A 144,179-nucleotide genomic window follows, 5' to 3' on the forward strand; every position below is an offset into this window, starting at 1 on the left:
GGTGTGGTGGAGTGTGAAGTGATAGGTTTAATGATGGGTGTATTGGTGTATGAAAGATGGGAAGATGATAGTGAGAGAAAAGGTACGTGGGGGGTATGATCAATGGGTTTAGAAAATGGTTGGGAAGAAATGATGCAGTGGGTATGAGTGAGGTTAAAGGTGGGTAGGAGGATTAGTCAAATGCAATCAACTGATGACTGTGCTCATATCACTGATCTAGCCTGTACAGCCTTGAACAAAGGCAATTTGGAATGGACTCAAGCTTGACTCTCTCTTTCCTCTAATGTACTATTTCTATACCGGTCTTTGTTCCAGTCTCAAGCAACTTGCTCATTTGGACATCATATTGACAAGTATCCAGTTATCAATCTTCCGATGCCAAGCCGGCCATAGCTAAGAGTGAAAAGCAATAGGCAGATCAGGGCTGGGTCGTCAAGCTGAGTTGGGCTCCAAGCCCAAAACCAAAATAGTGAGAGAAGTGGAGGCCATGCATGTCAACAAACACCATACCTCCCAAGTTTCATTCTTTTCCCACCAGTCCACCACATCCAGAACCGGCATCTTCTTAGCACATAGGAACCTCCCAGTTAAGGATGCCACTGCTACAGATAATCACACCTCACGTTATGGACATAGCTCCGGACCTCTGGTTGATTTGAGCTTATGAGTTCAGTAAGCAAGGTGAATGAAATAGCCGCGGAATCCCAGTTCAAATAGGAGATGCATCAACTGTCTCTAGTGTGAATGTGAGGAAAGCTGTGAGGGCATGTATCCTTGCAGAACTTCAAAACTGAACCCCAAACCCTCTCTCTCTCTCACAGCCCATGCATAGAGCACAATCCAGGAACAAAGAATAGCCACAACAAGGAAGAGATCATGGAAACAGAGCATGGAAGACAACAGATGAAAATATCCTCAAATGAGGCCTCACTTCATGGATCATAAGTGAGCCTTCTGATTAGGTGAGGATAAACATATCAAATATAACTATGGGCAGGATTGTGGAGTATTTCACAGTAGAAGCAATGCATATTAAGATCACCAACATCAAACATGAGTTCAGGATCATATATCAACAAGCAACAAGTGGCCTTCATTATCCACCCCAAGCAAACCAACAAACTCTCAAACATAAGTAGGGAACATCGAGGAGTAATAAGAAACTAGATCAAACAATAAATCATTTACATTCATACCTGAAAGAACCCTTTTCTAGTAAGGCTCTGTTTAACTCTAAATGTCTTCAATCCTCCTCCAGTGCCGACAAAACCAGTGGGCTTACCTCTCTATAGCTCTCTCACTAGCAGCCTGGAAATCACCTCTCGGCAGCTATCTCCCCAAACTCAATCCTTCCCCGCAACTGAATAAACTCCTCTGTAAGTCCTTCCTAAACCAAACAGCCTACTACCTTCCTCAGCTGAAAGGATCTTCTCTCATTTCTCTAAAAAATCGATATCTTCCCTCACCCTCCCCAGAATAACCTCCTCTCTTCAAACTGCAGCAAAAGCTCCTAGCTAAACGAATGCTCTCTCTCTCTCTGGTTATCTCTTAAAACCTCTTTTTCTCACTCCAAGTCCTGAATCCACTAGAAAACCAGTCTGCCTCCCTCGAAAAAATCTCACCTCCAAAGTCTCTCTCAAACCCCGCTGAAAAGCACCATCTCTGCCCACAGATACACCCCTCCTCACCTGCATCTAGCCTGCTACAGGTAACAGAATATGCTCCTCTACCACGGCTCCTGCAGATTCCCTCCTCTTTTCGTGTCTCATCCTCATTGGCTCATTCAATAGCACTAGTTGAATCCATAGCAGCCTCTCTTGAGGCAGCACATGGCTCTTGAAAGAGCCCTCCACTTGGCAAAGATAATGACCTGCAGAAAAAATTAAGAACGAGCCCTAAATGGGGGTCTACAAATATGCCCCTCTTCGATAAAGTTCACGAGTGTAAGGAATATGAGCACTGGAGTGAAAAGTAAGTGTGAATAGTGAGTGGAATGAAGTGAACTCTACCGAAGAACCAAGGAGACCCCCATAGGGACACTGGTGAAACGCAAACTCACTCAAGCTAGCAAAATGAACAACAAGGCTCTAGTCCTAAGAGAAAAAGGTGTCTCAAAATGCCTCTGAAGTCACACTAATGACCCAAGCTCCCTCTAAGATGTCTCCAAAAGTGACTCGAAAAACCAATGTTGAAGATGAGTAACGGTCGAACCACCCTAGAGTACGGACAAGAACGCGTCTAAAGGAGACTGCCCTATGTGGACTCCGAGATGAATATATGATAAGCACCGGGTAACGAAGCAAGAAAAACCGATGACGAATGCAAAACCATGAGGGTAAGATGTGCAAAGCCAATGAACATGAACGTCAGGAGCTGTGACTCTGAATGACAAGACTGACTCTAAACGCTAAATTGAGAAAAATAATGGCTCTAGAAGTCAAACCAAAAAGCTAACTCTAAATGCTAAACTATAAAATAATAGCTTTGGAAGCCAAACCAAAAAGCTAACTCTAAACGCTAAACTAGAAGAATAATGGCTCTGGAAGCTAAACCAAAAAAACTAACTCTACACTAAACTAGAGGGCCCATAGGTGAAGACCTACGGTGGTGATACAATAAAAATGCCCATAGATGAAAATCTATGGTGGTGAAATAACTGAAATAAATGCTCATAGATGAAAATCTATGATGGTGAATAACCGATCAAAGCCCATAGATGTCCGATCTATGGTGGTGAAAAATCTCGAAAGCCCGATGATGAAAATCCATGGTGGTGAAATAACTGAAATGCCCATAGATGAAAATCTATGATGGTGAAAAACTGATCAAAGCCCATAGATGTCTGATCTATGGTGGTGACACAATAAAAATGCCCATAGATGTCTGATCTATGGTGGTGATACAACTGAAATGCCCATGGATGTTTGATCCATGGTGGTAAAAAACTAAAATGAGCCCATAGATGAGAATCTATGGTGGTGAATCCGAAATGCCCATAGATGTCTGATCTATGGTGGTGATATAACTGAAATGCCCATGGATGTCTGATCCATGGTGGTGAAAAAACTGAAACGAGCCCATAGATGAGAATCTATGGTGGTGAATCTGAAATGCCCATAGATGTCTGATCTATGGTGGTGAATCTGAAAGAAGGGGGATGCCCTAAACAAGATGACAATAGGGGGATGCCCTAAACAAACTGACGGTAGGGGGATGCCCTAAGCAAGATGACAATAGGGGGATGCCCTAAACAAACTGACGATAGGGGGATGCCCTAAACAAGATGAAAGGGGAATGCCCTAGGTGATAACTCGTAAAGATCGACAAATGGGTCTGACAACCACGAAACCAACACGAGATGTGCTAAACCCAAAGATGGGGGAATGCCCTAGTAGAAAAGCGCTAAAGGGGGTATGCCCCAGTATAATGACTCACAAAGATCAAGAAATAGATCGAGCAATGAGAAAGTACGCAAAAGATCTGATAAACTCAATGATGGGGGTTTGCCCCAGTGTGACAACCCATAAAGATCAAGAAATAGATCAACCAATGAGAAAGTCCACAAAAGATCTGATGGACTCAAGGATGAGGGGTATGCCCCAGTATAATATAATAACCAATAGAAAGCATAGAATGTCACCATACAATACACTCTAGGATATGCTCAACGACGATCCAATGAAAATGATATACATAGCCTTAATGAACAAATGCTAAAACAAAACCAAACATCACCAAAACTATGCTGACAAAGCAAAACCAAAATAATGGATCAAACAAATACTGACCAAAACTCTAGGTTTGAAATGTAAGCAAATCAAGACACGACATCTCAGCTATCAATATGAGTACATCATCATATATGTGTCAATAATCAAATAGGCCCTACCATCACGGAAAATGTTGAACCTAATGTCCAAAGGTATGTGAAAACTCAACCAGAAAGTTCAAGACTAGTCTGTATCTTCCTCTGATCAAGAGAAAAGGATAAGGTCATGTAAGACGATGAAATATGTGGGCTCAAAAGATGTAAGGCTCTGATAAGATGGGTGCAGGTATAACAAGGTCCAATGTAGGATGTATGGGTGCGTAACAAAGGAAAGTGGGTACCTAAGTCGGACCAAGTATGCTGAGAAGATTAAACCCAGGGTGCCAACAACTCTATGATCCATCGAAAGCAACAATCATAAACAGGAGGTGGAATCTCAATGTCAAAATCAGCAAGGTGGGTTATGCCCCAGTATGAATGCATCATCTCAAAATGGGTAAGCCCTCAGTGCAAAATAAACTCTGGGAAGTATGTGTCTGGCATAAACTGTCACCTCACAAAATCATCATCGGTGAGTAAGCTATGCCCTAGTGTAAACATCTCCAAATCAAGCATCGATGAGAGGAGTACGACCAATCACACATCATTTGATCAAAATGAACCTGTGCTCTTCAAAGCCATCGTGGTAACATGAAGAGAGTATCCGACCTCCTCTAAAAAAAAACATGTCCCAATGTGAACTGGTATCTCTAAGATCAACCGCCAATGAAAGGGTTATGCCCCAGTATAGGGCAAACCCTGAAATGACTAAACTCCGCTGCATGCTCTCATAAGTGTCTGTGTCCTGATCCAATCATCTCAAAAATCTACCGACAATGATGAGAATGCTATGCTCTCGTGATCACATCAAAGAAATCACCCAATCATATCTCGTACTCCAATGTGAAATGAATCTAATCACCTCCAAGGAACAGGTATGCCTCAAAAACCATCATCAACCGAAAGGGGTATGACCCTGTGTAAAATACACTGGATGAAATACATCAATCATGTCTCATGCTCCAATGTGAAAAAGGACATCTGATATCCTCCGAGGAATGAACATGGCTCAAAAATCCGTCATCGACTGAGAAAAGTATGCCTCGACATAATGGTCATCCGATAGAAAAAAACTCTCTGAGATAGCTATGCCCTAGTGTAGGGTCATACCATAACTCCTGGTCCATCACAATCAGAAAGCTCTCAAATCAATCCCAAGTATCGCTCATATAAGAGCTATCAAACACAATGTGTGATGTCATAACCTCGGGGTGGTCTTAAGACTCAGGACGTAACGAAGGCTAGGGTGATAGGGTGATAGAAATGAAGGGAAACTAGGCCCAAATACCCAATGATCAAAACCCATGCCCTCATGTATAAAATGCAACATGTATAGAAAATATCGTGAGTCATGGACCTGAAGATGCCTACTATGAACATGGTAACAGTGATGATGCAATGAAGATAAATCGAACTGATGACGAGATGTATAATGATGGTGTGAAGAGAGTACCAAACCCGAAAATGAGGTCACTGTAAGAACAGAATAAGAGGTGAAATAAAAATGATGAATCAGGAGTGAAAACAAGGATGATGATGAAGCATAGAATACGAGAACGAGTAATGATTCACTCAAATCAAATACGAAAGGAGGTCACGTCAATAACGAACACAATAATGGAATGGACAATGACCCAGAGCTCCTAAGAGAAGGCCACTCATCTCGCTCTCAAAATGTACGACAAAGTGAATACGAAGAATGAAAGGTCTCGGGGAGCTCACATACGAACTCCCATCAATAGACATATCCAACAAAACGACTCTCGAACACTGATATACACACTCAATGATAGAGAATATTATACACCCATGCACCTATTTATTTTTCATCCATTTTTTTCTTTTCTTTTTTTTTTTCTTCTTTTTTTTTATCTTTTTTTTTAATTTTTTTTTTACATATATATAAATGTACATGCTCTGAACGCAAACCAAGAAGCCACAAAGATGAGGTCAAATATAGATAAATATGCCCTCAAATGTCAATGTAACATAAACTCTCTATGATGATGTGACCTTCTCAAACTAAGGATCCCTGGATCAACGTCCGTAGGATAGATAGTGGAAAATGACATGACTACCCTCCATGTAATGAACTGAGGATGATCACCACTCGAGAGTGGGAGAAAGTGATGCCAAGCGAGCAATAGATAGGATAAAGGACACAATCGATGAAGTGTGATGAAATGCAATGATGCAATGATAGGAAAAAATAATGAGAAAGATGTGTCCCTCGGTCCAAGGCTCATGAAACTCCTAAACAATGCATGCATACACTGAAGGGCCCCATCCCGGTGTAGAAAGTGAGCAAGGCTATAAGAAATAAAAGGTTATGATGCTCATGCGAGGCTCAAAGGGCTAGCAATGGTCTAGATGTCAATAAAGGTAATAGGGTGTGAGCTAACCGAAATGAAGGTCACCCATCCTACGACCACGATCTCATACATCGTGCTCTCAAGCCCTCAAATGATCAGTACTAAAGACCAATGTCTATCTGATATGACCACGTCAACCATCTAGAATCATGCACCAACCATACTCCCAATGCTCTATGATAATCTCAAAGATGATCGTCTCAAGGCAAAGTAAATGGTGATCTCATCAGGCACGACTGCCCATCACGAGCTAACTCTCATCATACAAGATCAATCTCTATACTCACAGAAAAATAAGTGATAATCTCATCAAGCAATCGATCAATCCTAGCATCGTAAGCCACCCAAAGATCGTAAGCTATCCCTCGCCATGCAAGAACAACCCTAGGCTCAAACTCCTTGTACTCTACCTGGTCGGATCAGAGAAGGGATGTGTAAAGCTAGAAAAACTGAGGATAGAAAAGTCATATAATGGTCTCGAGGGTGATGCTGTGCAAAGCTCACAATGGATGGATGTAGGTCAAAACAAAGTCAAGGTGCGAGAAGTAAGCAAGGTACTGCTCTGATCATAAGAAGATGGATCACAATCTCGAACTCCCTAAGTCAAATATTTGATCCTAGGCTAATAGGCTCAATATCATCCATGATAGGTCAAGCCTCAAGATCACAATGTGTAAGTGAAGAAATGCCTCAAGTCAAAAGTACAACACATCATATCACAAAACACAAGCATATGTCCATAAAGGAAAAGACATCTAATGGGATAACCGATGAGTACATCATGCAAAAGAAGGATAACAAAGACAATACTCACAAATCGAGTTATAGTTTCTAAATGTCAAAAGTAAAACAAGACTAAACAAACAAAAACAAAAACAAAAACAGTGACTGGTCCTGTCATCACATCTCTGGCCACAGAAGGAACAAAATTTGAGCGCCACCGTACCAAGGTGAGCCAATCATGAGTCAATCGCCCAAGTCGATAAGATCAGGGACTGCTGGTGAAGGGGTGTCTGCATACATGGCCTGAGCTGAGGTAGGTATAGAAAACATATCGGACTGAGAATGCCCAAATGTACCAGAATCAACAATGTCCTGTATGGCATGTCGTAGAGCAGTGCAACGATCAGTGTGATGTCCTGCTGACTGATGGTACGTACAATATAAATCAAGTCAAAACTGTGAAGGCACAGGATCCGGAAGTGCCCTAGGAGCTAGAGGAGCCAAAAATCCCATGGCCTGGAACGCCTCAAAAACTCTGCTCAGAGGTGTGCTCAAATCTGAAAAGTGTCTCCGACATCGTCGACGAGGGTGAAGTCGCTCCTGAGGAACTGTAATGACCGGAGGGCCCCGAAGCCGGGATGGAGGTCGTGTCAACGTAGCCAATGAAATGGATGAGGAATGCTGCTGGAGCACTGAATGTGGGCGAGGTCGTGGATGCGAGGCACCCAAAGTAACAGGTGTCGGTGAAATCAAGTGTGGCAATGAAGGCATCGCTACTCCTGGAGCTCTTCTCGATGGTGATGGATGCCTTAACAAAATAAGCTCAATCCTCTCAACCCTCTGTGTCAAATCCACCATCATCTCATAAAGAGTAGTAATAGTAATGGGTGCGATCTCGTCCGACATGGTGAACCTCAACTGAAGAAGTCTAATCTCAATGTGCTCTGTATCATAACCATCATGCCATCAATCTCTGCTCGGGGACCAGTCACGACACTAAAACTGTCCAAGACTCTAAGACAAACACATGCAAGAGACAAAAACAAAGCAACACAAGATGCTACCCAAGATAACAACACATAAAATGCATGATACGAAACAATGATAACAATAAAAAGAAGATAGAAACACATGCCAAGAAAACAACAATCTCACTAAGTGAAATGAGAGTACATCATGAGAAAAATAAGACAATAAGGTCTACTCTCGAAACACAGGGTACGAACTCGAATCACTAACTATAAAACAAGACTCAAATATAAAATAAAAGAGAACAAAAACTCAAACGACCAACTAACAATGTAGTCCCAAAATACACCAACAAGATCTGCAATATCAAGGTGTCATGTGAATATCAGTGCCCTGGGTGTCTCAAACATGATGGTATAAACCCGAAGGAGGAGGAACTGCATGTGTGGACTAGGCTGGAAAGGAATCAGCAGTCATATCTGGACCAAGATCAATATCTGTGGTCAATACAAGAAAGCTAACCGCACCACTATCAATAAGATCCCGTATGGTATGACGTAGAGAAACACAATAATCAGTACGGTGGCCTGCCATCTGGTGAAATGCACAGAACTCATGAGCACAAAAACGTGGAGGTAAGGTACTCGGGAGTGGCCTAGGGGCCAATGGTACTAAAAAACCAGTAGCTCTGAGTTGCTCAAAAGCTCTATCCAAAGGCATCCCCAAATCAGAATAAGTCCTCTGACGTCGCCGATGAGGACGAGACTGCTCATGTCGTGGGATACTAGTCTATGGACGCTGAAACTGAAATGAAGGTCGCACTGTGATAGTATGAGGATGCACAAAAGGGTACTGTTGAACTGAATGAGGATGACGATGTTGTAAATGCGGGCAATCACTCCTAGGTATCTGCAATGATCTCGCATAGGGATGATAACCAGGTCGTCGATGCTGAAAGTCCGCAGAACATACGCCTCCATAGCTCTCAGATGATCCACCAACTCCCTTCCCCTCAGTATCTGGGGAAGGAATAATATCTGGCCATAATCCTCTAGATATGCCATCATCTACATCGAATAAAGCCTGAACCAATGATCTGAAATCCTGGAATGGGACCCCTGTCAGATGTCGAGCAAACCTAGGATGCAAACTCCTCAAAAACATGCTCATCTGATCTCTCTCGGTAGGTCGCTCAATCATCTCCGCAGTCTTCTCCCTCCAATGGGAGATAAAAGAAGAAACAGACTCATCTTATCTCTGTCTAAGAAACTCAAGCTCTCTACGTGTAACACTCGTATCACCACTGAATGAATACTGTCTCAGAAACTCCTGTGCTAAGTCCTCCCAAGTTCTCCTACAAGATGACTCTAATGAAGCGTACCATTTCTGTGTCATACCGCCCAACGACAATGGGAACAAAGTGAGCAACTGTGCCTCATCTAGACCAAAGGCCCTCATAACTATGCTATAAAGTCTGAGATGAATATGAGGACATCCAACACCCGTATATCTCTCTATATCAGGCATCCTGAAATCGACTGGAAAAGTGGCCACTGGCACATCGTCAGTGTCATCCCACGAAATCATCTCATCAGCATCTCTCATCTGCCTAATCCTCCGCTTAAGTCTGTCCATACGAGAACAAGGATCCTCAATAATGGTAACATGTGTGACAATGGGTGGAATGACAGCAGACTGATCATGTGAAATAGTATGCAAAGTCTGTGCAGCTGGCATCCGAATAGGTAGAATAGGTGGTGGTACTGAATCAGATGGCGTGTCCTCGAGCACTACATGCCTACTCTGCTGAGTATCCATCCTCGAACTCAAACTAGTCAATGCCCCCTGAATCGAAACCACAGAAGCGATAAGCTAACCAATCGAAACTAATTGTGAATCCGTCTATAGCAGCTCAACGATACGAATCAACCCCTCTCGTACTCAACCCAAGGCACTGAACCAAGACTGGGACTACAAATAGACTCTTACAAAAGAACCAAATAAAACGACTCAAACACGACTCAGGCAACAACACGGGATGCAACGAACAATGACCAATGCATGATGCAACACAACCCAATACATGACAGGGTGCGATACACAATCCTATGGTCGAATATCGATCCCTTACATCTAGTGCCACATAAATAACTTGGCTTACTTTCGTTCTCCATGATATTGGCATTCAACTACGTGAACCTCCTCAATTGCTATGCGATAACCTCAATGCCCTTCACATGACAGTAAATCTCGTCTTCCCTGCACTTTCCAAGCATATTGAGTTGGACCATCATTTTGTTCGGGAAAAAGTTGCAAGTGGAGTTTTGATTACTCGTTTCCTTCCATCGTCCTTACAAGTAGTTGATATATTCACAAAGGCACTCCCTAAGACTTCATTCCAAGTCTTTCGATTCAAGGTAGGAGTGCACAAGTTACCACTCACTAGCTTGCAAAGGGCTAATAAAGGAAACTCCAACTCAGCTAGCATACAATCCATGACAAAGCAGAATCTCTATGTGAGAAGTTGATAATGCAATCTGGCAGGAAGGAAAACTACTCTCTATATTTGTAATGTGAAAAATCAAGGTTGGAAGGAAATCTTCACTTACCTGTTCGGTATAATATTCCATTTTCTGTGTAAAGAAAGTATGTATTGTTTTTTTTTTTTTTTTTTTTTTAGAAAACAATTAGTAAGGTGTGGTGCAAATTCAACCTTTCAAAAATAGTTTATGTTCTTTAGGACCAAATCTATAATTCTAACCAAATGTAAGGAAAAAAATTCACAAATTTACATCAATTTGAGCCAAAAAAATAATGCATTCAAATGACATTTGAATTTCTTAAATAAGTCTATATTTAAAATTTGCATGATGTAAATTGTAGCACCGTAGGCTAAATCATCATAAGGCACAATAAATAGTGCAAAGTCTACATTAAATGTACAAAAATTGGACATAGACAACTATTCCAAAAGGGAATTAGTGCAGGAAACAAAACTCATGACCATCATCAAGAGACACACTGTTTTTTCCCCAACTCCCTTGTTTAGGGCCTTCAAAATTTGTGATTTTGAGGCCCTAAACAAGGAATTTAGTAAAAATGAAAAATAGCTTGTGCCATAGGATGGTTGTGAATTTTGGTTTTTGATGTGATTCCCTCCTAAAATGGGTGCCCATTACCAAATTTGCTAATTTAACCTAGATCCCTTACACTTTCCACTATATTTTGTGATATCCCATAGGGCCATGTAATTTAAAGCCTTATAATCTACATTAATTATGCAAATCAAGATTGAAACTTCAACTTTCCAATTGACAAAATGAATCTTCAACTATCTAAATTACAAACAATGCTTACTAATGAATAAACATGATGTTTGAACTTTACCTTAAGCCATTTTAGAAAATCAAAATTAATTCGAAAGCTTTTTGCACTAGTTCAAAGTTGTGCAAGCTCTAGATGATTTTTTTAACCTTATGCTTTTTACTCCCTCTTAATTCTTGTTTCAGTGTTGGATTCTCACAAAACCTAATACATAAGTCAAGAAGAACTATACGTCATTCTTTTAAAGAAGACTTCAATTAATTTCTCAAATATATATTAAATGAGTCCTTTGGGATACACAAATCTTAATCTTTATTATTCATAATCATTCGAATGCAATCTTTTTCTAACTTAATCAACGTTGATATAAATTTATGATTTCTTTCATCACATATTTGGTTAGAGTTTAAGGTTTGGTCTCTTTTAATCATGAAGTCAACCTTTGTTTAATTTTGTAGTTTTTTTAGATGTTTAGGTGATCAAGTAGTACTTTTAGTGTTCTTTTCCTTTAAAATTCTAGTGCATAAATATTAGGGTTAATTTCACTCACACCCTTAAGGTTTGGTATAAATACACCTAACCGCCATAAGTTTCAAATTTCATCAATTAGCACCCTATAAATTTATTTTATTTACTTTTTAGAGGAATTTTAAGTAAAAAGATTTTAGATAGGTGTGTTTAACAATTCTCTAAAAACTATATTTTAAATATGAGATACATTTATAAGAATGATAATTGACGGCTTTTTTTTTTTTTAAATGAAACAAATTTATAAGGGTGTTAATTTATGAAATTTGAAACCAATGGTGTTGTTTAGTGTTTTTCCACTAAATTAACCTCAGGGATTGTAAACGAACTTAGCCTTAAATATTATTGTGTTTGCTTTCTTCACCATAGAGCACAAACATTTATGAAAATCAAAATATGATTAAATAATCTTTTATTTGCTTCATAAGCCCATGTATTTGAGTTGAGGCCTTTGAATTAAAATATTAAGGTCCAAATTTTGTTTCTATGGTTATACTTTTCAAATATCTATTATTTTATTTAGGAATAAAAGATTTGAAACACTAATATTTTTAGGTTTTTCCTTAGTGTTTTGGAATTTATTTGATAGGGAAGTTAGTTGAGCTAAAAAATGAAGAAAAAAGGAAAATCATAATTGATTTATAATATTAATTAATTCAAAATCATATTTAGGTCTTTAGCTTCTTGTTGAATAGTCTTACAATTCATCTTCTAAATTTTCATCTATTTCACTTTTAAAATTAATTTTTCTTTTTTAATAGAAATCTTTTAATCATGTGTTTAAATGTTTTTTTTTTGGCTCTCCATCCTTTCCGAATTTTAAATTAATAGCAATAGTATTTTATATTAACAAATACATGCACTATGCTAAAAAACTTTGGTCTCATATGATTTTGCTTTTAAGAATTCTCTTATTTCCATTTTTGTAATTAAAAGGGTGTGATTATTTTAAAAAAAAAATGCTATTAATCTTTACTTGAATTTCTATAATTCTTTTTTAGAGATATGAAAAGCTTCATTATTCTTATATTCAACAAGACCATGACCTTTTGGGTGATTTTAAGCAACTAGCAATTGTTAACAATGCATAATTAGAACCCAAATTCTAAGACAAATTGTACATCACACATTGCTCTCTTCCCTTTCTACATATATATTCTCTAATAGTACATGCACTTATAATTTTTGCTTTATGAAATTAAAGAGGTAAATGGATGAATAGTCAAAAGAATGTATATTATTCATTGGATACATTACAACTCTTAAATATATACATGACTTTCCAAAGGATATATGAACTATACAAGGTATATATACATACATCACTCCTAAACATAACAATTAATCATTAACTACTCTTGAATTGTAGGAGAAATTGATTCTCTCCTAATAGAAATAATGCATTAGAGATACACAGAAATTTCTAATCAGTCATATTGAGAGGGATTACTCTATGGATCAACACAACTCCAATGTTCGTTGATGGAGGCATCATGAAGGATCATAAATTGATCAAGGTGGATAGCACTTTTAGGACGTGAGTGCCCATTCCCTCCTTCCCAAATTTCCTTGTAGTTTCCTAGCAGAATGACTCTCCAGCTGGGCAGAAGTTGATTTGTCCAATTACAAAACCACCATTTATCAGTTATGTACAAATTAAGTATAGAAAAATCATGCATTGATCCTTATCATAATGTCATAATTTTGCTTTGAAAAACTAAGCCAAACATTTGATCCATGACTAGGATGAAATTGGACTGACCATGATTCAAATTGATGTCCATTATGCTTGTGAGATCTTGCTTTCTTATTTGCCCAGGCCAAGAAAAAGAACAAAAAGGTCTCAACGCTAGAATTCATATATAAATCAACACATACCCATATGTATCATTTTTGGAAATTCACATAAGATTTTACATGTAGAGAACCAACCAAGAAAAGAGAGAGAGAGAAAAAGAGAGAAAAAGAAGATTGCTGGATTTTGATCAGATGGAAAATACTATCCAACAAAGCAGTGTACTGTAGAGATGTTTCTAGTTTGGCAAATGTTTTCTATGCCATGCTATTATTTCAAATCTAGAAGCAGGTTGCTAGTGTTTCAATGCTTAGATCAGTAAAATCATGAAACAAGCATGTATAAAGATCAAAAACAATTTCATATAGAGGAAAAACTTGTGATGGAGAGAAAGAGAGATGTGCCTTATGAGCAACCAGCAACACTCTCACAGGAGATCTTTAAGTTCTGCTTCAGTAAATATCCGTTCATTCTCATTTGTGCCTGCATCAACCACTGTAACAAAGAGCAATTAAAAACAATAGAAATATACAATCTTCCAATTTTGCTATAAAGAAAATCATCTCTAACCCATTGTAGGGTTCACTTGGTGAGAAATAAAAAGGAAGAAGAAGAGGCAGTCCTCAGAAACAAATTTTGTACTAAACTCATCCATGACGTCCGTAAGTACATGTATCGTTACAGAATATGTAGAAAGGGAAAAGCAGCATTTGCTAAAATAAAATATTACTGCTATTGATTTAAAATTTGAAAAGGGTAAACAACCCAAAAACATTTAACATGATCGAAAGATTTCTATTCAAAAAGAAAACTAATTTTAAAAGTGAAATAGGTAAAAATTTAAACGATGAATTATAACGCTCTTCAAAAAGGATATTTGAGAAGAAGTAACAATTTTTTTTAAAAAAAGATAAATAAAAGTTGCTTTTACCCTTGCTAAATCATTGATTTGATCAATATTATCTTGAATTCTTTCATACTCTCCTTCATCATCACAATTACTTTTACCTTTATTTCACCTTCACCTTTACAGAGAAGCATCTTCGAGTGACTCATGGCAACGAGATATAAGGTCCATTATATATTATCTCACAGAGTCTTAACATCGTTAAAGTTTAATGTTTTATGGGAAAAAAATCTTGTTCCTATCTATTCCAATCTAATTATACCATGTTTGGATTATTATATTAAAAAAATTTCACAATGATTTGTCATTTTCCATATTTGGATTCTTATATTTAGAAAACGTTAATTATGATAAATCCATAAAAGAGAATTTTTGGCAACTTTTTTCCTATGCATAATGATAGCTCAAACATCTAAGAAAAATTAAGGCTATATTTGGTTCCCCAAAAGTATTAGGGAAAGAAAAAAGTGGAAAATGGTTTTTTTTCATATTTAGTTTTATGATATAAAAAATGCATAGAAAGTCAATTATTAGATTATGGACACCAAATTATGGGAAGGTTGCATGTAGTGGATAGTAAGTCATGAACTTGAAAATTTGATTAAATTCAATTTAATCAATTTTCATCTCAATATAATTTCATAATGTATTGGAGTGCAGTTGATTCTTGAGAAAATAAAAACTAATCTTAATATGGAAAGCACCCAAGAGGGGGGGGGGGGGGGGGGGAGTGGTGAATTAGGTTTTAAAAAATCTTTTTCAAATACAACAAATTCAAGCAAAGGAAACACAAATATAAAAAGATAAGGTTAGAGAAAGTAAACTCAGATTTTATAGTGGTTTGACATCCCTTGCCTACGTCCACTCCCTTTAAACTCCTAACCGAGTGAGAGTTCCACTATACTTGAAGTTTCAACCAAGCTTCCAACACCTTTACACTTGGATTTCAACTCCAATGGGCTCTTACACAATCCCTTCAAGTCTTTGCTCACTTGAAGCTTTTAACACTCAAATAACAAGTTTAAATCTCTTAACCTAACTCAATAAGGGCTCAAATACAACTTAAATGCTAGAAATAATCATAAGGGTGCACTAAGGAATATACAAGTGGAGGTTTAATGCACCAAGGAAAGAATGAGAGCTTTTGAGTCAAGAACAAGTAGGTAAACAAATAAATGCAGGTGTTCTCTTGCTCATAAATGAAGTGGAGCTCTCAATTTATAGGTTTTTAACCTCGAAAATCAAAATGCCAAAAAGCAACCTCGATCGGTTGAGCTGGGGGTTGATCGATTGACTAGTCGTTGGGCAATAAATGCATGTTAGGTGACCGTTATGCCTCAATCAGTCCTTGATCGAGAAGGTATAGCCCTTGATCGGGAATGCAAGACTACTGGAAGAGAGAGAAGATTTTTTGCATCTCTCGACCGAACATTGATCGAGAAGGTATAACCAGTCGACTAATACCTTAATCGATCAATGGTACCCTAACTGATTGAGTCGGTTTGCCAATGCCTCGATCAATTCACCATTTTTGGCCTTAAAACCTTTTTTTTATTATTATTATTTTCACTTTTAACACTTAGGCAAGGTCTTTAGGTAAATTAATATGTTAATTTTGAAATGATTTGCCTCAAGTTCATTTGATAAAACTCAAGTTTTGTTGGAAATGCAACTTTAATGCATAAACCGAGTTTTTAAAAATGCATGAAAAGATATGAAGACCCTAAGTGCACCCATGCATTCATCTTACGTATGTTTCCTATGATTAAAGGGTTTTCCAATTGTCTTGATTTGGCATCAATTAGGTCCTTTGATGAATTTCCAAACTAACACTTGAAATTCTTTTTAATTCAACATTTACCTTGTGAAGAATACAAGTGACTACTACAACCACCATCTAAAGGGAAAATACCAAATAAATTTTCAGCCACTTAAATTAAGAAAGTTGTTGACTCAATTGCCCTTTCCTAGTGACATTTTGCCACTTGTATGCCACGTTGGAGTGCATCTCATAGCAATAGATTAATTCAGATTTGTCCTCTAATCACTTCACTAATAAAATTAAAATTTAGCTAAAATTTTTATGAAACATCTCTCTTTTTCAGACATCATAATTCAACATGTCATTTCTTATACCTTTAATCTCTTCCTATAATTGAGCTAAAATCAGGACATTATAATTAAAAACAAGGCCATTACGGTTATTTATGTAGGAATAAAATTTACTCATTCGTTGATTTTTATGCATCAACAAATAACCAATCTTTAATTGACATGTATTAAATGACTAAATAAAAATCCACATTTATAACAAAAGTTATAATAGTTGTGGCAAATAAAAAGATGTCGAGAGCATAACCCTTGTGATGCATAAAATCCTTCTAAGTGTACTATACATCTTTGAATAAAATAAAGGCATGGGGACTACTCAAAGGAGAAATTGTATTCTAATGAAATAAAACTAAATTAATTAATTTTTATGATTAAGAAATAATATCCACATTTTTTTTGCAATTAAGGTAATAATCTTAGTAACAATAATTATCTATAAAAAAAGATAAGGGATAATTCGAAGGGAATTTCTCAAATTTTATGCCTTTTTGACTTTCAAAGAAGAATGTCTCAAATTTTATCTCTTTGGCTTTCAAAGAATACTTGCACAGTTTGATATGTAAGAAAAATTGTAGATATTTAAATTTAAATTTTGAAGGTATTTTGGTAAAAAAAAAAAATGTAAGGTTGCACATAATTTATGATTAATTATTTTGGTTTTCCTTCCTAGATTGGACTAATTAATTAATTAGGATTCATTGAGTTATATTAAGTGACCTAAGCCAAAATTGGTTCAAAATCACTTAAACCCATAAGAGAGGGTGTATAAACCCCCTTAAGGTTTTCGGATTAGTTAAATCATTAATTCCATTCTTTCAAAGAGAGCCTTAACCTCCATCCCTCTCCCTCTTAAGTGTGTAGCTACTTTAACCATGTGTCAAGGATCAAAGACAAAGCCATTGAGTAGAAGGTCCGTAGGTTTTTGAGATCCTTACATCAATTAGAATAGGATTTGGAAACATGTAGACTCAAAGATATGATTTTTAACACTTAAATCTAATTTTTATTGCTTTTGTTACGTTTAGATATAGTAGCTAGCTCAAAGAACATGCACCCTATGATCCCGGTGTTTCTAACAAAAAGTAGTTTAGCTAGCGGTGACTCACTTCCAAGTTGCAACAAGCTGAAACCATGTGTCATATAAAAGCTAACTAATCTAAGTTTCCTAACCAATTCCTCAAGTTAAATATTTACATGCGACAGTGAAAAGTGCAAGTGACTACTACAACCACCATCTAATGGGAGAATACCAAATAAATTTATCAGCCACTTAAATTAAGCAAATTGTTGACTCAATTGCCCTTTCCTAGTTTTTAAGAAACATCTCTCTTTTTCAGACTTCAAAATTCAGCATACTATTTCTTATACCTTTAATCTCTTCCTATAATTATGCTAAAATCAGGGAAATTTTAATAAAAAACAAGGCCACTACGGTTATTTATGGAGGAATAAAATTTACTCATTCATTAATTTTTAAGCCTCAACAAATAACCAATCTTTAATTGACACATGTTAAATGACTAAATAAAAATCCACATCTATAACAAAAGTTATAATAGTTGTGGCAAATAAAAAGATGTTGAGAGCATAACCCTTGTGATACGTAAAATCCTTGTAAGTGTGTAATATACATCTTCGAATAAAATAAAGGCATGTCTCAAATTTTTATTATTAAGAAATAATATTTATCCATTTTTTTTTTACAATTAAGATAATAATCTTAGTAAAAATAATTATTGAAAAAAAAATTAAGGGATAATTCAAGGGGAATTTCTCAAATTTTATGCCTCTTTGACTTTCAACGAAGAATGTCTCAAATTTTATACCTCTTTGGCTTTCAAAGAATACTTTCTCAGTTTGATATGTGAGAAAAATTATAGATATCTAACTTTAAATTTTGAAAGATTTGAAAAACAAATTTAAAAGTTTAAAAAAGGAATTTCTTAAATTTTATGCCTCTTTGACTTTCAAAGAAGAATTTCTCAAATTTTATGCATATTTGGCTTTCAAAGAATACTTTCAGACTTTATTACGTGAGAAAATTAGAGTGTATTTGAAAGTATTTATATTCAAAGTATTTTTAATGAAAGTGTTTTTTCTAAAAGTGTTTTCAGAAGAATCACCTATAAAACGCTATAAGTGACTAGTCAACAATACAAGTAATTTTTCAACACAACAAAATTGTTTCATAACCTTTTTCAAACACCTTATTATTATTGTTGTTGTTGTCGTCAGAAACACTTTTTAGGTTAGAAGTGTTTCTCAAAAACACAATTAAACAGACTATTAGTTATAGATATCTAACTTTAAATTTTCAAAGATTTGAAAAACAAAAAGTTCAAAGAATAAAATTTAAAAATTTGGAAAAACCAAGTTCGAAGTGTCATCAATTTGAGATCAAGTTCTTAGTCAAGCAAAGGACTAAGACCTAGATCAAGGCTTGGGTCGTAAGCTAAGCTCAAACTTATGGGCCTAAGTCCAAGCATAAGTGGGTGTTTAATAAAACTTAATATTTATTACTTAATGATTTAAGTTGATTTTTAAGTTAAATTATTTTTAAGTTATGAACTTAAAACTTATTATTTATTTTTTATTCTAAGTATTAAGGTTGTTTGATAAAATTAACTTAAAATTTATTTTAAGTTATTGAATTAACATATTTTCCCCATTAGTTTTAATTAATATTTTTATTAAAAAAATTAACTAATATTTATTTTTATTAATTTTAAGTAATAAATTTGTTTATTAAATATTCATACTTCAAGTATTATAGATTTATATGATAACTTTAAAATATTTACTAGAAAAAATGAGTCATGGATTTGGAGTTATAGTTGTTAAATATATTTTCATTAGATATGGATAAATAAGACAAAAAAAATTTGGGATTAAGAATAAATTAACTATTTTGACTTAATATTTAAAATCATTTTTAGCTTTAAGTTGCGATATTAAATTGTATTTAACAAACATGTTTAATCTATTTAATAACTTAAATTAAGTTATTAAGTCATTTTAAAGTATTAAAGTTAATTTACCAAACACTCATCACTAAAATAAGGCTCCAATCAAATACATATATATATATAGATTGTCACTTATATTTGATTACTATATATACAATAAAAATTCAATTTATTTATAATCTTGAGAAATTTATGTATAGATTAAATTAAATTTCTTTTTTTTCTTTTCTTTTTTGTTGTTTCTCATGAATAATTAAAAAAGAAAGAAAGTAAAATAGCACTTTTTAAAAAATAAATAAATAAACACTCCAATATTTTTCCTATCACTTCAATAGACCCTCAATATATCTTAATCATATTGTCTATTGTCTACTCTATTCAACCCTTTTGGGATCCTATGTGACGTCGGACAATTACATGTGTTAGGTTTTCAATGGGCAATCAACTATTTTATAATGGCAATAAAAGCCTTGCACTTGGGATCTTTTCCAAGGGATCCTTCTTAGAATCCAATGATTTTTAAACCATTAACTTTTATTATAAGGATAACCCAGTCCATGACAATGGGATATGGACTACTTGGATGTCTATTTTTTCCTAATTTCCGCATGCAAACTGACAAATAGAATGTGAACAAAATAAGGACAGCATGGTAATAATGATTGAAGAATAACAAATTTAGTATTCAATGAATATATTTTCTTTTTTAAAAAAAATAAAAATAAAAATATAATAATTTCTATGTAAAATATAATAATTTTTTTTTATAAAAAGTTTAAATTGAAAATGTAATGATTTTTAAAAATTAATTTAATCTACTTAATAACTTAAATTAAATTATTATGTCACTTGAAGGCATTAAATTAAATTATCAAACACTCTATAAGACCAAAATAAGACTCTAATCAAATATATATATATAGAGAGAGATTATCATTTATATTTGATTACTATATATACAATAAAAAATTAATTTATTTATAATTTTGAGAAATTTATGCATAGATTAAGGTGATGTTTGGTAAAACTTAATACCTATTACATAATCATTTGAGTTGACTTTAAATTAAATTATACTTAAATTGTTAACTTCAAACTTATTACTTAATTTTTACTTTAAATATTAAGATTGTTTGATAAAATCAATTTAAAACTTATTCTAAATTATAAAATTGACATATTTGTACTCATAAATTATAACTAGGGCAAAAAAGATCGAATAGTAGCGGATGTTGTAGAGTAGCAAAAGAGATGGTTAAGGTAATTAGGATAAATAAAATTAAAAAAGTAAAATAAATATATGAACTTAATTATTTTTACTTAGTACTTAAAGTTGTTTTTTACTTTATATCACACTATTAAATTATTTTACTAATACATAAGAGCAAAAAGGCAAAATAAAGATATAAATTTAAGAATTAGTTAATTATTTTTACTTATTATCTAAAGTTGTTTTTTACTTTATGTCACACTATTAAATTATTTTTCTAAATATAATTAATGTACTTAATGAATTAAATTAAGTTATTAAGTTATTTTAAGTTATTAAATTGATTTATGAAACACACACTAAATAAAAAAACTTAAATTTTTTTTTTTTTTTTTTTGTCTCTCATGAATAATTAAAAGAAAAAAAAAGTGAAATATCACATTTTCCAAAATAAAAAAAAAACAAACACTCCAATAATTTTCTTTTCACTTCAATAGGCCCCCGATGTATCTAAATCATATTGTCTATTGTCTACTCTCTTCAACCCTTTTGGGATACTATGTGATGTCGGACAATTACATGTGTTGGGTTTTCACCGGGCAATCAACTATTTTATAACGGCAATAGACCTCTGTCTTAATTGAGGACACAGCCTTGCACTTGGGATCTTTTCCAAGGGATCCTTCTAAGAATCCAATGATTTCTAAACCATTAACTTTTATCATAAGGATAACCCGGTCCATGACAATGGGATATGGACTACTTGGACGTCTATTTTTTCCTAATTTCCACATGCAAACTGACAAATAGAATGTGAACAAAATAAGGACAGCATGGCAATAATGATTGAAGAATAATATATAAAGCATTCCATGGAATATATTTTCTTTTTAAAATAAGCAAAAATAAAAATATAGTAATTTCTATGTATAATATATATATACAAAAAAGTCATTTTTAAAAAATAAAAAATAGAAAATATATTTAAAGAAAGCTTTGCTTTATAAATTATTATTAAAGCCTCATTTTTTAAATAATAAGATATTAATGGGAATGAATCTGGTCATTCCAATGTATACAAGGATTGTTATTGATGGTTATTCTTCTTGGAAGATATCATCCATACAAACCACTGCCAAATTTTGCAATGGCCTCAAGTGATAAATGACAAATACAAGAATGATGAATAAAAACATGTTATATATATATATATATATATATATATATGATTATCACAATTTTGTTTTGTCATTGCCATCATTTTTATGCTGGTGGTAAAAACTAAGGAATTTGTCCCGACTTTAAAAAACATGATTACATGATTTTAATGTGAGTGACTAGGCTAATTAATCTAGAGTGCGTTTGAAAGTGATTTTATAAAATATTACTAATATTTTAAACATTTGAATGATAAAAAATTTTAAATATTAAAAATATTAGAAACATTTCTTAAAATCACTATTAAACGAACTCTTAATGTGATTTTAGTAGTGATTCTAGCATTTTTAATATTTGAAAGATAAAAAATTTTGAGTGTTAAAAAAAGTAGAAGTACTTTTTGAAATCAGTACTAAAGACATGCTTAGAGTCTATTTGACAATGATTAAGGGAAGCTTTTTTTATTTTAAAAAGTGTTTTTGAAAAAAAAATAAAAACTGCATTTGATAGTAATTTTGAGAATTGTTTTTAGTTTTCCTAATACTTAGAAATTTTTATTTTTCAAGTATTAGAAATATTAAAAACACCTCATAAAATTAATATTAAACGCACTCTTAAGAGTAGAGTGCGTTTATAAGTGATTTTGGAAATTATTTTTAGTATTTTTAAAACTTGAATAATAAAATTTTTTAAGTATTAAAAATATTAAAAGTACTTCAATTACTATCAAACGGGTTATAAGCGTTTAACAAAATTTATAAAATACTTTTAAAAGTCTGAAAAATATTTTATAATATTAAAAAATCATTTATGATATTTTTTGAGAAAATACTTATATAAAAAATACTTGCAATGGTTTATAGGTCCAGTTCAAAAGAGCACTTGCGGCATCGTGTAATAAGCAATGACGTAAGCAAAGATGGTGATACAATGAAAATTTTTATACCATAAATTACTGAGAAGTTGAAAAGCTAATATTGATAGAGATTATTTAATACACAATGTACAGGCTTGGAAATGAGAACACAATGTAAGGCAATAAGAAAATGTTGTATATTTGCCCGCCATAGTTCGCCAACGAGTAATATAAATTGATTCTCTCAACTATGAAGTAATTTAGAAAGTAATAGAAATGCTTTTTAAAATTACTACTAAACGTATTCTTGGAGTCTGTTTAACAGTAATTCTAAAAAGTGTTTTTATTTTAAAAATATTTTTGAAAAGAAATTAAGTATTTGAGAAAATTTAGGAAACAATTTTAAAAATCTAAAAAAAATACTTATAGTGTTGAGAAAACACTCATTTTGTTTTCTGTTTTTTATTTCTAACTTTATATTTACAGTTTCTGGTTCAAAAGAGCCTTAGGCATAGTTTGTTGTAAGCAATGACATAAGCAAAGATGGTGATACTCTGAAATTTTTGGAATACTATAAATTCCTGAGAAGTTGAAAAGCTAATATTGATAGAGACCATTTAAGACATACTGTACAGGCTTTGAAATGATAACACGTGTTCCTATCGTGAGGCAATAAAAAAGTGGTGTATATTTGCCGGCCATTCCTCGCTAGTGCATAGGATAAGAAGTGGTGATACTCATATAAATTGATTCTCTCAACTATGAAGTAATTTAGAGGTCGCTCCTTGAAGTCTCTTCCAAAGTGGAAATGAAGCTTAGCTCAGTTGCAATCTCCTTTGTTTTTATTACTCTCTTGATATATGCATGGAGGTTATTGAATTGGGTGTGGTTTAGACCAAAGAAGCTAGAGAGATGCCTTAGGCAGCAAGGTCTGACTGGGAATTCCTACAGGTTGTTGCATGGGGACTTTAGAGAGATGTCGAGAATGATTAACGAAGCAAATTCCAGACCCATCAGCTTCTCTGATGATATTGTGCAGCGAGTTCTACCATTTCACGATCATTCCATCCAGAAATATGGTAGGAAAATGAGATACTCTTTATCATTGCACTAAAATATATTTAATTGTGGAATTTTCCCCAAAAGATTGTTGGTTTTCTGGTCTTTTTTTTATTAGTAATTTTTCCTGTCCTTTTTTTTTCTTCCCTGAGAAGTTATAGTCCAATAGAATTTCAATGGTACTTCAAATTTCCTTTTTCTATATTGGAGTGCAATTTTTAAGATTTGTTTGATTAACAAGAATAAAATAATCCAAATTTGTAAAATTATCCTAATGATAAAAAAAAACTCATTTTTCAATTAAAAAAAAAATTACTTACTGCTTTTCTTTTCAGCTTAGAAAATGACTTTTTTTTTTTTTTTTATAAAAATATCCTTACAGTTTTTCTTATAAAAATAAATTTAAAAAAAATAAAAATATCAAAATATTAAGAGATGCTTATATAAAAAATGAACTAATTTTTAAGTTGAAATTCGAGAGGTGTTAGATTTACAAATTTAATATCATTTCATCCTTTTCAATTGTGTAATCCAATTGTTTTATAAGCTATATGTAGGTATATATGGATGTCAACTTTGATAAAGAGCTTTATTTACTTTGTAAATTGCTCAATCATTGGGAATTTGTGAATAGTATTTAAATTTTTGTGTTAATTGTTTCTTATCTTTTCAAATTTTGCATGAACTCGTGACTTTTCATTATTAATCACATCAGTATAATTTTCTTTAGATATTTGAGCTTCTTCAATTAGAGAGCCTTGCATTGGCCTCCTTGACTACCCAGGTCCTTTAGATCCTTTCTAACACTTATCCAACAATGGGCATTAAAAATGCAGGTAAAAATAATTTTATATGGTTGGGCCCAAAACCAGTGGTAAACATTATGCAGCCTGAGCTGATTAGGGATGTTCTCTTAAAGCATAATGCTTTTCAAAAACCGCCGCGGCACCCTCTCCGCAAGCTGCTGGCTTCAGGTATTGCGTCATTGGAAGGTGAACAATGGACTAAGCGTAGAAAGATCATAAACCCAGCTTTCCATCTAGAAAAGCTGAAGGTAATTTTCCAACAGGAAAACGTGACCCTAATTCCCATTCTTTCTTTTTGTTTAATTTTAGAAATTGTGAGAGCAGAATAATGTTTACATAAATTCAAACGATATTTCCTTTTATAAATACATTAGAGGATGGATATGGTTAACTTTTTGAGGCAATATTTATTTGGTTATGCAGCCATACCCCAACTTGTTGCCTGGTTTCTCAGCATAGCCCTCTTCTTATAGGAAGAAAATAAAGTTCTGAATGTTCCATAATTTAGTAGACATTCGCAATTTCATTGCCTTTGGTAATCTTTTTTCCTTATGCATGATAAACTTTTTGCATGGCCATATTTTGAATTTTATAGGTTCTCAAGACAGTAACTCAAAGTGCAAATGTGAGACTGACTTCTAAATTTATTAATTGTGTTTGAATTTGTTATAGCACATGGTATCGGCATTCCAATTGAGTTGTAGTGATATGGTCAATAAATGGGAGAAGCAGCTCTCCCTGGACGGCTCATGTGAATTGGACGTTTGGCCCTATCTTGAAAATTTAGCGGGAGATGTTATTTCAAGAACAGCATTTGGTAGTAGCTATGAGGAAGGAAGAAGGATATTCCAACTCCAGAAAGAGCAAGCACAACTTGCAGTCCAGGTTACTCGGTCAGTTTATGTTCCAGGATGGAGGTAGGCATAAAATATTTCAAGGGATTAATCTGAACCTCAGTACTAATACCCAAATGCTATAACTTTCACAGTATCACCAACAACAGAAAAAATAATAACAATAATAATAGAAATAAATATAAAAAAGAAGAAGAAGAAGAAGAAGAAGAAGAAGAAGGAAGGTTTGATTCAGCATGGGACAAAAGCAAGAATAAAATTAATAACTGTTATTGCATTTAAGAACTGTAAGATGTTTCATTTATTTTGTTAATATGGTTCTCAACTAATTTTTGTTTTCCTTTAAGTAGTTTGTCTTCCAATTTTTGGCTTTCTAGTTTAAGAGCTTTCTTTTTGTTCAAATTAAAGAATGTAGCTGTGTCTTCAAAACAAAAATCAACTTCAAGTATCCCCTTTTCTTTTATTGGCAGAACATCTTAGCAAGATGCATGGTGAAATACTACTGCAAAATATTTGTAGACTCAATGGTCAATTAATGTCTGGATGGTTTCATCTTTGGAACACCATGGATATTCCGAGAAATCGAACAACTACAAAGTCATGGATGAAAATGCATTAGTTGTTTTCTGTATTTCATTGATATTCATTTACTTGGATTACTTCCAAGCAGGTTTTTCCCAACAAAGACAAACAGGAGAATGAGGCAAATTAGCAGTGAAGTCAATGCATTGTTGAAGGGTATCATTGAGAAAAGAGAGAAGGCAATGAAAGGTGGCGAAACTGCTAATGATGATTTATTAGGTCTACTAATGGAATCCAACTACAGAGATATGCAAGAAAATGACGAGAGGAAGAATGTTGGAATGAGCATCAAAGATGTCATTGAGGAGTGTAAGCTATTCTACCTTGCTGGCCAAGAGACTACCTCAGTTTTACTTCTGTGGACAATGGTTCTATTAAGCAAACATTCAAACTGGCAAGCTTGCGCAAGGGAAGAGGTTTTACGGGTTTTTGGTACTAAAAAACCAGATGGCGATGGCTTAAATCACCTCAAAATTGTGAGTATCAATCCAATCTATATTCAATTTAGTAACTCTCCTTGAAAATAATATACTCCTTTTTTTGTCAATCTTGAGGCAAAATATGTTTTGTTTCTGTATCTTTTTTGCTTTAATTGAAAGCTATATGCAAATACTTGGTACCCCAACTGGAATTTTTCTTTCCTTATCTACTTGCACACTGCATCAGCACTGGTGAAAAAGAGGTCGATTTTACTGTAGAAGAAGGGGCAGCCTATTCTTTTCTTTGCGGGAATTTTTTATTTGCTTGTTAGGTTGTTTTACGTGTGATGAAAACTTTGTGCAAATACTTAGTATCAATCATTACAAGACTGAAGAGAATATTGATATTTCCTCTTGCCAAGCGTTTTTTCTTGAAATTTGAACTCTGGGCTATAATAAATTTTCAGGGGGTTCTTAGTTTGTATTCACCAGTTACTGTATGGTTCTATTTGTACATGAAAGTATATATTATGCAAAAATTTAAACGATCTCTTTCATAACTATATTCGAAAAATTCTTTCATAGTTTGATGTATGCTTCTTAGTGATATAGTGTATTTCAATAATGAATTTTCATGATAAAAATATGTTCTATATTGCAGGTTACAATGATTTTTCATGAGGTCCTTAGGTTATATCCACCAGCACCCATGCTCACACGAGCTGTTTTTGCCGACAGCCAAGTGGGAGGATTGTATTTACCAGATGGAGTGCAGATCGCTTTGCCAATCCTCCTAATTCACCACGATGATAAAATTTGGGGAGAGGATGCAAAGGAATTCAACCCGGGGAGATTTTCAGAAGGAGTTTCAAAGGCAGCAAAGAGCCAAGTTTCATTTTTTCCATTTGGTTATGGTCCTCGTATATGCGTTGGACAAAATTTTGCAATGATGGAAGCAAAAATGGCTTTGGCAATGATCTTACAACGTTTCTCATTTGAACTTTCCCCATCCTATGCTCATGCACCTATTAGTCTTATAACTATGCAACCCCAACATGGTGCACACCTGATTTTACATGGACTTTAGTGTCAGAATTCCTGGTATCAGTAGATGTTAATTAGCACGACCTTTAAACCTAGCTAGTGTCGAATTTAAATTGTCCACACTCCCTTTTCCTTGAAATGTGTCCTCTACAAATCCAATGTATTAATAAAATTATCTTTTTGTATGTCACTGTGGGTTTGATTATTGATATCAATTAAATGCTTTGTTTATTACATATATGTTCCTTTCTTGAGCATGTACGGTTGGTTTGTCGCGGAGATTGTATCAAGAATTTTGGTTGTATCAAAATTAGCGACTGTATTAGCTTCTAATTGGAAAAATAGAAATCCTACTTACAACAACTGTATTTGGTATCATGACCAACAACACCATTATTCTTGTCCACTAGAATGCACCTAAAAAAGTTCATCAGAAAGGAAAAAATGTTACTATAACACCCCAAAATTAACTTTAGGGGCAAAACAATAAATTAGAAATTTATTAATTAATTAATTTATTAAACTCATTAAAGGTAAAAAAGTCCATTTATAATTAATAATCCTAGGTATAAATTAGATTTTCCTATTGTCTTCTCTATTCAGAAAACCTTATTAACCAAAAATAAGAGAATTGGCGAATGTAGGGTTGAAGGATTGAAGATCTAAGGTTTGAAGTTTAGATTTTTCGAAGTAAGATTCTAACCCTAAATTATTATATTAGATTTGTTAGTTTTGAACACATTAGATATTCTTTAGAAAATTTCAATTTAGATTAGGGTTAGTTTATTTAATTTTTTTTCAGATCAAAATATTGGAAACTTGAGATTATGAGTTGTTTTATTATTGGAAAAGGAGAAATTCTGGAAATTGGGAAATTTTAAGTTTTTAGATGAAAAAAAGAAAAGAAAGAAAGAGGATGTGTGTGCGTGGGGGAAGAATGAAGTATGATGGGACAGAAAAGAAAACATAAATAAAACAAAAACAATATTAATAATAAAGGAAGACATGTACTGTGTGGGAGTGTGTTTGGTGGTTAGTATATTTATAATTATATTAACAATGATGGGGAGTCGTTATGTATACTGTTTGGTGGGAAAAAAAAATTGAAAGTGAGAGAATAAAATATATAAATAGAATGAGGTGAAGTACAAAGTTAGTTAGGTTTATAGTATTATAATTATATTAGTGATGAATGTAATTTAATAAATAAAATAAAATTTAATTATTGAAATAAATTATAGTTTAATTAAATTGCGTCCCTATGAACAATTGAAAATAAAATTAAAGGTTTATTTGAATTAGAAATTTATTAATTCCTCTAAAATATGAATAGATTACATTATCTTTCATAATTAAAAACATTAATTTGAATACCTAAGATTTTATGATTTGTCAAACCTATAATTTTAGATAAATAGTAATTGTTATTTCTCTTATGCTTTGTTAGGTGAAGAGTATATTTTCCAGAATTATTTTTCTCCAAAGTTTTTAAGGACTTCTTTTAAGGTAAGGGAAATTAATACAAATTTGCAAAAGAAAATAATTTTTTTTGTTATATATATTGTTTGAAATGTGAAATTATTATTTTTACTTTTGAGCATGGATCAAATATATTGCATGGAAAATGTGTTATAACATTTATTTCGTTTATAACGAAACATATGGAGATATTATGCTTTTGTAAGTTAAAATAAATAAAATAAAGAATTTGACTCTAGTTTGTTTGACCCTTGTCAATGGGATATAATAGTTAACCTTTACATTTTCATGGCGAGGAATGCAATTGATTTAGACCCCAACCTCTAGGGGTTTGGTTAAAGGTTACTAGTATCAGTAGTGTTTGGTTCTGTCCACCTTAAAAGGAATATTTGAGGTTAACCACCCATTTGTAAGGTCCTGCTTAATTGGACATTATTTGTTATTTGATAACCAGAGTAAGAACTATTGAAATGTATTTGATTTGAAATAAATATGAAATGATTTTGATATATATGAAAATGTTTGGTTGAATAGTTCAAATGTATAAGCATATTTAACTCAAAAATATTATAGATAGAGTACATGTTATAACTCTTGTTTGTAAGTATAATTAAAAATATTTTATCCATAAAATTGTGTTAATGTTTCTTATTGTGCTTTGAGCTCATCTCTCTTTGTTGATAATTTTCTAGGTACCCTTAGTAAAGGCGAGGAGTGACGGTTAGGAGAGGAAATTGGCTTGTTAGGACTATTGTTAACACTCTTTATTTTGGACATTATTCATATGTTAAAATTTATTTCCCATTTGAATTATTTGAGTTTGGAGTTATTTGGGTAATAACACTTGGGTTGATGTGTCAGTTTTTATAAATTGATATCTAAAGATTTTAGAATTTATTTATTTTACTACTATGGACAACAATTTGGTAATTGGTAATTTCTAGTTACAAAAAGAAAGTTTGTGTCATTTCTACTTTAAACCTTCAAGCTTGAGGTGTGAAATGACTATCATACCCTTGAAGTGGGTTTTAGGGCATGAAAGAGTGGTATCAGAGCACTAGGTTATGATCTTATTGGAAACTTGTTTTAGCTTACTTTGGTGATAGATGAGTGATGCATTAATTTAAGTTTCAGCTTCATCTTGTATAAATTCCTATTCTTCTTTATAATTCTAAATTGTCTTATTGGTTTCTTAGTGACTAATTTAGTTATACCTTATTCTCTATAGAAGATCATGCCACCTAGAAGAACAACATCTTCCCAATATTGTCAGGCTAATGATGATGTACCTCCTCCACTTGAGGGTTTGCCTCCCATGAATGCAAAAGGACTTTATAGGTATCTCGAAACTTTAACTGGTTTTGTTGAGTGTCAAGCTAGAGTTGCTCAAACTAATGGTCAAGGACGATCCTCATCTTCTAGGGATAGCTAATTTGATGACTTTAAGAAGCTAGGTCCTTTTTATTTTTTTAGCACTTCAGGTCCAACAAAAGCAAAGGCTTAGATTCTTAATATGGAGAAATTCTTTAATGTCATAGATTGATCTGAAGAGCAAAAGGTCTCTTATGCAACATTTATGTTAGACAAAGAGGCAGATCATTGGTGGTGTATGACCAAGAGGCTTTTAGAGGATCAAGGACCTATAGCATGGATACTATTTAGCGAGGCTTTCTATACGAAGTACTTCCCTGATAGTGTTAGACATCAAAATGTGGGAGAGATTGTTTGTTTGGAATAAGGGGAAATGACTATGGCCTAATATGAGGGCAAATTTACAGAGTTGTCATGTTTTGCCCCAAAGTTGATTGCTACGAATGACGAAAAGACATTAAAGTTTGAGGATGGATTAAAGCCTTACCTAAAGAACAAGATATCCATTCTAAAACTTGGCATCTATTTAGAGGTTGTGGATAAAGCCCTTATTGTAGAAAATGATAATGGGGAGCTTCATCAGTATAGGGAATAACAAAGGAAGAAGAATAGAAGTGATGGTGCTCATGGTAACCAAGCACAGAAGTGGTCTGTTTTTGCTAGAAATCAGAACAAAGGGAAGGCAACACAAAATTCGGATGTGATATGTCCTACTTATGGTAAGAAGCATGGGTGTAGGCCATGCTATAGAGAGACTGGAACTTGCTTTGGCTGTAGGAAGTAAGGACACATGATTTAGGATTGTCAAGAGAATAAAAGCTTTATCGTTGGGAAGTCTAAGGAGGAGAATAAAGAGGATAAACAGAAGCTTAGAGCCTAAAGGTGGGTGTTTGCTCTGACTTATTGAGACGCTCAAGCCACTTCTGATGTGGTGATAGGTACTATCTGAATCCACTCTTTATTCTCTAGTACGCCTTAATTGATATAGGCTCAACACACTCTTTTGTGTTAGTATCTTTTGCTAGTTTGTTGGGTATGCCAGTTGCTAGTATGGACTTTGCTTTGATTGTTGCTACACCTATGGGAGATTTTTTTGTGACTAGTAAAATGCTTAAAGATTGTCTTGTGATGATTGGTCATAGGGAAATGCCTGTTGACTTAGTACTACTTGACCTTTAGGATTTTGATGTAATTTTGGGGATGGATTGGTTAGCTTCCTATCAACTGATTTTGACTTTGGTGACTAACACACTATAAACAATATGAACTCCTAGTTGATAATATAATTATCATAAAAACATTACTTTGTAATAAATCAATATTTAACTATTATTATACACATTATATAATAGTTAAACATATATGCAAGCATCCATAAGTAATGAGTAGTTGAATAACATAAGTAAATATTACTCAATATGAAATTCATGAAACTTTCAAGTTCGACCACTTTGGTGACTAACAAACTTTGCATTATGTGAATTTCAAAATTTTGTAATAAACACCATTTACATCTTTAAAGGATGTTCATCAACTTTCTAGTATGGTCACTTTGGTGACTAACACACTATAAATAATATGAACTCCTACTTGATAATATAATTATCATAAAAACATTACTTTGTAATAAATCAATATTTAACTATTATCATAAACATTATATAATAATTAAACATATAAGTTTATTGGAAAACCATAATATCACAACAATCATAATCAAAATTGTCAAACATGATGAGAGAACTTAATTTTCAAACATGATGAGAAAGCTTAATGAGACTTTGTAAATAGAGCAAATATCATAGGTTTTCTATACACCAATAATAATACAAAATTATAAACATGCAAGGCATGATACTATAACAAGAATATGAGATTATATGAGAAATTCTTACATAATTAGCTCCATTTACATTTATATGAATTCTATCTCAAAATCTCATAACTGTCAATTTGCATTACATCGACAATAATATCGATAATGTATAATTCATATAAATAATAACCTATAATAGGACCTTCAGCCAAATGGTCTTTAACCTCATTCTTATATCACCTCATACATAATAGGTAATCAATAATAATACTATACAATTTGATAGACACAAAACTTTAAGGTTTGACCACTTTGGTGATTGCAAACAAACATAATATGAGTATCAAACTACACAAAATCTCAATCATGTTAAACCTTCATAATACTATTATGGAAGCATAAAAGACAATTTGCTAAAAATAACTTATGATCCCATGTTGTACAATATGCAACTTCTTCATAAAAGGATCAAGTTTAGCATAAAGCCATAAAGAATTCAATTTATTCAAATCATGCATTAATAGCAGTAAATAGTTATGTGGCAACAAATAATAATTGACATAAAATCGTAATTCATATAAAAACTTGAAGCCACCATAATTGATTTTGGGAAGAAATCAAACACAAAAATATCGACAAAATATTTCGATTGTAGCAAAAAAATACAATCAGTAAATGTAATTCTCTCATCAAAATTTTATATCATAAAACAAAAATAAAACAACATTTAAAGGAAAATCATAAGTTCTTGAACCATGGCTTTGATACCACATATTAGGTTTTCTTTATTTATGCAGAATAATAATAACCATAATTCCTGTAGAACAATCATAACCCTAATTCCATAATTATGCAAATCAAGCCCTAATTTTGAGCAAATCATAATAGCCAAGGATTTTTAGAACAATATGATATTCACAATTCTATTATTGAGAGAAAAAACAAAAACATACCTTTAATCCATAGGGAACATTTTGAAGAAACCAAACAATAAGCATAATAGAAGCTGTGTTTCTCTTCATTAACCCCTTCACCCTTAGGCTTTCTCTTATGCATATTATTGAAGGAATATAACACATATTTATAGGGTGGAGAGAGGACCAGTTTCCTTATAGAATTAGAAGTGCACTTTCCATTAAAGTGCCTTTAATTTAGGAAGCTAACTTCTCGAAAACTGACCAATAGGATTTTAGCTTTATTATTTATTAAACCATAATACTTAATTTGATATTTAAATAAATATTACGGGCCACATAAAATTCTTCTAGGGTGTCCATGACCAAATTTGCTAATTTAACCTGGATCCCTTGCACAATCCATTATGCTTTGTGAGATCCCATAGGGCCATGTAATCTAAAGCCTTACAATCTACATTGATTATGCAAATCAATATTGAAACTTCAATTTTTCAATTAAATAATGGATCTTCAACTGTCCAATTACAAACAATGCTTACTAATGAATAAACATGATGTTAGAACTTTACCTTGAACCATTTTAGAAAATCAAAATTAATTCAAAAGCTTTTTGCACTAGTTCAAAGTTGTGGAAACCCTAGCTCATTCTTAACCTTATGCTTTTTACTCCCTCTTAATTCTTGTGTTAGTGTTGGATTCTCACAAAACCTAATACATGAGTCAAGAAGAATCATACGTCATTCTTTTAAAGAAGACCTCAATTAATTTCTCAAATATTAAATGAATCCTTTGGGATACACAAATCTCAATATTTATTATTCATAATTATGAGGAAAAATTTATTACATTATCATAAATGAAATTCAAATTTTAGAAAAAAAGATACATAAATGAAGAGTGATAAAAGGCAATTTAAGAGTAAGTTTAATCCTTACCACTTGATTAATTGTTACATTCAGGTCAATTATAAGGTGCACCATTTTATTATAAAACTGCCAAGCTTTTTTAATTGGAACAAATTAATTTTCTTAATTAAATGGTAAAATGACTTTAGTCATTGTTAATGGTGTTTAAAAAAAAAAAGTATCCCTTAGTCATATAAAAAACAAATCATTTGAATATGAGTAATTTTTTTCTCCATTACTTGAACATGAGGAAAATAATAATAATTTGACTCATACATACCAATGATGAACACTCAAATATTACATTTTTGAAGTATTTATGCTCATTTTGGTGATTTTGGTTTGTTAATTGAGAAAATAAAAAAAATAAATATTAAATTACCCAATAATATTTTTAAATCTTTGTTAGAAGGAAGACTGGTCTTCCTAAACTATTTTTATTTTTTAATCTCAATCTTGAAAGAGTACCATGCCCTTAATATTTAAATAGCTAATTTTTAACAACTAGGCTAAAAATAGTCTTTGCATGCTATGAAAGCACTAACTGGTGAACTTTAATTTTTAGAGAGATGGAAGGTTGAGAAGGGTACTAGACCAGTTTAAAAGTCTTAATACAAAAAAAATTATATGATCATGTCATTGAGATAGGCAATAGTTTGGGAAGACTAATCTTCCCTTTTTTTTTTTTTTAATGTTGTTTTGATATTCTTAATTTTCCTCGATATAACCCAAAATCACTAAATAAAGCATAGATAAGACTTCTAAAATGTAATTTTTGAGTTTTCATCATTGATATGTGTAAGTTTCACACAAGGAAAAAATGAAAATAAAAAATCTACCCTTGGTCAAGTTATTTTGTTTTCTTATTTTATGACTATAAAATATTTCTTACTATTTTTTAAATACGATTAATGATGACTAAAATCTATGTTACCATTTATTCATTGAAATTAATTTGTTTTCAATTAAAAAAAAACTTGGTGATTTTATGATAAAATGTTGCACCTCATAGTTGACTTGAATGTAACAATCAAATACAAATAGTAAGTTTCACGTTTTTCTCTTAAATTGTCATTTCTTTTGAGTAGTTCCTTTGGGCTTATTTAAGAGGAATGCAATATATGTAAGTAGATAGTAATCCTCATTTATGTATTTTTTTCTAAAACTTGAATTTTATTTCTAATAATTTAATAAATTCGACATAATTGTATATAATAATGATTAAGCTTTCACATATCCAAAGGATTCATTAAATACTTGAGAAATTAATTGTGGTCATCTTTAAAAGAATTGTGGTTCCTCTCTTGACTCATGTATTAGGGTTTGTGAGAATCCAACTATAACATTGGAGGTGAGAGAAAAAAAAAAGTATAAGGTTAAATATCTTTTAAGGCTTCCATACATAACTTTGAACTACTATACAAATCTTTTAAATTAATCTTAATTTGCTGAAAATGGCTCAAGGTAAAGTTCTAATACTATGTTTGTTCATTGCATAGCATTGTTTAGAACTTATATAGCTAAAGATCCATTTTTTAATTAGAAAGTTGAAGTTCTAATCTTGATTTGCACAACTAGTGTAGATCGTAAGGCTCTATATTATATGGTTTTATAAGATTATTAATTGCAAAACATAGTAGATAGTGTGGGATCGAGACCTACATTAAAGGTAGCTTTATTTGGTCATGGATGCCCATTCTAGAAGGTAACTAGAGTAAATAAGAAAATTTACAACCAATCCATTGCGTAAGCTATTTTCAACCGAATTCTTTGTTTAAGGCCTTAAAAAAATAATAAAAAAATATTAAGCCTTAAACAACGGTGTTCGGCTAAAAAAATTGTGCATCTGACATAATTTTGGGTTTTATTCCTAGCACTAATTCCCTTTTGGAATATGTGTTTATGACCAATTTTGGTATGTCTAACCCAAGCTTTGCACCATTTATTATGCTTTTTGATGATCTTGCATGACATATTATCTAGGTTATTGTAAGATACATCATATAGACTGTAAATATATATAGAATCATTTAAGAAATTCAAATATCATTTGAATGCCATATTTTTCCGACTCAATCAAAGTTGATGTAAATTTGTGATTTCTTTTATCACATTTTGTTAGAATTTAAGGTTTGGTCTCTTTCAATTATGTAGCCAACCTTTGTTTTTAAATTTTCAAAATTTTATAGTGTAATTTTTTTAGATGTTTAGGTGATTAGGTAGTACTTTTAGTGTTCGTTTCCTTTTAAATTATAGTGCATAAATATTAGGGTTAAATTTACTCACACCCCTAAGGTTTGGTATAAATACACCTATTCACTATAGGTTTCAAATTTCTTCAATTAGCACCCCTATAAATTTATTTTATTTATTTTTTAGAGAGTTTTTAGGTAAAAATATTTTAGATAGATGTGTTTAACAATTCTCTAAAACATAAATGAAATAAATGAAATAAATTTATAGGGGTATTGATTGACGAAATTTGAAACCAATGGTATGGTTTAGTGTTTTTACACTAAATTAATTAACCTAAGCGGTTGTAAATGAAATTAACCTTAAATATTATTTTGTTTGCTTTCTTTATGATAGAGTACAAACATATATATGAAAATCAAACTATGACTAAATGATCTTTTATTTGTTTGATAAGCCCATGTATTTGAGTTGAGGCCTTTTAAATAAAATATTAATGTGTGAATTTTGTTTTTATGGTTTTACTTTTCAATTATCTATATTATTTTATTTATGACTAAAAGATTTGAAACGCAAATATTTTTAGGTTTCACCATAGTGTTTTGGAATCTATTATTTCACGGGGAAGGTAGCTCGATTAAAGAATGAAGAAAAAGGGAAAAACATAATTGGTTTATAACATTAAATCAAAATCATCTTTAGGTCTTTAGCTTCTTGTTGAACAACCTTACAATTCATCTTTTAGATTTTTATCTACTTCACTTTTCAAATTATTTTTTTCTTTTTTAATAGAAATCTTTCAAACATCTACTTGATTTTTTTTTCCTAGCTTTCCATCCTTTTCAATTTTAAATTAATAGCAATAATATTTTACATTAACAAATGCAAGCACTATGCCAAAAAACTTTGGTCTCATATGATTTTGCTTTTAAAAATTCTATAGTTTCCAGTGTTGTAAGTAAGAAGGGTGTGATTATTTTTTTTTAAAAATGCTATTAATTTTTACTTGAATTTCTACAATTCTGATTTAGAGATATGAAAAGCTTCATTATTCTTATATTCAATAAAACCATAACCTTTGGGGTGATTTCAAGCAACTAGCAACTGTTAACCAATGCATAATTAGAACCCAAATTCTAAGACAAATTGGACATATATATTCTCTAATAGTACATGCACTTATAAGTTTTGCTTTATGAAATTAAAGCGAGGTAAATGGATGAATGGTAAAAAAAAAAAATGTATATTATTCATGGTATACATTACAACCCTTAAATATATACATGACTTTCCAAATGATACATGAACTACATATACAAGGTACACATACATCACTCCTAAACATAACAATTGATCATTAACTACTCTTGAATTGTGGGAGAAATTGATTCTCCACTAATAGAAATAATGCATTAGAGATACACAAAGAAATTTTTGATCAGTCATATTGGGAGGGATTACTCTATGGGATCAACACAATTCCAAGTTTTGTTGATGGAGGCATCATGGTGGATGCAACACTCTTCCTTGGTTCAAAGATTGAACCTGCGCTCTTTGTTGCGAGAGGAACAATGATTAAATTCATCACGAAGTATAGCTCTTTTAGGACATGAGCACCCATTCCCTCCCCAAGTGTCGTGGTATTTTATAAGAGTTGTCTTATAGAGTTGAACCATTTTGACCATGGCCAGCACCTAAATGCATCTGCCACTGTCCTCTCGCAAAATGACTCTTTAACTGGGCAGAGTCAATTGTTTATACAAAGCATAGAAATCATGCATTGATCCTCATCATAATGTCATAATTTTTCTTTGAAAAACTAAACTAAACATTTGATCCATGACTCAGATGAAATTGGGCTGACCATGAATGAAATTGATGTCTGTTATGCCAGTGAGATCTTGCTTCTTGATCTGCCTTGGCCAACATTCTTGACCAAGAAAAAGAACAAAAAGGACTCAACACAAGAATCCATATATAAATCAACACATACCCATTTGTATCATTTTTGGAAATTCACATAAGACTTTACATGTAGAGAACCAACCGAGAAAAAAAGGAAAAAAAAAAAAGGAAAATGAAGCATCGTTTAACCATGGAGAACGACAATCAACAAGATTCATACAACAGGCAATATTTTCTAGCAGATTCACTGAAGATTTCTGGATTTTGATCAGATCGAAATATTATCCAACAAAGCAATGTACGGTAGAGATGTTTCTAGTTTGACAAAATTTTTCTATGCCATGTTATTATTTCAGATCTAGAAGCAGGTTGCTAGTGTTTCAAATGCTTAGATTAGTAAAATCATGAAACAAACATGTATAAAGAACAAAACTCCTTTCATATAAAGAGGAAAAACTTGTGATGGAGAAAAAGAGAGACGTGCCTTATGAGCAATCAACAACACACTCACAGGACATCTTAAAGTTCTTCATCAGTAAATAAATGTTCATTCCCGCATTTGTTGCTGCATAAACCACTGTAACTAAGAGCAATTAAAAACGATAGCAATATAAAATCTTCATCAAACCCACCGACTTGGTGAGAAAAAAAAGGAAGAAGAAGAAGCAGAATTGGGAGTCCTCAGAAACAAATTTTAACATGATTTAAAATTTTCTATTCAAAAAGAAAACCAATTTTAAAAGTGAAATAGATAAAAATCTAAAAGATGAATTATAAGGCTCTTCAAAAAGGATGTTTTAAAAGAAAGAACAATTCAAAAATTAAAGAAACTGATAAATGAAAGTTGCTTTTAACCTTGCTAAATCATTTATTGGATTGGTATTATCTTTTTTTTCATATTCCGCTTCATCATTAGAGTGACTTTCACCTTTATCTTCACCTTCACCTTTGCCTCTATAGAGAAGCATCTCCAATTGACTCATGGCAATAAGAGATATAAGGCCCATTATATATTATCTCACAAGGTCTTAACATAGTTAAAGGTTGATGTTATATGGGAAAAAATCTTTTTCCTATCCAATCCAATCTAATCATATCATGTTTGGATTATTATATTAAAAAAAATTCACTATGATTTTTTATTTTCTATATTTGGATTCTTATATTTAGAAAACCTTAATTATGAGAAATCCATAAAAGGGAATTTTCGGCAACTTTTTTCTTATTTACAATGACAACTCAAACTTCTACAGAAAATTAATTAAGGCTATGTTTGGCTATTGGAAACTACTAGGGAAAGAAAAAAATGAGAAGGAAAAATTATTTTCTCATATTTGGTTTTGCTATAAAAATGTAATAGAAAGTCAAATATAATTAAAATAATTAAGAAATTTATATATTTTCAAATAATTTAATTTTTGTATAGAAAAGTCAAATAAGTGGAAAAAAAGTTTGAAGTAGTATATAAAAATAATTTATTAACTTAAAATTTCTTTTTTTCTTTCGTTCTACTTTTCCTCTTTATTTTTTTGTCCTTTTACTTTTTTTCTATATTTTTTCCTTTGCATTTTCTTTCAAACTTTCCAAGAACCAAACATAGCCTAAAATAACCTTATTCAATTGTTTCCTATGACTATGATTGGTTTTGAAAAAATTTGAAGGAAAACTTGATGAAAAGAAAATAGAGAGAAAAATTAAAAGAAAAGAAAAAAATGGAGGAAAATGAAAATAAATCTCATTTTACTTGTGTCAACTTTTCTATTTAAAGGTTAAATTTTTAAAAATATAAAATTTTCAACTAATTTTAATTATATTTGATTTTTTTACTATTTACTATATTAAAACCAAACATGAGAAAATCATTTTCCTTTAACAATTTTTTCTTTTTTTAGTGCTTTCTAGGAACCAAACGTAGCCCAAGAAAGTTAGCAATAACAATGACGTAAGTAACGCTCTTCTAAGGCCAAGGTAATATTGAACACCAAGATCCCAATTTCAATGAATTAAACAACAAGGAAAAAAAAAAAAAACAAAAAGGGTTTCTCTTAATTGACATGGCTAATATATAACAGAAATAACTTGTATAAAAGAAATTAAGATGGAATTGGATCGACAACTATGGGCCAAATTGATGTTTGTAAGGTTTATGAGATCTTGTGTGGGTTGATTTTGTCCTAGCCAAGAAGTCTCCTTCCATGTTTCTAACTGTTCTTTACCTACAGTGGGTGTACCAAAATAATATTTAACAATAAATACTTACATTGTTAAGATGAATTCCTATTCAAAAAGAAAATCAATTTTAAAAGTGAAATGGGTAAAAATTTAAAAGATAAATTTTAAGGTTTTTCACAAGAAGCTAAATACTTAAAAACATGATTTTGAATGTTATCAATCAATTATGTTTCTTTCTTTCTTCTTGCCTTTTTTTTTTTTTTGGAAGTTAACTATCTTTTAGCAGAACTATCTTCCCCATCCAATATATTCCAAAACACTAGGTAAAACCCAAAAATAATATTGTTTCAAATATTTTATTCAAAAATAAAATAATAAGTATTTTAATAAAAGAATCATAAAAAATAAATAAATTATGCCATAATCTTATAATCAAAAGGACTCAACTTAAATATATGGGTCTATAAAAAACATAAATGACCATTTAATCATATTTTTATTTTCATATGTTCGTATTCGATTCCAAAGAAAGCGTACACATTAGTATTTATGCTTCAGACTTTAAAAGGACATAAAAAAGTATTGTAACATCTAAAAACTTAGACTATAAAATTTTTAAATTTTAGAAATTTAGAAACAAAGGTTAGAGTACTACAAAGGACCAAATCTTTAATTCTAACCAAATATAAGGAAAAAAATTCACAAATTTACATCAATTTTAAGCCAAAAAAAAAAATAATGCATTCAAATGACATTTGAATTTCTTAAATAAGTCTATATTTAAAATTTATATGATGTAAATTATAGCACCGTAGACTAGATCATCATAAGGCACAACAAATAGTGCAAAGTCTACGTTAAATGTACAAAAATTGGACATAGACAACTATTCCAAAAGGGAATTAGTGCCAGGAACAAAACTCATAACCATCATTAAGAGGCAACTGTTTTTTCCCCAACTCCCTTGTTTAGGGCCTTTAAATTTTGTTATTTCGAGGCCCTAAACAAGGAATTTAGTCAAAATGAAAAATAGCTTGTACCATAGGATGGTTGTGAATTTTGGTTTTTGATGTGATTCCCTCCTAAAATGGGTGTCCATGACCAAATTTGCTAATTTAATGTAGATCCCTTACACTATCCACTATGTTTTGTAATATCCCATAGGGCCATGTAATCTAAAGCCTTACAATCTACATTGATTATGCAAATCAAGATTGAAACTTCAACTTTCCAATTAAAAAAAACGAATCTTCAACTATCTAAATTACAAACAATGCTCACTAATGAATAAACATGATGTTAGAACTTTACCTTGAGACATTTTAGAAAATCACAATTAATTCGAAAGCTTCTTGCACTAGTTCAAAGTTGTGGAAGCCTTATCTGATTCTTAACCTCATGCTTTTTACTCCCTCTTAATTCTTGTGTTAGTATTGGATTCTCACAAAACCTAATACATGAGTCAAGAAGAACCGTACTTCATTCTTTTAAAGAAGACCTCAATTAATTTCTCAAATATATATTAAATGAATCCTTTAGGATACACAAATCTCTATCTTTGTTATTCATAATCATTTGAATGGAATATTTTTCTAACTCAATCAAAGTTATGTAAATTTATGGTTTCTTTCATCACATATTAGTTTAGAATTTAAGGTTTGGTCTTTTTTAATTATGAAGCCAACCTTTGTTTTAAACTTTTCAATATTTTATAGTGTAATTTTGTTAGATGTTTAGGTGATCAAGTAGTACTTTTAGCATTCTTCTCCTTTTAAATTCTAGCGCATAAATATTAGGGTTAATTTCACTCACACCCTTAAGGTTTGGTGTAAATACACCTAACCACCATAGGTTTCAAATTTCATCAATTAGCACCCCTATAAATTTATTTAATTTTTTTTAGAGGGATTTTAGGTAAAAAAAAAAATTTAGATAGGCGTGTTTAACAATTCTCTAAAAGCTAAATTTTATAAATGAAATACATTTATAAGAATGCTAATTAACGAAAAAAGTAAATTTTATAAATGAAACAAATTTATAGGAGTGTTAATTGATGAAATTTGAAACCAATGGTGTGGTTTAATGTTTTTACACTAATTCAACCTCAAGGACTGTGAACGGACTTAACCTTAAATATTATTGTGTTTGCTTGCTTCACCATAGAGTACAAACGTTTATGAAAATCAAAATATGATTTAAATAATCTTTTATATGTTTCATAAGCCCATGTATTTGAGTTGAGGCTTTGGATTAAAATATTAAGGTCTGAATTTTGTTTCTATGGTTTTACTTTTCAAAAATATCTATTATTTTATTTAGGAATAAAAGATTTGAAACACTAATATTTTTAGGTTTTACCTTAGTGTTTTGGAATTTATTTGATGGGGAAGTTAGTTGTGCAAAAAATAAAGAAAAAGGGAAAAACATAATTGATTTATAACATTAATTCAAAATCATATTTAGGTCTTTAGCTTCTTGTTGAATAGCCTTACAATTCATCTTCTAGATTTTCATCTATTTCACTTCTAAAATTATTTTTTCTTTTTTAATATAAATCTTTCAATCATGTACTTATATGTTTTTTTTTAATTTTTTTTTATGCGGCTCTCCATCCTTTCCAAAATTTAAAATTATAGCAATAATATTTTATATTAACAAATACAAGCACTATGCTAAAAAACTTTGGTCTCATGTGATTTTGTTTTTAAGAATTCTCTTACTTCCATTGTTGTAAATTAAAAGGGTGTGATTTTTTTTTTAAAAAAAATGTTATTAATCTTTACTTGAATTTCTACAATTCTCTTTTATAGATATGAAAAGCTTCATTATTCTTATATTCAACAAGACCATGACCTTTTGGGTGATTTCAGGCAACTAGCAATTGTTACCCATGCATAATTAGAATCCAAATTCTGAGACAAATTATGCATCACATTCTACTCTATTCCCTTTCTACATATATATATATATATACATATTCTAATAGTTCATGCACTTATAAGTTTTTCTTTATGAAATTAAAGATGGTCAAAAGAATATATATTATTCATGGTATACATTACAACCCTTAAATATATACATGACTTTCCAAAGGATACATGAACTATACAAGGTATACATACATCACTCCTAAACATAACAGTTGATCATTAACTACTCTTAAATTGTAGTAGAAATTGATTCTCACCTAATAGAAATAACGCATGAGAGATACATAAAGAAATTTTTTATCAGAGAGGGATTACTCTATGGATCAACACAACTCCAATGTTTGTTGATGGAGGCATCATGATAGATCATAAATTGATCAAGGTGGATAGCTCTTTTAGGAGGTGAGTGTCCATTCCCTCCTTCCCAAGTTTCCTTGTAGTTCCCTAGCAAAATGACTTTCCAATTGAACAGAAGTTAAAAAAGAACCATGCATTTGTCAATTGTGTACAAATTAAGCACAGAAAACCATGCATTGATCGTTGTCATAATGCCATAATTTTTCTTTGAAAAACTAAGCCAAACATTTGATCCATGACTAAGATGAAATTGGACTGATCATGAGTCAAATTGATGTCCGTTATGCCTGTGAGATCTTGCTTCCTTATTTGCCCAGGCCAATATTCCTAGCCAAGAAAAAGATTAAAAGGACTCAACACTAGAATTCATATATAAATCAACGCATACCCATCTGTATCATTTTTGGAAATTCACATAAGATTTTATGTCACGTCCCAAAACCCACTCCAAGGGCATGATGGTCATTTCACACCTCAAGCCCAAATGGTCAAAGTGGAAACGACACAAACATTCGTATTGCAACTAGAAAATTACCAATTATCAAATTCCTATTTAGAGTAGTATAACAAAAATTCTAAAATCTCCATATAACAATTTTTGAAACTAACACATTAAACCAAATGTTGTTGTCCAAATAACTCCAAACTCAAATAATTGTAATAGAAAATAAATTTTAACATCTAAATAATCCTAAAAATAAAAAGAGTTTTGACAAAAGTCATAACAAGCCAATTTCCCCTCCTAATTGTCACTCCTCACCCGAACTAAGGGTACCTGAAAAGTTATCAACAAATGGGGGATGAGCTCAAAGCCCAATAAAGAATATTAACACAGTTTCATGAATCAAATATTTTTAATTGTACTTACAAATAGGAGATATAACATATACTCTATTTATAAAACTTTTGAATTAAACATGCTATTGCATTTAAATAGTTCAACAAACATTTTCATATATATAAAAATCATTTCATATCCATTTAAAATCAAATACATTTCAATTGTTTTCACTTTGGTTATAAAATATCAAATAGTGCTCATTTAAGTGGGACTTTACAAATAGGTGGCTAGCTTCAAATGTTTCTTTTAAGGTAGACGAAACCAAACACTACTTTACAAATAGGTGGCTAACTTCTAACCAAACCCCTAGAGGTTGGGGTTCAAATCAATTACATTTCCCACCACAAAAATGTAAAAGTCAACTATTATATCCCGTTGACAAGGACCAAAAAGTCAACTATTATATCCTATTGACAAGGGCCAAATAAACCATAGTCAAATTCTTTATTTTATTTATTCTAATTTACAAAAACATAAAGTCCCAAGTATTTTGATATAAACAAAATAAATGTGATAATACATTTTTCCATACAAAAATATATTTGATCCATGCTTAAAAGCAAGATGAACAATTACACATTTCAAACAACATATATATAAATTTTTTTTTTTTACAAAATCTGTATTAATTTCCCTTACCTCAAAAGAAGTCCTCAAAAACTTTGGAGAAAAATAATTATGGAAAATCTACTTTTCACCTAACAAAGTATAAGAGAAATAACCATTACTATTTATCTAAAATTATGGGTTTGACAATCCTAAAATTTTAGGTATTCAAATTAATGTTTTTAATAATGAAAGATAATTTAATCTATTCCTATTTTATAAAAATTAATAAATAAAAATTCATATAAAACTTAAATTTTATTTTTAATTTATTTCTTGGGACACAACATAATTTAATTAAACTATAATTGATTTCACTAAATAAATTTTATGCTACTTATTAACTTAATATTTGTCATTAATCTAATTATAATACTATAAATTTAACTAATTTGTACTTCAACTCGTTTATTTATACATAGTTTATTCTACCACTTTCATATTTTCCAAATACAACTACCATAACACTCACACAACTACCCATATAATATATATATATATATATACCATCCACCCACTCATACATTCCATGTGCATGCCTCTTTATTATTATTAATATTATTATTCTCATCATTCTTCATTCTTCCACACGCACGCATTTTTTTATTTATTTATGGTCATTGTGCACACTATCTCAAAACCTATTTATTATTATTATACATTTTTAGAAATCACCCAATACATTGAAATCTTATCATTTTTTCTTTCTAATATTTTCCAATCCCTTAAGCCACATATAATCATATATTTATTTACTCATTTAATTTTTGAAATGTGATTGCTTACATCTATTCATCTAAGAAAATTTGAATTTCCCTATTTTCATCAATGGAACAACCTATATTCATAATTTCAATATTTTGGCCTAAAATTTTTAAATAGATTAACCCTAGCCTAAATCGAAATCTTCCAAAGATTTTTTTTTTTGTTTTCATCTAAAAACCTAAGATTTCCCAATTTCCAACAATGAATCAACCCGTAATCTTAAATTTCCAATATTTTGATATTAAATGAATTAACAAAAAAAAAAAAAAAAAAACTAACCCTGCTCTAAATTAAAAAAAATTCAAAGAATATTTAGCGTGCTCAAAACTAACTAATGAATATAATATATTAATTCAGGGTTAGAATCTTACCTGGAAAAAATCTGAACTTCAAACTCTGAACCTCTAACCCTTGAGCCTTACGATTTCCAATTCTCTAATTTTGGTTGATAGGGTTTTCTGAATAAAGAAGGCAAAAGGAAAACATAATTTATACCTGAGATTATTAATTGTGAAAGGAATTTTTCACGCTTAATGAGTTTAATTAATTATAATTTACTATTTTGCTCCTAGAGTAAATTTTGGGGTGTTACATTTTACATGTAGAGAACCAACCAAGAAAAAAGATAGAAAGAAAGAGAGAGAGAGAAAGAGAGAAAAGGAAGATTATTGGATTTTGATTGAATGGAAAATATTATCCAACAAAGCAGTGTACTATAGAGATGTTTCTAGTTTGACAAAATTTTTCTATACCATGTTATTATTTTAGATCTAGAAGCAGGTTGCTAGTGTTTCAAATGCTTAGATTAGTACAATCATGAAACAATCATGTAAAAAGATCAAAACTCATTTCATGTAAAGAGGAAAAACTTGTTATGGAGAGAAAGAGAGACGTGCCTTATGGGCAATCAACAACACACTCACAGGACATCTTAAAGTTCTTTAGTAAATAAATGTTCATTCCCTCATTTGTTGTTGCATAAACCATTGTAACTAAGAGCAATTAAAAATTATAGCAATATAAAATCTTCATCAAACCCACCGACTTGGTGAGAAAGAAAAAAGAAGCAGAATCGGGAGTCCTCAGAAACAAACTTTAACATGATTTAAAGATTTTTATTAAAAAATAAAAGCAATTTTAAAAGTGAAATAGATAAAAATCTAAAAGATGAATTATTAGGCTCTTCAAAAAGGATATTTTAAACTAAATAACAATTCAAGAATATTTAAAGAAACAAATAAATGAAAGTTGTTTTTAACCTTGCTAAATCATTTATTTGATCGACATTATCTTCAAATTTTTTCATACTTTGCTTCATCATCAGTCACTTTCACCTTTATCTTCACCTTCACCTTCGCCCCTATAGAGAAGCATCTTCGAGTGACTCATGGAAAAAAGAGATATAAGGCCCATTATATATCATCTCACAAGGTCTTAACATAGTTAAAGGTTAATGTTATATGGGAAAAAATCTTGTTCCTATCAAGCTAATCTAATTATATCATGTTTGGATTATTATACAAAAAAACTTTCACTATAACTTGTCATTTTCTATATTTGGATTCTTATATTTAGAAAACCTTAATTATGAGAAATCCATAAAATGGAGTTTTTGGCAACTTTTTTCTTATTCATAATGACAACTCAAACTTCTACAAAAAATTAATTAAGGCTATGTTTGGTTCCTGGAAAGTACTAGGGAAATAAAATAAAAAAAAATGAGAAGGAAAATTATTTTCCCATGTTTGGTTTTGTTATAAAAATGCAATAGAAAGTTAAATATAATTAAAATACTTAATAAATTTATATATTTTCAAATAATTTAATCTTTATATAGAAAAGTCAAATAAGTGAAAAAAGTTTGTAGTATATAAAAATAATTTATTAACTTTAAATCTTTTTTTTCTTTTCTTCGACTTTTCCTCTCCTCTTTCTTTTTTTGTCCTTTTTCTTTTTCTTTTTTTTTTTCCCTTGCATTTTCTTTCAAACTTTCCGAGAACCGAACGTAGCCTAAACTAACCTTATTCAATTGTTTCCCATGGCTATGTTTGGTTTTGAAGAAAAATTGAAGGAAAACTTGATGAAAATAAAATACAGAGAAAAATTAAAAGGAAAGAAAAAATGGAGGAAAATAAAAATAAATCTCATTTTACTTGTGTCAACTTTTCTATATAAAGGTTAAATAATTTAAAAATATAAACATTTTTCAACTAATTTTAATTATATTTTATTTTTTTACTATTTACTATATTAAAACCAAACACGAGAAAATCATTTTCCTTTAACAATTTTTTCTTTTTTTAGTGCTTTCTAGGAACCAAACATAGCCCAAGAAAGTTAGCAATAACAATGATGTAAGTAATGCTCTTCTAAGGCCAAGGTAATATTGAACACCAAGATCCCAATTTCAATGAATTAAACAACAAGAAAAAAAAAAAACAAAAAGGGTTTCTCTGAATTGACATGGCTAATATATAACAGAAACAACTTGTATAAAAGAAATTAAGATGGAATTAGATAGACAACTATGGGCCAAATTGATATTTGTAAGCTTTATGAGATCTTGTGTGGGTTGATTGTGTCCTGGCCAAGAAACCTCCTTCCATGGTTTCTAACTGTTCTTTACCTTCAATGGGCATACCAAATTAAGATATTACTTATGCACTATGAAACATATTTTAACACTAAATACTTAGATTGCTAAGATGAATTTCTATTCAAAAAGAAAATTAATTTTAAAAGTGAAATGGGTAAAAATCTAAAAGATGAATTTTAAGGTTGTTCCCAAGAAGTTGAAGACTTTAAAACACGATTTTGAATGTTATCAATCAATTATGTTTCTTTATTTCTTCTTGTTTTTTTCAAGTTAATCATCATTTAGTGGAACTATCTTCTTCATCCAATCGATTCCAAAACATTCGGTAAAACCCAAAAATATTATTGTTTCAAATATTTTATTTATAAATAAAATAATAAATATTTTAAAAGTAAAATCATAAAAAAAAGTAAATAAATATTGTGCCATAATCTTATAATCAAAAGGGCTCAACTAAAACATATGGGTCTATCAAAAGAATAAATGACCATTTAATCATATTTTGTTTTTCATATGTTCATATTCTATAGCAAAGAAAACAAACACATCAATATTTTTGTTTCAAACTTGAAAAGGACATAAAAAAGTGTTGTAATATCTAAAAAATTAGAATACAAAAGTTTCAAAATTTAGAAATTTAGAAACAAAGGTGAGAGTACTATAAAGGACCAAGTATTTAATTCTAACCAAATGTAAGGAAAAAACTCACAAATTTACATCAAATTTGAACCAGAAAAATAATGCATTCAAATGATATTTGAATTTCCTAAATTGGACATAGACAACTATTCCAAAAGAGAATTAGTGCAAAGAACAAAACTCATAATCATCATCAAGGGGCACATTGTTTTTTCCCCGACTCCCTTGTTTAGGGCCTTCAAAATTTGTGATTTCGAGGCCTTAAACAAGGAATTTAGTCAAAATTAGAAATAAGTTGTGTCATAGGATGGTTGTGAATTTTGGTTTTTTATGTGATTCCTTCCTACAATGGGTGTCCATGACCAAATTTGCTAATTTAACCTAGTATCCACTATGCTTTGTGATATCCCACAGGGCCATGTAATCTAAAGCCTAACAATCTACATTGATTATGCAAATCAAGATTGAAACTTCAACTTTCCAATTAAAAAAGTGAATCTTCAACTATCTAAATTACAAATAATGCTTACTAATAAATAAACATGATGTTAGAACTTTACCTTCAGCCATTTTAGAAAATTACAATTAATTCAAAAGCTTTTGGCACTAGTTCAAAGTTGTGGAAGCCCTAGATGGTTCTTAACCTTATGCTCTTTTCTCTCTCTTAATTCTTGTGTTAGTGTTGGATTCTCACAAAACCTAATACATTAGTCGAGAAGAACAATGTGTCATTTTTTTAAAGATGACCTTAATTAATTTCTCAAATATATGTTAAATGAATCATTTGGGATAAGCAAATCTCAATCTTTATTATTATTCATAATTACAAGGGGGACTCAAGTATTGAGCTTTTGCATATCCCAAATGGATTCATTAAATACTTGAGAAATTAATTGTGGTCATCTTTAAAAGAATTGTGATTCCTCTCTTGACTCAAGTATTAGGGTTTGTGAGAATCCAACACTAACATAAGAGATGAGACAAAGTAAAAAAGGCATAAGGTTAAATATCTTCTAGGGCTTCCTTATATAACTTCGAACTACTGCACGAAGCTTTCAAATTAATCTTGATTTGCCGAAAATGGCTCAAGGTAAAGTTTTAATATTATGTTTGTCCATTGCTAAGCATTGTTTGGAACTTATATAGTTGAAAGTCCATTTTTTAATTAGAAAGTTGAAGTTTTAATCTTGATTTATACAATTAGTGTAGATTGTATGGCTCTAGATGATATTCTTTTACAAGATTATTAATTGCAAAACATAGTAGATGGTGTGGACCTATGTTAAAGGTAGCAAATTTGGTCATGGATGCCCATTCTAGAAGGAACTAGAGTAAAGAAGAAAAAATACAACCAACCCATTGCAATGCTGTTTTTCAACCAAATTCTTTTTTTAAGGCCTCAAAATAAAAAATACAAATAAAATTAAGCCCTAAACAATGTAGTTTAGCTAAACATTGTGCATCTTACATAATTTTTGGTTTTACTCCTAACACTAATTCCTTTTTGGAATATGTGTTTATGATCAATTTTGGTATGTCTAACCCAAGCTTTGCACCATTTATTGTGCCTTTTGATGATCTTGCATGCCATATTGTCTAGGTTCTTGCAATATACATCATATAGATTGTATATATAGAATCATTTAAGAAATTCAAATATCATTTGAATGCAATATTTTTCTAACTCAATCAAAGTTGATGTAAATTTATGATTTCTTTCATCACATATTTGGTTAGAGTTTAAGGTTTGGTCTCTTTTAATTATGAAGTCAACCTTTGTTTTTAAATTTTCAAAATTTTATAGTGTAATTTTTTTAGATGTTTAGGTGATCAAGTAGTACTTTTAGTGTTCTTTTCCTTTTAAATTCTAGTGCATAAATATTAGGGTTAATTTCACTCACACCCCTAAGGTTTAGTGTAAATGCACCTAAGCACCATAGATTTCAAATTTCATCAATTAGCACCCCTTTAAATTTATTTTATTTATTTTTTAGAGGAATTTTAGGTAAAAAAAAAAAAAAAAAGATTTTAGATAGGTGTGTTTAACAATTCTCTAAAAAATAAATTTTATATATGAAATACATTTATAAGACTGCTAATTGATAAAAAAAAATAAATTTTATAAATGAAACAAATTTATAAGGACATAATTAATGAAATTTGAACCAATGGTGTGGTTTAGTGTTTTTACACTAAATTAACCTCCAGAATTGTGAATGAACTTAACCTTAAATATTATTTAGTTTGCTTTATTCACCATAGAGTACAAACATTTATGAAAATCAAAATATGATTAAATAATTTTTTATTTGTTTCATAAGCCCATGTATTTGAGTTGAGGCCTTTGAAGTAAAATATTAAGGTCTAAATTTGGTTTCTATTGTTTTATTTTTGAAATATCTATTATTTTATTTAGGACTAAAAGATTTGAAACACTAGTACTTTTAGGTTTTACCTTAGTGTTTTGGAATTTATTTGATGGGGATGTTAGTTGTGCTAAAGAATAAGCAAAAACAAAAAAACATATATAATTGATTTATAACATTAAATCAAAATAATTTTAGGTCTATTGGTTCTTGGTGAATAGCCTTACAATTAATCTATTTGACTTTTAAAATTAATTTTTCTTTTTTAATAGAAATCTTTCAATCATGTACGTAAATGTTTTTTTTTCTTTCTAGCTCTCCATCTTTTTCAAATTTTAAATTAATAGCTATTATATTTTATATTAACAAATGTAAGCAATGTGATGATAAAAAACTTTGGTCTCATGTGATTTTGCTTTTAAGAATTCTCTGGTCTCCATTGTTGTAAGTTGAAGGGTGTAATTATTTATTTTTTTTAAAAATGCTATTAATCTTTACTTGATTTCTTCAATTCTTGTTTAGAGATATGAAAAGCTTCATTATTCGTATATTCGACAAGACCGCGACCATTTGGGTGATTTCAAGCAACTAGCAATTGTTAACTAATGCATAATTAGAACCCAAATACTAAGATAAATTGTACATCACATGCTGCTCTTTTCCCTTTATACATATATATTCTCTAATGGTACATGCGCTTATTTGTTTTGCTTTATGAAAGTAAAGTGAGGTAAATGGATGAATGGTCAAAAAAATGTATATTATTCATGGTATACATTACAACCCTTAAAAATATACATGACTTTCCAAAGGATACATCAACTATATATATAAGGTGTAAATACATCAATCCTAAATATAATAATTGATCATTAACTAATCTTGAATTGTGGGAGAAATTGATTCTCTCCTAATAGAAATAATGCATTAGAGATACACAAAGAAATTTCTGATCAGTCATACTGGGAGGGAATACTCTATGTGATCAACACAACTCCAATTTTTGTTGATGGAGGCCTCATGGTGGATGTGACACTCCGTTTAAAGATTGAACCTGTGCTCTTTGTTGCATGAAGAACAAAGATGAATTCATCATAACACCTTTTGGACGTGATTGTCCATTCCCTCCTTCCCAAGTTTCCTTGTAGTATAGTTGAACCCTTTTGTCCTTGGGGCCAGCCCCTAATTAATGCAGCTTTTCCACTTCTTTTTTCGTTGTCCTCTTGCAGAATGACTCTCAAACTGGGTAGGAATCAATTTGTCTGTTAAATAAATAAATAAAAACAAGTTGCGTACAAATTAAGCACAAACAAATCATGCATTCATCCTTATCATAATGTCATAATTTTGCTGTGAAAAACTAAGCCAAACATTTGATCCATGACAAAGATGGAATTGGACTGACCATTGGTCAAATTGATGTCAGTTATGCCAGTGAGATCTTGCTTCTTTAACAACCCTGACAAATATTCCTACAAAAGGCAATATTTTCTAGCAGATTTCACTGAAGATTGTTGGATTTTGATTAGATCGAAAATGTTGTCCAACAAAGTAGTGTATGGTAGAGATGTTTCTAGTCTGACAAAACTTTTCTATGCCATGTTATTATTTCAGATCTAGAAGCAAGTTGCTAGTGTTTCAATTACTTAGATCAGTAAAATCATGAAACAAGCATGTATAAAGATCAAAACCCATTTCATATAAAGAGGAAAAACTTGTGATGGAGAGAAAGAGAGACGTGCCTTATGAGTGGAGCTCTTAAAGTTCTTCTTCAATAATTATCTGTTCATTCTCATTTGTTGCTGCATCAACCACTGTAACTAAGAGCAATTAGAAACAATAGCAATATAAACCCACCGACTTGGTGAGAAACAAAAAAGAAAAAAAAAAGGAAGAAAAAGAAGCAGAACGGGGAGTCCTTAGAAACAAACTTTGTACTAAACTCATCCATGACGTCCGCAAAGACATATATCATTACAGAATGTGTAGAAAGGGAAGAGTAGCATTAGTTAATAGTCAGCTAGTTTCATGAAATAACACCAAAGAGCATTCAATAAAATAAAATATTACTACTATTAGTGTAAATTTTGAAAAGGGTAAACAACCCAAAAAAAAAAAAAAAAAAACATTTAACATGATTTAAAGATTTCTATTAAAAAAGAAAACCAATTTTAAAAGTGAAATAGATAGAAATCTAAATGATGAATTATAAGGCTCTTCAAAAAGGATATTTTAACCTAAAGAACAATTCAAAAATTAAAGAAACAGATAAATGAAAGTTGTTTTTAACCTTGCTAAATCATTGATTCGATTGACATTATCTTCAATTTTTTCATACTTTGCTTTATCATCAGAGTCACTTTCACCTTTGCCTCTATAGAGAAGCATCTCCGAGTGACTCATGGTAACAAGAGATAGAAGGCCCATTATATATTATCTCAAAAGGTCTTAACATAGTTAAAGGCTAATGTTGTATGGGAAAAAATCTTGTTCCTATCAAATCCCTAATTATATCATGTTTGGATTATTTATTAAAAAATTTCACTATGATTTATCATTTTCTATATTTGGATTCTTATATTTAGAAAACTTTAATTATGATAAATCCACAAAAGGGAATTTTTGGCAATTTTTTCCTATTCATAATGATAGCTCAAACTTCTACAAAAAATTAAGACTATGTTTGGTTCCTGGAAAGTACAAAGGAAATAATAAAAATGATAAGAAAAATTATTTTCTGATATTTGGTTTTACTATGAAAATGTGATAGAAAGTCAAATATAATTAAAATAATTAATAAATTTATATATTGTCAAATTATTTAATTTTTATATAGAAAAGTCAAATAAGTGAAAAAAGTTTGAAGTAGTATATAAAAATAATTTGTTAACTTTAAATCTATTTCTTTCTTCTTCTTTTTTTCATTTTTTCTTTCCTTTTACTTTTCTTCTTTATATTTATTTTTTCCTTCTACTCTTTTTCTTTATTTTCTTTCCCTTGCATTTTCTTTTAAACTTTTCGAGAACCAAACATAGCCTAAAATAACCTTATTCAATTGTTTCCTATGACTAAGTTTGGTTTTCAAAAAAATTGAGGGAAAACATGATGAAAATACAATAAAGAGAAAAATTAAAAGGAAAGAAAAATTAAGGAAAATAAAAATAAATCTCATTTTACTTGTGGCAACTTTTCTATATAAAGGTTAAATAATTTAAATATATCTAAATTTCCAATTAATTTTAATTATTATTATTATTTTTACTATTTTCTATATTAAAACCAAACATGAGAAAATCATTTTCCTTAACAGTTTTTTTCTTTCTTTGATACCTTATAGGACCAAACATAGCCTAAGAAAATTGGCAATAACAATGACATAAGTATTCTTCCAAGGCCAAGCTAATATTGAACACCAAGATCTTAGTTTCAATGAAATAAATAACAAGAAAAAAAAAAAAACAACTTGTATAAAATTAAGAAATGAAGATGGAATAGGATCGACAGCTATAGGCCAAATTGATGTTTGTAAGGTCTATGAGATCTTGTGTGGGTTGATTTTGTCCTGGCCAAGAAGTCTCCTTCCATGTTTCTAACTACTTTTTACTTACAGTGGGTGTACCAAAATAATATTTAACACTAAATACTTAGATTGTTAAGATGAATTTCTATTCAAAAAGAAATTTAATTTTAAAGGTGAAATGGGTAAAAATCTAAAAAAATGAATTTTAAGGTTGTTCACAAGAAGCTAAAGACTTTAAAACATGATTTTGAATGTTATCAATCAATTATGTTTCTTGTTTTTTTTTTTTTTTCTAAGTTCACCATCTTTTAGCAGAACTATCTTCCTCATCCAATAGATTCCAAAACACTAGGTAAAACCAAAAAATATTATTGTTTCAAATATTTTATTTATAAATAAAATAATAAATATTTTAAAAGTAGAATCACAAAATAAATAAATAAATAAAATTGCGCCATAACCTTATAATCAAAAGGCCTCAACTTATATATATGGGTCTATCAAAAACAGAAATGGGTCTATCAAAAACATAAATGACCATTTGATCATATTTTGATTTTTCATATGTTCATATCCTATTGCAAAGAAAACAAACACATTAGTATTTATGCTTCATACTTTAAAAGGACATAAAAAAAAGTATTGTAACATCTAAAAAATTAGACTATAAGAAACTCCAACTCAGCCAGCATACAATCCATGCCAAAGCAGAATCTCTACGTGAGAAGTTGATAATGCAATCTACCAGGAAGGAAAACTACTCTCTATATTTGTAATGTGGAAAATCAAGGCTAGAAGGAAATCTTCACTTACATGTTCTATAAAATATTCCCTTTTTTTGTGTAAAGAAAGTATGTATTGTTTTTATTTATTTTTTTAGAAAACAATTAGTAAGGTGTGGTGCAAATTCAATCTTTCAAAAATAGTTTATGTTCTTCATGGTATTAGAGCCGATTAACCTAAAACAATCCAAAGCTTCCATGGCAACCCCATAAAATGTTCTTAGCATTCAGGCTTTTCATCAATGCTCAAGCCCCGTCTCCATTAAACTAAATATGTCCAATCTCCTTTTGTGGCACTCACAAGTTCTTCCTCTTGTGTGAAGCCTTGAATTAGTCCATCATCTCTCTGAAAATAGACACGCATCAAAGGAGATAATGGATACTAAAACAAAGGAGACCCATGATTAGTCAATAGAGACATGGTCTCACAATGATGGTCTACTTACCTCCTAGCTTCTTAGACTCATGGTAGAAGAAGTGATGTTTTTGTTGGATGGAACAAAGACTGCCTATGATGTTTGGAACTCCCTAGAAGAAAAGCTCTTTCCAATGACCAAAGAGAAGGAGGTGTAATTGACCAATAAACTCTGAAGGTTGAAGAAAGGCACAATGAATATCTAAGGGAGTTCAAAGGCATTTGTGATGCATTAGTTGCAGACCTAGACAAAGTTTTTCAACTAGCTCAAGATCTTGGAACTAAATACATGGATTTTTAGGTGGCCATGTAATCAAAGCCACCGTATCCCTCTTACAATCAATTTGTTTTGGATCTACAAAGACATGAACAAATAATTATGACAAGAAATGAAGAGAACAAGGAGTCAATAAACCATGAACAATCCTATCTTACCCAACGAGGAAGATGAAGAAATCGAGGAGGAAGATTTCTTTCTAGAGGTCGTGGCTTCACTCCAACAGGACAATTCAATCACAATGTTACCAATGACCAAAGGAAGAATGTTCATCCCAGCACCAGAAATCCAAGAAATAGCTTCAACAACCAGCTTCCACCATAACAGAAACTCCAAAAATCTGAAGGTACTCTTATTTGGAAAATTTGTAATAAATCTAACCATTCAGCTTTGGATTGTTGGAATAGATTCGACTATTCGTATCAATAAGAAGAGATTCCTCAAGCTTTGGCTTCTATGGCTCTAAATGAAGAAGATAAGGATCCTAATTTTTACATGGACTCGGGAGCAACAACCCATATAACAAATGACCCAGGTAAGATGTCCCACATAATTCCATATAAAGGGCATGATGCAATTTTTGTTGGAAATGGAGAAGCTTTACGAATCTCACATATTGGTGAAGCTAGACTAAAAACTAAACATAGAGATCTAAATCTTAAAAAATTATTGGTTGCTACAGAATTAAGAAAAGTTTGTTATCCATTGGATAACTTATCTCTGATAACCCATGCTCCATAGAATTCTCATCAACTGGTTTTGTCATTAAGGATCAACTTCAACAAGTGCTAGCCAAAGGAATTAAAAAGGGAAGTCTCTATGCATTGGAGGAAAATGTGATTCAAGCCATGATAGTTACTAGGTCTAGCAAGGCATCATCAGAAGTGTGGCATCAATATATGGGGCATCCGCAAACAAAATCTATAAAGCTTCTACAAGATAAGAATTTCATTGAAGTATCTAGTTGGATGAAATCAACAACAGTACGTGTTAGTTATTAGTTAGGAAAAAGCTATAAACTTTCTTTTGGCTTAATAAATCAAATTTCCAGCAATCCTCTTCACAAAATTCATTTAAACTTATGGGGACCTGCACCAACTAATTCAACTCAAGGATATAAGTATTATGTTGTCTTTATTGATGATCATACTCGCTATACATGGCTTTATCCCTTGAGAAGAAAATCATATTTCTTTGAATGTTTTTTGAAGTTTCAAAATTTGGTTGAGAATCAACTTGAAAAACGGATAAAAATCTTCCAAAGTGATGGTGGAGGTGAGTTTCAATCAATTAAATTTCAAAATCATGTAAGCAAGTGTGGAATTTTGCAACCAGTCTCATGCCCAAGAACTCTAAAACAAAATGGGGTTGTAGAGAGAAAACATGGACATATTGTTGAAATGGGTCTAACAATGCTTTTTAATGCCAAACTATCATTGAGTCTATGGGTAGACACATTCCTTACTGTTGTATACCTCATTAACCGGTTGCCTTCCACGGTGTTGAAAATGGAGAGCCCATTCTTTATGCTCTTCAAACAATATCCATAATATAGGAGCTTGAGAATTTTTGGTTGTTAGTGTTTTCCATACCTTACTACTAGAAGAATAAATTCTCACCTAAGACATATCCATGTGTTTTTATTGGATATATCTCTCTACACAAGGGTTATAGATGCTTGCATCCTTCAACTAAAAGAGTTTACATATCTCATCATGTCATCTTCAATGAAAATTGCTTTTTTTATGCTAACTCTCTTGTTAAGAAAAATCATTTATAGATTCCTATAGAAATGGTATCATTCTCAACTTCAGATGCTTTTTGTGAGACTTCAAAAATAGATCACCAAACTAAGTCTTAGAATGAGAACACTACTAACCAATCAAGCAACTCCAAGAAGTGCAACAACTGTCCATGCACTACTGAGCAAAGAAACCAATTTAGCGTTGAAGGAAGAATTTATGCTAGTTGCAATACTAACCAAAATACAAAAGCATCATGTGTTAATCCAATTGGAACTCCTACTACTATTGCTGCTAAAATTTCCACTATTACTGTTAGTACAAATGACCACAATACCGTCAATACTACTAAAACTCCCACTGATGTTGCTCTTGGTGCTAGTGGCCACAATTCCAATATTGCTACTACTACTGGAATACTCTCCCAGATTGAGTCTACTAGTAGCTACAAGCTTGCCAATGTTAATAATTTTCCTAATATCAGTAAGCACCTAGTAGTTGATTTCTCTTTTCCAAAAAAATGGTAGAAAAATGAGCATGTTGGTCCACCTCTGCAAAACAAATCAACCAATCACAGTGTTGATGATGAAGTTCCTGATATTAGCAAGCAAGTTGTTGTTGACATCTTTTCTCCTCAGGTTCAACACACAGATAACAAAGGAACTCATATGATCATCAGAAGTAAACTCAAGAATGATTCTAGTTTAAAGTCTCAAATGGTTACTTTTGCTGCCACGAGAAGTAATATTAGTGAGCCAAAAACATATCGTACAACATTGAAAAAATTCCCCATTGGTTCAAAGTAATGCAAGAGGAAATCGAGGCTTTAATCTAAAATCGAACATGGGATTTGATTCCTAGGCTTCCAATTGCAAATATTGAGGGTTCTAAATGGGTGTTTAAAACAAAGACGAAGGAATATGGAACCATAGATAGATACAAAGCACGATTAGTTGCTCAAGGTTTTTCTCAAATACCGGGTTTGGACTTTGGAGAGACCTTTAGCCCAATTATAAAGCATACTATAATCAGATTGATCCTTTCACTAGCAGTAACCTTGGGGTGGACAATGAGGCAATTGGATGTTAAGAATGCCTTCATACATGGGTTTCTAAAGGAAGAAGTATTCATCGAACAACCTCCAGGATTTATAAATGAAGACCTTCCGAATCATGTCTGCAAATTGAATCGCTCTCTCTATGGCCTTAAGCAAGCTCCAATGGCCTGGTTTAATAGACTATCCCGACATCTTCTTCATCTGGGGTTTTACTGTGGTCAGGTAGACTCGTCTCTATTTATTCTTCACAAAGGTTAGTCTATTGTTTTACTCCTTATCTATGTTGATGATATTATAGTCACAGGCAATGATAACAACTTCATCAGTGACCTCATTAACACCCTGAGTAGTGAATTTTCTCTCAAGGACTTAGGATCTTTACATTATTTTTTGGGATTGGAGGTTAAATATCTTCCTAATGGGTCATTTGTTTCTCAAATAAAGTACACTAGAGATCTCCTAGAGCACACAAAAATGATGGAGTATACTCATACCAACACACCCAAGGCTCTTAAGTCCATTATCATACCTTCTGATGAACAACCTATTGATCCTACACGATATAGGAAACTCGTTGGATCCCTCCAATATTTAACCTTCACAAGGCTTGATATTGTGCATGAAGTAAACAAGGCCTACCAACATTTCCAAGCACCCACTAAAGTTGACTTGCGAGCTATCGAACACATCCTTAGATATTTGAAGGGAAGAATGGAGCATGGAATCAAGGTTTTCAAGTAAAGTTCGCTTCATCTCACTGGTTTTTATGATGTTGATTGGGCAAGATGCACAAACACAAGAAGAAGCTCAATATTTTATTTTTTGGGAGCTAATTGTATCTCATGGTCCTCAAAGCGACAACCTACAGTTTCTAGATCAAGCACCGAGGTCGAATATCGATCCCTTGCATCTAGTGCCACAAAAATAACTTGGCTTACTTTCCTTCTCCATGATATTGGCATTCAACTACGTGAACCTCCTCAATTGCTATGCGATAACCTCAGTGTCCTTCACATGACAATAAATCTCGTCTTCCCTACACATTCCAAGCATATTGAGTTGGACCATCATTTTGTTAGGGAAAAAGTTGCAAGTGGAGTTTTGATTACTCGTTTCCTTCCATCATCCTTACAAGTAGTTGATATATTCACAAAGGCACTCCCTAAGACTTCATTCCAAGTCTTTCGATTCAAGCTAGGAGTGCACAAGTTACCACTCACTAGCTTGCGGGGGGCTGATAAAGGAAACTCCAACTCAGCCAGCATACAATCCATGACAAAGCAGAATCTTTATGTGAGAAGTTGATAGTGCAATCTGGCAAGAAGGAAAACTACTCTCCATATTTGTAATGTGAAAAATCAAGGTTAGAAGGAAATCTTCACTTACCTGTTCGGTATAATATTCCCTTTTTTGTGTAAAGAAAGTATGTATTGTTTTTATTTTTATTTTTTTTAGAAAACAATTAGTAAGGTGTGGTGCAAATTCAACCATTCAAAAATAGTTTATGTTCTTTAGGACCAAATCTATAATTCTAACCAAATGTAGGGAAAAAAATTCACAAATTTATATCAAATTTGAGCCAAAAAAATAATGCATTCAAATGACATTTGAATTTCTTAAATAAGTCTATATTTAAAATTTATATGATGTAAATTGTAGCACCGTAGGCTAGATCATCATAAGGCACAATAAATAGTGCAAAGTCTACATTAAATGTACAAAAATTGGACATAGACAACTATTCCAAAAGGCAATTAGTGCAGGAAACAAAACTCATAACCATCATCAAGAGATACATTGTTTTTTCCCCAACTCCCTTGTTTATGGCCTTCAAAATTTGTGATTTTGAGGCCCTAAACAAGGAATTTAGTCAAAATGAAAAATAGCTTGTGCCATAGGATGGTTGTGAATTTTGGTTTTTGATGTGATTCCCTCCTAAAATGGGTTCCCATTACCAAATTTGCTAATTTAACCTAGATCCCTTACACTTTCCACTATATTTTGTGATATCCCATAGGGCCATGTAATTTAAAGCCTTATAATCTACATTGATTATGCAAATCAAGATGGAAACTTCAACTTTCCAATTGACAAAATGAATCTTCAACTATCTAAATTACAAACAATGCTTACTAATGAATAAACATGATGTTTGAACTTTACCTTAAGCCATTTTAGAAAATCAAAATTAATTCAAAAGCTTCTTGCACTAGTTCAAAGTTGTGCAAGCTCTAGATGATTTTTTTAACCTTATGCTTTTTACTCCCTCTTAATTCTTGTTTCAGTGTTGGATTCTCACAAAACCTAATACATAAGTCAAGAAGAACTATACGTCATTCTTTTAAAGAAGACTTCAATTAATTTCTCAAATATATATTCAATGAATCCTTTGGGATACACAAATCTTAATCTTTATTATTCATAATCATTCGAATGCAATCTTTTTATAACTTAATCAAAGTTGATATAAATTTATGATTTTTTTTCATCAAATATTTGGTTAGAGTTTAAGGTTTGGTCTCTTTTAATCATGAAGTCAACCTTTGTTTAATTTTGTAATTTTTTTAGATGTTTAGGTGATCAAGTAGTACTTTTAGTGTTCTTTTCCTTTAAAATTCTAGTGCATAAATATTAGGGTTAATTTCACTCACACCCTTAAGGTTCGGTATAAATACACCTAATCGCCATAACTTTCAAATTTCATCAATTAGCACCCTATAAATTTATTTTATTTATTTCATTTACTTTTTAGAGGAATTTTAAGTAAAAATATTTTAGGTAGACACCGTTTAACAATTCTCTAAAAAAATATATTTTAAATATGAGATACATTTATAAGAATGATAATTGATGGGTTTTTTTTTGTTTTTTTATAAATGAAACAAATTTATAAGGGTGTTAATTTATGAAATTTGAAACCAATGGTGTTGTTTAGTGTTTTTCCACTAAATTAACCTCAGGGATTGTGAACGAACTTAACCTTAAATATTATTGTGTTTGCTTTCTTCACCATAGAGCACAAACATTTATGAAAATCAAAATATGATTAAATAATCTTTTATTTGTTTCATAAGCCCATGTATTTGAGTTGAGGCCTTTGAATTAAAATATTAAGGTCCAAATTTTGTTTCTATGGTTTTACTTTTCAAATATCTATTATTTTATTTAGGAATAAAAGATTTGAAACACTAATATTTTTAGGTTTTTCCTTAGTGTTTTGGAATTTATTTGATAGGGAAGTTAGTTGTGCTAAAAAACGAAGAAAAAAGGAAAATCATAATTAATTTATAATATTAATTAATTCAAAATCATATTTAGGTCTTTAGCTTCTTGTTGAATAGCCTTACAATTCATCTTCTAGATTTTCATCTATTTCACTTTTAAAATTAATTTTTCTTTTTTAATAGAAATCTTTCAATCATGTACTTAAATGGTTTTTTTTTGGCTCTCCGTCCTTTCCAAATTTTAAATTAATAGAAATAGTATTTTATATTAACAAATACATGCACTATGCTAAAAAAAAATTGGTCTCATGTGATTTTGCTTTTAAGAATTCTCTTATTTCCATTTTTGTAATTAAAAGGGTGTGATTATTTTAAAAAAATGCTATTAATTATTTTTTAGAGATATGAAAAGCTTCATTATTCTTATATTCAACAAGACCATGACCTTTTGGGTGATTTTAAGCAACTAGCAATTGTTAACAATGCATAATTAGAACCCAAATTCTAAGACAAATTGTACATCACATATTGCTCTCTTCCCTTTCTACATATATATTCTCTAAATAGTACATGCACTTATAATTTTTGCTTTATGAAATTAAAGAGGTAAATGGATGAATAGTCAAAAGAATGTATATTATTCATTGGATACATTACAACTCTTAAATATATACATGACTTTCCAAAGGATATATGAACTATACAAGGTATACATACATCACTCCTAAACATAACAATTGATCATTAACTACTCTTGAATTGTAGGAGAAATTGATTCTCTCCTAATAGAAATAATGCATTAGAGATACACAGAAATTTCTAATCAGTCATATTGAGAGGGATTACTCTATGGATCAACACAACTCCAATGTTCGTTGATGGAGGCATCATGAAGGATCATAAATTGATCAAGGTGGATAGCACTTTTAGGACGTGAGTGCCCATTCCCTCCTTCCCAAATTTCCTTGTAGTTTCCTAGCAGAATGACTCTCCAGCTGGGCAGAAGTTGATTTGTCCAATTACAAAACAACCATTTATCAGTTATGTGCAAATTAAGTATAGAAAAATCATGCATTGATCCTTATCATAATGTCATAATTTTGCTTCGAAAAACTAAGCCAAACATTTGATCCATGACTAGGATGAAATTGGACTGACCATGATTCAAATTGATGTCCATTACGCTTCTGAGATCTTGCTTCCTTATTTGCCCTGGCCAATTATTCTTGGCCAAGAAAAAGAACAAAAAGGTCTCAACACTAGAATTCATATATAAATCAACACATACCCATATTTATCATTTTTGGAAATTCACATAAGATTTTACATGTAGAGAACCAACCAAGAAAAGAGAGAGAGAAAAAGAGAGGAAAAGAAGATTGCTTGATTTTGATCAGATGGAAAATATTATCCAACAAAGCAGTGTACTGTAGAGATGTTTCTAGTTTGACAAATGTTTTCTATGCCATGCTATTATTTCAAATCTAGAAGCAGGTTGCTAGTGTTTCAATGCTTAGATCAGTAAAATCATGAAACAAGCATGTATAAAGATCAAAAACAATTTCATATAGAGGAAAAACTTGTGATGGAGAGAAAGAGAGACGTGCCTTATGAGCAACCAGCAACACACTCACAGGAGATCTTTAAGTTCTGCTTCAGTAAATATCCGTTCATTCTCATTTGTGCCTGCATCAACCACTGTAACAAAGAGCAATTAAAAACAATAGAAATATACAATCTTCCAATTTCGCTATAAAGAAAATCATCTATAACCCATTGTAGGGTTCACTTGGTGAGAAATAAAAAGGAAGAAGAAGAGGCAGTCCTCAAAAACAAATTTTGTACTAAACTCATCCATGACGTCCGTAAGTACATGTATCGTTACAGAATATGTAGAAAGGGAAGAGCAGCATTTACTAAAATAAAATATTACTGCTATTGATTTAAAATTTGAAAAGGGTAAACAACCCAAAGACATTTAACATGATCGAAAGATTTCTATTCAAAAAGAAAACAAATTTTAAAAGTGAAATAGGTAAAAATTTAAACGATGAATTATAACCCTCTTCAAAAAGGATATTTGAGAAGAAATAACAATTCAAAAAAAAAATAGATAAATGAAAGTTGCTTTTACCCTTGCTAAATCATTGATTTGATCAATATTATCTTGAATTCTTTCATACTCTCCTTCATCATCACAATTACTTTTACCTTTATTTCACCTTCACCTTCACCTTTACAGAGAAGCATCTTCGAGTGACTCATGGCAACAAGATATAAGGTCCATTATATATTATCTCACAGAGTCTTAACATCGTTAAAGTTTAATGTTTTATGGGAAAAAAAATCACATTCCTATCTATTCCAATCTAATAAAACCATGTTTGGATTATTATATTAAAAAATTTTCACAATGATTTGTCATTTTCCATATTTGGATTCGTATATTTAGAAAACGTTAATTATGATAAATCCATAAAAGATAATTTTTGGCAACTTTTTTCCTATTCATAATGATAGCTCAAACATTTAAGAAAAATTAAGGCTGTATTTGGTTCCCTGAAAGTATTAGGGAAAGAAAAAAGTGGAAAATGATTTTTTTCATATTTAGTTTTATGATTAAAAAAAAAATGCATAGAAAGTCAATTATTGGATTATGCACACCAAATTTTGGGAAGGTTGCATGTAGTAGATAGTAGGTCATGAACTTGAAAATTAAATTCAATTTAATCAATTTTCATCTCAATATAATTCCATAATGTATTGGAGTGCAGTTGATTCTTGAGAAAATAAAGGCTAATCTTAATATGGAAAGCACCCAAGAGGGGGAGTGACTTAGGTTTTTAAAAAAAATTTTCAAATACAACAAATTCAAGCAAAGGAAACACAATATATAAAAAGATAAGGTTAGAGAAAGTAAACTCAGATTTTATAGTGGTTTGACACCCCTTGCCTACGTCTACTCTCTTTAAACTACTAACCGAGTGAGGGTTCCACTATACTTGAAGTTTCAACCAAGCTTCTAACACCTTTACACTTAGATTTCGACTCCAATGGGCTCTTACACAATCCCTTCAAGTCTTTGCTCACTTGAAGCTTTTAACACTCAAATAACAAGTTTAAATCTCTTAACCTAGCTCAATAAGGGCTCAAATACAACTTAAATGCTAGAAAGAATCATAAGGGTGCACTAAGGAATATGCAAGTGGAGGTTTAATGCACCAAGGAAAGAATGAGAGCTTTTGAGTCAAGAACAAGTAGGTAAACAAATAAATGCAGGTGTTCTCTTGCTTATAAATGAATTGGAGCTCTCAATTTATAGGTTTTTAACCTCGAAAACCAAAATGCCAAAAAGCAACCTTGATCGGTTGAGCTGGAGGTCGATCGATTGACTAGTCGTTGGGCAATAAATGCATGTCAGGTGATCATTAGGCCTCGATCGGTCCTTGATCGGGAAGGCATAGCCCTTGATCGAGAATGCAAGGCTATTGGAAGAGAGAGAAGATGTTTTGCATCTCTCGACCGAACATCGATTAAGAAGGTATAACCAGTCGACTAATACCTTAATCGATCAATGGTACCCTAACCGATTGAGTCGGTTTGCCAATGCCTCGATCGATTCACCATTTTTTGCCTAAAAACCTATATATTTATTATTATTATTATTATTTTGACTTCTAACACTTAGACAAGGTCTTTAGTTAAATTAATATGTTAATTTTGAAATGATTTGCCTAAAGTTCATTTGATGAAACTCAAGTTTTGATGGAAATGTAACTTTAATGCATAAATCGAGTTTTTAAAGATGCATCAAAAGATATGAAATCCCTAAGTGCACCCATGCATTCATCTTACGTATGTTTCCTATGATTAAAGGGTTTTCCAATTGTCTTGATTTTGCATCAATTAGGTCCTTTGATGAATTCCAAACTAACACTTGAAATTCTTTTTAATTCAAAATGATTAGCAACTTAACCATAGTTTGTTATCATCAAAACGCGATTAAGAGAATTCATGGGCTAACAATTCTCGTTAATGGAGTGTTTAAGTAACTTCAAAACTAGGTTTTGAGAAAGTCAATATTTTTCTATTGATCATAGTGGTTCTTGCTTGAGCTCATGGTCTTTGTTGAAACAAAGATTTGAGGAAAATTGGAAATTTAATCACATATGTGCATAAGGGCAATTGCTAAAAGTGTAAGGTTGTATAAGAACTTATGATTATTTATTTTGAGGTTTTATATAGAATCATTCATTTATGTGTATAAGGGTATTTTGGCCAAAAAAAAAAAAAGTAAGGTTGCACATAATTAATGAATAATTATTTTGGTTTTTTCCCTAGATTGGACTAATTAATTAACTGGAGCCCAATAGGGCTAATTAATTAATTAGGATCCAATGAGTTATATTAAGTGACCTAAGCCAAAGTTGGGCCAAAGTCACTTAAACCCATAAGAGAGGGTATATAAAACCCCTTAGGGTTTTCGAATTAGTTAACTTATTCATTCCATTCTTTCAAAGAGAGCTCTAACCTCCATCTCTCTCCCTCTTAAGTATGTAGCTGCTTTAAACATGTGCCAAGGATCAAAGACAAAGCCATTGGGTGGAAGGTCTGTAGGCTTTTGAGATCCTTATATCAATTGGAATAGGATTTGGGAACATCTAGATTCAAAGGTATGATTTTTAACACCTAAATCTAATTTTTATTACTTTTGTTGTGTTTAGATATAGTAGCTAACTCAAAGAACTAGAGAGCATGCACCCTATGATCTTGGTGTTTCCTATTAAAGTTAGTTTAGCAAAACATAACTTTAGCTAGTTGTGACGCACTTCCAAGCTGCAACCATGTGTCATATAAAAGCTAACTAATCTAAGTGTCCTAACCAATTCCTCAAGTTGAACATTTACCTTGTGAAGAGTACAAGTGACTACTACAACCACCATCTAAAGGGAGAATACCAAATAAATTTTCAACCACTTAAATTAAGAATTAAAGTTGTTGACTCAATTGCCCTTTCCTAGTGACATTTTGCCACATCGGAGTGCATCTCATAGCAATAGATTAATTCAGATTTGTCCTCTAATCACTTCACTAATAAAATTAAAATTTAGCTAAAATTTTTATGAAACATCTCTCTTTTTCAGACATCATAATTCAACATGTCGTTTCTTATACCTTTAATCTCTTCCTATAATTGAGCAAAAATCAGGACATTATAATTAAAAACAAGGCCATTACGATTATTTATGTAGGAATAAAATTTACTCATTCGTTGATTTTTATGCATCAACAAATAACGAATCTTTAATTGACATGTATTAAATGACTAAATAAAAATCCACATTATAATAGTTGTGGCAAATAAAAAGATGTCGAGAGCATAACCCTTGTGATACATAAAATCCTTCTAAGTGTACTATACATCTTTGAATAAAATAAAGGCATGGGGGCTACACAAAGAATAAACTGTATTCTAATGAAATAAAACTAAATTAATTAATTTTTATGATTAAGAAATAATATCCACATATTTAATTAATCCACATTTTTTTGCAATTAAGGTAATAATCGTAGTAACAATAATTATCTATAAAAAAAAAGGGATAATTCAAAGGGAATTTCTCAAATTTTATGTCTCTTTGACTTTCAAAGAAGAATGTCTCAAATTTTATATCTCTTTAGCTTTCAAAGAATACTTGCATAGTTTGATATGTAAGAAAAATTGTAGATATCTAACTTTAAATTTTGAAGGTATTTTGGTAAAAAAATGTAAGGTTGCACTTAATTTATGATTAATTATTTTGGTTTTTCTTCCTAGATTGGACTAATTAATTAATTAGAATCCAATAAGACTAATTAATTAATTAGGATCCAATGAGTTATATTAAGTGACCTAAGCCAAAGTTGGGTCAAAGTTACTTAAACCCATAAGAGAGGGTATATAAAACCCCTTAGGATTTTCGAATTAGTGAACTTATTCATTCCATTCTTTCAAAGAGAGCCCTAACCTCCATCCCTCTCCCTCTTAAGTGTGTAGCTACTTTAAACATGTGTCAAGGATCAAAGACAAAGCCATTGGGTAGAAGGTCGGTAGGTTTTTGAGATCCTTACATCAATTAGAATAGGATTTGGAAACATCTAGATTCAAAGATATGGTTTTTAACACCTAAATCTAATTTTTATTGCTTTTGTTACGTTTAGATATAGTAGCTAGCTCAAAGAACATGCACCCTATGATCCCGGTGTTTCTAACAAAAAGTAGTTTAGCTAGCGGTGACTCACTTCCAAGTTGCAACAAGCTGAAACCATGTGTCATATAAAAAAGCTAACTAATCTAAGTTTCCTAACGAAATTCCTCAAGTTAAACATTTACATGCGACAGTGAAAAGTGCAAGTGACTACTACAACCACCATCTAATGGGAGAATACCAAATAAATTTATGAGCCGCTTAAATTAAGCAAATTGTTGACTCAATTGCCCTTTCCTAGTGAAACTTTGCTACTTGTATGCCACATCGGAGTGCTTCTCATAACTATACATTAATTCAGACTCGTCCCCTCTAATCACTTCACCAATAACATTAAAATTTAGCTAAATTTTTTATGAAACATCTCTCTTTTTCAGACTTAATAATTCAGCATACTATTTCTTATACCTTTAATCTCTTCCTATAATTATGCTAAAATTAGGGAAATTATAATAAAAAACAAGGCCACTACGGTTATTTATGGAGGAATAAATTTACTCATTCAGTGATTTTTAAGCCTCAACAAATAACCAATCTTTAATTGACACATGTTAAATGACTAAATAAAAATCCACATCTATAACAAAAGTTATAATAGTTATGGAAAATAAAAAGATGTTGAGAGCATAACCCTTGTGATATGTAAAATCCTTGTAAGTGTAATATACATCTTCGAATAAAATGAAGGCATGTGGGCTACACAAAAGAGAAACTGTATTATAATGAAATAAAAATAAATTAATTAATTTTTATTATTAAGAAATAAAATTTATCCCTTTCTTTTATATACAATTAAGATAATAATCTTTGTAACAATAATTATTGATAAAAAATTAAGGGATAATGCAAAGGGAATTTCTCAAATTTTATGCCTCTTTGACTTTCAAAGAAGAATGTCTCAAATTTTATACCTCTTTGGCTTCCAAAGAATACTTTCACAGTTTGATATGTGAGAAAAATTGTAGATATCTAAATTTAAATTTTGAAAGATTTGAAAAACAAATTTAAAAGTTTTAAAAAGGAATTTCTTAAATTTTATGCCTCTTTCACTTTCAAAGAAGAATTTCTCAAATTTTATGCATATTTGGCTTTCAAAGAATACTTTTAGACTTTATTACATGAGAAAATTAGAGTGTATTTGAAAGTATTTATATTTAAAGTGTTTTTTCTAAAAGTGTTTTTAGAAGAATCACCTATAAAACACTATAAGTGACTAGTCAACACTACAAGTAATTTTTCAACACAACAAAATTGTTTCATAACTTTTTTCAAACATCTTATTATTATTGTTGTTGTTGTTGTTGTTGTTGTTATTGTCAAAAACACTTTTTAGGTTAGAAGTGTTTCTCAAAAACACAATTAAACAGACTATTAGTTATAGATATCTAACTTTAAATTTTCAAAGATTTGAAAAACAAAAAGTTCAAAGAATAAAATTTAAAATTTTGGAAAAACCAAGTTCGAAGTGTCATCAATTTGAGATCAAGTTCTTGTCAAGCAAAGGACTAAGTCCTAGATCAAGGCTTGGGTCCAAAGGTAACATAAGCTCAAACTTATGGGCCTAAGTCCAAGCCTAAGTGGGTGTTTAATAAAACTTAATATTTGTTACTTAATGATTTAAGTTGACTTTTAAGTTAAATTATTTTTAAGTTCTGAACTTAAAACTTATTATTTAATTTTTATTTTTAAGTATTAAGGTTGTTTGATAAAATTAACTTAAAATTTATTTTAAGTTATTGAATTAACATATTTTCCCCATTAGTTTTAATTAATATTTTTATTAAAAATTTAACTAATATTTATTTTTATTAATTTTAAGTAATAAATGTGTTTATTAAATATTCATACTTAAAGTATTTTAGATTTATATGATAACTTTAAAATATTTACTAGAAAAAATGAGTCATGAATTTAGAGTTATAGTTGTTAAATATATTTTCACTAGATATAAACAAAAAAATTTGGGATTAAGAATAAGTTAACTATTTTAACTTAATACTTAAAATCATTTGTAGCTTTAAATTGCGATATTAAATTGTATTTAACAAACATGTTTAATCTATTTAATAACTTAAATTAAGTTATTAAATCACTTTAAAGTATTAAGTTAATTTACCAAACACTCATCACTAAAATAAGACTCCAATCAAATATATATATATATATATATATATATATATATATAAATTGTCACTTATATTTGATTACTATATATACAATAAAAATTCAATTTATTTATAATCTTGAGAAATTTATGCATAGATTAAATTAAATTTCTTTTTTTTTTTTTCTTTTTTTGTTTCTCGTGAATAATTAAAAGAAAAAAAAAAGTAAAATAGCACTTTTTTAAAAATAAATAAATAAACACTCCAATATTTTTCCTATCACTTCAATAGATCCTCAATATAACTTAATCATATTGTCTATTGTCTACTCTATTCGACCCTTTTGGGATCCTATGTGACGTCGGACAATTACATGTGTTAGGTTTTCAATGGGCAATCAACTATTTTATAATGGCAATAGACATTTGTCTTAATTGACGACAAAGCCTTGCACTTGGGATTTTTTTCCAAGGGATCCTTCTTAGAATCCAATGATTTTTAAACCATTAACTTTTAAAATAAGGATAACCCAGTCCATGACAATTGGATATGGACTACTTGGATGTCTATTTTTTCCTAATTTCCACATGCAAACTGACAAATAGAATGTGAACAAAATAAGGACAGCATGGTAATAATGATTGAAGAATAACAAATTTAGTATTCGATGAATATATTTTCTTTTTAAATATATATATATATATATATATATATATATATATATAATAATAATAATTTCTATGTAAAATATAATAATTTTTTTATAAAAAAGTTTAAATTGAAAATGTAATGATTTTTAAAAATTAATTTAATCTACTTAATAAATTAAATTAAATTATTATGTCACCTTAAGGCATTAAGTTAAATTACCAAACACCCTATAAGACCAAAATAAGACTCTAAATAAATATATATGTATATATATAGCGAGAGAGATTATCATTTATACTTGATTATTATATATACAATAAAAAATCAATTTATTTATAATTTTGAGAAATTTATGCATAGATTAAAGTGATATTTGGTAAAATTTGATACTTATTACTTAATCATTTGAGTTGACTTTAACTTAAATTATACTTAAATTATTAACTTAAAACTTATTACTTAATTTTTACTTTAAGTATGAAGGTTGTTTGATAAAATTAATTTAAAACTTATTCTAAATTATAAAATTGACATATTTGTACTCATAAATTATAACTAAGGCAAAAAAGATTGAATAGTAGCAAATGTTGTAGAGTAGCAAAATAGATGATCAAGGTAATTAGGATAAATAAGAGTAAAAATGTAAAATAAATATATGAACTTAATTATTTTTATTTATTACTTAAAGTTGTTTTTTACTTTATATCACACCATTAAATTATTTTACTAATAAATAAGAGCAAAAAAGCAAAATAAAGATATGAACTTAAGAATAAATTAATTATTTTTATTTATTATCTAAAGTTGTTTTTTACTTTATGTTACACTATTAAATTATTTTTCTAAATATAATTAATGTACTTAATGAATTAAATTAAGTTATTAAGTTATTTTAAGTTATTAAATTGATTTATGACACACACTAAATAAAAAAAAACTTAAATTTATTTATTTATTTTTTTGTTGTCTCTCATGAATAATTAAAAGAAAAAAAAGTAAAATATCACATTTTCCAAAATAAAGAAATAAACAAACACTCCAATATTTTTCTTTTCACTTTAATAGGCCCTCAATATATCTTAATCATATTGTCTATTGTCTACTCTCTTCAACCCTTTTGGGATACTATGTGATGTCGGACAATTACATGTGTTGGGTTTTCACCGGGCAATCAACTATTTTATAATGGCAATAGACCTCTGACTTGATTGAGGACAAAGCCTTGCACTTGGGATCTTCTCCAAGGGATCCTTCTAAGAATCCAATGATTTCTAAACCATTAACTTTTATTATAAGGATAACCCAGTCCATGACAATGGGATATGGACTACTTGGATGTCTATTTTTTCCTAATTTCCACATGCAAACTGACAAATAGAATGTGAACAAAATAAGGACAGCATGGTAATAATGATTGAAGAATAACATATAAAGCATTCCATGGAATATATTTTCTTTTTTAAAATAAGCAAAAATAAAATATAGTAATTTCTATGGAAAATATAATATATATATATATATACAAAAAAGTCATTTTTTTTTTATTTTTTAAAAATAAAAAATAGAAAATATATTTAAAGAAAGCTTTGATTTATAAATTATTATAAAAGCCTCATGTTTTAAATAATAAGATATTAGTGGGAATGAATCATTGGTCATTCCAAAGTATATATGGATTGTTATTGATGGTTATTCTTCTTGGAAGATATCATCCATACTGCCAAATTTTGCAATGGCATAAATGACAAATACAAGAATGATGAATAAAAACATGTTATATATATATATATATATATATATATATATATATATATATATATATATATATATATATTATCACAATTTTGTTTTGTCATTGCCATCATTTTTATGGCGGTGGTAAAAACTAAGGAATTTGTCCCGACTTTAAAAAACATGATTACATGATTTTAATGTGAGGGACTAGACTGATTAACTTAAAGTGCTTTTGAAATTGATTCTATAAAATATTACTAACATTTTAAACATTTGAATGATAAAAATTTGTAAATATTAAAAATGTTAGAAACATTTCTTAAAATCACTATTAAACGGACTCTTAATATGATTTTAGTAGTGATTATAATATTTTTAATATTTGAAAGATAAAAAATTTTAAGTGTTAAAAAAAGTAAAAATACTTTTTGAAATCACTATTAAATACATGCTTAGAGTCTATTTGACAATAATTAAGGGAAGCTTTTTTATTTTAAAAAGTGTTTTTGAAAAAAAATTAATCATATATTTGATAGTAATTTTGAGAATTGTTTTTAGTTTTCCTAATACTTAGAAATTTTTATTTTTTAAGTATTAGAAATATTAGAAATACCTCATGAAATCAATATTAAACGCACTCTAAGAGTGTTTGTAAGTGATTTTAGAAACTGTTTTTAGTATTTTTAAAACTTGAATAATAAAATTTTTTAAGTACTAGAAAAATTAAAAGTACTTTATAAAATTACTACCAAACGGGTTATAAGTGTTTAACAAAATTTATGAAATACTTTTAAAAATTAAAAAAATATTTTATGATATTAAAAAATCACTTATAATATTTTTTGAGAAAATACTTATATTAAAAATACTTGCAATGGTTTAAAGGTCCGCTTCAAAAGAGCACTTGCGGCATCATGTAATAAGCAATGACGTAAGCAAAGATGGTGATACAATGAAAATTTTTATACACAATGTACAGGCTTGGAAATGAGAACACGTGTCCTATCGTGAGGCAATAAGAAAGTGTTGTATATTTGCCGGCCATTGCTCGCCAACGAGTAAGATAAGAAGTGATGGGCCTATTACTATAAATTGATTCTCTCAACTATGAAGTAATTTAGAGGTCGCTCCTTGAAGTCTCTTCCAAAGTGGAAATGAAGCTTAGCTCAGTTGCAATCTCCTTTGTTTTTATTACTATCTTGATATATGCATGGAGGTTATTGAATTGGGTGTGGTTTAGACCAAAGAAGCTAGAGAGATGCCTTAGGCAGCAAGGTCTGACTGGGAATTCCTACAGGTTGTTGCATGGGGACTTTAGAGAGATGTCGAGAATGATTAACGAAGCAAATTCCAGACCCATCAGCTTCTCTGATGATATTGTGCAGCGAGTTCTACCATTTCACAATCATTCCATCCAGAAATATGGTATGAAAATGAGCTACTCTTTATCATTGCACTAAAATATATTTATTTGTGGAATTTTCCCCAAAAGATTGTTGGTTTTCTGGTCTTTTTTTTATTAGTTATTTTTCCTGTCTTTTTTTTTCTTCCCTAAGAAGTTATAGTCCAGTAGAATTTCAATGGTACTTTCAAATTTCCCTTTTCTATATTGGAGTGCAATTTTTAAGATTTGTTTGATTAAGAAGAATAAAATAATCCAAATTTGTAAAATTATCCTAATGATAAAAAAAGGACTCATTTTTTGATAAAAAAAAATTACTTACTGCTTTTCTTTTCAACCTAAAAAATGACTTCTTTTTTTTTTTTTTATAAAAATATTCTTACTGTTTTTCTTATAAAAATAACTTTTTTAAAAAAAAATTAAATAAAAATATCAAAATATTAAGAGATGCTTATATAAAAAATGAACTAATTTTTAAGTTGAAATTCGAGCGGTGTTAGATTTACAAATTTAACACCATTTCATCCTTTTCAATTGTGTAATCCAATTGTTTTATAAGCTATATGTAGGTATATATGTTGGTCTGAGATAAAATCATATATTTTATTCTATTTTAATTCATTAGAGTACAGGTGTGTATATAAACAAAAAGAAAAGGCTATACATGGACTACATGGATTACGACTACAATTGCTAACCTATAATTGACCTTATAAATGAGGGATTGTAGTGACTGATTGCAGTGACTGATTTTTCTCCTTTAATGGTTCAGAGAACAGCTCACGCCAACACTCCCCCTCAAGTTGGTATGTAAATATCAATAAGTCCCAACTTGTCTAGTGAGTGATGGAATGTTTTACTACTCACAGCTTTTGTAAGAATATCGGCCAGTTGGTCTTTAGATTTCATAAAAGGGAATCGGATAATCTTTGCATCAAGATTTTGATTTTCTATACCCTAGAAAAATGTGTTTTCATACGGTAAAAAAAAAATTACAAAATAGGAACTCAAATTTATAAAATACAAATTTCAAATAACTATTTAAAAATAATTACCATTTTATGAAATTTTTTTATCAAATGTGCTACCTTTCATCATCCTTAGTACTATGTTTGATAGGTATAGAGGATTTCTATTTTATAATCATTTTTGCATGAGTGTGTAAAAACTCATTTTTTCGAATATACTTATTGTTTTTCTTATAAAAATAACATTTTTTTTTTTTAAATGTACAAATAAATTATCAAAATATTAAGAGATGTTTATATTAAAAATGAACTAATTTTTAAGTTGAAATATGAGAGGTGTTAGATTTACAAATTTAGGATTATTTTATCCCTTTTAATTGTGTAATTCAATTTTTTTATAAGCTATATGTAGGTATATATTCAACTTTGATAAAGAACCTTATTTACTTTGTAAGTTGTTTAATCATTGGGAAATGTGAATAGTCTTTAAATTTTTATGCTAATTGTTTCTCATCTTTTCAAATTTTGCATGAACTTCTGACTCTTGATAATTAATCACATCAGTATAATTTTCTTTAGATATTTGAGCTTCTTCAATCAGAGAGCCTTGCATTTGCCTCCTTGAGTATTCAGGTCCTTTAGATCCTTTCTGACATTTATCCAACAATGGGCATTAAAAATGCAGGTAAAAATAGTTTTACATGGTTCGGCCCAAAACCAGTGGTAAACATTATGGAGCCTGAGCTGATAAGGGATGTTCTCTTAAAGCACAATGCCTTCCAAAAAGTACCGCCACACCCTCTCGGCAAGCTGCTGGCTACTGGTGTTGTTGCATTGGAAGGTGAACAATGGACTAAACGTAGAAAGATCATAAACCCAGCTTTCCATCTAGAGAAGTTGAAGGTAGTTTTAAACTTTTGAGGCACTATTTTTTTGGTTATGCAGCCAGACCCCAACTTGTTGCCTGGTTTCTCTGCATAGCCCTCTTCTTATAGGAAAGAAAATAAACTTCTGAATGTTCCATAATTTAGTAGACATATTCACAATTTTACTGCCTCTTGTAATCTTTTTTCTTATGCATGATGAATTTTTTCTAAATTTATTATTTGTGTTTGAATTTGTATAGCACATGGTATCGGCATTCCAATTGAGTTGTAGTGATATGGTCAATAAATGGGAGAAGAAGCTCTCCCTGGACGGCTCATGTGAATTGGACGCTTGGCCCTATCTTGAAAATTTGGCGGGAGATGTGATTTCTAGAACTGCATTTGGTAGTAGCTATGAGGAAGGAAGAAGGATATTCCAACTTCAGAGGGAGCAAGCACATCTTGCAATCCAGGTTACTCGGTCACTCTATGTTCCAGGATGGAGGTAGGCATAAAATATTTCAAGGGAATAATCTGAACCTCAGTACTAATACCCAAATGCTATAACTTTCACAGTATCATCATCAACAACAAAAATAATAAAAATAAAAATAAAAAAGAAGAAGAAGGAGGGTTTGATCCAGCATGGGACAAAAGCAAGAATAAAATTAATAACTGTTATAGCATTTAAGAACTGTATGATGTTTCATTTATTTTGTTAATATGGTTCTCAACTAATTTTTGTTTTCCTTTAAGTAGTATGTCTTCCAATTTTAAGAGCTTTCTTTTTGTACAAATTAAAGAATGTAGCTGTGTCTTCAAAACAAAAATCAAGTTCAAGTATCCCCTTTTCTTTTATTGGCAGAACATCTTAGCAAGATGCATGGTGAAATACTACTATAAAATATATGTAGACTCAATGAAGTCATGGATGAAAATGCATTAGTTGTTTCCTGTATTTCATTGATCTTCATTTACTTGGATTACTTCCAAGCAGGTTTTTCCCAACAAAGACAAACAGGAGAATGAGGCAAATTAGCAATGAAGTCAATGCATTGTTGAAGGGTATCATTGAGAAAAGAGAGAAGGCAATGAAAGTTGGCGAAACTGCTAATGATGATTTATTAGGTCTACTAATGGAATCCAACTACAGAGATATGCAAGAAAATGATGAGAGGAAGAATGTTGGAATGAGCATTAAAGATGTCATTGAGGAGTGTAAGCTATTCTACCTTGCTGGCCAAGAGACAACCTCTGTTTTACTTCTGTGGACAATGGTTCTATTAAGCAAGCATTCAAACTGGCAAGCTCGAGCAAGGGAAGAGGTTTTACGGGTTTTTGGTAATAAAAAACCAGATGGCGATGGCTTAAATCACCTCAAAATTGTGAGTATCAATCCAATATATATTCAATTTAGTAACTCTTCTTGAAAATAATATATTACTCTTTTTTTCTTTTTTCTTTTTTTTTTTCAATCTTGAGGCAAAATATGTTTTGTTTCTGTATCCTTTTTGCTTTAATTGAAAACTATATGCAGATACTTGGTATCCCCAATGGAATTTTTCTTTCCTTATCTACGTGCACAATGCATCAGCACTGGCCAATTGACTTTACTGAAGAAGGGGCGGACTATTCTTTTCATTGCGTGAATTTTTTATTTGCTTGTTAGGTTGTTTTGAGTGTGGTGAAAACTTTATGCAAATACTTAGTATCAATCATTTAGAATACTTTATGATAATCTTGATATTTCCTTTTGCCAAGCGTGTTTTCTTGAAATTGGAACTCTAGGCTATAATAAATTTTCCGGGGGTTCTTAGTTTGTATTCACCAGTTACTGTATGGTCCTATATGTACATGCAAAAATATATGTACATGAAATTCGAAAAGTTCTTTCATGGTTTGATGTATGCTTCTTAGTAATCATTTAGTGTATTTCAGTAATGAATTCTCATGATAAAAATATTTTCTATATTGCAGGTTACTATGATTTTTCATGAGGTCCTTAGGTTATATCCACCAGTGTCCATGCTTCTTCGAACTGTTTTTGCCGACAGCCAAGTGGGAGGATTGTATTTACCAGATGGAGTGCTGATCGCTTTGCCAACCCTCCTAATTCACCACGATCATGAAATTTGGGGAGAGGATGCAAAGGAATTCAACCCGGGGAGATTTTCAGAAGGAGTTTCAAAGGCAGCAAAGAGCCAAGTTTCTTTTTTTCCATTTGGTTATGGTCCTCGGATATGCGTCGGACAAAATTTTGCAATGATGGAAGCAAAAATGGCTTTGGCAATGATCTTACAACGTTTCTCATTTGAACTTTCTCCATCCTATGCTCATGCACCTATTAGTCTTCTAACTACGCAACCCCAGTATGGTGCACACCTGATTTTACATGGACTTTAGCATCAGAGTTCTTGTTATCAGTGAGAGTTAGCAAGACCTTTAAACCTAGATAGTGTTGAATTTAAAATGCCCACACTTCCTTTCACTTGAAATGAGTGCACTTTAAAGCCATTATATTAATAAAATTCTCTTCTGTATGTTTGTAAGAGATCATATATAAAAATGATCACTTTACAGGAGATGTATTTTTCTCTATTCTTGTCCCCCAAAAATGAAAAGAAAAAAAGAACTGCTGACAATCTATATTTGGAGAATGGACATACATTGAAATTAGTTCTGATGGGTGACCATGCATGTTGTGATATCTACAAGGAAACTACCATTCCAATAATAGGAGAAATATTCTCATTTGTTCTTATCGTTGTAGAGTGGTGTCTCATTCACTATAATTGGGTAGTAGACTCTTACGGAATTTTATGGCTAGGTATCTGTAAAGAAGTTCGTACTAAATTGGGTAGCAAGATAATACAATTTTGGAGTTACTACCTCTAAGAAGTTGTCTGCGTACACTTGATTCCAATCCATGTAATGACAAATTATAAACCTCTACAATTTTCCCATTCTCCAAGAGTTTTAGACAACTTCACAATGTTCCACAACCTTAACGAACCTTTTGGATGAGCTTTCATATTCTTGGAGCAGCTTGATGTGCTTGCAGTAGCTTTACATGATTGCTATAATCCCATATTGGAAGCTTAAGAAAGAGGAACCTCTCCTAGTACCTATAAAAAGAGGACCTTGTAATTTATTGTTGATAAGAGATCGTATAGAGAAGTTTCTTATTGTTATTTCACTTGATTTCTTCAAGTGTAGTATTCTTATTTGCTTCTAGTTTCACTTCTGCAGCTCACTGGGATGCTCAGAGTTTTTAGGTGCTCAAACACTACATGGATTTTTAGGAGAGATCTTGGTCTACCAAAAGTGGTGGACGTGTTAGAAAGCACTAGCAAAACAAAAATAAAAATAAAAAAAGAAAGAAAGAAAGATAGAAAAGCGAAGAAATCATTGATAATAAAATATTCACAATTGATCTTGACATGTGGATAAATGATTTCATAATCAAGAAGTATTCACAATTGCAAAACCGTCCACAAGCTTACATGCATGCCCTTTTAGCTTTGTGCTATATATTTAGAATTTTGAGAGAAGCAAAGAAAGAGATATGAAGAATATTTTTTAACAATTGAATTTAAAATCATGATGCTCTTTCATCTATTTATAGGCATAACAATAAATTATAACATTTTATATATTTTAACTTTACAAAGTCTACCAATGACTTTACACCTATTCTAATATTACAATTTATTTGTGAATTTATAATGTAACTTCACAATTAATTTGTAACTTTAGAACTTTTGTTTCTAACTTCATAATCGATTATAAATTTACAACTTTTGTAACTTCACAAGTTATTGGTGTCTATCTACTACCTTTTGTAACTTTATAATTCATTGTACATTACAATATTTTAATTTATAAAGTAAATGTCTATGATTAATTAACTTATTTGTATGTTATGAACCCTTTATATTTCAAAGTTAATTGTCTCTTATCAATAAGTTAAGGTGAGGACATATGGTATGGGACCTTTGTGCGATCTTTAATTACATCCTTAGTAAGTTTGTTATGTTTGTTCCAAATAAATTTATTAATTATAATTATATTTAAAACATATTATAATTTCACCCCAAGAATAGGAGATATATAAGTCAACTTCCCACTTATATATATACATATTAATCCTTCCATTAATTAATATTCATAACAAGTTTATTAGGTTGAACCAAGATGACTGTCATTACCCAAATTACAAGTGCATCACCTCTTATAATTGGATCTTTAAGAAAAACAATTTAAAAATTCCTAACAAACAATATACTATATTATAGATATGTACACTTGATAGAATACTTATTCTAAATTGACCAACTGAGATTTTAATATATTTTGTAAGTGACACAATATTGAATATTCTCTCATAATATAGTCTGTTATTAGACGTCAACAACTAACAATATCAAAGCTATATTTACATAACTTGATGACATCCTTAAGCCGAAGGACTTTATGCAACACTAAACAAAACAAGTTTTTGTTGGAATATCGAGATTACTCCATTCCAAGCATTGTCTCATGGAGTGCATACTACTACAATCCTAAGGATACTAGATTTAATGCAATGGAAGCAACAAAAACAAAAATGTTAGATCTAGGTGCTCCAGAAAACAATACTTATGATTTGAACAGTCCTAAATCAACTCTAGTTGGTCAATAGTATGATTTAGATCTTGAAAACATTGCAATTTTTTGTCTAATGGCTCTCTCCTAAACCTTACATGTGAGAATGGTGGAATCCTTTCTATGGAAATGAAGGCTAGGGCTCTATCTTGTTTAAAGGTTGAATAATTGAAGTTATAAGCCTTAAACCCTCAATAGGATTTATAGTCTTTGTCTATGGGCTTAAGTGGCTTGTGCCCATCTTGGGTTTAGGTCGGTTAATCTAGCCTATTGGTTCCTAATTAATTAATTAGTCATATTGGGATACAATTATGCAGCCTTGTGTATTTATCAAAATACCCTTATACACACATATGAACAAAAAACACTCTAATATCCTTCAAATAATTAATGTGCCACCAAGGAATATGAACTTGAGTAGGGACTATAAGGACCTATAGGAAAATAATTGCCTTTTCATAATCTAATTATGAAGTTAACTCAACACTATCATGCTTCCTTGCACCCTCTTATACACATAAGGTTGATTCTTGTTTTGACCAAAATCAAGGTCTTAATTTCATGTTCTAAACACTTGTTCCATGAGCAAGAAGCTTGAATTAATCCAAAAATAGACTTATGCAATTTGCATACTAGATGCTCTCTACCCTTTGCTATGAAAACATCTGGTTGTATCATATAAATGCTCTCATCAAGGTAGTCGTTTAAGAATATTGTCTTGACATCCATATGACATATCTCATAATTGAGATAAACTGCAATGTATATGAGTACTTCAATGGATTTGAGTATGGCTACCATAGAAAAAGTTTCCCATAGTCGAAACTGGGTTTCAAACTATAAACCTTTAGCTATAAGCTTAGCCACAAAAGTCTCAATTGTTAGGATAAAGCCTTAAAAGCATGAGAAGAAGTCAAAAAAAAAAGTTTCCATTAATAAATTTATTTACTATGATTTCCAGTTTCCATTTCTATCATTGATTGCATTAATTTTTACCCGAGCATTCAAAGCTCGTATCCCTTACATTGTACATGACTTGAGTGCCTTAGGAGTTGCATAGAGGACCCACAACAAGGGTTCTTTGTAGGATGATAAATAGTTCACTATCAGTTCAGGATTAGGGCAATCCAGTAGAGACTATAGCACACTACCTCACAATTGGAGGGATGATACAAATAGAATTCAAGTACAAATTGCAGGGCATATTGACGAAAAGGAAATTGCATGTGTCAAATGAATTAAAGAAGGAAGGGTTCCCTTACAAACTATTGTGTCTTGGTCATTAGGATGGTTCTCTCATGGTGGGGGCACTAGTATGTATTATTACACATCGGATAGGACCTACAATGAATCATGATGTTAGATATCAAGTAGTCATGATTCACTAAGTTACTATGTTGCATGGGCTCTCAATCTTAGATAATATTAAGCTATTATTGAGGTCTTTAGTGACTTTAACCTATGGGTGAGACCCTAAGGTGGTCATATATTCTCTACAGATTTGGTTACTGGTAATTAAGGTAGGTGGGCAATAGGTATTCTCAAGATAGGGACCATTGATATCTTATGGGTCTGATATAGTATGTCCTTATGGATGATCTTAAGGACAAGTGATCAGGAAATCTATGGTCGTGGTAATTCCTTAATTGAAATTTGACATATGCTCTTAGAAAGCTAGAGTATATCAATTGATCACACAATAAGAGAATTTGAAACTCAAGAATTAGAAAGGTAATCATGAGTGTTTGATAGCATTCACCTTGTTAGACTACAAACACCAATTCATAAGGCCTTTACATTTAATGGATAGTAGTCAATTCGCAAAAGATGCTTGTACGGTTGTTCAATTCTATCTTTTTTTCTTGTTATTCTTTATCTCTTCTCTTCGACTCATCATACGAGATAGAGAAATCATTTATTATGTTATATCATCAGGGTAATGATCCATCAACCGGCTGCCGCTTTTTATGAGGCACAAGCCGGAGAATTTGTCATGGAAGCGGAAGAACTACTGAAACTGCGCGAAATCATCACAAAGGTTTATGTACAAAGAACGGGCAAACCCTTTTATTCCTTATTTTAATATAATAGGATACTAAAGTGTAGTTGGCTCTTTGAAGTGGAATATTAAGTTATTTTTAGAATTAGATTATAAGGGAGTCAATATTTTTCTATGGATCCATGTAGTTCCCACTCAAGCTCATATTCCTTGGTGGCACATTTATGGAGAGATATTAAGGTTCCTTATTCATATATGTGCATTAGGGCATTTTGGTAAAAATAGGAGATTACATAAGAGTTTATGAATGATTTTTTGGATTGGCTAATAAATTAAATTAGAGCCCAATAAAATTGATTAATTCATTAGGGCCTAATGGGTTGGATTAAGTGACCTAAGCTTAAGGTGGGTTCAAGTCACTTAAGCCCACAAGGAAGCCTATATAAAACCCAGTAGGGGTTCAAGGCTTCAAACACTTGGCATTCAATCTTCTAAAGACGAACCCTAGCCTTTACTCCTTCTAGAGAGGATTTTGCCTCCTTGCAAGCAAGGACCTAGGAAAATGAGCCATCAAGTAGAAGACTTATTGGTTCTCAAGATCTATTATGCCTCTTCGTTGATTGCCAATGATATAGGAATATCTAAATCATAGGTTTTACATCTAAACTTAATGTTCTATTTACTTCAATTTCTTAGATCTAGAGATCCCTAGGATAAATTTTTCATGAACCTATGATTTAAGGATTGTCTCAACATCAACCTTTCTATCTACTCCTCTTTTTCTTTTCTAGATTGTTAAGACATTGAGTCTTGTTTATATGTTGACAATTTTGTTCCTTTTAATGTTTGGCTATAAAAGTCTTTTTAGATTGTGACTTACTCTCTATTGAAGATCAAGAGTTCTCTTTCGTCCAATTGAGGAGTCATAGGTATGTCTAAAAAGGTTTGGCTTGTGTCAATTTAGGCTCCATTGAGGTTTAAGAGTATCAACTTTGCTTTGAACTTAAAATGATTTAAATTTGACTATTGAAAAAGGGTAGGACTGTTCAAGTGGCCTAGAGTGCTCAAATGCTCAAGAACGCTCAAGTGAGCCTTACTGCTCAAGCACCCAAGGCACTTAAGTGGTGGGTGAGTTGGCTTAAGCGGTTATGAAAATTTTACCAAGTTTTTTCATGCAAAATTGGTTTGGAACTCTTCCAAAACCGAAATTCTTTGGGCTTTTGCCTATAAATACCTCTCTTTTAACCCCCTAAGGGTTAAAGATCGTTAAAAGATTGTGGAGAAATCACATAGAGATCATATATTCTTTAGAGAGGATTTCTTAGAAAGAAAGCCTAATGTGACACACCATTCCTAATCTCTCATTCAAGGATTTGATATTTGAATCTTAGGTTGAAGACCTTCATCTCTTTGACAAGGGTGAAGTGATCCATTAAAGCAATTGAAGGTTACTGCATCACATACATAGATTAAGTTGTAGGTATTGGCGAGTAAGTCTTTAGGGTAAAGCAGTTAGGTAAATTGGTGTAACTTGATTTCCTTTAGTAGATTTAGATTAGTAGGTCTTAGACCTCATGGTTTTTTATCTCCACAGTTAGTCTGAGGGTTTTCGACATTAAAATATCTATGCCTTATTTTTTATATCTTTTTATTGTTTGATATATTGTTTTAATTGCCTAAAGGAAAGATTTGATAATCCCTAACAACTCACAGGTTAAAATATGGGCATAACATATAAATATTTATTTAAATTTTAAAATCACCCATTCACCCCTCTCATCTTTGGGTGTTCTCTATTGGACTTTCGGTTTTTCAATTGGTATCAAAGCGAGATAAAAATTTGATTCTTTATCCTATAGATTAAAAATCCAATTTTTATTGATCATATTGATTAAAAATCAAAATTTTATTGATCATATAGGGTAAAAATCAAATTTTTATTGATCTTGTAAGTCCCATATGGAATAATCTAAACGTGGTGCTCCTTTGAATAGTCCACCCTACTTTGGTGGGAATAACTATTCCCATTTGGAAATCTCGTATGATGTTTTTCCTTAAAATGCAAGGAGAAAGGGTATGAAATTCAGTAGAATCTGGATGAAGAACCTCATTGATCCTTGATTATGAAGGAAGATCAACAGAAGAACTTAAACCTAAACACGAATGGGACAAAGTTGACAATGAAGATAGTGAAGCCAATGCTAGGGTTTTATTTAGCATTTTTAATGAAGTTTGTCCAAATGAGTTTCACATGATCGTAAATTGTAAACGTTCAAAAGAAGCATGGGGTATTCTTCAAGTCACTCATGAAGGTGCGTCTGCTTTAAAGATTTCTAAATTACAAATACTTTCCATTAAATTTGAGAATATTAGGATGCATGAAAATTAGAACTTTTCTTCCTTTTATTTTGAATTAAGTGGTATTGTTAATTTTTTCTTTAACCTTGGAGAACCTATTCTTGACTCTAAGGTAGTAAGAAAAATATTAAGATCTATCTTAAGAGATTTAGACCTAAAGTTGCTACTATAGAGGAAAGTAAGGACATCGATTCTGTGAGAGTTGATGAACTTGTTGGCTCCATTTAGACATATGAGATGACACTACTTAGTTCTCAAAAGCCTAAAGACTCCACCTTTAAGGCTTATGAGAATGAGGAAAAAGATATTGAAATGCCATATAACATAGCTAGGGATGAATTCACTCAAATGGATAAAAGAATTAAAAAGGTCATGAAATTCAATAAAAGATTTTTTAAAAAAATCAAGAATTTGGAAAAAGCAAAGAGACATAACAAACAATATCCAAAGAAAAGGATAAATATTCCTTCAAAGGTAAGAAAGTTGAATGCTTTAACTACGGAGGACTGGCACACTTTGCTACTAATTGTCCCATCTTCAAAGATATTGAAAAGTCTATGTAGGCAACATAGAGAGTGCTTCTCTATTTTCTAAAGATGCAAGGTATGATCCCAATGACTTTTTAGCTTTTATTGCATCTATGGAATCTGTGCATGATAGTGATTATGATAGTGATAGTGATGATGAATTTACTGATGATCAAAAGGCTAAATTCTTGAGTAATATTGTTGTTAAGCATGAAAAGCTAATTAGAAGTAATTTAAATGATCATGATATTCTTCAAACTCATAAAACCAAGATTGACATGTTTAATGTAGAAAAGAGTAATTTTCTTGAAAAAAAAAAAATAGATTTCTTGAGTTTGAACATCATTATCTCATTGAAAAGAATAATGTTCAATCAAGAGATAAAGAGCAATAAGCCTTCTTCATTTGTGAATAAAGTTTTTCACCCTAGAACTTGAGTGCTTAATGAAATTCTTGATAAATGCAAAATCCATTGTGATAAACGAGGTTTGGGATATGTTAATAAAGATGAAACTCCCTCTAATGGAGAAAATATATTTGTCAAAGGTAATAATATAACCCCTAATTAAGCAAAATCTCCTAAAAAGACAACACAATGCACACACTTTAAGAAAACTAGACACTTTCAGTTTAGATGTTATCTTAGGTTCCTAGAAAGGTTTGAATCTCAAATGAGTAGGCTAATGAACGATTTGAATATAAATTGATTCTCTGAACTATGAAGTAATTTAGAGGTCACTGCTGGAAGGCTCTTCCAAAGTGGAAATGAAGCTTAGCTCAGTTGCAATTTCCTTTGCTTTTATTGTTCTCCTCATATATTCATGGCGGTTATTGAATTGGGTGTGGTTGAGACCAAAGAAGCTAGAGAGATGCCTTAGGCAGCAAGGTCTGACTGGGAATTCCTACAGGTTGTTGCATGGGGACTTTAGAGAGATGTCGAGAATGATTAACGAAGCAAATTCCAGACCCATGAGCTTCTCTGATGATATTGTGCAGCGAGTTCTACCATTTCACGATCATTCCATCCAGAAATATGGTATGAAAATGAGCTACTCTTTATCATTGCACTAAAATATATTTAATTGTGGAATTTTCCCCAAAAGATTGTTGGTTTTCTGGTTTTTTTTTTTTATTAGTTATTTTTCCTGTCCTTTTTTTTCTTCCCTAAGAAGTTATAGTCCAATGGAATTTCAATGGTACTTCAAATTTCCCTTTTCTATATTGGAGTGTAATTTTTAAGATTTGTTTGATTAACAAGAATAAAATAATCCAAATTTGTAAAATTATTCTAATGATAAAAAAAAGATTCATTTTTTGATAAAAAAAAAATTACTTACTGCTTTTCTTTTCAACCTAAAAAATGACCTTTTTTTTTTAAATAAAAATATCCTTACTGTTTTTTTTATAAAAATAACTTTAGAAAAATAAAAAAATAAAAATATCAAAATATTAAGAGATGCTTATATAAAAAATGAACTAATTTTTAAGTTGAAATTCGAGCGTTGTTAGATTTATAAATTTAACATCATTTCATCCTTTTCAATTGTGTAATCCAATTGTTTTATAAGCTATATGTAGGTATATATAGATGTCAACTTTGATAAAGAGCTTTATTTACTTTGTAAATTGCTCGGAATTTGTGAATAGTATTTAAATTTTCGTGTTAATTGTTTCTTATCTTTTCAAATTTTGCATGAACTCTGGACTTTTCATTATTAATCACATCAGTATAATTTTCTTTAGATATTTGAGCTTCTTCAATTAGAGAGCCTTGCATTGGCCTCCTTGACTACCCAGGTCCTTTAGATCCTTTCTAACACTTATCCAACAATGGGCATTAAAAATGCAGGTAAAAATAATTTTATATGGTTGGGCCCAAAACCAGTGGTAAACATTATGCAGCCTGAGCTGATTAGGGATGTTCTCTTAAAGCATAATGCTTTTCAAAAACCGCCGCGGCACCCTCTCCGCAAGCTGCTGGCTTCAGGTATTGCGTCATTGGAAGGTGAACAATGGACTAAGCGTAGAAAGATCATAAACCCAGCTTTCCATCTAGAAAAGCTGAAGGTAATTTTCCAACAGGAAAACGTGACCCTAATTCCCATTCTTTCTTTATGTTTAATTTTAGAAATTGTGAGAGCAGAATAATGTTTACATAAATACAAACGATATTTCCTTTTATAAATACATTAGAGGATCGATATGGTTAACTTTTTGAGGCAATATTTATTTGGTTATGCAGCCATACCCCAACTTGTTGCCTGGTTTCTCAGCATAGCCCTCTTCTTATAGGAAGAAAATAAATTTCTGAATGTTCCATAATTTAGAAGACATTCGCAATTTCACTGCCTTTGGTAATCTTTTTCCTTGTGCATGATAAACTTTTTGCATGGCCATATTTTGAATTTTATAGGTTCTTAAGACAGTAACTCAAAGTGCAAATGTGAGACTGACTTCTAAATTTATTAATTGTGTTTGAATTTGTTATAGCACATGGTATCGGCATTCCAATTGAGTTGTAGTGATATGGTCAATAAATGGGAGAAGCAGCTCTCCCTGGACGGCTCATGTGAATTGGACATTTGGCCCTATCTTCAAAATTTGACGGGAGATGTTATTTCAAGAACAGCATTTGGTAGTAGCTACGAGGAAGGAAGAAGGATATTCCAACTCCAGAAAGAGAAAGCACATCTTGCAATCCAGGTTACTCGGTCAGTATATGTTCCAGGATGGAGGTAGGCATAAAATATTTCAAGGGATTAATCTGAACCTCAGTACTAATACCCAAATGCTATAACTTTCACAGTATCACCAACAACAGCAAAAATAATAACAATAATAATAAAAATAAAAATAAAAAAGAAGAAGAAGAAGAAGAAGAAGAAGAAGGAAGGTTTGATTCAGCATGGGACAAAAGCAAGAATAAAATTAATAACTGTTATTGCATTTAAGAACTGTAAGATGTTTCATTTATTTTGTTAATATAGTTCTCAACTAATTTTTGTTTTCCTTTAAGTAGTTTGTCTTCCAATTTTTGGCTTTCTAGTTTAAGAGCTTTCTTTTTGTTCAAATTAAAGAATGTAGCTGTGTCTTCAAAACAAAAATCAACTTCAAGTATCCCCTTTTCTTTTATTGGCAGAACATCTTAGCAAGATGCCTGGTGAAATACTACTGCAAAATATTTGTAGACTCAATGGTCAATTAATGTCTGGATGGTTTCATCTTTGGAACACCATGGATATTCCGAGAAATCGAACAAGTACAAAGTCATGGATGAAAATGCATTAGTTGTTTTCTGTATTTCATTGATCTTCATTTACTTGGATTACTTCCAAGCAGGTTTTTTCCAACAAAGACAAACAGGAGAATGAGGCAAATTAGCAGTGAAGTCAATGCATTGTTGAAGGGTATCATTGAGAAAAGAGAGAAGACAATGAAAGGTGGCGAAACTGCTAATGATGATTTATTAGGTCTACTAATGGAATCCAACTACAGAGATATGCAAGAAAATGATGAGAGGAAGAATGTTGGAATGAGCATCAAAGATGTCATTGAGGAGTGTAAGCTATTCTACCTTGCTGGCCAAGAGACTACCTCAGTTTTACTTCTGTGGACAATGGTTCTATTAAGCAAACATTCAAACTGGCAAGCTTGCGCAAGGGAAGAGGTTTTACGGGTTTTTGGTAATAAAAAACCAGATGGCGATGGCTTAAATCACCTCAAAATTGTGAGTATCAATCCAATCTATATTCAATTTAGTAACTCTCCTTGAAAATAATATACTCCTTTTTTTGTCAATCTTGAGGCAAAATATGTTTTGTTTCTGTATCTTTTTTGCTTTAATTGAAAGCTATATGCAAATACTTGGTACCCCAACTGGAATTTTTCTTTCCTTATCTACTTGCACACTGCATCAGCACTGGTGAAAAAGAGGTCGATTTTACTGTAGAAGAAGGGGCAGCCTATTCTTTTCTTTGCGGGAATTTTTTATTTGCTTGTTAGGTTGTTTTACGTGTGATGAAAACTTTGTGCAAATACTTAGTATCAATCATTACAAGACTGAAGAGAATATTGATATTTCCTCTTGCCAAGCGTTTTTTCTTGAAATTTGAACTCTGGGCTATAATAAATTTTCAGGGGGTTCTTAGTTTGTATTCACCAGTTACTGTATGGTTCTATTTGTACATGAAAGTATATATTATGCAAAAATTTAAACGATCTCTTTCATAACTATATTCGAAAAATTCTTTCATAGTTTGATGTATGCTTCTTAGTGATATAGTGTATTTCAGTAATGAATTTTCATGATAAAATATGTTCTATATTGCAGGTTACAATGATTTTTCATGAGGTCCTTAGGTTATATCCACCAGCACCCATGCTCACACGAGCTGTTTTTGCCGACAGCCAAGTGGGAGGATTGTATTTACCAGATGGAGTGCAGATCGCTTTGCCAATCCTCCTAATTCACCACGATGATAAAATTTGGGGAGAGGATGCAAAGGAATTCAACCCGGGGAGATTTTCAGAAGGAGTTTCAAAGGCAGCAAAGAGCCAAGTTTCATTTTTTCCATTTGGTTATGGTCCTCGTATATGCGTTGGACAAAATTTTGCAATGATGGAAGCAAAAATGGCTTTGGCAATGATCTTACAACGTTTCTCATTTGAACTTTCCCCATCCTATGCTCATGCACCTATTAGTCTTATAACTATGCAACCCCAACATGGTGCACACCTGATTTTACATGGACTTTAGTGTCAGAATTCCTGGTATCAGTAGATGTTAATTAGCACGACCTTTAAACCTAGCTGGTGTCGAATTTAAATTGTCCACACTCCCTTTTCCTTGAAATGTGTCCTCTACAAATCTAATGTATTAATAATATTATCTTTTTGTATGTCACTGTGGGTTTGATTATTGATATCAATTAAATGCTTTGTTTATTACATATATGTTCCTTTGTTGAGCATGTACGGTTGGTTTGTCGCGGAGATTGTATCAAAATTAGCGACTGTATTAGCTTCTAATTGGAAAAATAGAAATCCTACTTACAACAACTGTATTTGGTATCATGACCAACAAGACCATTATTCTCGTCCACCAGAATGCACCTAAAAAAGTTCATCAGAAAGGAAAAAGTGTTACTGTAACACCCCAAAATTAACTTTAGGGGCAAAACAATAAATTATAAATTAATTAATTAATTAAACTCGTTAAAGGTAAAAGAGTCCATTTATAATTAATAATCCTATGTATAAATTAGATTTTCCAAAAATCAGAGAAATGGAGAATATAGGGTTGAAGGATTGAAGATCTAAGGTTGAAGTTTAGATTTTTTTGAGGTAAGATTCTAATCCTAAATTAATATATTAGATTTGTTAGTTAGTTTTGAACACATTAGATATTCTTTAGAAAATTTCAATTTAGATTAGGGTTAGTTTATTTAATTTTTTTAAGATCAAAATATTGGAAACTTGAGATTATGGGATGTTTTATTGTTGGAAAAGGAGAAAATCTGGAAATTGGGAAATTTTAAGTTTTTAGATGAAGAAAAAAGAAAAGAAAGAGGATGTGTGTGTGTGGGAAGAATGAAGTATGATGGGAAAGAAAAGAAAAAAAAAGAAAAAAAACAATATTAATAATAAAGGAAGACATGTACTATGTGGGAGTGTGTTTGGTGGTTAGTATATGTATAAATTATATTAACAATGATGGGGAGTTGTTATGTATACTGTTTGGTGGGAAAAAAAAATGAAAGTGAGAGAATAAAATATATAAATAGAATGAGATGAAGTACAAAGTTAGTTAGGTTTATAGTATTATAATTATATTAGTGATGAATGTAATTTAATAAATAAAATATAATTTAATTATTGAAATAAATTATAGTTTAATTAAATTATGTCCCTATGAACAATTGAAAATAAAATTAAAGGTTTATATGAATTAGAAATTTATTAATTCCTCTAAAATAGGAATAGATTACATTATCTTTCATAATTAAAAACATTAATTTGAATACCTAAGATTTTATGATTTGTCAAACCTATAATTTTAGATAAATAGTAATTGTTATTTCTCTTATGCTTTGTTAGGTGAAGAGTATATTTTCCAGAATTATTTTTCTCCAAAGTTTTTAAGGACTTCTTTTAAGGTAAGGGAAATTAATACAAATTTGCAAAAGAAATAATTTTTTTTTGTTATATATGTTGTTTGAAATGTGAAATTATTATTTTTACTTCTGAGCATGGATCAAATATACTGCATGGAAAATGTGTTATAACATTTATTTCGTTTATAACGAAACATATGGAGATATTATGCTTTTGTAAGTTGGAATAAATAAAATAAAGAATTTGACTCTAGTTTGTTTGGCCTTTGTCAATGGGATATAATAGTTGACCTTTACATTTTCATGGCGGGGAATGTAATTGATTTAGACCCCAACCTCTAGGGGTTTGGTTAAAGGTTACTAGAATTAGTAGTGTTTGGTTCCGTTCACCTTAAAAGGAATATTTGAGGTTAACCACCCATTTGTAAGGTCCTGCTTAATTGGACATTATTTGTTATTTCATAACCAGAGTAAGAACTATTGAAATGTATTTGATTTGAAATAAATATGAAATGATTTTGATATATATGAAAATGTTTGGTTGAATAGTTTAAATGTATTAGCATGTTTAACTCAAAAATATTATAAATAGAGTACATGCTATATCTTTTGTTTGTAAGTATAATTGAAAATATTTGATCCATAAAACTATGTTAATGTCTTATTGGGCTTTGAGCTCATCTCTCTTTGTTAATAATTTTCTAGGTACCCTCAGTAAAGGCGAGGAGTGATGGTTAGGAGAGGAAATTGGCTTGTTAGGACTATTGTTAACACTCTTTATTTTGGACATTATTCAGATGTTAAAATTTATTTCCCATTTGAATTATTTGAGTTTGGAGTTATTTGGGTAAGAACACTTGGGTTGATGTGTCAGTTTTTATAAATTGATATCTGAATATTTTAGAATTTATTTATCTACTCTAAACAACAATTTGGTAATTGGTAATTTCTAGTTACAAAAAGAAAGTTTGTGTCATTTCCACTTTAAGCCTTCAAGCTTGAGGTGTGAAATGACTATCATACCCTTGAAGTGGGTTTTAGGGCGTGAAAGAGTGGTATTAGAGCACTAGGTTATGATCTTATTGGAAACTTGTTTTAGTTTACTTTGGGGATAGATGAGTGACACATTAATTTAAGTTTCAGCTTCATCTTGTATAAATTCCTATTCTTCTTTATAATTCTAAATTGTCTGATTAGTTTCTTAGTGACTAATTTAGTTATACCTTATTCTCTATAGAAGATCATGCCACCTAGAAGAACAACATCTTCCCAATATTGTCAGGCTAATGATGATGTACCTCCTCCACTTGAGGGTTTGCCTCCCATGAATGTAGAAGGACTTTATAGGTATCTCGAAACTTTAACTGGTTTTGTTGAGTGTCAAGCTAGAGTTGCTCAAACTAATGGTCAAGGACGATCCTCATCTTCTAGGGATAGCTAATTTGATGACTTTAAGAAGCTAGGTCCTTTTTATTTTTTTAGCACTTCAGGTCCAACAAAAGCAGAGGCTTAGATTCTTAAGATGGAGAAATTCTTTGATGTCATAGATTGATCTAAGGAGCAAAAGGTCTTTTATGCAGCATTTATGTTAGACAAAGAGGTAGATCATTGGTGGCGTATGACCAAAAGGCTTTTAGAGGATCAGGGACCTATAGCATGGATACTATTTAGGGAGGCTTTCTACAAGAAGTACTTCCCTGATAGTGTTAGACATCAAAATGTGGGAGAGATTGTTTGTTTGGAACAAGGGGAAATGACTATGGCCTAATATGAGGTCAAATTTATAGAGTTGACATGTTTTGCCCCAAAGTTGATTGCTACAAATGACGAAAAAGCATTAAAGTTTGAGGATGGATTAGAGCCCTACCTAAAGAACAAGATATCCATTCTAAAACTTGGCATCTATTTAGAGGTTGTGGATAGAGCTCTTATTGTAGAAAATGATAATGAGGAGCTTCATTAGTATAGGGAATAACAAAGGAAGAGGAATATGAGTGATGGTGCTCATGGTAACCAAGCACAAAAGTGGTATGTTTTCGCTAGAAATCATAACAAAGGGAAGACAACACAAAATTCGGATGTGATATGTCCTACTTGTGGTAAGAAGCATGGGTGTAGGCGATGCTATAAAGAGACTGGAACTTGCTTTGGCTGTAGGAAGTAAGGACACATGATTCAGGATTGTCAAAAGAATAAAAGCTTTATCATTGGGAAGTCTAAGGAGGAGAATAAAGAAAATAAACAGAAGCTTAGAGCCTGAAGGTGGGTGTTTGCTATGACTTATCAAGATGCTCAAGCCACTTCTGATGTGGTGATAGGTACCATTTGAATCCACTCTTTATTCTCTAGTGCGCCTTAATTGATCTAGGCTCAACACACTCTTTTGTGTCAGTATCTTTTGCTAGTTTGTTGGGTATGCCAGTTGCTAGTATGGACTTTGCTTTGATTGTTGCTACACCTATGAGAGATTTTTTTGTGACTGGTAAAATGCTTAAAGATTGTATTGTGATGATTGGTCATAGGGAAATGCCTGTTGAATTAGTACTGCTTGACCTTTAGGATTTTGATGTAATTTTGGGGATGGATTCGTTAGCTTCCTATCATGCTTTTGTTGATTGTTTTGGGAAAATGTGACATTTAGCATCCTTGGTTAACCTAAGTTCAGTTTTGAGGGGAAGCATGCAGATAAACCACTGTGTATGATCTCAACCTTACGAGCTAGTTCTTTGCTTAGAAAGGGTTGTTAAGGCTTTTTGACTTATGTGGTGAGTGATGAAAATGATTTAAAGTTGGAGGACATACCCATTTTAAGGGATTTTCCTGATGTTTTTTCAAACGATTTGTCTAGCTTGCCAAAAAAAAAGGGAGGTGGATGTAGACTCATAGTTTTCACGTGTGTCCCCACTCAATCAGCGAGACTTGCTTTTATTTGTGAAAAAATTAGTTTTGGAAAAGTCAGAGTTGCCACTTATTTTATTTTATTTTAAAGGAAAAATAAAACAAGAAATAAAAACCTAAAAAAAATGACTTCATAGTTTTTGGAAAAATGTGTCTTTTAAAAACTCGAGTCTAGGTCCAAGGATCAGGTTACTTATTAGGAAGGTACCTTTAGGAGGTAGCACCCCTCTAAGTCCTACAAAGGTCTCTACTAACTAAGTTGAGGGAAATGTGGCAATTAATTATTTGATCATGGATACCTAGGTAGGCTAGGTGATTTTAAAAATAGTATGCCAAATGAGAAAAACCAATCACAAAACATAAAGAAGATTTAAGGTGCGTACCTGGACTACTTCTAAAGCTTTATCATAAAACATAAATGGTTAGTTTGGAAATATAGCACGCAACATGTGTTTTATCCTAGAAAATTAAGCATACATCTAAGCGCTTAAGGATCATGTCAAGCATAAATGAAATTCACAACAACATGCATGTTCATAAAATTTCAAAAAGTAAGTGATAGAGAGCATACTTGGATAGCATGCATAATTTATATGATTCCTCCAAAAATGCTAGAGTGATTAGGACAAGTATGAATTCTACAACACATTCATTATGTCTAATACATAGTACCAAAGCCAAAATTGAGCCAAGGAAGTCAAATGACTCCAAAAATAAATAACCAATTCAGGCGATGTATAAGATCATCAACATGCAATTAGAAAAGGGAGCATAAAAAAAAAAAATTCTAAAAAATGTCTTAGAGTGGAATTTAATTATGAAAAAATTCAGAAAACAACTTCTACACATCTAGATCAACATACTGAATGTCAAACTCTCATTCAAAGGATAAATTGCAGCAAAGACGCCTAAAGGTTCTATAAAGTCCAAATTAGATAAGAAAAATTGGCATGCATAAACGAATTTTTAAAAAATAATAAATGATCACAGAAAATCATACATAAAATCACACATGTAGTTCAAAGTGTTTATATCACATAAAAAAGAAATCTAGGGTTGGAAAGTACTCAAAAATATTTTCAAAACACTCAAGCTAATCAGATGTCTAGAATTTAGCATGTGCAGTAGGTATGACTTTGAAAAAAACATATCTCCCTAAAAAGGCATATTTTTTTTAATATTTTATGTGTCTAATATCAATTTCAAGAAGCCTAGAATTGAGAAAAAATATTGAATCAAATTTTAAATTCGTTTGGTATTTTGTTTTTTCAAAAAGGTCTCGGATGTCCAGAACTGAGTGAAAACGGAGCCCCCCTAAAGACTCGTTTATATTTTCTATTCAGAATTGCTTTCTAACTCAAACAAAACTTTAAATTCAAGTTCAAGAAGTGAGGAAAGTCATAAAAGTTTTGGAAAATTTTAAAAAACATTCTAAAGTTGCTAAAACGAATTTTAAATCTAAAATGTCAGTGGCTGAGTGAAAACTGGTAGTAAGGAAGAGTTTTGAAAAAATTTCTTATGTAGGGGTTTCACTATTTCCCCAATTGGTATACACAAATCTAGCCTAGAATCATCCCATTTATTTGGGACCACAAGCTTTGATTTTTGTTTTATTCAAAACCAAAATTTTCAATGAAAACCGAGAAAGATGCGAACTGATAAAAAATAAATTGGTTGCATGTTATTTTAAGAAAATGAGGTTTCGATTCTAAGGACTCTAAATGGATTTTTTTTTTTATTTAAATAGACTTTTATGAGGAACATTTTGAGAAAAGTATTTTATTTTTAAATAAAAGAAATTAATTTGAAAAACAACATAACATAATAAACAAAATACCAAGCAAAACAAAAGAAAATGAAATTACAAAGTTAAATTTTTTAGTAATCAACAAAAATGATAAAGATGAGGGTAGAGGTCAATCTTTATGATTTAAAGATAGAATCATTATAGCAACCAACCAGAGATTTTTAAATCAAGCAAACTAACATTTTAACAAATCTAACTTTCAATTTATCACCAAGAATTAATGACTAATTTTCAAGAAACATATCAATTAAGACTAACAATCAAGGATTAACATGTGATTAATTAAACCCACAAACATATCTAGACTGATCAAAATGGACCAAATTAAATCAGGGCAAACAATAATTTTTCAATCATAAAATTAATTTTATTAGTAAACTAATATTATAGAAAATACTTAAACTGAATAGATGAGTGAAGCTAAATCAAAATAGACTAAATACAGGCACTTTCAAATATAGAATTGATTTTTTTTATTAATAACTTAAAATTATAAAAACACCTAAAATAGTTAAAATGAATCAAATTAAAGGAAAGTACACTAAAAACAAAATATGAATCCATGGAATCAATTTCCTAAATAAATTTACATTATTAAAACGAAATTTAAGCTCAAAATGAATTAAACACTAATTAAGGCAAATCTAAAAATAAAATATTTAACACATAAGATTAATTATTTTAACAAAATAAAATTTTACTTAAACCCAAAATTAAATTGAAAAACTATCCAAAACAAAATTTAAAAATAAATTTCTAACCTATAAAATTAATTTCATTAACAAATGGATAAATAGATAACACATAAATAAAATAAATATGACTAAAACAAAATATGAACTCCTAGAATCGATTTTTTTTTTTTTTAATAAACTTTCATTACTAAAATGAAATCTAAACTTAAAAAAGTTTTTAACATTAATTATGACAATCCTAAAATCAAATCCTTAACACTTAATATTAACTATTTTAATGAACTAAAATTTCACTTAAACCAAAAATTAACTTAAAGAAAAACTATCTAAGACAAATTTTAAAACTATGTCTCGAACCTATAACATAAATCTTGTTAATAAATGGATAAATAGTTAGCATATAGATAAATAGATCTCAAGTTTAACAATGACTTATAATGGCATAACAATAAATTCATAAAGAACTTTTAACATATTGTATTGATGGATTAAAAAAATTTAAGAGGAGAAAAACTCACCCAACAGGATGTGTGTACGGGTGGTAGGCTTCCCAAAGTGGCAGCCGCGTGAATGATTCAACTAGCCAAAATCAGCTGGCTGTGCATGCTCCTAACAACCCGTAATGGTGCGTCGTTGATGTGAAAGGGCTAGCAATTGAACTCCGGCTGCTATGCTTGATACTAACCGGCTGTGGCGCTATCAAAACAGCCCGGATGTGTGCGGTTGATGCGATGAAGAGCAAGCAAATGACCAGCTGCTGTGCTTGGACCAAATCTAGATGTGTGCGGCTAGTTGTTCTCGTCTTTCGATGATGCGGCTGCACCTTTCTTCTCTCTTATGCGTGCCTTCCTTTCCTTCCTTCACTGGTGCGACTATTCCTAAAATTCCCTCGAGAGTGCGGCTGCACCTTGCACCTCTAGAAGAAATGGTTTTGATTCTCCTCAAGGGTGCGGCTGCACTTTGCACCTCCAGAAGAAATGGTTTTGATTCTCCTCAAGGGTGCAGCTGCACCTTGCACTTATAGAAGAAATGGTTTTAATTCTCCTCAAGGGTGCGTCTGCACCAGTTCTTGCTTTCCAATGGTATGGCTACACCTTGCACCAGAAGAAAAGGTTTTGATTCTCCTCAAGGGTGCGGCTGCACCTTGCAACCCTCTATCAATAGAAAAACCCACCTTTCTGATCACCTCTCCCTTGTTTTTTTTTTTTTTGTCTTGGTGCTGCTTTTGATCCTCCCTCAATGGTGCGTCCTTCCCCTCTCTTTTCTTTCTCCATAATCTCCTTCCAATCACTCCCTCAGACTCCTCTCTACTCACCGTGATGGAAGACACACTAAGAAAGGTTTTTTTTTTTCTATTCGGATCACCCTCAATCTTTTCCAATTATTCCTCTTTTTTTCCTTTTTGAATTTGTGCTCTTTTAATCTTTCTTCTTTCATGCGGCTGTCAAAAGATTTTTCCTTCCCAATGGTATTTTCCTCCATTTTTTGGATTACCACCTTCTTTTCTTCTCCATCCCTCCCATCAATCACTAGCCGACTATCCAAGTTTCATTTCTCTAATGGTGTTTTTCTTCCTTTCTCAGATTACCACCTTCCTTTTCTTCTCCATCCCTCTCATCAATCACCAGCGGACTATCCAAGTTTCACTTCTCTAATGATGTTCCTTTCCTTTCCCATACATGCTTCCTTTCCTTTCCCATATGGAGCACGTGGAATCTCATGCAAAACAAATTAAAAAATTAAAGGAAAAAAAAAAATAGAAATAAAAGAAAACTAAGGCTTAGAATAATAATAAAAAAAGAAAAAAAAAAAACATGCAACTAAGAATTAAAAATCCAAAATATGTAATTTTAAACGAAGTTAAATATATAGATCACATGCATAACTAAAATGAATTATCAACTCAAGCAACTCTCTATCAAAATAAATTAATAAATAGATAAATAAAAATAAAATGAATATCATTATTAAGCTCATGCAATTTCCTAAAAATAAATAAATAAATGAATAAAACTAATAAATAGAGAAAGATAAAAAGACAAAAAGAAAATCAAGCACATGCAAGCCATACGAGCTATGCAGCCATGCAAGCCATGCAAGCCATGCAAACCATGTATCCATGCTAAAATGATCTAAATGGGCCTAGGGTGCCTAAGTGGGCTTAGGGTGCCTAAGTGGGCATAAAGTGGTGCCTAATGGGCCTAAGGTGTCTAAATGGGCCTAGGGTGCCTAAGTGGGCCTAGGGTGCCTAAGTGGGCCTAGGGTGCCTAAGTGGGCTTAGGGTGACTAAGTGGGCCTAAAGTGGTGCCTAATGGGCCTAGGGTGTCTAAATGGGCCTAGGGTGCCTAAATGAGCCTAGGGTGGTGTCTAAGTCGGCCTAGGTGCCTAAATGGAACTAGGGTGCCTAAGTGAACATAAGGTGTACTAAGTAGGCCTAGGGCGGTGCTTAATGAGCCAGGTGTGTCTAAATGGGCCTAGGGTGCCTAAGTGGACCTAGGGTGGTGCCTAATGGGCCAGATGTGTCTAAATGGGCCTAGGATGCCTAAATGGGCCAAGGTGGTGCCTATACTGAACTTAAGTCTAAATTACAATTGCCAAGAGTCATAATGGGGTTAGATAAATCCCTTAACCAAAGTCCTCAAGGTGGCTTCAAAAAAAAAAAAAATGCTACATGAGTAGTATTGGGCCACTAAGGAATTATTGTAAAGTATCGAATAAATACCTAATAGGATATATGCTAGGATGACAAAATGGAGGGTCTACAAATATGCACCTTTTCAATAGAGATCATAAGTGTAGGGAATGTGAATAAAATACAAATAATGAGTGGAACGAAGTGAACTATACCGAAAAACTAAGAAAAAGACCAGAGATTTTATCCTAGCACATGACGAGAGTAAGCTCAGGACAAGGGGTCTCAATCACAAAAATGGAACAACTTTATGTCGTGAGCTCAAGGCTCTATGTGGAAAGAATGACTCTATACCATAGATGAGAAAAATACTATGGGTTGTGAGCTTTGGGCTCTAAATGGAAAAAAAAAAACTTTAAGTCATAAAATTAAAAAAAAAAAAAAACGACTCTAGGTCAAGAGCTCTAGGCCCTAAATGGAAAAGAAATAACTCTGGGTCATAAATGAAAAACAACTCTAGGCTCTAAATGGAAAAGAAATGACTCTAGGTCATAAATTAAAGACAACTCTAGGTTGAAAGCTCTGGCTCTAAGTGGAAAAGAAATGACTCTAGGTCAAAATTGAAAAACAACTCTATGTCGAGAGCTCTGGGCTCTAAATGGAAAAGAAATGACTTTCGGTCATAAATGAAAAATGACTCTGGGTCGAGAGCTCTAGGCTTTAAATGGAAAAGAAATGACTTTGGGTTATAAATGAAAAATGACTTTGGGTCGAGAGCTCTAGGTTATAAATGGAAAAGCAACGACTCTGGGTTATAAATGAAAAATGACTTTAGGTTGAGAACTCTAGGCTCTAAATGGAAAAGACATGACTTTGGGTCATAAATGAAAAACGATTCTGGGTCGAGAGCTCTGGGCTCCAAATGGAAAAGACATAACTTTGGGTTATAAATGAAAAACGACTCTAGGTCGAGAGCTCTGAGCTTTAAATGAAAAAAAAATGACTCTAGGTCATAAATGAAAAACGGCTCTGGGTCGAGAGCTTTAGGCTCTAAATGGAAAAGATATGACTTTGGGTCATAAATGAAAATTGACTCTAGGTCGAGAGCTTTAGGCTTTAAATGGAAAAAAATGACTCTGGGTCTTAAATGAAAAACGACACTAAGTCGAGAGCTCTAGGCTTTAAATGAAAAAGAAATTACTCCAAGTCAAACGAAAATCGACTATGGGTTGAGATCTCTAGGATCTAAATGGAAAAAAAATGAATTTGGGTCATAAATGAAAAACGACTCTGGGTCGAGAGCTCAATGCTTTAAATGAAAAATAAATGACTCTAGGTCATAAATGAAAAACGACTCTGGGCTCTAAATGAAAAAGAAATTACTCTGGGTCGAGAGCTCTGCGCTTTAAATGGAAAAGATATGACTCTAGGTCATAAATGAAAAACGACTCTAGGTCAAGAACTCTGGGCTCTAAATAGAAAAGAAATTACTCTGAGTCATAAATGAAAAACGAATCTGGGTTGAGAGCTCTAGGCTCTAAATGAAAAAGATATGACTCTGGGTCATAAATGAAAAACGACTTTAGGTCGAGAACTCTGGGCTCTAAATGAAAAAGAAATGACTTTGGGTCATAAATGAAAAATGACTTTGGGTCGAGAGCTCTGGGCTTTAAATGGAAAAGATATGACTCTCAGTCATAAATGAAAAACGACTCTGGGTCGAGAGCTCTGGCCTCTAAATGGAAAAGAAATGACTCTGAGTCATAAATGAAAAACGACTCTGGGTTAAGAGCTCTGGGCTCTAAATGAAAAATAAATGACTTTGGCTCATAAATGAAAAACGAATTTGGGTTGAGAGCTCCGGGCTCTAAATGGAAAAGATATGACTCTGGGTCATAAATGAAAAATGAGTCTGGGTCGAGAGCTCTGGGCTCTAAATGGAAAAGAAATGACTCTAGGTCATAAATGAAAAAAGACTTTGGATTGAGAGCTTTGAGCTCTCAATGGAAAAGAAATGACTCTAGGTCATAAATGAAAAATGACTCTAGGTTGAGGACTCTAGGCTTTAAATGAAAAAGAAATGACTTTGGGTCATAAATGAAAAATGACTCTAGGTCGAGAGCTCTAGGCTTTAAGTGGAAAAGAAATGACTTTGGGTCATAAATGAAAAAGAACTTTAGGTCGAGAGCTTTGGGCTCTAAATGGAAAATATATGACTCTGGGTCATAAATGAAAAACGACTCGGGGTCGAGAGCTCTAGGCTTTAAATGGAAAAGATAAAGAAGACCAACTCAAAAGTGGATAGGAAGCAAATGGGCACAAAGCCATATACTCAAAATGCTGAGGGTCAGACTACTAGGCTTAGGAAAGGAAATATGCCTCAATATCCAAGGTGCTCACACTGCTGAAACAACCAATAAACTAATCAACCGCTTAAATAAATGAGTCAGAAACTGATGCATCAGGAAGAACCTCTGAAAATTTTGAACTGAAAGAACTCTCTATGTCTCAAGAGTTGATTTGTTGATGAATCTGAAAAGGTAAACCTCGAAATATGTATCGTAACTCATCTAAAAGCAAATCTCGAAGTGCACAAAAAATACTGCTCATCTAGATAACCCAATTTGTAATGTAACAATGATGAAAACAATTTATCTCATGAGCCTCTGGCTAAAGAATCCATCTATGCTCCTCGAGTGAAACCTGATGCAATCCATCTCCATCTCAACAAATCCATGTAGGGAGGTCCCGATATAGTCAATCGTTGGAAACCCTATACTAGTACTCAATCTAAAACCAAGCTGGTTGTTGTCCCAATCTCAAGGATAATCAAAGAAAATGGAGAAATATGCCCCAGTATAAGATTTAATGCCAAAGTCATGAGGTAAATAACCACTGCTAATCATCCATCTGTGTACCACTGCCCAAACACAATCTCGTCAAGGAGAGGGGAATATGCCCCAGTATGGATATTTGATGTAGAATAAAGAATCTGTCAAAATCCATCAAAATCCATCAAACATCTCTATAACCATGAATAAGATAGCCACACAACCCAAAGATGACTAGGAATCTTGGAGAAAGGGGGAGATATGCCTTAGTGTGGATATCTAATGCACAACCAAATGATGAATCCAATATCATCAATGGACTGTCCCTAAACTCGAAAATCCATCAAACATCGATATGCTCAGCAAGAGAGAGCAACCAAATGCTTCCAAAAGTACCTCCCATAAGAGAAAGGATAGTAACAAATTTACTTCAACCAATCTATATAAGCCCGTCCAAATGAAAACTATCAAAGATAACATCTGATCTTGTGGCCTCAGGGTGGTCTTAAGACAAGGGACGTAACGTAGGCCAGGGTGATAGGGTGAAAGAAATGAGGGGAATCTAGGCTCAAATACCTAATGATCAAACTCATACCCTCGTGTACAAGATGTAATGCATAGCAAAAATCTCATGAGCCATGGACCTAAAGGTAACCAGAGGAAATGTCGATGGTGAAACAAGAGAAAGGATAAGTGGTCAAACCATCAATGAAACATGTGAATGATGTGAAAAAGGTATCAAATCATAAATGTGTATCAATATGTAGGCAATAGATAAAAGGTGGGACGAAAATCTGGAAAAAGGTGGTGACACACAAAAGAAGGCAATGAGAAAGTGGAATGAATGATGATCAACCCATATCCATACAATAAAGGAAAGTATATCACCAGTGATGGAATGATGGGTAAGAAAAAGATTCGGAGACCCTAGTGAAAGGTTACTCGTCTCTCATATGGTACTCATCTCTCATACCTAATACATATCAACCATGATCCAAGAAGCATGGGATCTCATAGAACTCTCACATGAACTCTTGACACTCCTAATGCATAACAAGAGTGGCTCAAGGAACAAAAAGTGCTCATGGAAAATTTGCACAAACTCTCAGTGATAAACCTAATAAACCCTAAAAAATAACAACACATGCTCAATGGAGTAGGATGTCAAGTACAAATATTTCACTGCGTTTTTTTTTTTTTTTTGCATATTGATTACTACTCAAAAAGTGTTATTTCATAGCTTGTAATTAACTCTTATAAACACTTTTGAGTAGTAGTTATCACCTTTTAACCCAATTAACATATTAAGGACCCTTGCAATCAATTCTAATCAAATTGTGTTAAGTTTTGGTGTTTTGATAGCTTTTTGATCACCAAAACAATAAGAGATTGAGGAGAGTTCTTTGGAATCCATGGCAAAGCAATGGAAAGCTCAGAAACATGAAGAACCGAAGCTTTGAAGTCCTTTGCCATAAGCAAATCCGAAACGCAAGGAGTAAAAGATGTCCAGACAAGGCGTCCGGACAGGATGGCCGCGGAAGTCAATGATCCGGACAACATATCAGATAGGATATGCTATCTTCCGGGTGTGATGTTCACGACTACCGTGTGCTTCTCCTTGAGGGAATTCGGATGGAGTTGATCCGGATATCCTTGCGCGCTCCGTGTCATCCGAGAGAGGGGTCCCTACACCTTGCACACGGGGAAGAATTCTATCCGGCTAGCATTCCACCTCATCCGGATATCTCACATCCGGATAGGAGAGGAAGATGTTTCAACTTCTCCGGATATACATATCTGGATCTTCTGATAGCGCTTACTCGGAGAGTTTTTCTCTCAATATACAGTGTCGCGGTGTTATCCTGAAGCTTCCTGATATTTCCGACCGACATCTTGAGATATTTTCAACCGATATTTTGGGATATTTTGCTTTAGATATTTGATGTCTAAATCCCCAAAATCTCCTTGTAATCCACCTATCATAGGATTCCTTAGTCTTTAAGTAAGAACAAGGGGTGAATAACCTCTTATATATAGTTTGTAATTTCCTTTACACAGAACATCGATCCATATATCGAATATATCATCGATCATATAATATATGTGAAATCGACGAACAGAGCACTTGCTCTGTTTTTCCTATATTTGTTTTCTCTTTAGTTTTCTTTCTAGCCAATCAAACTCTGAGGATTTTTCCTCAGAGGATGAGTGGCTAGGCTCTTCGTCTCTTGGAGTAAAGAAAGTCGGGTAAGTTTCTTCATGCATAAATTGGAAGTTTTGTTGTTTTAGTTTTTAATGAAGAGAAAGCGTGACCCGTTAATGTTTTTTATCTTTTTAGTTAACTTAAAACGCCTTTAACTCACCTAGGCTAACACTTGGTAAGGCACGTGATCTCCATCCATTGAGATGCACTTGTTTATCTCTTGCGAGCCTTTGGGAGGTGGTTTAGAGGTAGGATTTTCTAGAATAGCCAACACTTGGTAAGCTTTTGGACTCCAAGGAGACATCCATTAGTTATCTCTTGCGGGCTTTTGACGGGTAATCCAAGGTTAAAGATCACCTTGAATGGCAAATGCTAGGTGAGAGGCACGAGCCATTGCAAGTTGCATCAGTGAGAGGGATTTAGTGTTTGAAACCATTAAAGGGAAGCATCTGTACCACACCGGTTATATAATTAACTATAAACAAGTCACCGAAACTCTCCTTTTTGTATGAGGAACCTGAACCTAGTGATCTAAACTCCAAGAAACACTTTTCTTTGTAAGTAAAATCAGTTACTATTTTTGGTTAGTTTAAAACCAAACCTTTTTCATTTAAACATCTTTATGTTTTCTTTTAAAGCTAACCTTGAAATGAAAAGGCACCAATTCATCTTTGAATTAATATCAATTGTGAAGTGAAAACCCATCCCAGTGAATGACCCTAGAGCCACTATGCTATGCTAGCTAAGGCTATCCTAGTACATGGTGTAATAGGTTATGAATTTTGTTGATTGCTCCTATCAGAGGACTGAAATCAAGACACCAGCTGGACATGAATCAAATGGCACCACTGTCAGGGACCATTGAGAGGACACGAATCAGCTGAGACACCAATTGGGAACGAATCACATATCCTGATCATCAATACATCATACTCCAATGAGACATTGGAAGGAATGAATAAACTCTCTCAAATAACTGACGAACACATGAAACCCTATCCCACGAGAAAACCTCTCAAGCTAAAACCTCTTAATCAATGCCAAATGATGAAATGAAGGGAGTGATACAACTGCCCTATATGTATAAATATGTGAAGAATCATCACTCCAAGTAAAGAAAATATGATATGTGGCAACCAATGATAAAAAGCCAGGATTGAGATGAAAATGTGAAAATAACAGAATGTAACAGGCAGAGTGGTGAGGTGATGATAGCAAGGATGAGGAAAATAAGCCTATAAGTCCAAAGCTCATGAGACTTTCCTAGCAAAGTATAACTATACATCAAAGGGCCCCAACCCGGGTATAGAAATGATAAGCAATGTTATAGAAAAGAAAAGGCTATAGCATACCACATGAGGCTTAATGGGCTTGCAATGGTCTAATATATCAATAAAAGTGACAAGGTGTAAGGCTAACCGAAATGATGGCCACCTATCCTACGACCATAATCTCTAATGTAATACTTCTTCAACTGGTCCACATTGGTAGGCTCTGAAAACGGGTTTCCATTTAAGTTGGTCAACCATGCAACCCCTTTTGGAGTCAACTCTAAAATAACATAAGGCCCACTCCAACTAGGTATGAACTTCCCTCTAGAGTCTCCAACTAAGCCTCTAAGAATCCTCAAAACCAAATCCCCTTTCTAGAATGGTCTAGGCTTAACCCGTTTCTTGAAAGCACAAGCCATCTTTTTTCTGATAGGCTTGAACTTGATCCGCTGCTCTCAATCTTTTCTCATCCAAAAGGTTAGGCTGATCAAATCGAGCCTGAGCCCACTTTGTCTCAGAAATCTATTGCTCGAGAGCTACTCTCAATGAACCCATCTCTGTCTCAATTTGCAAAATAGTCTTCACACCATACACTAGAGAGTAAGGTGTAGCTCTTGTAGAGGTGCGAAAACAGGTACAATATGCCCACAATGCAAAATGGAGTTTCTTTTACCAATCTCGAGAGGTTTCAACCATCTTCTTAATGTTCTTATTTGCAACCTCTACTGCCCCATTAGTTTGTGGCATGTATGCAGAAAATCTATGATGTCGGATGCCATATTTCTACAACAAAGTGTCAACCTTAGCTCGAAAATGTACCCCTCTATTTTAAGCTCAAAATGAATTAAACACTAATTAAGGCAAATCTAAAAATCAAATATTTAACGCATAAGATTAATTATTTTAACAAAATAAAATTTTACTTAAACCCAAAATTAAATTTAAAAACTATCCAAAGCAAAATTTAAAACTAAATTTCTAACCTATAAAATTAATCTCATTAACAAATGGATAAATAGATAACACATAAATAAAATAAATATGGACTCATGGAATTGATATTATTTTATTTCATAAACTTTCATTACTAAAATGAAATCTAAACTTATAAAAGTTTTTAACATCAATTATGACAATCCTAAAATCAAATATTTAACACTTAATATTAACTATTTTAACGAACTAAAATTTCACTTAAACCATAAATCAACTTAAAGAAAAACTATCGAAGACAAATTTTAAAACTATGTCTCTAACCTATAACATAAATCTTGTTAATAAATGGATAAATAGTTAGCATATAGATAAATAGATCTCAAGTTTAACAATGACTTATAGTGGCATAACAGTAAATTCATAAAGAACTTTTAACATATCGTATTGATGGATTAAAAAAATATATAAGAGGAGAAAAATTCACCCAACCGGATGTGTGTACGGGTGGTAGGCTTCCCAAAGTGGCAGCCGCGTGAATGATTCGACTAACCAAAATCAACTAGTTGTGCGTGCTCCAAAACAACCCGGAATGGTGCGTCGTTGACGTGAAAGGGCTAGCAAATGAACTCCGGCTGCTATGCTTGATACTAACCGGCTGTGGCGCTATCAAAACAGCTCGGATGTGTGCAGTTGATGCGATGAAGAACAAGCAAATGAGCAGTTGTTGTGCTTGGACCAAATCTGGATGTGTACGGTTGGTTCTTCTTTTGTCTTTCGATGATGCGGGTGTTCCAAAAATTCTCTCGATGGTGCGGCTGCACCTTTCTTCTCTTTGATGCGTGCCTTCCTTTTCTTCCTTCACCGGTACGACTGTTCCAAAAATTCCCTCAAGAGTGTGACTGCACCTTGCACCTCTAGAAGAAATGGTTTTTATTCTCTTCAAGAGTGCGGTTGCACATGCTCTTGCTTTCCAATGGTGCGGCTGCACCTTGCACCTTTAGAAGAAATGGTTTTGATTCTCTTTAAGGGTGTGGCTACACCTGTTCTTGCTTTTTAATGGTGCGGCTGCACCTGCTCTTGCTTTCCAATGGTGCGGCTGCACCTTGCACCTCCAAAAGAAATGGTTTTGATTCTCCTCAAGGGTGAGGCTGCACCTGTTCTTGCTTTCTAATGGTGCGACTGCACCTTGCACCTCCAGAAGAAAAGGTTTTGATTCTCCTCAAGGGTGCGGTTGCACCTGTTCTTACTTTCTAGTGGTGCAACTGCACCTTGAACCGCTCTATCGATAGAAAAACCCACCTTTCCGATCACCTCTCTCTTGTTTTTTTTGTTTTTTTTTTTTTTTTTGCTCTTGGTGCGGCTGCTGATCCTTCCTCAATGGTGTGTCCTTCCATTCTTTTTTCTTTTTCCTTAATCTCTTTCCAATCACTCCCTTAGGCTCCTCTCTACTCACCGTGATGGAAGACACACCAGGAAAGGTTTTTTTTTTTTTTTTGTATCCGGATCACCCTCAATCTCTTCCAATTATTCCTCTTTTTTTCCTTTTTGAATTTGTGCTCTTTCAACCTGTCTTCTTTCATGCGGCTGTCAAAAGATTTTTTCTGCCCAATGGTTTTTTCCTTCTTTTTTTGGATTACCACATTCTTTTCTTCTCCATCTCTCTCATCAATCACCAACCATCTATTCAAGTTTCATTTTTCTAATGGTGTTTTTCTTCCTTTCTCAAATTACCACCTTCATTTTCTTTTCCATCCCTCTCATCAATCACCAACCGGCTATCCAAGTTTCATTTCTCTAATGGTGTTCCCTTCCTTTCCCATACATGCTCCCTGTCCTTTCCCATATGGAGCTCATGGAATCTCATGCAAAACAAATAAAAAAATAAATGGAAGAGAAAAATACAAATAGAAGAAAACCAAGGGTTAGAATAATAATAAAAAAAAACATGCAACTAAGAATTAAAAATCCAAAATATGTAATTTTAAATGAAATTAAAGATATAGATCACATGCATAACTAAAATGAATTATCAACTCAAGCAATTCTCTATCAAAATAAATTAATAAATAGATAAATAAAAAAAATGAATATGATTATTAAGTCATGCAATTTCCTAAAAATAAATATATAAATGAATAAAACTAATAAATAGAGAAAGATAAAAAAGACAAAAACGAAATCAAGCACATGCAAGCCATACGAGCTATGCAGCCGTGCAAGCCATGCATCCATGCAAAAATGTTCTAAATGGGCCTAGGGTGCTTAAGTGGGAATAAGGTAATGCCTAATGGGCCTAAGGTGCCTAAGTGGGCCTTAAGTGGTGCCTAATGGGCCTAAGGTATCTAAATGGGCCTATGATGCCTAAATGGGCCTAGGGTGCTTAAATGGGCGTAGGGTGCCTAAATGGGCCTAGTGTGCCTAAATGGGCCTAGGGTGCCTAAATGGACCAAGTGTGTCTAAATAGGCCTAGGGTGCCTAAGTGGGCCTAGGGTGTCTAAATGGACCTAGGGTGCCCAAATGGGCTTAGGATGGTCTCCAAGTGGGCCTAAGGTGCCTAAATGGGCTTAGGGTGCCTAAGTGGGCCTAAAGTGGTGCCTAATGGGCCTAGGGTGTCTAAATAGGCCTAGGGTGCCTAAGTGGTCCTAGGGTGGTGTCTAAGTGGGCCTAGGGTGTACTAAGTGGGCCTAGGGTAGTGCATAATGAGCCAGGTGTGTCTAAATGGGCCTAGGGTGCCTAAGTGGACCTAGGGTGGTGCCTAATTGGCTAGGTGTGTCTAAATGGGCCTAAGGTGCCTAAATGGGCCTAGGGTGGTGCTTATATTGAACCTAAGTCTAAATTAGAGTTGCCAAGAGTCACAATGGGGTTAGATAAATCCCTCAACCAAAGTCCTCAAGGTGGCTTAAGAAAAAAAAAAAAAAAGATAGGTTACACGAGTAGTATTAGGCCACCAGGGAATTGCTGTAAAGTACCGAACAAATACCTAATAGAATATGTGCTAGGAGGACAAAATGGAGGGTCTATAGTGGAGTTTACCATTGATTTGGTACCAGGAGAAACTGCTATCTCTAAGACTCCATACAGGATGGCACCTGTAGAGCTTAAGGAGTTGAAGGCTTAGCTTCAAGAGTTGTTAGATAATGGTTTTATTAGACCTAGTGTTTCACCTTGGGGAGCTCCTGTTTTATTTGTGAAGAAAAATGATGGATCAATGAGACTCTGTATTGATTATAGGGAGTTGAATAAGGTGACTGTGAGGAATAAGTATCCTTTTCCTCGAATTCATTATTTGTTTGATCAGCTTCAGGGTGCTTGTGTATTCTCTAAGATTGATCTTCGACCTAGATATCATCAATTGAGGGCCAGAGGTGTGGAGGTACCCAAGACAACTTTTCGAACTAGATATGGGCACTATGAGTTTTTGGTTATGCCTTTTAGTTTTACTAATACACCTACTACCTTTATGGATTTAATGAATAAGGTATTCAAACCCTATCTAGATCAGTTTGTGGTGGTTTTTATATATGATATTTTGGTGTACTCAATGAGTGGAGAAGAGCATGAGCGCCATTTGAGTATTGTATTGCAGACCCTAAGATATAAGCAGTTGTATGCTAAATTGAAGAAGTTTGAGTTTTGGTTAGATAGAGTCTATTTTCTTAGGCATGTAGTGACTAAGGATGGCATCTCAACTAACCTTGGAAAGTTAGATGTTGTAGCAAATTGGAGGAGACCTAGTACTATGACTAAGATTCGAAGTTTCTTAGGAGTTTTTGGTTACTATAGGTGATTTATTAAGGGGTTCTCTAAGATTGCCCTACCTTTGACTAAGTTGACACAAAGAGGGGTTAAGTTTGAATGGTCTGATGATTGTGAACGTAGTTTTTAGGAATTAAAGAGCAGATTAGTGATAACTCATATTTTGAATATCCCTTGAAGATCAGGAGGATTTGTGGTGTATAGCGATGTCTCTCATCAAGGTTTGGGTTGTGTTCTTATGTAGCATGGGAAAGTTGTGGCTTATGCTTCTAGATGGTTGAAGGCTTATGAGCGAAATTACCTTACTCATTATCTAAAGTTAGCTACAGTGATTTTTACACTTAAGATTTGGAGACATTTTCTTTTTGTGAAACTTGTGAAATATTCATAGATCATGAGAGTTTGAAGTATTTGTTTTCCCAAAAGGAATTGAACATAAGACAAAGGAAATTGATAGAACTACTTAAGCACTATGAGTGTATTATTTAGTATCATCTAGGGAAAGCGAATGTTGTAGTTGATGCCTTAAGTAGAAAACTAGTTGGTTCCCTAGCAGCTATTAGAGATTGCCAGAGGCAATTAATTGAGGATTTGAGGAGTTTACAAGTCCATTTTAAATTTTTGGACTCAAGAGCACCTATGGAGAATTTCAGAGTATAACTAGAATTAGTTGGGAGAATTAAGACCCTACAAAAGAATGATTTGCAATTAGTGCAACTTATAGAGGAAGTTAAATAGGGTAGTAAACCTAACTTTGTTTTATCAAATGATGGGATCTTAAGGTTTGGGACTAGACTTTGTGTTCCAAATGATGGAGACTTAAGGAGGGAGATTTTAGAGTAAGCTCATTTGTTATAGGCTTACGATCCACCAGGAGGGACAAAGATGTATAAAGATTTAAGACAAAATTATTGGTGGTCAGGTATGAAGCGAGATATTACACAATTTGTGGCTCAGTGTTTGGTGTGTCAACAAGTGAAAGTTGAGCATTAACGACCAACATGGTCTTTGCAACTACTTTCTATTCTTGAGTGCAAGTGGGAACATATTACTATGGACTTTGTGACAAGGTTGCTAAGAACCTTAGGGGGTAATAATACTATTTGGGTGATTGTTGATTGATTGACAAAGTCTGCTCACTTCCTGCCAATGAAAGTCAATTTCTTTATGGACCATCTAGCTTCTTTATATGTCAAGGAGATTGTGAGAATTCATGATATACTTGTTTCTATAGTATCTGATAGAGATCCTCCTTTTACTTCTAGATTTTAGCATAGTCTATAGAAACCTTTGGGTACTAAGTTGAGTTTCAATACTGCTTTACATCCTTAAATTGATGGTAAATTAGAAAGGTAATTCAAATTTTGGAAGATATGTTAAGAGCTTGTACTTTAGACCTAAAAGGTAATTGGGATGATTACTTACCTTTAGTAGAGTTCTCTATAATAATAACTTTCAAGTTAGCATTAGGATGGCAACTTTTGAGGGGTTATATGGTAGGAAATGTTGATCTCCTATTTGTTAGGATGATGTTACAAAAAGGAAACTTTTGGGGCTTGAACTTGTGCAGTTGATGGTTGAAAAGGTTGCTTTGATTAAAGAAATATTCAAAATGGCTCAAAGTAGACAGAAGAGTTATGCTGACAATCACAGGCGAGATTTGGAGTTTGATGTATGTGATCATGTTTTCTTAAAAGTTTCACTTATGACGTCTGCGATGAGATTTGGGAGAAAAGGGAAACTCAATCCTCAATTTGTGGGTCCATTCGAAGTATTAGAAAGAGTAGGCACTCTGGCGTATAAAGTGGCCTTGCCCCCAAGCTTGTCTAAGATTCATAATGTGTTCCATGTTTCATCTTTGAGGAAATATGTTTTTTGTCCCTCTCATATTGTGGAGTTGGAGCCTAATCAGATTTATGAGGACTTAACTTATAAAAAAGTACCAATTCAGATTGTGGATGTGATAGACAAGGCACTACGCCATGCTATTGCCAAGTTGGTAAAGATTTAATGGAGTAATCACAGTATTTGAGAAGCCACTAAGGAATTAGAGGAAGAGATGAGAGAAAAACATCTATATTTTTTTCAAGACCCAAGTATCTCAAGTTTAGAGGACTAAACTTTTGTTAAGGAGGGAAGGATGTAACACCCCAAAATTAACTTTAGGGGCAAAACAATAAATTATTAATTAATTAATTAAACTCATCAAAGGTAAAAGAGTCCTTTTACAATTAATAATCCTAGGTATAAATTAGAATTTCCTCTTATCTTCTCTATTCAGAAAACCCTATTAACCAAAAATTAGAAAATTAAAGAATGTAAGGTTGAAGGTTTAAAGGTCTAAGGTTTGAAGTTCAGATTTTTCTAGGTAAGTTTCTAGTCCAAAATTAATATATTAGATTCATTAGTTAGTTTTGAACACATTAGATATTCTTTAGAAAATTTTAATTTAGATTATGTCAGTTTATTTAATTTTTTTTTAAGATCAAAATATTGGAAACTTAAGATTATGGGCTGTTTTATTGTTGGAAAATGAGAAATTCTAGAAATTGGGAAATTTTAAGTTTTTAGATGAAAAAAAAAGGATGCATGTGCGTGTGAGAAGAAGGAAGTATGATGGGAAAATAAAAGAAAAAATAGAATAAAAACAATATTAATAATAAAGGAAGACATGTACTGTGTGGGAGTGTGTGTTTGGTGTTTAATATATATATATAATTATATTAACAATGATTGGGAGTTGTTATGTATATAGGTTATGTTTGGTGAAAAAAAAGAGCTGAAAGTGAGAGAATATAATATATAAATAAAAAGAGGTGAACCACAAAGTTAGGTTTATGGTATTATAATTATATTTGTGATGAATGCAAATTAATAAATAAAATAGAATTTAATTAGTGAAATAAATTATAGTTTAATGAAATTACATTGTGTCCCTATGAAAAATTGAAAATAAAATTAAAGGTTTATATGAATTAGAAGTTTATTAATTCTTCTAAAATAAGAATAGATTAAATTATCTCTCATAATTAAAAACATTGGTTTGAATACCTAAGATTTTAGTCAAACCTATAATTTTAGATAAATAGTAATGGTTATTTCTCTTATGTTTTGTTAGGTGAAGAGTAGCCTTTCCAAATTATTTTTCTCCAAAGTTTTTTAGGACTTCTTTTGAGGTAATAGAAATTAATACAGATTTTGCAAAAGAAAATAATTTTTTTGTTATATATATTGTTTGAAATGTGAAATTGTTGTTTTTGCTTGTAAGTATGGAACAAATAGATTTTTGCATGGAAAATGTGTTATAACATTTATTTCATTTATAATGAGACATATGGAGATATTCTGCTTTTGTAAGTTGGAATAAATAAAATAAAGAATTTGACTCTGGTTTGTTTGGCCTTTGTCAACCGGATATAATAGTTGGTTTTTTAGCTCTTGTCAATGAGATATAATAATTGACCTTTACATTTTTGTGGTGGGGAATGTAATTGATTTGGGCCCTAGCCTCAAGGGGTTTGGTTAGAGGTTACTAGTACTAGTAGTGTTTGGTTCCGTCAACCTTAAAAGGAACATTTGAGGCAAGCCACCCATTTGTAAAGTCCCGCTTAATTGGGCACTATTTGTTATTTGATAACCAAAGTGAAAACAATTGAAATGTATTTGATTTGAAATGAATATGAAATGATTTTTATATATATGAAAATGTTTGGTTGAACAATTTAAATGTATTAGCATGTTTAACTCAAAAGTTTTATAAATAAAATATATATTATATCTCCATTGTGTAAGTATAATTGAAAACATTTTATCCATGAAATTGTGTTAATGTTCCTTATTGGGCTTTGAGCTCATCCCCTTTTGTTGATAAGTTTCCAAGTACCCTCAATTCAGGCCAAGAGTGATAGTTAAAGGGGAAAATTGGCTTGTTAAGACTTTTATTAAAACTCTCTTTATTTTGGGCATTGTTTAGATGTTAAAATTTATTTCCCATTTAATTTATTTAAGTTTGGAGTTATTTAGACAATAACACTTGGGTTGATGTGTTAGTTTTTATAAATTGATATTTGGAGATTTTAGAATTTATTTATTTTACTACTCTGAACAACAATTTGGTAATTGGTAATTTCCAGTTACAAGATGAAAGTTTGTGTCATTTCCACTTTGAGCCTTCGGGCTTGAGGTGTGAAATGACCATCATGCTTTTGGAGTGGATTTTAGGGTGTGGCAATTACTATTATGATGAAGAAACAAGGAAATATATAAAAAAAAAGGTAAAATGGCTCCAACTGGACTAAAAGCACCATAACAAAATGAAATTAGAAAGTAAAAAATGAAAATGTATTAATTGTTCCAAGGAATGTGCCGAGCTTTTAATTTATTATGAGCCCAAACGATGGATTCAATAAGTTCTTGCCAATAACCACGCCCGCTAAATAGAAACATTAAACTAAAAGCCCATACAAAATGAGCACCTAGGAAAAAAAGACCATATGCGGATAATGAAGAACCATAAGACTGAATTACCTGGGATGCCTGTGCCCATAAGAAATCGCGGAGCCACCCATTAATAGTAATGGAACTTTGCGCAAAGTTTCCTCCCGTGATATGAGTTAACACCCCTTGATCACTTATACTCCCCCAAACATCTGACTGCATTTTCCAACTGAAATGGAATATTACTACCGAAATTGAATTATACATCCAGAATAGCCCTAAGAAGACGTGATCCCAAGCTGATACTTGACATGTACCCCCTCTTCCAGGTCCATCACATGGGAAACGAAAACCAAGGTTTGCTTTATCCGGTATCAAATGAGAGCTACAAGCAAATAGAACACATTTTCAGAGTATTAATACCATCACATGAATTGTAAATGTATGAATGTGATGTACCAAAAAATTTGTGGTTCCTAACAGAATAGGTAACAAAGCTACTAATGAGGCAGATGTAGTGATTTTTTTTCCTTTTTTCTCTTCCTAGCTTTGTTTTTCTCTCTCAAACTTATTAGAGGACTAACTGTAATATGCAAGGACCAAACACATAGATGTGAGGTTTCACAAGATCAAGGAATTGGTTTCTTCTAGTGAATTGTTACTTGAGAAGGTTCACACCTCTGAGAATGCACTAGACATGTTGACAAAGCCTATTACCACAAAAAAGTTTAAGCTGCTTGAACTTGATTAATGTCTCCAAATGTTAGATAGGTGATGCCCCAACCTATTGTCCCAGGTAGAGTTACAAGCTATGTTTCATGCTTCCTAAGGGGTGAATATTCGACAAGGTGGAGATTGTTGTAGTATGTGGCTCATATGGAGAAAAAAAAAAAAGCAAATGTCAAAGTGGATAAGGTTCAGAGGTATTTTTGGAATTTCATTACTTGAGGGTTAGTATAAGTACCTTTTTATGTAACCCTAATTTGACATATAGTGAAAGTCTTCTTCCCTGTTCCCATGGACGTAGACAATCTACCGGGCTATGTTGAATCTGTGTGTTTTCTTTTCATTTTTCTCTAATTTTTTCACTAAGAATCATTGCACAAAAATCAACACTTGCCAAGTTGTATTCCACTATTATATTTTTCTTTTAAATAATTTACATGATGAAAACAACTAAGAAATGCCAAAACGAAGAAAGGTAGTTATAATGTGTATTTTTAATGGAAAATTCTATTATAGGCATATGATACTAGGTTCTTAGAATAAAATTTATGTTCTATGTTTCAAAGAAAAATCTGTCATTAATATATGTGATATGAGATTTTTTTTAATCCTATTTAATCCTATTAGTTGTACTCAAAAGCTTGTTATTTTCTTATTTTCCTTTAATCACAAGGCTAGGCTATTGTTTGAATCTCATCAAAGGAGGTAATGATATCTTTTTTTCTCATATATTGGTGTTGACCTAATATAATATCCACTTAATGAGATGAGATGAGTAAATATATATATATATATATGCACGGTTACTCTCTTGTTTCATTTAGTATTAGAGTCATTCACTTGAAGACATGTTTTTTTGCTCAATTCAATGGACAATGTGGTTGCATAATAAATGCTTCAGGTCATTTTTTTTCTTTTTTCTTTTTTCAATCCAAAGTAGTTGAAATCATGAGACAATAAAGTTAGATTCAAAAAATTATCTTTTTTGGAGAGATCAATTTATGCCCCTTCTTATTTCCAATGGTTTTTTAAAATATGTTGATGGGTTAGAACCGGTACCACTAAAACTATCATACTCCAAATATAATGCATGGTTTGTTACTAATCAATATGTTTTAAACTTGATCAAAGGATCATTGTATCTGAGTGCATGTCCACATGTCAAGGATCACCTCCCAACACCTAACTCACCAAGATTGTTAAGGCTACAACCACATTCTTATATTTAGGGAACCATTTTTTTACACACACATACTTGGGAGCGATCAAAAGTGGATTTTCTTAAGGATGAGACTAGATATATTATTTGTGGGAGTAATCAATCCTAAAGATGAAACTTCTTTCTTGGTAACATAGATGTCAAGAATCTTGGCTATATCTTAGCTTAGGTATGAAGTGGAAGAATCACCTAAAGTAGTCTTACTTGCATGATTTGAGGATCAAACATATGTCAATCTTGCTTTAGGAAACTTTCCGAGGTTAAGGCAAAGATATTAATTAGAGAGGGTTTCTCTACATAATAATAAGATCATGATCTACCCAAAGTAATCTTCATTCTTATGATCCTACTAGAAATGTATTTTTCTTAACGAAGATTTAGGGATGAATTGAAATTTCATCATAAAAAATAACATTCTCTAATACAATTTTAAATATTGTCACTAATGTGAGTTTCCTAAAAACTTTTCCTAACGAATGGGGTGATTTTATCTTTAAATAGTGTTATTAAGTTGTAATATATATTATTAAATAATATTGATAAATACCTAATTGATTTATTTTACTATTAAATAGTATATTCTTAATTTTGATATTATAGTAGTATTATTATGAAATAATATAATATATATTATGGTAGCAATTAATATTTATATTATATTATTTTGTATGAATAATAATAAATTAATCAAAGAAATTGAAAATTAAATACTATAATATCAATTTATTTAAATTTAAATTTTTTCTTATAGAATAATATAAATATATGATTTAAGTAATTAATATGCATAGTGTAATCTGTTTTTTATATTACTTCATATTTATAATAATAATAATAATAATAATAATAATAATAATAATAAAATATTAGAGATATGCAAAATTACATCATATAAATTTATTACAATTTCAACGTTTTTTTTATATAGTGTTATCCACAAATAAGTAATACTATATGATTTTTATTCTATTGGCCATGAGTAAGCTATAGTGGTCTAATTTTGTCTCATTCAATATTGTAATTTTTCATTCAAGAAGTAAATTTTTTTTATTAAATTATCTAGTCAAATTTAATTGTCAAACTTAATTATAATTTCTTTAATTATTATTTGGTTTCTAAATAATTGTTAAAAATTGAATTTATCAAATAAATTACCCAATATCTATAAAGATGTTTCATTGACTTAAAATCTTTAATGTCTTTTTACTCCTTTATTTTTATGATATATGTTCTTGCATAGAGATATCACCTTAATTTTTTTTAAATGTTATTTTTGAAATCTAGAATGTCAAATGTTATTTTGAATAAATGTGAAGATTAGATTGATTTATTTAAAAGGATATAGTCTATAACCCAAGAAGAAACAACTAGTTTCATCCCATAAAATTTGCTTTTATGAACTTACAAATTGTCCAAATCAAGACTTTTGTAAGGTAATTTTGATAGTTTAATTATTATAAGGTTTTACATAAATTATGACCTCTTTTAACTTAAGTTGTGGCTATGGTCAATTAGAAAATAATGTAAAGTGATTGTGAGGGCTTTACTTAAAAATTAAAGATTTTGTATACCCATATACTAAAGAACTCTATTTATTGAATAAAATGCTCAATTTATTTGAAAAGGAGGATGACTGTTTAATTTTCAATTAAAATAATTTACTTTAGATGATTATATATGAATAAGACTATATGCTTATACTTTAGTCAATTAATTAATTTTCAAAGTTGTATTTGCTTATTTAGTTGAAATTGACATATTGCAGGCTCACTGAGTGTTTGACACCTTCTACAGATTCTCAAACCTTTTTTTTTTATATATAAATAAACTATTTTTTTGTTTTAGAAGTCACTTTATTTCTTATTTTATTTTTCTTTTTAAAACATAAAATAATCGACGACTTCAATTGTATTTTGGGTACAGAAGGAAGGAAAATCAAACTAAATCTTATTGTTTTATGTTTTTCTACAACTTTATTTTGGGTATTTATCTTAATAATTGCTTAATGTGATTTTACAAATGTCATATATAAATATAATTATTCTTATAGTTGTTGGCTTTTGGATGAAGTTGTTTTGATTTAAATGCGGTGATTTATGAAGGGATTTTGGACACTTTTATACAGAATAGTACTCCTTTGACCAGTGACTTCTAAGCATTAGCTTTCATTATTTTGGTATTAGAGAAAAAAGAAATTATCTTTTCTTGATAGTTTAGTTTTTCTAGGCTATGTTTGGTTAATAAAAAATTTGAGGTAAAATGTCAGGGAAAAGAATATAAAGAGAAAAATGATAAGGGAAAGAAAGAAAAAAGTGTAGTAAAATGAAAAAATAAAATTAAAATTTGTAAATTTTGTTTACATGCTTCTTCAAACTCATTCCATTTATTGTACCTCTTGTATATAAAGATTGAATAATTTAAGAATGCATATTTTAATTAGTTTTAATTATATATATTTTGTTTTCTTTACTATCTTTCACAATGAAAGGAATCATGAGAAAATTATTTTTCTCAATATTTTTTAGTACTTTTCTATAGCCAAACACAAAATTAAGCAAACATAGTCTTAGGCAAACTGTGAGGCTTTCTATTAGATGTTGGCCCATTATAAAAGGTCATAGGCCCTTGTAGGTGTGAATTAGAGACTAAGGACTTGTTTGGTTAGTGTTTTCAAGAACTGTTTTTTGTTATTGAGAACAAAAAATACCAAAAATCCACGTTTGGAAAGTGGGTGTGCTATTAGTTCTCATCAGTCTCCTTTTCAAAGAACAACAAAATGTTGTTTTTTGGTAGATCGAAAAAATTAGTTGGGAAAAAGTTAGATCAGAGATTTTTCAATAATTTTTATGAATTATTGTTCCTCGTGGGTTTGTTTTACTATGTTTTTAGAACATAATCCAATTATATTTTGGATTTTGTAACCATCTTTTTTCTATATATCTATGATTTTTATGAATTTCTATCATGCTTTTTTTTTGTCTCAAATTTAAGGAGAAAAGCATGAAGTTTGAAGCTTTTTTCTTTTCATTCTCCAAGTCATGAGTTGGTGTTGTTACTAGAAGATTTGTTTTAGGGCTTGACTGGCCTTTTTGTTTGGTTTATGGGAAAACCCAAGGAGATAAGACATTAGAATGAAATATTGGAGCTTATTCTTGTTTGTACATTTTGCGCAGGTTTTGAAATTTTCTTTCTTTAGTTCATTGTGTTTGGAATTGGAATTGTAATTGGAAAAGACTACTTATGGTGAAATTTAATTAGTTGCTAAGAAAACTAAAGGAGAGAAGAAAATAGAATGAAAAATCTAGAGCTTATTCTTGTTCTTACATTTTGAATAAAGTTCAATTTTTTTTTCTTTCTCATTTCTTTGAGTTGGGAATTGATTTTGTCATTAGAAACTATATTGGGATTTATGTGTGCTTACAAATTCAAGTGTTATGTCACCCTTTTGTGCATGGTCTCTAAGAAAATGATGTCTAATCTCTATATGCTTAGTCCTAGAGTGTTGTACGGGATTTTTTGAAATATATATGGCACTAGTATTATCACACTTAATAGGAACATGCTAAAAAGATAAATCAAAATCACTAAGTGTTTGTTTCATCCAAAGACTTTGTGCACAACATAAACCGGCTGCTATGTATTTGGCTTCTGCCATTGACAAAACTACTAAATTTTGCTTCTTACTATGCCATGAAACAAGAGAGTGTCCTAGGAAATGACAAGTGCCACTAGCAATTTTTCTTTCAACCCTACAACCGGCAAAATTGGAATCCGAGAATCTAATTAATTCAAAGTTATCACTCTTAGGATACCATAAGCCTATGTCCATTGTCCCTTTCAAATATATAAGAATTTGTTTTATGACACTTAAGTGAGATTCTTTAGGGCAAGATTGAAATCTAGCACACAAGCATAGACTATACATAATGTCGGGTCTACTAGTGGTCAAATATAGCAAAGAACCTATCATGTCTCCATACATAGTTGAGTCAATGGATTTACCTTTCTCATCCTTATCAAGCTTGATGGATGAGCTCATTGGAGTCTTCATTATTTTGGCTTCTTCCATGTTGAACCTTTTGAGAATATCTCTTATATACTTTGCTTGATTGATGAAGGTTCCTTCCGTTAGTTGCTTGATTTGAAGTCCAAGGAAGAAGTTGAGTTTTCCCATCATGCTCATTTCAAACTCACTATGCATGCACTTAGAAAATTTTTCACAAAGAGAAACATTAGTAGCACCAAAAATAATATCATCAACATATATTTGAACTAAGAGCATATCCTTTTCTTTGGTCTTTATGAAAAGAGTTGTGTCAATTTTTCCCATCTTAAAACCCTTTTTTCAAAAGAAATGTACTCAATCTTTCATACCATGCTCTAGGTGCTTGTTTTAAACCATAAAGTGTCTTTTTAAGTTTAAAAACATGGTTAGGAAAGTTAAAAATTTGAAAACTAGGAGGTTGTTCAACATATACTTCTTCATTTATAAAGCCATTTAAAAAAACTCTTTTCACATCCATTTGATATAAAACAAAGTCTTTAAAACATGCAAAGGCAAGTAGCATCCTAATGGCTTCCAACCTTGCTACGGGGGCAAAGGTTTCTTCATAATCTATCCATTCTTCTTGATTAAAACCTTGAGCTACCAGTCTTGCTTTATTTCTAACAATTATGCCATTTTCATCCATCTTATTTCTAAATACCCATCTAGTTCCAATAACACTTTGATTTGAAGGTCTTGGTACTAATTCCCATACTTCACTTCTTTCATATTGATTTAACTCTTCTTGCATAGAAATCATCCAATTTTCATCAACTAAAGCATCATTTATAATTTTAGGCCCAATTTGATAGGTAAAAGCAAGATTATTGCAAATATTTCTAAGAGATGATCTAGTTCTTACCCCACTAGATGGATTACCTATAATTTGATCTTGAGGGTGGTTGATGACAAACTTCCAATCTTTAGGAAGGTCTTGGCTTGATTCACCTTGCACTTGTTGGGGAGGGAATAGTGCCAATGGTGATTCTTCTTTCTTAGGATCCTCTCCAATTTCTTCTTGTTACCTTATATCTTCAATTTTCAATTTTCCCATGGAGGTCTCCAAACCTAAATCATCATCAAAACTCTCTCTTTCTTGGAGAGAATTGTTAGATTCATAACAAATAACATGGATGGACTCCTCTACAACCATGGTTCTTTTGTTAAAAACTCTAAAAGCTTTACTTGATGTTGAGTAACTAAGGAAAATTCTAACATCCGATTTTGCATCAAATTTTCCAAGATTGTCTTTGGTGTTTAATATAAAACATTTGCACCCAAAGACTTTGAAATAGCTAATGTTGGGTTTCTTATTTTTCCAAAGCTCATAGGGAGTTTTCTTAAGAATGGGCCTCGATAATATTCTATTTAAAACATAACAAGAAGTGTTAACCGCTTCGGCCCAAAAATATTTTGGTAATTTTTTTTCATTTAGCATGGTTCTAGCCATTTCTTGAATAGTTCTATTTTTTCTTTCAACTACTCCATTTTGTTGAGGAGTTCTAGGAGCCGAAAAATTATGGTTGATACCATGCTCATTGCAGTATTCCTCAAAATCAATATTTTCAAATTCTCTCCCATGATCACTTCTTATATAAATAATTGTAAAACCTTTTTCATATTGAACCTTATTGAAAAAATTTGAAAACTCATAAAATGCTTCATTCTTTTGACTTAAAAACAAGACCCATGTGTATCTAGAGAAGTCATCCACAATAATATATGCATAAGACTTTCCTCCAAGACTTAGTGTCCTAGAGAGACCAAATAAATCCATATGCAACAACTCAAGTGGCCTAGATGTGGAAATGAAGTTTTTGTTTTTGATTTGCTTTCCCACTTGACAAGCTTCACAAACTTCATTTTTTTCAAAATTAATTTTGGGAAGACCTCTAACAAGTTCATCTTTGTTGAGTTGGGAAATGAGGTCCATGTTAGCATGTCCCAACCTCTAATGACACAACCAACTTTGATCATGCATGCTTGAAAAGCATCTATCATGGCCATCATATTTTGAAATATGTATAGCATAAATATTATCACATCTATGGCCCATGAAGATGGTTTTATCATTTTGAATGTCCTTGATGATGCAATGAGATGCTTCAAAAATAACTTTAAAACCTTTGTCACAAAGTTAACTAATGCTTAAAAGGTTATGTTTTAAACCATCCACTAATAAAACACTTTCAATAAGAGAGGATGTGTCATTACTAATGTTGCCTTGACCAATGATTCTTCCTTTTGCACTATTTCCAAAGGTAACATATCCTCCATTTCTCTTTGTAAGGAAAGAAAACTTGGATTCATCTCCGATCATGTGTCTTAAGCATCCACTATCCAAGAACCACTTATCCTTCTTTGAACCCTACAAAATAAAACTCATGTTGATTTAGGTTCTCATATCTTTTTGGGTCCTTGAGGGTTAGTGACCTTGGATTTTTTAATCCAAACCTTTTTAGCTTTTGCATTTGAATTCTTTTGAGAACCAAAAGTAACTAATGTGCCCTCCTCTTCCACAAAAATTGTAAGTAGTGGAAGGACTTGTATTTGTGGATTCTTTTACAAAATAGTTTTTAATATACTTTTGATTTTTTGAAGATTTGAATCCTAGCCCTTGTTTGTCAACAACACATTTTTTGCTTGCTAGAATCATTTCAAAAAATTTTTTTTTCACAAGAAAATATTGAGAGAGAGGAGGTCAACCATTCATTTTTCTTTCTCAAAATCTCATTTTCTTTTTCAAGATGAGTTTTAGAATTTTCAACAATTGAAAATTTTTTCTTTTACTTCTTCAAGTTCTTGAATTTTCTTTTTAAGAGAATTATTTTTCAAACTAAGTTTTTCAAAATCCTCATACAATTCTTCAAAAACATCATGCATATCTACATCACTAAAGTTAGAGTTTACCTCATCAAGTTCATCTATTTCCATGAAGCATATGTTTGCCACTTTTTTCTCATTTTCTTCTTCAGAGGATTCTTCACTTTCACCCAAGTGGTCGTGATTGCCTTCTTCATTCTCCTTTTGGCTTCACTTTTGTAGAGAGGATAATCATATTTAATGTGTCTCAGTTTTTTGCATTTGAAACACACCAAATCTCTTTTCTCTTCCCATTTCTCCTTGTCACCACGAGATAAAGATTCCTTTTTAGAAAGGTCTCTTCTAGAGGTGAACATTCTTCCTCTAAACCTTTCACCCCTCATGTCTTTGTTGAGCTTTCTTGTGATAAGGGATAAATCATTATCTTCTTCACTTGGTTTTTCTTCTTCCTTAGTTGTAGCTTTGAGAGCTATGATCTTCTTCTTTTTGTCTTCACCTTCTTGTAGCTTCTTTGCCAAATTGATCTCATATGTCATTAATGACCCTATGAGCTCCTCCATAGGTAGCTTGGTCAAGTCTTTTGCTTCATGAATTGAAGTGACCTTTGTATGCCACTTTGATGGGAGTGACCTTAATATCTTCATCACCTTTTCGGATTCCTTATAGGTCTTTCCCAATGCTTTAAGACCATTGACAATATCGGTGAACCTAGTGATCATCTCAACAATAGTCTTATTTTCTTTCATCAAAAGCAATTCATAGCTATGAACAAGTAAATTAATTTTTTACTCTTTCACTTGATTTGTTCCTCGTGAGTTATTTTAAGCAATCTCCAAATTTCTTTAGCCGATTTGCATTGACATATGATATTATATTCATTTCTATCCATAACACATTGCAATGTGAAAATGACCTTAGCAATTAATTGAAAATTTCTTCTATCAAGCTCATTCCATTCTTGCTTAGGTTTTGGAACCATGACTCCATCAACTAGTTTTGTAGGAAAAGTTGGGCCATCTTCAATGACGTCCCATACGTCTAAATTGGTTGATTATAAATACCAAGTCATTTTAGTTTTCCAATAGGGATAGTTGGTTCCCGTAAAAAATGGAGCTCTATGTTTTGCAAAAATTTCAATGTGAGATGAGCTTGATGGAATACCCATTTCTTCTTAGATGATTAACTCTTAAACAAGAGGCCTTGCTCTAATACCAATTGAGAAAATAAGGGCTAAACTTAAATGAGAAAAACACCCAAAAAGGGGGTGAATTGAGTTTTTCAAAATCTTTTTCAACACAAAAAATTCAAGCATAATATAAGCAAAAATTAAAGAGATAGAGTTAGAGAAATCAAACTCATATTTTATAGTGGTTCAACACTTCCTTGCCTACATCCACTCTCCTCAATCTCCTAACCAAGTGAGGGTTCCACCTTGAAGCTTCAACCAAGCTTCTAATCTTCTTTACCCTTGGATTCTGGCTCTAATAGGCTCTTACACAATCTCTTCAAGATTCAACTCACTTGAAGGCTCTAACACTCAATTTACAAGAATGATACTTTCTCAACCTAGCTCAATAATGGCTCAAATACAAATCAAAGCTAGGATGACTCACAAGGGTGCACTAAAAGATATGCAAGTGAAGATTTAATGCACCAAGAAAGAAATGAGAGCTTTTAAGGCAAGAACAAGTGGGTATATAATTGATTGCAAGTGTTCTCTATATCATAAATGAAGTGGAGCTCTCAATTTATAGGTTTCTAACCTCGGGAGCCAAGAAAAACAAAAAGCAGCCTTAACCAGTTGAGTTGGGGGTCGATCAGTTCACTAGCCGTTGAAACATTTAATGATTTGGCAGGTTACCATTGCTTCGATCGGACCTCAACCAGACCGGGAAAGAGTGTTTTTAACACTCCTCAACCGGATCTTGACTGGACAAGGGCAACCGATCGACCGGTTCCCTGGCCGGTTGAGCCGGTTGGCCAGTGCCTCGACCAGTTTAGTCTTTTGGCCCCGAAAACCTATCTTTTTCAGTTCTTTTCTTTTTTAACAGTTAGGAAAGATCTTTAGGTAAATTAATATGCCAATTTTGAAACGTTTTGCCTGAGGTACATTTGACAAAACTCGGGTTTTAATGAAATTGTAACTTTAAAGAATAAACTGGGTTTTCAAATATGCATGAGATGATATGTAAAACCTAAGTGCACCCATGCATTCATCTTACATTTGTTTCCTATGATTAAAAGTCTTCCTAATGTCTCGATCTTGTATCCATTAAATCCTTTGACGAATTTCCAAATTAATACCTGAGATTTGTTACAATTCAAACTAATTAGTAACTTAACCATGGTTTGTTATCATCAAAACCTGATTAGGACAACCCTTGGGCTAACACTTCCCAAACCTTTATTGAATATATTTGAGCCTTGGAAGAGTGTTTTGAGTGCAATGTTGTTCTAAAACTTGCATATCATTAGTGCACCATTCAATCCTAATTTTCTTGTATCATTTGAGCTTGAATTTTTTATACTAGGATTTTGTGAGATCAATTATTTGTATATCTTTGAGAGTAAGATTCTCAAGTGTGGGATATCACTTGAGATCGAGATTGTTGAAGAGTGGGATATCTCTTGAGGATTGTAAAGGGTGCTTGGAGCCAAAATTCTAAAAGGGTGAATTGGAACCATAATCCAATTGTATTGCTTGAAGGCTTGATTTGGAAGCCTTGAACTAATGGAACCTCAAGCTTGGGATTGAAGCTAGAGAAGAGTGGATGTAGGTCGGGTTACACCAAACCACTATAAAATCTTGTGTCTGCATTCTCTCTTCCCTACTCTTTTACTCTATATGCAATTGTCTTTATATTGTTTTATTATATACTTGCATATATTTGTCTCTTACATTCACATAGTTTAAATTTGCAAAAAAAAACTATCACCCTATTCACCCCCCCTCTAGGGTGATTACCATAGGTTTGATTAGCCTAATTTTTCTAACAATTTTAGTTCCTTAAAAGTTTAGAAAATAGTGTAAAAAATCCTATTTAAGTATGATTAATATTTTTTTTTTTTTTTAGAATTTTAAGAAGAAATATTGTCAAACAAATCATATTTAATCATAATTACTAATTTGAAAAGTAATAAAATTGTATATTAAATAATAAATAATAAATTTAGTAATATATAATTATTTTAATTATGATTAATTTATTTAATATAAAATGATTATTTATTTATTTTTATATTATATATCAAAGTACAACCATATTACAAAACGTTTTATATCTATAAAACCCTTACAACAAATTTTATTCTCTATTATATTAAACAATTACTAATATTATATAATAATACAGATTTATTATTAATTTATTTATTATCAAGAATATGAATTTATTTTTAACTTATTATTACTAGAATAAACTTTTTTTTTTTCAAATTCTTGCTTTATAATGTTTCTAGAGAAAAAAAAATCTCAAATAATAATAATAATATTATAATAATAATAATAATAATAATAAAATATATAAAAGGAAGGGAAACATTTAGGAAGAGTTTAGTTGTCCATTGATTTGGATAACATAGTAAGTAAAATGGACATTTTTTTGAATAATTGAATGACTCATTAAAAAGTGCATGTATTTCAAATTATTTTTAAATAAATGAAGATCATACTAATTTAAAAAAACCGAGGTTATTTTTTTCATATATTTTCATATTAGTGAATCAAATCCCACTTTTCCCTTAATAATTGATTATGCTTGAAGCTTTAATTTCATTGTTGTAAGACTGAGTACACATGAAGAAAGAATTTAGCAATGTTTTGCATCCCTTTCTAAATCACTTAGAAAGCACTTCCTTGTTAATAAAACAAACTCCAACTTCACACAAGTGAATTCAACCCAAGTGTTCTCCCCAACATTTTATATGCTAGCTTGCACTATTCTACTCTATACCATGCCACTTCTTCAATTGTAAAAAGAAGTCATAAAGCTTCTGACGATCAGGAAGAGAAGTGGACACACTCTCCTTTTCCATGCACCTTTTAGCCCATGTAATCAACTTTGGGCACTCAGCTTCTATACTGAAGTTAGCAGCGATCTCAAATACATAAAGCCAACTAAAATATGGCATAAGATTCACATCCACAAAACCAAAATTTTCACCACCAAAATATGGCTTATCTCCTAGCTCTCCTTCCAATAGCTTAAGGCATTCAATGTACTCCTTGTTTGCCTCCTGCTCTTCTCCTTTGGTTCTCCATAACCTTTGCCCAAGAAGGTGTAGCTGCATTTCATATATAGTCTCATGCAGGTTAATTATTTTATCATAAACAAACACTATATGATTTTATAAAAGATGAATGGATTCCAAGTACGTCCTGATTGTTAATTCTTCCCATTTTGATATAAAAACATTTTCTAGTGAATGGGTAATGCTATACATCAATAGTGGGTTTTAGAGCCTACTTGACAATGATTTTAGAAAATATTTTTTGTCTAACTTTTTTTATTTAAAAATTAAGTATTTGACAAATTTTACGAAACACTTTTAAAATTTTGAAAAATCACTTATAATGTTGTAGAATCATTTGTAATATGTTTTTTTTGGAGAAACACTTGGAAGATAATCTTTTTAAAACACTTTTAAATAAAACGCTTTTACTTAAAATACTTTGAGTAAAAACACTGTCAAACATACTCTTAGTAACATTATAAATTAGTACCCTGAGTTTGCTTTTTTTCCTTAATGATAAAAAATTGACCACTGAATTTGAATCTTGCAATCAAGTAAAAAACAAATTGGATGATAGGAATCCTGGGCATTGTTTGTTTAGACTATTTTCTCTTTTCATTTTTCAATGAAAAGAGAAATCAAGGCTAAAAACATGATTAGATGATAGAAAAATTGAAAATACGAATTTGATATTTTCAATTTTTTTTAAGAAAAGTGAAAACTTCTAAAATGTTTAAAACAAAAAATGGAATAAATTTAAAAAAAAAAAAAAAAAAACTTTTAGGACCCATGATATAAAAGGAATGCAAATATTAAAAATATGAAAGAAAAATTAATATAAATAAAAAGTATCTCATATATATTTGAAATTAAGTATTATCTTAAAAGTATGATATAAATATTTTATTTATTTATTAGCCTATACACTATTATAAGTGAATATATATGTGTGTGTGTGTTTTATAAAAAAAAAAAAAAAATCTCTTATGCAATTTTTCATAATTATTTAAAAACATGTACATGCATATTTATTCATTATTCATTCTACATGTAAAAATGAATCAAATTTAAGGATCATGAAAAACCATAAATTTACATTTGAACATTTTTGTTATGTCTAATCCTTGATCCTTAATTTGAAAGTATTGAGGAAAGTAAAAATAGGTAAAAATTGATTTTTGTTATGCTGGAACGGTTTCACGTGTGATGCATGGGATGGGGCATGTGAATTATGGGTTCCAATACTTCACCATATGCAAATGTCTCCATGGCTAACAAAATTTTAGAGTTAAAAATAAAAAAAATAAAAAAAAACCATTATTTTGCAAAAATATCATTTGATGGTCATTTTTTTTTTCACCATCTTTGCATAACTTAGCTCACTGCAGCACAAAAAGTAAATAAGGTAAAAAGAAGAAAAATGAATTAATAGCATGAAAGCAACAAGATCTAATATCTTAAAGGAATTATCCAATTAAACAAGTTTGATCATCAAACTTAGTATTAGTGCTCAAACAAAGAGAAAATATTCAAATCATAATCATATGTCCATGAAGAATTTATTTAGTTGCTAAGAAACATATATATATATATATATATATATATATATAAAAGAATAAACAATATGAAAATTAATTTCACTAAAATTGAATAAAAAATAAATCAATAAGGGTAGAGTAAATGCATGGAAAATATATGCAAAAACATAGTTATTCTATGAGGAAAATCTGCGAAACATAGTGATGATAACAACTTAAAGTTACCTCAACTCTTTTTCTTAGTTTCTATTATCTTAAATCTCCTATTAAAAACGTTATTTGTTCTTGCACTTCTCCATCTCTTACCTTCACTAACCATATTTTGACTTCTAATATAAGCGTTTTTTAAGTATAATTTTCAAAAGGAAAATTCTCTATCTATACTCTATATTATATATAAAATGCATGTGCCTATAATTTTTTTTTTTTTGGTTTAAAAGAATCCTATTAAAAAAAATTGCTTCCTTTTATATCCAACAAACACTTGAAACATTGTTTAAAATCTTTAAATTCTCCTACTTTATTTTCCTCAAACTTCCATCTTTTTTCTTTCTTTTTTTTTTTTTTTTCATTTTAAAGGGTTTTTCCTTGCTTTTTCCTAGTGACATTAACACAAGAATATATATATATATTGACTACCAATAAAAAGTAGGGTTAAAGAAAGAATTAGAACCTATCCTTTTAATTTTTATAATTTTTCTCTATTTCATACTAGAGGTGTTAGGCAAAAAAAATGTGGACATATGAGATAAAAATTCCAAAGCAAAAGAAAATGCTAGGAATCAAAGTCTTTGTTAAATACCCCATTTAGATGCTAAAAAAATAAAGTTCAAAAATTCAAATTTTCAAATCTAAAAACTCTTTCCTAGATGCAAAAAAGTGAGTAAAGCAATTTAAAAGCATTGACATCGAAGACGTCGATTTTCACTTAAGCAAAATGTCTAGATAACAAAACAAAAGATATTGAACAAGCAAGCAAAAGATATTGCTTCACTCATTGTGGACCAAAAACCTTACTAAGCAAGAGACTAAAAATGTCATTTTCTTTCTTTCTTTCTTTTTTTTAGTAACCAAAATAGAGGGCACAAGCAAATGGAAAAATTTTAATTAGAAAAGCTTTCTTAAGAAGATAAATAAGTAATAAAGCAAACCCAAACCAAAAACCTCATATTAAGATGGTTATTTTTTCTCCTCCTCTCGGCAATCATTAAAAAGGATTTAGAATTACAAAAGAAGAAAGTTAACGGATAAATAAATTAATAAGGAAAATCAGAAACAAACCCAAGAAGTGCAATCTTTAAGGATGTGAGGGTTTCTCGAGTGATATTTTCTACTATCAATCAACCAAGAAACCAAATCTATTTTAGCCTAATAAATAATAGATTATAATAAGCAATTGACATCTCTCTCTTACTTTTCATCCATATTCTTATTAACCAAAATAAGGGGCACAAGAAAAGGGAAGGGAAAAAAAGAACTTGTTTTCACTATTTAGACTTGGTTGTCATTCTCTGTGTTAAGTCTACTAGCATTGTTTCTACTTCGGATCTTATCTTGCATGTAGAAGGGAGAGTTAAGATTGTCCACAGGAAGAATGGTGAGGCATCTAAAGGGCAATGTATAATTTGGAATGATCGTGGGATATGAAAGAGATAATGTAAAATATATAGAATTGTTTCTAATGGGTTGTTTCTTTAATATATTAAGCAATTTTATTTAGAAGGGAATTAAATTTTTTATAGAGGTTTATGAAGAAGGGTTTCACTTTGGGTCTCCCATGTATGTATGAAAGAGAATTAATTTTTTTATAGGTTTTTCTGAAGAAAAATTAGGAAAACCAACAGAAATTAAAAAGACATGTTTGGGTAGAAAAGTTTTAGCAGGAGGTCGTACTTTTAGATTTGTAATAAATAATAAATAATAGATAATAGATAATAGATTTGAATAACATAGGAAAGGGTAAAAAACAATAAAAAAAAAAAAAAAAAGGAGAGAGAGAGAGAGAGGTCGGATTAGAAGTGTGTTAACAACTGGACTAGAACTACCTATCCAAGAATTAAACAATTTCCATTTAAATTTTTAATATTTTTCACCTAAAAATTTTTTACTTTCGACCTCAAATCACTGAATGAATTGAAACACCATTCAGCTACATCCAATTTGTTGCTTTATATAACAAATGCGAGAAGTTTACTATTTGCTAAAAAAAATATAATATTAAATAAAAATAATATAATATTTTTAAAAATTATAAAATTAGTTAAAATTAAATAATTTTTTATTTTTAATATATTCATATTTAAATATTATACATATTTCATTCAAAATACATTTATATGTAAAAAAGAAATATTATTAATTTTTAATTTATTTATATATTTTTTAAAAATAAATATAATTAATTTTAATTTTAATAATTTATAAAAATATATTTATGACGTCATCGATTCGATGTCGGTTAAACTACATGAATTGATAATTCTTTTGATTCAATGATTAATCCAATTCTAAAAATATTGGTTAGAAGTTTTGTCTATATAATTTTTCTCTAAAAAATAATTGCGAAATTTGAGGAAAATACCGTCCTTAATAATTTAACTTTTTTTCCTTTTTATTCATATGCAATCAAGTAAATACTCATTGCTTTCCTTTTTCTTTTCTTTTTTTTTCTTTTCTCTTCTTTCTCTCAAACTTTCATAAAACAAAACGTACCTCCTTTTTATCTTATTTTCCTTTGTAACATTTTCCATCCTTTCCAATTTTCTCCCCCTCACTTCTTTTCCCATACTTACTGTGGTCCAACCCCAACAAAAGAGTATTGGAGCAGTTGAACAATTATTATGGGGCACCTTAAACTTACTCGTAAGGAGATTATGGGCAGAAGAATGCCCCTTTCTGCTGCATTTCTATCGAACTTATCTAGTTTGATAAAATTTTCAGATTCCGTTAGAAAAATCTCACAGTTATTATCAGATTATGTGAAAAAAAAAATAAAAAAATCATGATTTGTCTGTATAGTAAAATTATAACAACATATCTGACCACAATCAAAATGTGAGGCAATCAGCATAGACATACCTTCTTGTCTATGTAGTCAGCCCAGAACCTGGCTTGAGCTCTATGGTATGGATCCGAGGGCAATAATGGAGATTTATCCTTCCAAACCTCATCAATATATTGAACTATTATCTGAGACTCACAAATGGGTTTACCATTATGGATCAGCACTGGGATTTTCTTATGAATTGGGTTCATCTCTAGAAGTAGAGGGCCCTTGTTGAACAAGTCCTCATCTCTGTATTCATATTTGAGACCCTTCTCTGCTAGTGCAATTCTGACCTTCATACCAAACATGCTCGGCCAGAAGTCCAGCAAAATAATCTCGTCTGCCATTGTTACTACTCCGATCAGAATCAACTGAAAAAGGGAAGGAGAATTCTTAATATTTATATAGAGAAAACCTAAGGCTGCGTTTGGTTTGAGAGACATTTTCTATTTTTATTTTCTAAAATAGCTTTGGTCTCCACTTTTTGTTTTGTTTTAAACGTTGTTCTGGAATTTGTAGAACCTTGTTCCATTTTTATTTTTATTTTTTTGTTTTCATTAGCAAAAAAGAAAAAAAAAGTAAAAAAAATATAATTAAAAATTTATATGATAAACTTAGAGACTGTTTGGCAATCATTTTAAGAAAACGTTTTTAACCTTTTTAATACTTAAATGATGAATGATAAAAATTTTCAACATATTATTGAATATCAAATCAATACATTCTAAGAAGAAATATTCGAATATCAATCTCATCGATATCATCGATTTCTTAAGTATCATACCAATCCTATCAATCCAATCATTTTTTCGAGAAATTCATGATGTCTAAGTCATACAAATAAAGATATCTATTTATTGATAAGAAAAAAAAATCGTAAATGGTGATTGGATTGATGATAAAACAAAATCCTAGGTCGCGAATTCGATTGATGATGAAGAAAGAATTTTTGGTTTAATACTTCACCTTAAAAATGAAAAAAAAAAATGATTGTCTTAAAAAGGTTAAAAACGTTTTCTAAAATTACTGTCAAACAGACTCTTATGAGATAATACTTGATTTGAAATACATATTAGTTAATATTAATATTTTTTTTTCATATTTATTTTATATCTTACCATAAGTCATTTTTAGCTCAATAAATATGAGCTTGATTTATGTTTTCTTTGAGTGCAAAAAATTTTCAAAAGGGAGAGGACCTTATATTTTGTTAATTTCTAAGATTCTTAAAATTTAAATAGATATAAAATAAGAAATAACTAAAAAGGAAAACCATGTGATTTTATAGGTAATACATACGGTTAAGAAAACTTGTAACCTAAATAGGTAATGTTTGTATAAATTCTACTCTACTATTTTCAAATTACCTCAAAGGAACTAATTGTGCTTCCATAGAAGATTGTTACCAAATTAATTCATATTCCTAAATTATGCTATTCTTAAATAAATAGATAATTTTTTTATAAACAAGAAAAGAAAATTGCTTTAAATTCAAAGAGTGAGAAAAGAAAAGGAAGGAAATTTTGTTTTCTATGAATGCATATCCATTGAAAATCTGCTGACCTAATTATTGACTTATTTATATTTCACTATTAAATAAGAAAATAAAATTACCTTAAATGGATTTTCTAGCATAAGGAGGATATTAAAAACCTCCCCTTTTAATTGGTTATGATCCTAAAAAGTTAACCACAATCACAGTGTATTATGCATACACCTTCTCAAATTCTTATGTTTCTAATAGATAATCATCATTGCTTTTCTAAATAGAAAACTAAGGGATTATTTGGGAACTGTTTTTGGGAAGAAAATTTCTTAAAAAAAATACAAATATTATGTTTGATAATCAAAATTGTTTTCTGTTTTCTATTCTTATGAATAGAAGATGCGGTGTTTTTAAAAAACATATTTTTGTTATTTTTTGTTATCTTCGCTTGTTTTTTTAAGACTGTTTTAAGATATAATTATACAAACATGTACAATGATTAAAAATAAAACATTAGATCTAAAAATTAATTTTAAAACATATTTAAAAATATTAAAAAATGGTTCAAACATTTTAGGTTTTCAAACAAATTTTTAAAAAATCAAAAAACAATTTCAAAAACTATTCTAAAAAACTATTATTCGAAATTGTTTTTTTTTTTTTAAAATTACCAAACAGGCTCTTAATTAATATATATATATATATATATATATATATATATATATATATATATATATTTATATAGATATATAGATAGATAGATACATTTATCTCTCATGTTTGAATAGATTTTAATTTATTAACATGTGAATACAAGTTGATGGGAAATTATTATTAGACTTCAAGTTCTATAAAAAAGTTAAAATTTGTACTTAGAGAAAATACTCAAAATAGGACTTAAGTTCATAGAAAATAAACATAAAGAAAAATAGGAAATGAATTTTAGAGGAAAAAAATATATATTTTTCTTGAGATTGCCTCAAACCCAAAAAGAAAGTTGTGGATGAGTTAACTTTAAAATGACAATCATCCATGAAATAAGACCAAGCTCATGAGCCTATAATCCTAAGTCTTTCAAATAAGTTCACAAAAGATGACATGATCAAGACCAAAAACATGAATTGTTTGGCGTTGACATGAATTCTTCAAAACTTGATTTTGAAAAACTATGGTTCTTAAAGTCACTATCATAAAAGAGAAATTAAATTATTTAGTACTTGTTTGGATATATTTTCTGCTTTCTATTTTAAAAAAAAAAAAAAAAGAATTGTAACTTACACAAAAAATATGAGAATTGTTATATAAAAGTGAAGAACTTACCTTACATTCTTGAAAATTGCTTTTAAAATTTAAATTTTTTTTAATGCATCTATTTTTTAAAATAGTTTTTAAAGGTCTTTATCTTTTTAAAATATGTGAATGAATCTCAACGATGATTTCCTACACCAAACAGGATCAATGTGCATTTTTAATAATTTAAAATGATTTCCTAAGAATAATTCTCTCTTCTTTCATTATATCAATTCTTCTTCACATCCAAGCCAAATGGCATGCAAGAATAGATTGTAATACACCTAACATAAGCCAAGGGCTTTACAAACCATGAAATTTAACTTTCATGGTTTAAAATAATTAAAAAGAAAAAAAAAATTGAGGAGTTTTAGGTTAAAAAATAAAAATAAAAAACAAATCTCTAGAGTCAGTACAAAACAAGGAGAACCAAAGAGAAAAAGGCAAGATAAAAGTTAAGATTTCACCATAAACAGAAATTTTGATTGTTTTTACTCTCTAAAAAGTAAAATATAAGGTAAGTATTTCAGGATTTCTATTTTCTAGAGTAGATGTGTAAAACAAATTATTATTAATGATTTGTATAAGATCAGGAAGTTAAATTAACAAATTAATGGTAATAAGATAAATGTGGTCTTTGATTTAACCTTAAACTAATACAAAAATTTTGTAGGTGAGATTTTTTATTATTATTTAAGAGAAATTGATATACAATAAAATTCTGAAATAGATGTGAGTATTTGTCCATAAGAAAATTCTACAGATTTAAGAAGTGAGGTTTAGTGGAAAAATATAAATATAAACTAAAAAAACACATTTTAATTGTTCCGTAAAAGAATGCAGTGGAGAATGGATACTCAATGTGCAGAAAATATTTATGACTAAAGGAAAATTTAAAAAGTAGATAAATAGAATTTATGATAAAATGAAAAATTTTATTTTGTAAAAGTGAAATATATATATATATATATATATATATATATATATATATATATATATATATATATATATATATATATATATATATATATATATATTGATGTTTGTTTTGAGGTGATTGATGGACTATGATAGAAGTAAAATAAATAGATAAATAAATTATGAAGTGTATCGTGGAGGAAAAAAAATTAATTAGGGTAGTTGGAAATGTAAATTGAGGATAATGTATACAAAAGCAAAGAATAAATTAATAGCACGTGATAAATTCTCGTTAAGTAAGAAATATTTATTTAGGTTTATATTAATGATATTTATTTTATTTGTTTAGGTGAATTTGAAGTTTAATCGACTTTATTGCTCAATTCAAAGGTTACATTTGCATTAGGTAAGAAATTATCACCCTTAAATATTTTTTCCAATGCTATTTTTTTTAAAGGGCATGAAAATATTATACCATTCCAAGAAATTTTATATTGTGAAAACCATTATTTCTATTATGTACTATGATATCCAGCATTAGTCAACAAGGATTATGTTGTTGACCCTTATTGCCCAATTGTATGAGAATTGGAAAATCTAGTCAATAGGATAATCAATGACCTAATTGTACCATTTGATTGCCTAGTCCCTTTCAAATTGAAAGACATGTTTCTAAGGGTCACCCTAGTTTGGTAAAAAATTGTTCATGTTCTCTATGTTTGAAAGTTATGTTATGTATTATGTTACTTTTATTTGTATAAAAAGAAAAAAAAAATTGTTACTATATTCCTTGCTAAGCTAAAGCTTACTATCTTTGCTTTTGAACCCTTTTCAAGTTGTAAATGGCAATGAGTGAGTTTGGGCTAGGAAGGGTTCTTATTAGTTTAGTATTTTTGTTTAGCCTTAAAGCCTTTGTTTAGACATGTTGATTTGAATTATATGTTGTCTTTTAATTTTTAGCTTGACTTGAATTGAATGAACATTTTGTAATTATGTGAATCATTAAACTTCCATCTTGGCAAGATAGGTTTATCTTTATGATTTCATTCTAAAAGGAGTATCTATAACTTTTGTTCACTTTGACTATTTCGTTATTTTTGCATGAATGTGTAAAATTGACAAGGTTTCCCCTGGTCTCAAGGTTAGGGATGTTACAAATTGGTATCAAAGCAACAAGATAAGGTCCTATAGACTTCTTAGTTAGGTTGAGGTTTAAGTTAGATCTTGTGAGGTTTCAGAACTTGCTACTCTTATTCTAATATTTTATGTATTACTTATATTACTAATTGGTTCAAACCATGCAATGACTAGGTTATATCTCCCACGGTAGCCCTACATCAAGGGAGATTGTACCTTTTAAGACCATTAGAAATGAGAATGCTCTACCTAAGGTAAATGAAGGCTTAGAGGTAGCTCCTTTGCCTACTGATGGGGTAGCTCAACATTTAGGTACTCAGGTTAGATTGGTTGAGCACCAAACTCATGCTACTAAGACTCAGACTCAATCTATTGAGATACATACATAGTGTCGGTCATTTTCTTCCATTGAGGATTCATTTGAGTAATTCAAGAAGATGGGCCCTCCTTCCTTTAATAGGGAGCCAAATCCTTCAGAAGGTAAGGCATGGATTTTGGATATTGAGAAGCATTTTGATGTTTTAGGTTACTCAGAAACTTAAAAGGTGACCTTTGCCACTTTCATGCTAGTGATGAGGTAGAACATTGGTGGAGAATGGAGAAAAGGCTCATAGGAGGTCAAGATCCAACTTTATGGGATCAGTTTGAGGAAGAATTCAACAAAAAGTATTTTCATGAGAATTTATGATGCTAGAAGGAGATTAAGCTTTCATAATTGGTACAAGGTGATATGTTAGTGGCGAAGTATGAGGCTAAGTTTATAGAGCTCTCCCAATTTTGAGAAACATGAAAAAAAAATCCAAAACGTATTCTATCTATGGCACATGATTAAAGAGATTTCACATTGGCATAATTATCAAAATTTGAACCTATTTTAGGAAATGTAAATTTACAACCACTTGAAGTATCATTCTTAATGCTACTTTAGTTTTGAGTCAAATAAATTGGGGTAAATTTAAGGCAAAAGACCTGCCACGTCCTTGACTAATTCAAAGGCCAACCTATTCCACATATTAATGAACAATAAAGAAAGAATGCTTATGATTTATCAAATATTTTTCAATACTTAAAGGCAAGACTTTACTCAAAAGAGTTAAGTGACACATTATTTTCTCATATGCATCATGACAATAATTGACACACAAAGTCAATTGTCATGTCTTTATCAAATTTTTTAGTGCAAAATGGAATAGTGGTTAAAAACTCTTTTACCTCCTTAATACAATCAATACAAACAAAACAATATATCAAAGTCTCAAAATATCTTGCAAGACAAAGCTCGTGAGCTTATTGCCGAACAAGTTGATAAAACATGAAGGCCAATTGGGAAGGCCATTGGGAGGGCCCTACAACTACATATCACTTGACCAAGTTCTTCAAATTTGCTTTTGAAAAGCCTTTGCTTTTTTATCTCGTTAAAATGGCTACCAGAAAGGAAGACAAATTAAATCATTTACGAATACCTTTTTCCAAGCATATTAATTATAAAAAATTGTTATAAAAGTGAATTAAAAACGATGTTCTAACACATTCAATCCATTAAACAACATGTAATGATGCACCATATAAAAAATATAAAATATTTGAGAGGTTTAAATTTTAAATTTTAAAGTACATATATTTTAGAAAAATTAATCTTAGAAATATGTATTTCAATAGTGAAATCATAAAATAAAATAAAAACAAATTAAAATTACCCTATAACCCTCATCTCCTCATTTTCTGCCAACTGTAAATTTTTTTTGTTATTTTCTTTTATTTTGACATGACAAGTCAAAGAGCTTATCATTATTTCCTTTCAAAAAGAAAAATTGACACATGGCAACCAATCATGCCACATGATTTTGAATTTTTTATTTCTATTTTTTCACTATTTCATCTTTTACATTTATTAATTTCGGTTATTTAGGGATATTTTAAACATAAAATAAAAATATGTAATAAATAATTAATGAAAACAAATTTAATATAAAAATAAATTCATAATGAACAAATTTAGAAATTTAAGACAAGATTTTTTATATTCCTACTAAATAACATATATATTTATTTTACAAATCTTATTGTATTATCATATTATTTTATTGTTTATATTTATTGAATACAACTTTTTATAAGAAAATATATTTATTTTTTATTTTATATAAATAAAAAATTCAAAATTTAAACAAAACAAAAGTTTAGAACCACAATGAGGTTTTTATCTTACACAATTAAAAATACTAAACAGTTTAACGAAGATGAAAGTTAAAGTTGTGCTCAAGTTACAAGCATAAGAAAAATAAAACCGTGATCATTAACTTTGATTTTCATATGAAAATTTCAAAAATTTTAAAAATATAAATAATTAAAAAAGAATGACAATGTAATAAGATTTATAAAATAAATAAATATTTTATTTAAGAGGAATATAAAATATTTTGTGTCCTATGTGTCAAAATTTGTTTATTATGTAATTATTGTAATCTTAAATTTGTTCTTATTAATTATTTATTGTATATTATTATTTTGTGATTAAAATATCCATAAATAATTAAAATCAATAAATGGAAAGAAAGGAATAGTTAAAAAAATGAAATAAGAAAAATTTCATGAAGCTACACATTAAAAAAAAAAAAAAAAAAAAAAACAAAAATATGGAGATATCATGGAGTATAAAAAACAAACCAAAACAAAAAAAAAATCATGTGATATGGTTGTTTATCATATACTAAAGTTTTATTTAAAAAGAAAAAAAAAAAAAACAAAACAAAACAATAACAAGAATAGTCTCTTTGGCTTATCATGTCAAAATTAAAAAAAAAAAAAAATGTGGTAATTGACGTGAAGATCAGAGAAAGGTTAGAAGAAACTTTTGAAAGGGTTAAAGGACACTATTAAAAGTTTGATGATTTCAGTATTGAAGTGCATGTTTTCAAGATTATTTTATCCCATATGTATATATAGATAAAACTTGTTTTAATAGTTGTTTATGTGACATGACAAGAAGGAAAGATAGTTAAAGACTTTTATTTCTTTAAGGGATAATTGTGTTTTGGACCCAGTTGGGCCCAAAAATTAAGCTTTGGTTCATATAAGTGAACCATTTAAGCCCAAGACCTAAAGAAAGTGTCAAAATTGAGAAGAATGATATGAATTTTTAATATTTCTAGAAATAGCCTTTGCTGACTATTAAAAAAAATTAAAAAAAAATCCAAATTTGAATTCTTATCGTAATTTTTCTCTTTCTTTAGCATTTCAGCCCTAGACGATGGTTGTTTTCCTCTCTCCCTCTCAATTTCCTCTCTCGCTTCTATTTCATCTTTGTGTTTCTTTCATTTTCTTTCAATTTTATCTCTCCCAACCCATTTGATTTCAACTCAAATACATTGTCATAATCTCTTTCCTAATTTCAGTTCACCATCTATCGTTCCATCATCGACCCCCTTTGGCATTGCCCTCCATGCCGACCGTAGTTGGCTATTTGAGGTTAGTAGGTTCTCCTATTTTGTTTTCTCTCAATTTCATCTCTATCGACCATTTGATTTAAGCCCAAATACATTAGCCTAATCTCTCTCCTGATTTCAGTTCACTGTCTATCGTTTCCTCATTGATCCCCACCAGCATTGCCTTCCATGCAAACCATAGTTGGATATTTGAGATTAGTGGGCTCTCTAAATCTCACCCTAGATTTGCTTAATCCTCATTGGTATGAGGAGAGAGATTTTTGTTTTCTGTTAACCTACATTTTACAAAGTCAATTTTGGGTGCTATTAATATTTTTTGCAAACCTATCTCATAATGGAAATAGTTCTTATTTATTATAGTGTTTTTTATGCTAAGATACATAGGTGACTTGTGAATTTTGGGTCCTTAGCTTTTCTTTTTTTACACTGATGGATTTTTCTGACAATTGAACCAAATTATGGGGATGGAATATTTCGAAATTATGCACCATCCCTTCATAATTTTTGGATAGTAGTATTCATTTGTACCCTATTTTATTGGTGATACTCACTAGTGGCCCTTGTTTTTTGTTCCAAGATAAACAAGCTTAGTTGTTATTTGCCTTTTATGAGTGGTTCTGAATTGTTCTCCTCATGACATAAATTAAAACTATTCATGCGCCTAAATACAGTGAGTATCTAAATAGAATTCTATGATGGCACCAATAAATACAATGTGTCAATATTCTTTTTTTAAAAAAATTATTAACCATGTTACCCTTCAGCCTTGTAAACCAAGGTCATGGGGTTAGATTCAATCAACATTGGCTCACACTTACCTCAATATGAGCATAAACCTGTGTCTCATGTGAAAGAATAGATAGCTTATATTACTCATCAAAACCAATTTGTAATTGCATAGCACATAACAAATTTCACTGGAAAAATTGGCATTTCTTCAGTAAAATAAACAAAATAATACAAACTGAAACAAACTTCAAATAACTTTTAGGGACTTTCATGTGAATATGAAAATAAAGTTCTAATGAAAAAGGAAATCATATACTACTATTTTCCTTATTATTCCAAACCTTCGTCTTAGGGTTTGATTTCCACATCAGAAAAAGTACTCATCAAATAAAATGTACACAACATCACTACAATTCCCATACCAAGTCAATTTTTAATTTTTTGTAAAAATAAATTGAAAAATATGAACAATCAAACTCCTATGCATTACAAGAACTAAAAATCGAAACTCTTATCTTCATTCACAAAGAAAAAGTGTTTATTCAAAAGTTGTTTTCAGATCATGATTTAACTTCAATAAATAAAAGGGTTTACTTGAACAATAACAAGTGTATTGACTGGACTTGGTTTTCTTAATCAAGTCTCTGAATCAATGTTAAGTTTGATTTAATGATAATAAGTTTTTTATTCTATTAGTAGTTCTGAGTCATATGTGCATGAGCATAGTTGCATATGATGCTATGAACAAGTTGTGGAACCTCAAATTAGTTCATCAATGTAAGGTTGAAGACCTAGTAGGGTACTTCATTCATAGGAACATGAATTGGTTTTATGAAGATTATGGAGCATAAGATCATATATGTTATTGAGGAAGATAGGATTTATGGCATGGTAGTTAAAAGTTGTAGTAGAAGTGATATTCTAATTCCTAGGTTAAATGTTTTAGCAACTACTATGTCTCATGTATTTGTTATTTTCTTCTTTTTTTTTTCAGTGCATTATTATGATTTTAGGGAATGTTTTATATTTTTTTCATGCTTGTCTTTATGAAAAAAAAAAACATTCAAAATTGACCAACACTAAGTCATGCTAAGGTGAGCATCTCTTAGGGTCAGACAAGGCACCCACTGCACTTTAGCCCATGTCATTGCAATTGTTAATATAACAAAAAAAAAAAAAATACACAAAATACACAAAAAGTAACCAAATATGTTTGTGTTATTACCTATTATTAGATCAATTGACTATGAATGGAATGAGTAATTAAAAGTTACAAGTTATCCATCATGAAAAATACGAACCAAATTTCTATCAACTGTACGAACCCGACTTAGGAAACAAGTTAACAGTTGAAAAGCTAGGCATTGAACTACAAAAAGTGTTTATCTACCAATTATAATTGTTTTGTTACACAAATCCTGTTTATCCATCAAACTAGATTGAGGATCATCTCCTTTCTAAATTTAGGGTCATATAGTCTTCTTCCTTCTTGTCCTGAATAGATGTCTGCGTCTAGGTTTCAACTAATATATTCATGTTCTAGTCATTTATCTATCTTAACATCTCCATTTTAGCATGCTTATTTTATGTGGGTAGACACCAATAGTACAAGGCCTATATCTAGGTAAATTGCCCTTTAATGTTAACCTAAGAACCCAAAACCACTTTCCCACAACATCTATCATGCTCTAATCTTGTAGTTAATGTTCACTTCATTCTCTATATATCAATGATCAGTTGAAAGAGAACCAAATAGTCACTTGGCCATCAATTCTTACAATTCCTCTATTTCTACTCTTGCAAATATTTATAAATTCTACTCTAGGCTTATTGGTTTTTTTATGGATAAGCAAACAATAAAATATAAAAGATGCCACTCAAAGAACACTGCAAGTACACGGGATAATTGTACTCTAGTTAGTAAAGTTATATTTTATAAAATTTTATTTTTGTTCTATTTAAAATCCCTAGATTGAAAGGTTGCTTTTCACAGTTATAACTTAAATAAAATCCATACGATTTACACACCACATAG

At 31.2% G+C, this 144,179-nt stretch overlaps 4 protein-coding genes across 5 annotated transcripts; 3 read left to right on the plus strand and 1 right to left on the minus strand.

Moving 5' to 3' along the window:
* The first annotated feature begins 23,666 nt into the window (after nucleotides 1-23,666).
* On the plus strand, nucleotides 23,667-90,733 carry LOC117908565 (cytochrome P450 CYP72A219-like). The gene is made up of 5 exons (XM_034822212.1): nucleotides 23,667-23,867; nucleotides 24,684-24,901; nucleotides 25,326-25,570; nucleotides 89,269-89,656; nucleotides 90,260-90,733. Exons 1-5 carry the CDS (start codon nucleotides 23,765-23,767, stop codon nucleotides 90,683-90,685), a joined length of 1,380 nt encoding a protein of 459 aa, XP_034678103.1. The 5' UTR covers nucleotides 23,667-23,764; the 3' UTR covers nucleotides 90,686-90,733.
* On the plus strand, nucleotides 26,087-27,734 carry LOC117908566 (11-oxo-beta-amyrin 30-oxidase-like). The gene is made up of 2 exons (XM_034822213.1): nucleotides 26,087-26,565; nucleotides 27,170-27,734. The coding sequence occupies exons 1-2, from the start codon at nucleotides 26,206-26,208 to the stop codon at nucleotides 27,593-27,595; spliced, it is 786 nt and encodes a 261-aa protein (XP_034678104.1). The 5' UTR covers nucleotides 26,087-26,205; the 3' UTR covers nucleotides 27,596-27,734.
* LOC117909009 (cytochrome P450 CYP72A219-like) lies at nucleotides 56,544-78,910 on the plus strand. Its single transcript, XM_034822910.1, has 6 exons — nucleotides 56,544-56,750; nucleotides 74,287-74,590; nucleotides 76,221-76,438; nucleotides 76,662-76,906; nucleotides 77,399-77,786; nucleotides 78,379-78,910. Exons 1-6 carry the CDS (start codon nucleotides 56,544-56,546, stop codon nucleotides 78,802-78,804), a joined length of 1,788 nt encoding a protein of 595 aa, XP_034678801.1. The 3' UTR covers nucleotides 78,805-78,910.
* A 37,530-nt stretch (nucleotides 90,734-128,263) lies between the features above and the next one.
* LOC117909512 (probable glutathione S-transferase) lies at nucleotides 128,264-133,485 on the minus strand. 2 transcript variants are annotated; one of them, XM_034823555.1, is made up of 3 exons: nucleotides 133,307-133,485; nucleotides 133,171-133,225; nucleotides 128,264-128,605 (listed from the first exon to the last, which is right to left on the minus strand). In XM_034823555.1, exons 1-3 carry the CDS (start codon nucleotides 133,483-133,485, stop codon nucleotides 128,264-128,266), a joined length of 576 nt encoding a protein of 191 aa, XP_034679446.1. The 2 variants fall into 2 exon arrangements, with proteins under 2 accessions (XP_034679446.1, XP_034679445.1); XM_034823554.1 differs by having other exon boundaries at nucleotides 133,171-133,485.
* Nucleotides 133,486-144,179: the final 10,694 nt, after the last annotated feature.

Source organism: Vitis riparia, chromosome 19, assembly GCF_004353265.1.
Source record: "Vitis riparia cultivar Riparia Gloire de Montpellier isolate 1030 chromosome 19, EGFV_Vit.rip_1.0, whole genome shotgun sequence".
Lineage (NCBI taxonomy): Eukaryota > Viridiplantae > Streptophyta > Magnoliopsida > Vitales > Vitaceae > Vitis > Vitis riparia.

What these genes read in the sequence shown, in the direction of transcription:
- LOC117908565 (XM_034822212.1), top strand. Translation starts at nt 23,765, where the DNA reads ATGTCGAGAATGATTAACGAAGCAAATTCCAGACCCATCAGCTTCTCT. An exon ending in TCATTCCATCCAGAAATATG is followed by an intron (nt 23,868 to 24,683) that starts GTAGGAAAATGA and finishes TTAAAAATGCAG; the next exon opens with GTAAAAATAATTTTATATGG. An exon ending in TCCATCTAGAAAAGCTGAAG is followed by an intron (nt 24,902 to 25,325) that starts GTAATTTTCCAA and finishes AATTTGTTATAG; the next exon opens with CACATGGTATCGGCATTCCA.
- LOC117908566 (XM_034822213.1), top strand. Translation starts at nt 26,206, where the DNA reads ATGAGGCAAATTAGCAGTGAAGTCAATGCATTGTTGAAGGGTATCATT. An exon ending in GCTTAAATCACCTCAAAATT is followed by an intron (nt 26,566 to 27,169) that starts GTGAGTATCAAT and finishes TCTATATTGCAG; the next exon opens with GTTACAATGATTTTTCATGA.
- LOC117909009 (XM_034822910.1), top strand. Translation starts at nt 56,544, where the DNA reads ATGAACAATCCTATCTTACCCAACGAGGAAGATGAAGAAATCGAGGAG. An exon ending in TCATTCCATCCAGAAATATG is followed by an intron (nt 74,591 to 76,220) that starts GTATGAAAATGA and finishes TTAAAAATGCAG; the next exon opens with GTAAAAATAGTTTTACATGG. An exon ending in TCCATCTAGAGAAGTTGAAG is followed by an intron (nt 76,439 to 76,661) that starts GTAGTTTTAAAC and finishes GAATTTGTATAG; the next exon opens with CACATGGTATCGGCATTCCA.
- LOC117909512 (XM_034823554.1), bottom strand. Translation starts at nt 133,485, where the DNA reads ATGGCAGACGAGATTATTTTGCTGGACTTCTGGCCGAGCATGTTTGGT. An exon ending in CTGACTACATAGACAAGAAG is followed by an intron (nt 128,606 to 133,170) that starts GTATGTCTATGC and finishes TATGAAATGCAG; the next exon opens with CTACACCTTCTTGGGCAAAG.